This window comes from Apium graveolens, chromosome 8 (assembly GCF_009905375.1).
Source record: "Apium graveolens cultivar Ventura chromosome 8, ASM990537v1, whole genome shotgun sequence".
Lineage (NCBI taxonomy): Eukaryota > Viridiplantae > Streptophyta > Magnoliopsida > Apiales > Apiaceae > Apium > Apium graveolens.
In genome coordinates, this window is record NC_133654.1 from 265,127,292 (window position 1) to 265,232,026 (window position 104,735).

Here is a 104,735-nt window from a genome sequence, read left to right on the forward strand (position 1 = left end):
TTGTTCCAGATTTCATGAAATTGCAGAAACTCGTCGAAAATTGCATCTAGTTGAATTGAGTTGCAGAAAATCGTTTTTTTTAAACATTAAAAATAGTTTTTTCCAAATAAAAAGATATTTTCACAATATTTTTAAAAAAGTAACAGAATTTTTTACAAAAGATTTTTGTAAAATAGTTTGCGTTAGTGATGGGAGTCCCGTGCTGTTGTTTGGTTTGTTCAACATAGGTCCGGTGAGTTAGGTTTTTCTAACTACCAGCTGAATTTCGGGTTAAGCCAGAATCGAATTTATAAAACGAGAGATGGAGATATATTGTCGGGGTTTTTCGAGTACTCTCTTAAATTTTGATGATGAGAAATTATAAAGATACTAGCTTTTTTAAATTTTTTTACGATTTACTCTTTTTTGATTTTTTTTTGTAAAAATACGGAATCAACCAAAATCAAAGAGACGTGCAACTAGTTGAATCGAATTTTTTTGGTCGCATTTGAGGTTGTACCAACTTGTCGAAAATTGCATCTAGTTGAATCGAGTGACAGAAAACCGTTTTCTACAAAAAAATAGTATATTTGCAAATAAAAAGGTATTTTTACAAATTTTTAAAATGACGGTATTTTTTGCAAAAATATTTTTGGCCTTGGGTATTGTTTAAAAAAGCTCAATTTTGATTTGGTTACATCTATATAATATAAATAAATACGAATTTATTGGAAGTTAAAATTTAATAAGTTGAAAATGAAACTTTTTTTATGTATTTAGATTTTAAGAGTTGGGGGATATTTTATATATGAAAAGACTTTTGAAGATTATTTAGTTAAAAGTTAGATTGCCATTTTTTTTAATAATTTTTAAATAACAGGGATTTGTCTCAGTCTACTCTCAGGCTCTCTCACGTAGGAGTAAAGTGAAACTCAGTAATTTTAAACAACCTCATCCTTCATAGTTAAAGAAGGCTCCACAATTATGATATATTGAGTAGTCATTTTAAGCCGGTGGGAGCTATGTATAGTTGTGTTATTGACTAATCATATGGAGCTTGTGGATTTATATTAAGAAACAAGTATGGTTCTGGTAAACTTGTCTCAGTCCAGTTCTCAGCTCATCAGCTCATCTTATGTGTTGATGCAGTAGCTGCGCAAGGAGCAGGAGTAGTTTCGTTGACGAAGAGATGTAAAACGTCAGCCGAGTGGCTTCAGTTCCGACGAGGAGTGGAAGTGGGAGAACCGAATGATAGTAAACATAAGCTGTTAGGAGTTGTCCCACATTGTTTGCGAGAAGAGCAGATTGCTAGAATATAAGCAGCTTGACAACTTTATTAGTATAAGGTCTTTTTGGATGTGCCCAAAAATGGCTTTCTAAGATACTATTACATAGTTAACACTAAATAGCAGTACTATCTTACAAATTTAATAAGATATACTGATATAGAGTACTTGTAGAACCAAGTTGCTTACCAGATGAGCCAGCAAGGTAGATTGTGTCCTCGAATTTCTGGTATTTCTTCTAGCAGTCAAGAAATGTAGCAAAACATGGAGAAAACTCTGCTCGAGTATTATCTGGGCCTATTGAGCTCGGGACTAAACATTTCTCGGATATTATATGTAAGCAACAATTTTGCTTTAGGTACAAGAGAAGATTGATGATCATAATGCTTACTAAGAAAGTACTCTTCATGTGATACAGAGACTTCATACAAGCATGCACCAATATGCAAGGTCATGCAGCACAATTCAAAAAAAAACTAAAACTTGTTATAGAACAGTAACGAGATATTGATTAACTTGTTCATAGAATAACCAATACACAGTTTATGTTTTTCTCATACAGTCACAAAAGAAAAAATAATAATAATAAATCAGCAGTTGATCAGAATCATAAGCCTTTGCCATTTGATTCTGCTACTGAAGATTCAGACCAAACATAAAAGCTACTTACTCGGAGGAAGCAAAGCTGGATGTCAGCTTTGTTTCGACAGGGACTTGCAAAGATTAAATAGCACCATCGTCCTACTATACACAAGCTCTTCTAATGGTGAAAGTGTTAAAATTTACATGCTTCCACTGCAGTTACCGCATTCAGAGTTAGTGATTACACAACCATTGTAGTTTAACTCCATACTAGTCAGTAACTACCTCCAAGAACTCTTCTGAGATCAGATTTCTGATCGGATGAAAGCCTTGATGGAAATTTAATATCAAATTTAATCCTCAAGTTTCCTCGTTTCCCAGGTTCTTTCGAAATAGGCATTCCTTCATTCGGAATCACCTCCTCATGGCCCGGTTTCACGATATCCTTTATTGGAATCCTGAGATCCCTTCCATCCAAAGTTGCCAATTTGATAGTCTTCCCGGTTAATGCATCAAGCAAAGAGATTTTCTTATGAATAACCAAGTCATTCCCGTCTCTCTTAAAAACAGCATGAGGCTTTTCGTCTACGATGAAAATAAGGTCTCCTGGAGTAACACCAGGTGCCTGATTCCCTTTCTCAGGAAATGTGATTCTTGTGCCTTTCTTCCAACCTGGTTTAATATGTATTGCCAAAATCTCCTCAACAGTAGTAAGCTTACTACAAAAGTAAACCCAATTGAAGTTAAGTATCAATAGTAATTTGTATTATACACTTGTTTTAATCAACAATGCAATAGATACTATATATAGTTTTAATTTGTCCTAATTCAGAATTCCAACTAAAGATATTCCAGAACATAATCAATTAAATATGATAGTTATAATCTATCAACTTGTGAGTTATTTTAAGATATTAAACTGGATAGATATATTTTTCCCCAGATGAATGATACCAAATTTAGACAATTAAATCCAAAACTAGGATAAAATTTCACAATTTGTTTTTGACTCGGACTAAAGAAATCTTAATCATTCATTTTTTTTAACAAATATACTAATCAAAGCCAAACCCAATTTAAGCATACAACTCAAAATAAAACATAATCTACCCAAATCCAAAACAAAACACAAGCAAATCCCCAACAAACACACTCTTTAAATAAATAAACTAAACATAAAAAATCCGAAGCAGTAATAACTCACAATCCGATCAAAACCAATTCTCTAATACACAATAACTAGCATCTGCACAACGTAATCACAATTCACATAAATTATCCGATTAAAGACCACATTAAACCGTAAACAATCCAAATAACCTACTCTCATAATTCTCTTACTGTTTTGATCAATTTTACTATCAAAACCAATATTCTAACCACACAATCACTACCACATACATAACACAATCATAATTCACATAAATTAACCAATCAAAAACCACAAGTAAAACCGTAAACCATCCAAATAACCTATCCTCATAATTCAAACAATGCATAAAAATCCGAACCAATCACAATCCAATTTCCAACCAAAACTAACTTCCTAACCATACAATCATAACACAAACATAATTCACTTAAATTAACCAATCAAAAACCACAAGTAAAACCGTAACCCATCCAAATAACCTATCCTCATAATTCAAACAAACAATGCATAAAAATACCGGAACCAATCACTATCCAATTTCCAATCAAAACTAACTTTCAAACTACACAATCATGCCAATCGAAAACTAACAATCCAACAATAACCAAAACCGCAATTACCTATTCTCATCAAGTACACTTCTCGAAATCTTCATCTTCCGCTTCGACCCCGTAAACAGCTCCTCCAACCCACACACCAACTTATTCTCCACCACACTAGCCTTCCTCCTCTCCGATCCACCAAACAGCTCCTCAAAAATCTCCGCAGCGTCGCGTCTCTTCACTTCTTTCTCCTTCGGCTCCTCCGACCTCACCTCGCCGTACAGATCATAGATCTGCCGCTTCGATGGATCGCTCAAAACATCATAAGCTTCGGAGATCTGCTTGAACTTTGACTCAGCTTCGAGCTTGTTTGAAGTGTTCTTGTCTGGATGCCATTTCATTGCTCGCTTCTTGTAGGCCTTCTTTAGGTCTTCTTCTGTTGCTGTTTTGTCGACTTTGAGGATTGTGTAGTAATCTAAGGCCATGTTGTTGGTGTTCTTCAGCTGCGTAATCTGTTTGTGTGTGTGGTGTGTGTGTGTTTTTGTGTGGTGTGTGTATGCGTGTTGATGTGTTTAGTTGAGTTGGGTTGTGAAAGTGGAGTTATTGTGTTTGGAAAGTGTTTTTAAGGAAATTTACCTTATGTTGTTTTAGACGTTAAATTTCTTAATTTGGTTTTCAAAATAGTTATAAAGTACTTTTCTCCTCCCATTAAATTCTGTAGGCTACGGTAGATTTGCACGTATTTTAAAACTATCGTTTCCTAAATAATTTTGAATATTTTTTTTAAAATAAAAATATAATATCTAAATTTTTATAAAAATATATTTTATATTAGTCTTAAAATACGTGTTAAACATGAGTAAAAGTTACGTAAAAAATTTAGTGGGACGGGGGAAGTATCAAATTATCAGAATTGGGGGTTAAACTGTTTACTCACTCCTTGCTGATATGGTGGTTGAATAGCATTCTGATTATTTCCCCAGCTGAAATTTGGATGATTTCTGTTATTAGGATGATAGGTCGCTGGCACAGGCTGCTGTTGTCGCTGATAATTATTCACATACTGAACAGATTCATTGACAAGAGAACACTGATCCGTAGCATGAGAACCTGCACAAAGCTCACAAACCATAGCTATTTGATTAACTCCATACGTAGCCAAAGAATCAACCTTCATTGATAGCGCTTGGAGCTGGGCTGCAATAGCGGTGGCTGCATCAACTTCCAGAATACCTGCTACCTTGTCTGATGTCATCCTCTGAGTTGGGTTTTGATGCTGTAACGACCCGCACATCCGGACCATTAATTCTAAACCAAAACTAAAAGCAAATACAATTTACTAATCCAAAATTCAATTACAAAGGAGACTATTACAAAAGCGCAGCTAACGGAAGCGTTCCAAAAGTCAATCTACTCCAAAACTAATGTCCTCGAACACCAATGCTATCCAAGTCGAAATCTTAGACGAAACCTGAAATTGTAAGAATGAGCTATACAGCCCAGCAAGAGACCAATCGATCCAACTAGTAGGCCAAGTAACACACACACATATAACAAAATACGATAATCTATACGATACGATATACGAAACAAACACTTTCCATACACTTTCTTATTCTTATTCTTATTCGATACACACAATACACATGGCACATAGACAACAATAATTCCAAAATCAATAACTCATGCCAAGACCACTACAACCCGGTGATAACGGTCCTAAATTTTCTGAAAACTGTCACTACAATCCGGTGACTGCGGTCCTAAGTTCTTATTCGATATTTTCACAAACCATGGCACAAATCAAAGATCTCAAATTATCGTCTAGACATCACATATATACATCGATACATATTCTATATCACATAATAATATCAAATATATGATCACTTAGCCCAAGTTTTGATAATCAAATATAAACGCACAACACACAATTTTAAAAACACTAGCAAGATCGATCGAAAACTTACCTCAAAAAATGACCAGATCTAAAATTACTCGATTTTGACCCTCTAAACGATGTTATCTTGAAAAACACGAAACACGAAAGTTGTAGAGAACGAAAAGACCTCTCCGAAAAGTCCAGAATCACTGAATTCCGACTTACAATGAATTTTCTACGAATTTTACAAAACAGCTGATTGTTACTGAGAAGAGCCCTACGAATTTTTATATAAAAAACGAGGAAGACGAATATGGTGTATTTATAACGATACCAAACCCTATATCTTTATCTACAAGTTATCCATAATAGAATTGGATCCAAATTTTAGGCCCTTTAGTCTAATTCAATTTTAAATCCTAGTCCTTATCTAATTTTAATCTTTTTTATTCTATTATTCTTTTATTAATCGAATTCTAAAAAATTACGGGATATTACATACTACCCTCCTTAAAAAGAATTTGGTCCCCAAATTCACAACAATCCTAAAGTTCGAGACACATCTACCCCCTGATCTACCAAAGGTCAAACTATGGTCCACAAGATCGAATCCTAGGGAATGTACTAGTCCCATACCTAATACACTCCGAAAGACAGCCTGCTCTGATACCAACTGTAACGACCCGCACATCCGGACCATTAATTCTAACCAAAACTAAAAGCAAATACAATTTACTAATCCAAAATTCAATTACAAAGGAGACTATTACAAAAGCGCAGCTAACGGAAGCGTTCCAAAAGTCAATCTACTCCAAAACTAATGTCCTCGAACACCAATGCTATCCAAGTCGAAATCTTAGACGAAACCTGAAATTATAAGAATGAGCTATACAGCCCAGCAAGAGACCAATCGATCCAACTAGTAGGCCAAGTAACACACACACATATAACAAAATACGATAATCTATACGATACGATATACGAAACAAACACTTTCCATACACTTTCTTATTCTTATTCTTATTCGATACACACAATACACATGGCACATAGACAACAATAATTCCAAAATCAATAACTCATGCCAAGACCACTACAACCCGGTGATAACGGTCCTAAATTTTCTGAAAACTGTCACTACAATCCGGTGACTGCGGTCCTAAGTTCTTATTCGATATTTTCACAAACCATGGCACAAATCAAAGATCTCAAATTATCGTCTAGACATCACATATATACATCGATACATATTCTATATCACATAATAATATCAAATATATGATCACTTAGCCCAAGTTTTGATAATCAAATATAAACGCACAACACACAATTTTAAAAACACTAGCAAGATCGATCGAAAACTTACCTCAAAAAATGACCAGATCTAAAATTACTCGATTTTGACCCTCTAAACGATGTTATCTTGAAAAACACGAAACACGAAAGTTGTAGAGAACGAAAAGACCTCTCCGAAAAGTCCAGAATCACTGAATTCCGACTTACGATGAATTTTCTACGAATTTTACAAAACAGCTGATTGTTACTGAGAAGAGCCCTACGAATTTTTATATAAAAAACGAGGAAGACGAATATGGTGTATTTATAACGATACCAAACCCTATATCTTTATCTACAAGTTATCCATAATAGAATTGGATCCAAATTTTAGGCCCTTTAGTCTAATTCAATTTTAAATCCTAGTCCTTATCTAATTTTAATCTTTTTTATTCTATTATTCTTTTATTAATCGAATTCTAAAAAATTACGGGATATTACATACTACCCTCCTTAAAAAGAATTTGGTCCCCAAATTCACAACAATCCTAAAGTTCGAGACACATCTACCCCCTGATCTACCAAAGGTCAAACTATGGTCCACAAGATCGAATCCTAGGGAATGTACTAGTCCCATACCTAATACACTCCGAAAGACAGCCTGCTCTGATACCAACTGTAACGACCCGCACATCCGGACCATTAATTCTAAACCAAAACTAAAAGCAAATACAATTTACTAATCCAAAATTCAATTACAAAGGAGACTATTACAAAAGCGCAGCTAACGGAAGCGTTCCAAAAGTCAATCTACTCCAAAACTAATGTCCTCGAACACCAATGCTATCCAAGTCGAAATCTTAGACGAAACCTGAAATTGTAAGAATGAGCTATACAGCCCAGCAAGAGACCAATCGATCCAACTAGTAGGCCAAGTAACACACACACATATAACAAAATACGATAATCTATACGATACGATATACGAAACAAACACTTTCCATACACTTTCTTATTCTTATTCTTATTCGATACACACAATACACATGGCACATAGACAACAATAATTCCAAAATCAATAACTCATGCCAAGACCACTACAACCCGGTGATAACGGTCCTAAATTTTCTGAAAACGGTCACTACAATCCGGTGACTGCGGTCCTAAGTTCTTATTCGATATTTTCACAAACCATGGCACAAATCAAAGATCTCAAATTATCGTCTAGACATCACATATATACATCGATACATATTCTATATCACATAATAATATCAAATATATGATCACTTAGCCCAAGTTTTGATAATCAAATATAAACGCACAACACACAATTTTAAAAACACTAGCAAGATCGATCGAAAACTTACCTCAAAAAATGACCAGATCTAAAATTACTCGATTTTGACCCTCTAAACGATGTTATCTTGAAAAACACGAAACACGAAAGTTGTAGAGAACGAAAAGACCTCTCCGAAAAGTCCAGAATCACTGAATTCCGACTTACGATGAATTTTCTACGAATTTTACAAAACAGCTGATTGTTACTGAGAAGAGCCCTACGAATTTTTATATAAAAAACGAGGAAGACGAATATGGTGTATTTATAACGATACCAAACCCTATATCTTTATCTACAAGTTATCCATAATAGAATTGGATCCAAATTTTAGGCCCTTTAGTCTAATTCAATTTTAAATCCTAGTCCTTATCTAATTTTAATCTTTTTTATTCTATTATTCTTTTATTAATCGAATTCTAAAAAATTACGGGATATTACAGATGCTCATTTGCAGCCATCGTCTCAATAAGATTGTACGCCTCAGTATAGCTTTTAGCCCATAAGGCGCCTCCAGCTGCTGCATCGAGCATGGGCCGAGATTGAGCCCCCAAACCATTATAAAAACCAGTGATTACCATCCAATCCGGCATTCCATGATGTGGACATTTTCTCAACATTTCCTTGTAGCGTTCCCAAGCCTCGCACATAGATTCTGTAGGTTGCTGCGCAAACTGAGTAAGAGCACACCTCATAGCAGCAGTCTTTGCCATTGGATAAAACTTCACTAGAAACTTTTGCGCAAGATCTTGCCACGTAGTGATTGACCCAGCTGGTTCAGAATATAACCAGTCTTTAGCCTTATCCCTCAGTGAGAATGGGAAAAGCCTCAACTTGATAGCCTCATCAGTCATGCCATTATACTTAAAAGTGCTGCAGATCTCGACAAAATTCCTTATGTGCATGTTGGGGTCTTCAGTTGCCGCTCCTCCAAAAGAAACAGAATTCTGCATCATCTGAATAGTGCCCGGCTTGATTTCAAAGGTGTTAGCTTGAATAGCCGGATGAAGGATGCTTGACTGAATGTCATCAATTTTAGGCCGAGAAAAATCCATAAGAGCTGGATCAGCTTGAACAATATGATCTCCCTTGTTTACTAGTTCTTTCTGCTCAGTTCCTGAATCCGAATCCTCAAAATCTAACTTCTCCGGTGTATCAAGAACTTCGTCTTTCTCCTCAGCTGTATCTAAGGTCCTCTTCCGAGCACGAGAACGAGTTTGCATAAACGTTTGCTAAGTACCTGAAACACAACCGAAAAGAGTAATTAACTACTACGTCCTAATCACTGAGTCCTAATGACCAATGATGGTAAGTACATAAACTAAACAAATACGCCGAGTCCCCGGCAGCGGCGCCAAAAACTTGTTAGGGCGAAATCACGCACTAATATTCACGCAAGTATACGCATTCGCAAGTAATATAGACTACTTTCTAGTTCGTTCCCTCAGAGACTCAGACTAATTTATTGTCTAATTTAACTCACTCACCAATGTATGATTACTTCTCAATGTTAAGATAATATCACTTAAAATTGTTGATTAAATATTAACTATAATTAACTACTTAATTAACCACTTAACTAACACTTCAATTTATCAATAATAAAACACTCATGAGATCACAACTTCATTATTACTTCCTTCTATAGCCATTGTTATTACCTTTAGCATGTGACAGTGATGATATTAACCGAATAACACAAAACTGATAAAAGCCAACTTTCATTGTACTAATACCATTCTACCAAACATCCACAATTAAGATAGAAATTGAATAGTCATCAATTATGTTGAGTTCCTATATGTCTACAGAAATTGACAACACAACGATTTAAGCACAAGTTATTCCTTTTGATTACATAGGGCAAGTAAAACTGTTAGAGTTACCCACTAATCATGCACAACGTACATGAACCTATGCTAGCATGGCAAGTTCTAAATCTCAAGATCCATCGTCGCTTCACAAGAGATTAACACCCTATCTTATATGTTCGCGACGCACATAAGACGAATACGCACAACCAATACTAGATATCATGCAATCATCACACACTAAAGTATTAAACAATTAACTAAAGAATTCCATAATAAATCCGTTGCAACCCCATGATCACGATTAGCCCATAATAGAACTTATCGCCATCATGGGTTCATATGAAATCATGATAAATGAACACAAGAAAATAATAACTAATCTAATTATATTAAAACAGAGTACGTCACAAGAGTAAATAAGTCAAAGCAAGAAAACTAGCATCCAACGTTACAACGAAACAAGAATCACAAGAATATATGCTTCCTCTTCGTTGCTGTGTGCTAATCGGTCTTCTTCCTTATCTCCTTCGCTTCTTGCAAAACACAATCTAAAACATAATCCCCTCTTAATAATCTGTGAAAAACGTCTCAAATCTACTTATATAATAGTCTCATAAAACTCAGATTACATAGAAGTTGGAAGCCAAACAGAAGTAGAAGTCTAAAACAATATATTATTTTCCCCGACCCTGCGCGGCCGCTCAGCATTTCTGCGCGGGCGCGCAAGGCTGCTGCGCGGGCGCGCAAGGCTGCTGCGCGGCCGCTCAGCATTGCTGCGCGGGCGCGCAGGACCCTAATGGAAAATTTCCAGGTTTGCTCCGCTACTTCGCCGTAATCTGCCCGTTCTTTTCCTCTCGCAATGGCGAACACATGCCAAGGCTTATTCTTGATGATTCCTCCTCCGAAATGCAACTAATACCCTGAAATGCATAAACACTAGAAAAACGCATCAAATACACAAAATACTTGATTTCAAGACACCAATTTAAGCCATTTTAAGACGTTCTAAGTGGTATAAAATGCCACTTATCAACTCTTCAACCTTTGGGTTTCTCCACAATACTCTTACTAACTTTACCACTTTATTTCTTAATACTTTCTCTCCTTCTTCTAGAATCTCTATCGGACTCTCCACATATGACAAATCTGCTTGAAGTTCTATTGGCTCGTACTCAATTACATGCCTGGAGTCGGGATTATACTTCTTAAGCATCGATACGTGAAAAACATTGTAAATGTGTTCCATGTGCGGGGGGTAACGCCAACTCATAAACTACTTTACGAACACGCTTTAGAATCTCAAAAGGTCCGACATATCTAGGGCTCAGTTTTTCTTTCCTCCCAAATTTTGTCAATCCCTTCTACGGCAATACTTTCAGCAATACTAGATTTCCTTCTTCAAATTCCTTATCTTTCCTTGATTGGTCTGCATACTTCCTCTGACGGTCTTGTGCTGCTATTAATCTCTTCTGGATTACTTCAACAACTTCCTTCGTCTGTTACACCAATTCAGGCCCAAGTATCTTGCGTTCTCCTACTTCATCCCAATATACTGGAGATCGACATTTGCGTCCATAAAGAGCTTATATGGTGGCATCCCAATACTGGCATGATAACTGTTGTTGTAAGCAAATTCTACCAAGGGTAAATGCTCATCCCAACTTCCTTTGAAATCAATAGCACAAACGTGTAACATGTCTTCAATTGTCTGGATTGTTTGTTCACTTTGGTCATCCGTCTGTGGATGGTAGGCCGTACTCATATTCAGTCTCGTTCCCAAACATTCTTGAAAACTCTTCCAAAATCTCGAATTAAATCTCGGATCTCGATCGGATACAATAGACACAGGAACTCCATGACGAACTACGATCTCTTTCAGGTACATATGGACCAACTTGTCTAGTGAAAAACTTTTATTTATAGGCAGAAAATGAGCTGACTTGGTAAGTCTGTCCACTATAACCCAAATGGCATCGTGATTAGCTTTTGTCCTTGGTAATCCGACTATGAAATCCATAGCAATGTGCTCCCACTTCCATTCTAGAATCTCTAATGGCTGAAATAATCCACTTGGTCTCTGGTGCTCTGCCTTAACTCTCTGACATGTATAACATCTGCTAACCCATTCTGCAATCTCCCTCTTCATATCTGGCCACCAATAATTTTCCTTTAAATCTCTGTACATCTTTGTACTCCCTGGATGGATTGAATACCTTGAATTATGAGCTTCCTGTAAAATTTCATTCTTCAATTCCGTTACTGGTGGAATCCAAATTCTACAAGAAAACCTAAGAATACCTTGATCGTCCTTTTGTGTGCACAACTCTTCACCTACCAAACGATTAATGTCGTAATCCATTATCTCCTCTTGACACTTCCTTATCTTTTCTAACAACTCTGGCTGGAAAGTCATACTATACATTTTTGCTTCATCAGGCTTGCAAACTCTGATCTCCAATTCCAATTTCTGAAATTCCTTGAATATCTCATTGGGTACTGATAACACATTCAACTTTTCTTTTCGACTTAATGTGTCCGCCACAACATTTGCTTTGCCGGGATGGTAGTTAATCGTGCAATCGTAATCCTTAATCAACTCTAACCATCTTCTTTGTCTCATATTAAGCTTTTTTTTGTGTGAATATGTACTTCAAACTTTTGTGATCTGTATAAATCTCACATTTTTCTCCATAAAATAATGTCTCCAAATCTTCAAAGCGAATAATATGGCTGCTAGCTCCAAATCATGAGTATGATACTTTTGTTCATGTAGTTTTAGTTGCCTTGACGCATATGCAATAACCTTATCGTGCTGCATCAGAACACATCCTAGTCCTTTATGAGAAGCATCGCTATAGATTACAAAATTCCCTTAGTCATCTGGAAGTGACAAAACAGGTGCTGTAATTGATCTTTGCTTCAATTCCTGAAAGCTTTCTTCACATTTGTCGTTCCATATAAACTTTTCATGCTTCCATGTAAGCTTTGTCAATGGTGTTGTAATCCTTGAGAAATTTTGAACAAATCACCGATAATATCCCGCTAATGCCAAGAAACTTCTTACTTCTGTTGGTGTTTTCGGCCTTTCCCAATTCGTAATAGCTTCAATTTTTGCTGGTTCCACTTTGATCCCTTAATTACTGACTATGTGTTCTTAGAACTGAACTTCCTGTAGCCAAAACTCACACTTCGAGAATTTAGCATATAACTTTTTCTTCCTCAAAATCTCCAAAGCTGTCCTCAAATGTTCTGCATGATCCTCTTCAGTCTTTGAATAAATCAAAATATCATCTATAAAAACAATAACAAACTTGTCCAAGTATTTCTTGAAAATTATGTTCATCAGGTCCATAAATGTTGTCGGGCATTGGTTAATCCAAAAGACATCACTAAAAATTCATAATGTCCGTACCTTGTTCTGAAAGCTGTCTTTGGTATATCCTCTGGCTTAATCTTTAGTTGGTGATATCCCGATCTCAAATCAATCTTGGAGAAGTACTTGGCTCCTTTCAACTGGTCAAACAAATCATCAATTTGAGGTAACAGATACTTGTTCTTGATTGTAAGCTTGTTGAGCTCTCGATAGTCGATGCACAGTCTCATGCTCCCATCCTTCTTCTTGACAAATAAAACCGGTGCACCCCACGGAGATACACTAGGTCTGATTACTCCTTTCTCTAACAACTCTTGCAATTGCTTTGCTAATTCTTTCATTTTGACGGGCGCCATTCTGTACGGGGCCTTGGATACTGGTTCCGTTCCAGGTGCTAAGTCGATTGCAAACTCAATTTCTCTGTCTGGAGGAAGTCCTGGTAACTCATTGGAAAACACGTCTGGAAATTCATTGACTACCGGAATATCTTCAAGTTTTGCTGGCTCCTGACTTCTATTAATTACATATGCAATAAAATGCTCGCATCCTTGTCGTAGCAACATTTTAGCTTGGATCATCGTTAAGAACTTCTTTGCTTGCTTCTGGCCCTTAAACGTTACTATCCTTTCGCCTGGTGTCTTTACAATTACCTTCTTATTACGACAGTCTATCTGGGCATCGTGCTTAGAAACCACAGCCAGAGCCACCCATGTTTGCACCCCCAGAGCAGCCTGTCTTATTTTCCGCACCATTGGCTATTTATGCACCTGTACCTGGGATATACCAGTTCCCTCAGCAGGAGTTCATGGATGAGGTAGTTGTTGACCAGCCATTACCTACTAGAGGTTCTCAAACTGATCTTCGTGAGCCTCATATGGTGTCTTACCAGCAGTTCCAGAGTGAGAGGGAGGGAGGTTGAGATGGCAGGACCAGTGTCGAGAGATACCTGGGTTGTTCGAGACCAGAGAGGATGGACCAGTCAGAGCACTTTAGCCAGATTATATACCGAGGGATAGAATTTGTCAGATACTTAGGGCAGGATCTCAGGAGATGGTTGATTTGAGACAACAGGATGTGCGCACCGATGCCGTGTATCGCAGGGCTATGAGACTGACCGAGGCCGTACTAGAGGCGCTACAGCAGGAGTTAGGCCGTGTGCCGCTCGGATTTTGATTTCAGCTGACAGTATGATGTTTTACCAATTAATGAGATTAATCCTTGATGTATATTATAAATTTTACAAATAAAAATATATTGCTTGTCATATGAGAATGTAAATATTTTGAGATATTTTATTCTTTTTTTTAAAATAAATATTTAGGGGTGGATTAAAGCCCGTTGACAATTATTTGAGAATATTTTTGAATTTTCTGAATTTTTTTGAAATAGTATATTTAAGAGTCGGAAGATGAAAATTAAAGTTAGTTAACGGGAACAAGAATTGAGTACTTTCTTTAAAATTTATTTTTGTTATTGAAATATCATCTTATGATATGTTATCAATTTTATTTAATAGTTTAAATTCAAAGTACTACAAATAAATTTAACTAAATTTGTATATTGTATCAAAATATCGAGTATCAAATATCTTTAAGAAAATAAAAGAATATTTTATATATTTACAATGATAATTGTTTCAGTTATACAATCACGTATTAGTAATAATAAAGACAAGAATAGTATTAGATATCGAAATTAGTTATCAAACTTTTTCTAAAATAACCTGATATGACATTTGACATTTTTAATTCATCACCACGTATTTAACTATAAAAAAATATTATCATTTATATATGTTAAAAGGTTTTGGATATCGATTTCAGATATATGACGTTTTTTCTAACGATAATATATTTCATTCCAAGAAAATAATCTTAAAATTATGTAATAATAACGATTTGAGTTTGCGACTTTAAGAATTTGAGTCACGTACTTAACATGCAGCTGTAGCCTGCTAAACAGACGAATTGTTAAAGTCTCAACTAATTAGAAGTACCATTATGCATAATCATAGTTAATGATTAAAAATGTAAGTACTTATATTATACTCCCTCCGTCCCATTTTGTTCTTCCTCTTTTGACTTTCGGTACTGTTCACGGTAAGCGATTGACTACTAATTTACGTCTAATTTATAATATCAAATATAGTCATGAGTGATATCGTTGGATTCGTATTTATCAAAGTGAAATTTTTATATTTAATACTAATACGAATTTAAAAATATTAACAATTAAAAGTGTGTATTGGCAAACGTAGCCGTTTCTGATTGGATCTGCCTCCTGTTGTATTTTGACAGCTACGTGAGCTTGTCCTGTAGCTCAGACAAACTTGTGCGGTTCAAAACGTCTCTTCACTTCTTTCTCCTTCGGCTCCTCCGACCTCACCTCGCCGTACAGATCATAGATCTGCCGCTTCGATGGATCGCTCAAAACATCATAAGCTTCGGAGATCTGCTTGAACTTTGACTCAGCTTCGAGCTTGTTTGAAGTGTTCTTGTCTGGATGCCATTTCATTGCTCGCTTCTTGTAGGCCTTCTTTAGGTCTTCTTCTGTTGCTGTTTTGTCGACTTTGAGGATTGTGTAGTAATCTAAGGCCATGTTGTTGGTGTTCTTCAGCTGCGTAATCTGTTTGTGTGTGTGGTGTGTGTGTGTTTTTGTGTGGTGTGTGTATGCGTGTTGATGTGTTTAGTTGAGTTGGGTTGTGAAAGTGGAGTTATTGTGTTTGGAAAGTGTTTTTAAGGAAATTTACCTTATGTTGTTTTAGACGTTAAATTTCTTAATTTGGTTTTCAAAATAGTTATAAAGTACTTTTCTCCTCCCATTAAATTCTGTAGGCTACGGTAGATTTGCACGTATTTTAAAACTATCGTTTCCTAAATAATTTTGAATATTTTTTTTAAAATAAAAATATAATATCTAAATTTTTATAAAAATATATTTTATATTAGTCTTAAAATACGTGTTAAACATGAGTAAAAGTTACGTAAAAAATTTAGTGGGACGGGGGAAGTATCAAATTATCAGAATTGGGGGTTAAACTGTTTACTCACTCCTTGCTGATATGGTGGTTGAATAGCATTCTGATTATTTCCCCAGCTGAAATTTGGATGATTTCTGTTATTAGGATGATAGGTCGCTGGCACAGGCTGCTGTTGTCGCTGATAATTATTCACATACTGAACAGATTCATTGACAAGAGAACACTGATCCGTAGCATGAGAACCTGCACAAAGCTCACAAACCATAGCTATTTGATTAACTCCATACGTAGCCAAAGAATCAACCTTCATTGATAGCGCTTGGAGCTGGGCTGCAATAGCGGTGGCTGCATCAACTTCCAGAATACCTGCTACCTTGTCTGATGTCATCCTCTGAGTTGGGTTTTGATGCTGTAACGACCCGCACATCCGGACCATTAATTCTAAACCAAAACTAAAAGCAAATACAATTTACTAATCCAAAATTCAATTACAAAGGAGACTATTACAAAAGCGCAGCTAACGGAAGCGTTCCAAAAGTCAATCTACTCCAAAACTAATGTCCTCGAACACCAATGCTATCCAAGTCGAAATCTTAGACGAAACCTGAAATTGTAAGAATGAGCTATACAGCCCAGCAAGAGACCAATCGATCCAACTAGTAGGCCAAGTAACACACACACATATAACAAAATACGATAATCTATACGATACGATATACGAAACAAACACTTTCCATACACTTTCTTATTCTTATTCTTATTCGATACACACAATACACATGGCACATAGACAACAATAATTCCAAAATCAATAACTCATGCCAAGACCACTACAACCCGGTGATAACGGTCCTAAATTTTCTGAAAACTGTCACTACAATCCGGTGACTGCGGTCCTAAGTTCTTATTCGATATTTTCACAAACCATGGCACAAATCAAAGATCTCAAATTATCGTCTAGACATCACATATATACATCGATACATATTCTATATCACATAATAATATCAAATATATGATCACTTAGCCCAAGTTTTGATAATCAAATATAAACGCACAACACACAATTTTAAAAACACTAGCAAGATCGATCGAAAACTTACCTCAAAAAATGACCAGATCTAAAATTACTCGATTTTGACCCTCTAAACGATGTTATCTTGAAAAACACGAAACACGAAAGTTGTAGAGAACGAAAAGACCTCTCCGAAAAGTCCAGAATCACTGAATTCCGACTTACAATGAATTTTCTACGAATTTTACAAAACAGCTGATTGTTACTGAGAAGAGCCCTACGAATTTTTATATAAAAAACGAGGAAGACGAATATGGTGTATTTATAACGATACCAAACCCTATATCTTTATCTACAAGTTATCCATAATAGAATTGGATCCAAATTTTAGGCCCTTTAGTCTAATTCAATTTTAAATCCTAGTCCTTATCTAATTTTAATCTTTTTTATTCTATTATTCTTTTATTAATCGAATTCTAAAAAATTACGGGATATTACATACTACCCTCCTTAAAAAGAATTTGGTCCCCAAATTCACAACAATCCTAAAGTTCGAGACACATCTACCCCCTGATCTACCAAAGGTCAAACTATGGTCCACAAGATCGAATCCTAGGGAATGTACTAGTCCCATACCTAATACACTCCGAAAGACAGCCTGCTCTGATACCAACTGTAACGACCCGCACATCCGGACCATTAATTCTAACCAAAACTAAAAGCAAATACAATTTACTAATCCAAAATTCAATTACAAAGGAGACTATTACAAAAGCGCAGCTAACGGAAGCGTTCCAAAAGTCAATCTACTCCAAAACTAATGTCCTCGAACACCAATGCTATCCAAGTCGAAATCTTAGACGAAACCTGAAATTATAAGAATGAGCTATACAGCCCAGCAAGAGACCAATCGATCCAACTAGTAGGCCAAGTAACACACACACATATAACAAAATACGATAATCTATACGATACGATATACGAAACAAACACTTTTCATACACTTTCTTATTCTTATTCTTATTCGATACACACAATACACATGGCACATAGACAACAATAATTCCAAAATCAATAACTCATGCCAAGACCACTACAACCCGGTGATAACGGTCCTAAATTTTCTGAAAACTGTCACTACAATCCGGTGACTGCGGTCCTAAGTTCTTATTCGATATTTTCACAAACCATGGCACAAATCAAAGATCTCAAATTATCGTCTAGACATCACATATATACATCGATACATATTCTATATCACATAATAATATCAAATATATGATCACTTAGCCCAAGTTTTGATAATCAAATATAAACGCACAACACACAATTTTAAAAACACTAGCAAGATCGATCGAAAACTTACCTCAAAAAATGACCAGATCTAAAATTACTCGATTTTGACCCTCTAAACGATGTTATCTTGAAAAACACGAAACACGAAAGTTGTAGAGAACGAAAAGACCTCTCCGAAAAGTCCAGAATCACTGAATTCCGACTTACGATGAATTTTCTACGAATTTTACAAAACAGCTGATTGTTACTGAGAAGAGCCCTACGAATTTTTATATAAAAAACGAGGAAGACGAATATGGTGTATTTATAACGATACCAAACCCTATATCTTTATCTACAAGTTATCCATAATAGAATTGGATCCAAATTTTAGGCCCTTTAGTCTAATTCAATTTTAAATCCTAGTCCTTATCTAATTTTAATCTTTTTTATTCTATTATTCTTTTATTAATCGAATTCTAAAAAATTACGGGATATTACATACTACCCTCCTTAAAAAGAATTTGGTCCCCAAATTCACAACAATCCTAAAGTTCGAGACACATCTACCCCCTGATCTACCAAAGGTCAAACTATGGTCCACAAGATCGAATCCTAGGGAATGTACTAGTCCCATACCTAATACACTCCGAAAGACAGCCTGCTCTGATACCAACTGTAACGACCCGCACATCCGGACCATTAATTCTAAACCAAAAACTAAAAGCAAATACAATTTACTAATCCAAAATTCAATTACAAAGGAGACTATTACAAAAGCGCAGCTAACGGAAGCGTTCCAAAAGTCAATCTACTCCAAAACTAATGTCCTCGAACACCAATGCTATCCAAGTCGAAATCTTAGACGAAACCTGAAATTGTAAGAATGAGCTATACAGCCCAGCAAGAGACCAATCGATCCAACTAGTAGGCCAAGTAACACACACACATATAACAAAATACGATAATCTATACGATACGATATACGAAACAAACACTTTCCATACACTTTCTTATTCTTATTCTTATTCGATACACACAATACACATGGCACATAGACAACAATAATTCCAAAATCAATAACTCATGCCAAGACCACTACAACCCGGTGATAACGGTCCTAAATTTTCTGAAAACTGTCACTACAATCCGGTGACTGCGGTCCTAAGTTCTTATTCGATATTTTCACAAACCATGGCACAAATCAAAGATCTCAAATTATCGTCTAGACATCACATATATACATCGATACATATTCTATATCACATAATAATATCAAATATATGATCACTTAGCCCAAGTTTTGATAATCAAATATAAACGCACAACACACAATTTTAAAAACACTAGCAAGATCGATCGAAAACTTACCTCAAAAAATGACCAGATCTAAAATTACTCGATTTTGACCCTCTAAACGATGTTATCTTGAAAAACACGAAACACGAAAGTTGTAGAGAACGAAAAGACCTCTCCGAAAAGTCCAGAATCACTGAATTCCGACTTACGATGAATTTTCTACGAATTTTACAAAACAGCTGATTGTTACTGAGAAGAGCCCTACGAATTTTTATATAAAAAACGAGGAAGACGAATATGGTGTATTTATAACGATACCAAACCCTATATCTTTATCTACAAGTTATCCATAATAGAATTGGATCCAAATTTTAGGCCCTTTAGTCTAATTCAATTTTAAATCCTAGTCCTTATCTAATTTTAATCTTTTTTATTCTATTATTCTTTTATTAATCGAATTCTAAAAAATTACGGGATATTACAGATGCTCATTTGCAGCCATCGTCTCAATAAGATTGTACGCCTCAGTATAGCTTTTAGCCCATAAGGCGCCTCCAGCTGCTGCATCGAGCATGGGCCGAGATTGAGCCCCCAAACCATTATAAAAACCAGTGATTACCATCCAATCCGGCATTCCATGATGTGGACATTTTCTCAACATTTCCTTGTAGCGTTCCCAAGCCTCGCACATAGATTCTGTAGGTTGCTGCGCAAACTGAGTAAGAGCACACCTCATAGCAGCAGTCTTTGCCATTGGATAAAACTTCACTAGAAACTTTTGCGCAAGATCTTGCCACGTAGTGATTGACCCAGCTGGTTCAGAATATAACCAGTCTTTAGCCTTATCCCTCAGTGAGAATGGGAAAAGCCTCAACTTGATAGCCTCATCAGTCATGCCATTATACTTAAAAGTGCTGCAGATCTCGACAAAATTCCTTATGTGCATGTTGGGGTCTTCAGTTGCCGCTCCTCCAAAAGAAACAGAATTCTGCATCATCTGAATAGTGCCCGGCTTGATTTCAAAGGTGTTAGCTTGAATAGCCGGATGAAGGATGCTTGACTGAATGTCATCAATTTTAGGCCGAGAAAAATCCATAAGAGCTGGATCAGCTTGAACAATATGATCTCCCTTGTTTACTAGTTCTTTCTGCTCAGTTCCTGAATCCGAATCCTCAAAATCTAACTTCTCCGGTGTATCAAGAACTTCGTCTTTCTCCTCAGCTGTATCTAAGGTCCTCTTCCGAGCACGAGAACGAGTTTGCATAAACGTTTGCTAAGTACCTGAAACACAACCGAAAAGAGTAATTAACTACTACGTCCTAATCACTGAGTCCTAATGACCAATGATGGTAAGTACATAAACTAAACAAATACGCCGAGTCCCCGGCAGCGGCGCCAAAAACTTGTTAGGGCGAAATCACGCACTAATATTCACGCAAGTATACGCATTCGCAAGTAATATAGACTACTTTCTAGTTCGTTCCCTCAGAGACTCAGACTAATTTATTGTCTAATTTAACTCACTCACCAATGTATGATTACTTCTCAATGTTAAGATAATATCACTTAAAATTGTTGATTAAATATTAACTATAATTAACTACTTAATTAACCACTTAACTAACACTTCAATTTATCAATAATAAAACACTCATGAGATCACAACTTCATTATTACTTCCTTCTATAGCCATTGTTATTACCTTTAGCATGTGACAGTGATGATATTAACCGAATAACACAAAACTGATAAAAGCCAACTTTCATTGTACTAATACCATTCTACCAAACATCCACAATTAAGATAGAAATTGAATAGTCATCAATTATGTTGAGTTCCTATATGTCTACAGAAATTGACAACACAACGATTTAAGCACAAGTTATTCCTTTTGATTACATAGGGCAAGTAAAACTGTTAGAGTTACCCACTAATCATGCACAACGTACATGAACCTATGCTAGCATGGCAAGTTCTAAATCTCAAGATCCATCGTCGCTTCACAAGAGATTAACACCCTATCTTATATGTTCGCGACGCACATAAGACGAATACGCACAACCAATACTAGATATCATGCAATCATCACACACTAAAGTATTAAACAATTAACTAAAGAATTCCATAATAAATCCGTTGCAACCCCATGATCACGATTAGCCCATAATAGAACTTATCGCCATCATGGGTTCATATGAAATCATGATAAATGAACACAAGAAAATAATAACTAATCTAATTATATTAAAACAGAGTACGTCACAAGAGTAAATAAGTCAAAGCAAGAAAACTAGCATCCAACGTTACAACGAAACAAGAATCACAAGAATATATGCTTCCTCTTCGTTGCTGTGTGCTAATCGGTCTTCTTCCTTATCTCCTTCGCTTCTTGCAAAACACAATCTAAAACATAATCCCCTCTTAATAATCTGTGAAAAACGTCTCAAATCTACTTATATAATAGTCTCATAAAACTCAGATTACATAGAAGTTGGAAGCCAAACAGAAGTAGAAGTCTAAAACAATATATTATTTTCCCCGACCCTGCGCGGCCGCTCAGCATTTCTGCGCGGGCGCGCAAGGCTGCTGCGCGGGCGCGCAAGGCTGCTGCGCGGCCGCTCAGCATTGCTGCGCGGGCGCGCAGGACCCTAATGGAAAATTTCCAGGTTTGCTCCGCTACTTCGCCGTAATCTGCCCGTTCTTTTCCTCTCGCAATGGCGAACACATGCCAAGGCTTATTCTTGATGATTCCTCCTCCGAAATGCAACTAATACCCTGAAATGCATAAACACTAGAAAAACGCATCAAATACACAAAATACTTGATTTCAAGACACCAATTTAAGCCATTTTAAGACGTTCTAAGTGGTATAAAATGCCACTTATCAACTCTTCAACCTTTGGGTTTCTCCACAATACTCTTACTAACTTTACCACTTTATTTCTTAATACTTTCTCTCCTTCTTCTAGAATCTCTATCGGACTCTCCACATATGACAAATCTGCTTGAAGTTCTATTGGCTCGTACTCAATTACATGCCTGGAGTCGGGATTATACTTCTTAAGCATCGATACGTGAAAAACATTGTAAATGTGTTCCATGTGCGGGGGGTAACGCCAACTCATAAACTACTTTACGAACACGCTTTAGAATCTCAAAAGGTCCGACATATCTAGGGCTCAGTTTTTCTTTCCTCCCAAATTTTGTCAATCCCTTCTACGGCAATACTTTCAGCAATACTAGATTTCCTTCTTCAAATTCCTTATCTTTCCTTGATTGGTCTGCATACTTCCTCTGACGGTCTTGTGCTGCTATTAATCTCTTCTGGATTACTTCAACAACTTCCTTCGTCTGTTACACCAATTCAGGCCCAAGTATCTTGCGTTCTCCTACTTCATCCCAATATACTGGAGATCGGCATTTGCGTCCATAAAGAGCTTATATGGTGGCATCCCAATACTGGCATGATAACTGTTGTTGTAAGCAAATTCTACCAAGGGTAAATGCTCATCCCAACTTCCTTTGAAATCAATAGCACAAACGTGTAACATGTCTTCAATTGTCTGGATTGTTTGTTCACTTTGGTCATCCGTCTGTGGATGGTAGGCCGTACTCATATTCAGTCTCGTTCCCAAACATTCTTGAAAACTCTTCCAAAATCTCGAATTAAATCTCGGATCTCGATCGGATACAATAGACACAGGAACTCCATGACGAACTACGATCTCTTTCAGGTACATATGGACCAACTTGTCTAGTGAAAAACTTTTATTTATAGGCAGAAAATGAGCTGACTTGGTAAGTCTGTCCACTATAACCCAAATGGCATCGTGATTAGCTTTTGTCCTTGGTAATCCGACTATGAAATCCATAGCAATGTGCTCCCACTTCCATTCTAGAATCTCTAATGGCTGAAATAATCCACTTGGTCTCTGGTGCTCTGCCTTAACTCTCTGACATGTATAACATCTGCTAACCCATTCTGCAATCTCCCTCTTCATATCTGGCCACCAATAATTTTCCTTTAAATCTCTGTACATCTTTGTACTCCCTGGATGGATTGAATACCTTGAATTATGAGCTTCCTGTAAAATTTCATTCTTCAATTCCGTTACTGGTGGAATCCAAATTCTACAAGAAAACCTAAGAATACCTTGATCGTCCTTTTGTGTGCACAACTCTTCACCTACCAAACGATTAATGTCGTAATCCATTATCTCCTCTTGACACTTCCTTATCTTTTCTAACAACTCTGGCTGGAAAGTCATACTATACATTTTTGCTTCATCAGGCTTGCAAACTCTGATCTCCAATTCCAATTTCTGAAATTCCTTGAATATCTCATTGGGTACTGATAACACATTCAACTTTTCTTTTCGACTTAATGTGTCCGCCACAACATTTGCTTTGCCGGGATGGTAGTTAATCGTGCAATCGTAATCCTTAATCAACTCTAACCATCTTCTTTGTCTCATATTAAGCTTTTTTTTGTGTGAATATGTACTTCAAACTTTTGTGATCTGTATAAATCTCACATTTTTCTCCATAAAATAATGTCTCCAAATCTTCAAAGCGAATAATATGGCTGCTAGCTCCAAATCATGAGTATGATACTTTTGTTCATGTAGTTTTAGTTGCCTTGACGCATATGCAATAACCTTATCGTGCTGCATCAGAACACATCCTAGTCCTTTATGAGAAGCATCGCTATAGATTACAAAATTCCCTTAGTCATCTGGAAGTGACAAAACAGGTGCTGTAATTGATCTTTGCTTCAATTCCTGAAAGCTTTCTTCACATTTGTCGTTCCATATAAACTTTTCATGCTTCCATGTAAGCTTTGTCAATGGTGTTGTAATCCTTGAGAAATTTTGAACAAATCACCGATAATATCCCGCTAATGCCAAGAAACTTCTTACTTCTGTTGGTGTTTTCGGCCTTTCCCAATTCGTAATAGCTTCAATTTTTGCTGGTTCCACTTTGATCCCTTAATTACTGACTATGTGTTCTTAGAACTGAACTTCCTGTAGCCAAAACTCACACTTCGAGAATTTAGCATATAACTTTTTCTTCCTCAAAATCTCCAAAGCTGTCCTCAAATGTTCTGCATGATCCTCTTCAGTCTTTGAATAAATCAAAATATCATCTATAAAAACAATAACAAACTTGTCCAAGTATTTCTTAAAAATTATGTTCATCAGGTCCATAAATGTTGTCGGGCATTGGTTAATCCAAAAGACATCACTAAAAATTCATAATGTCCGTACCTTGTTCTGAAAGCTGTCTTTGGTATATCCTCTGGCTTAATCTTTAGTTGGTGATATCCCGATCTCAAATCAATCTTGGAGAAGTACTTGGCTCCTTTCAACTGGTCAAACAAATCATCAATTTGAGGTAACAGATACTTGTTCTTGATTGTAAGCTTGTTGAGCTCTCGATAGTCGATGCACAGTCTCATGCTCCCATCCTTCTTCTTGACAAATAAAACCGGTGCACCCCACGGAGATACACTAGGTCTGATTACTCCTTTCTCTAACAACTCTTGCAATTGCTTTGCTAATTCTTTCATTTTGACGGGCGCCATTCTGTACGGGGCCTTGGATACTGGTTCCGTTCCAGGTGCTAAGTCGATTGCAAACTCAATTTCTCTGTCTGGAGGAAGTCCTGGTAACTCATTGGAAAACACGTCTGGAAATTCATTGACTACCGGAATATCTTCAAGTTTTGCTGGCTCCTGACTTCTATTAATTACATATGCAATAAAATGCTCGCATCCTTGTCGTAGCAACATTTTAGCTTGGATCATCGTTAAGAACTTCTTTGCTTGCTTCTGGCCCTTAAACGTTACTATCCTTTCGCCTGGTGTCTTTACAATTACCTTCTTATTACGACAGTCTATCTGGGCATCGTGCTTAGAAACCACAGCCAGAGCCACCCATGTTTGCACCCCCAGAGCAGCCTGTCTTATTTTCCGCACCATTGGCTATTTATGCACCTGTACCTGGGATATACCAGTTCCCTCAGCAGGAGTTCATGGATGAGGTAGTTGTTGACCAGCCATTACCTACTAGAGGTTCTCAAACTGATCTTCGTGAGCCTCATATGGTGTCTTACCAGCAGTTCCAGAGTGAGAGGGAGGGAGGTTGAGATGGCAGGACCAGTGTCGAGAGATACCTGGGTTGTTCGAGACCAGAGAGGATGGACCAGTCAGAGCACTTTAGCCAGATTATATACCGAGGGATAGAATTTGTCAGATACTTAGGGCAGGATCTCAGGAGATGGTTGATTTGAGACAACAGGATGTGCGCACCGATGCCGTGTATCGCAGGGCTATGAGACTGACCGAGGCCGTACTAGAGGCGCTACAGCAGGAGTTAGGCCGTGTGCCGCTCGGATTTTGATTTCAGCTGACAGTATGATGTTTTACCAATTAATGAGATTAATCCTTGATGTATATTATAAATTTTACAAATAAAAATATATTGCTTGTCATATGAGAATGTAAATATTTTGAGATATTTTATTCTTTTTTTTAAAATAAATATTTAGGGGTGGATTAAAGCCCGTTGACAATTATTTGAGAATATTTTTGAATTTTCTGAATTTTTTTGAAATAGTATATTTAAGAGTCGGAAGATGAAAATTAAAGTTAGTTAACGGGAACAAGAATTGAGTACTTTCTTTAAAATTTATTTTTGTTATTGAAATATCATCTTATGATATGTTATCAATTTTATTTAATAGTTTAAATTCAAAGTACTACAAATAAATTTAACTAAATTTGTATATTGTATCAAAATATCGAGTATCAAATATCTTTAAGAAAATAAAAGAATATTTTATATATTTACAATGATAATTGTTTCAGTTATACAATCACGTATTAGTAATAATAAAGACAAGAATAGTATTAGATATCGAAATTAGTTATCAAACTTTTTCTAAAATAACCTGATATGACATTTGACATTTTTAATTCATCACCACGTATTTAACTATAAAAAAATATTATCATTTATATATGTTAAAAGGTTTTGGATATCGATTTCAGATATATGACGTTTTTTCTAACGATAATATATTTCATTCCAAGAAAATAATCTTAAAATTATGTAATAATAACGATTTGAGTTTGCGACTTTAAGAATTTGAGTCACGTACTTAACATGCAGCTGTAGCCTGCTAAACAGACGAATTGTTAAAGTCTCAACTAATTAGAAGTACCATTATGCATAATCATAGTTAATGATTAAAAATGTAAGTACTTATATTATACTCCCTCCGTCCCATTTTGTTCTTCCTCTTTTGACTTTCGGTACTGTTCACGGTAAGCGATTGACTACTAATTTACGTCTAATTTATAATATCAAATATAGTCATGAGTGATATCGTTGGATTCGTATTTATCAAAGTGAAATTTTTATATTTAATACTAATACGAATTTAAAGATATTAACAATTAAAAGTGTGTATTGGCAAACGTAGCCGTTTCTGATTGGATCTGCCTCCTGTTGTATTTTGACAGCTACGTGAGCTTGTCCTGTAGCTCAGACAAACTTGTGCGGTTCAAAACGTGCTCATGTGTTATCACCATCACAGTTTCGCTTTTTATTTTCTCTCTTTTTTTAAAAAAAAAAATAGCTTTTTTGTTTTTTATTGATCAAATTATTTGTTTTAGAAACCGCGTCTGGTTCTGTTATGGGCCTGAGACCTGGATTTTACCTTATGGGCTTGGTCCAATAGGTGTACAATGTGAGGCCCATTTGTCTTTAAAATGTAGAATAAAGAAACTTGATGTTATTTCCTCACTAGCTAGGGGCACAATGCTGCTGCTTTTCAAAAGTCGTCGATAAATCGCTAAAAAATCGGTTAAAAATATTTGTTCGATTTAATCGATTCCTGAAAAATCGCTGATAAAAAAATTTGGTTTTTTAAAAATTGTCCGATAAATCACAAATCGGTACATCAACCGAATAATTTCGATTTCCGAAATCTGTAACCCTGCTGCTAATGAATAATCTAGTATAATTTTGTAAAGAATCTCCGGGACTAGCGATAATTGAACTCAGAATCTGGAATGATAAGAGATAACAGATAAGTCGATACCTATCTCATGGTGCACATAATATTAAATTTTTGCTTAGTAGAGCATTAGCCGAAAATAAGAGATTGAAAAATGGTTGAGCTAAATTACAGGAGAAGAGCAAGTTTCTATTGATGTGCTATCCTGCAAGTTAAACAGAGTTGAAAAAGCATAGAGTATGTGGCCTTGTAATGCTCAGCAGAGTACTTAGAATTCCTGCTGAATATAAGAAATTACAACACAAATGAAAATTACTTATTGCCATGATTTCAGGTACTATATGATCAACTGAACATGTTAAAATGGAGTGGTATAAATAGAGTTTGCAGATAAATTTGGAGCCTTTGAAAACTTCTGAGACACACTAATCATAGATGGCCGGAAGTTGGGATTTGAGCTTAGACATGCCAATGCTCGTCTCAGAACAAGAATAATGTCAAGTTCTTGTTGTCTTGTTGGACGCGGGAGACGTGTGTCTAGTACATCACTCAGCATTCGACTTTGAGTGGATTGAGGTGTTGTGAATGACGAGATGAGGTCTCCTGGATGGCTTCCCATCATGATTTCTAGTGCTACCACTCCGAAACTATACACATCACATTTTTCAGTCACCACCATCGTGTATGCAAGTTCTGGAGAGTTCAGAATTAAACAAACATGTTAAAAGATTATCCTACATAATATATACCAGTGACAAAAAAAATGCTAAAAGTAAAAACTTGTGACATGTTGGAAAGAGAGATAACCTGGAGCAATGTAACCATAAGTTCCTGCAACCATAGTTTGATTGGATGAATCCGGGTCAAGCAACCTTGAGGCACCAAAATCAGCAACAAATCCCTCCAATTTGGAGTTCAAAAGTATGTTGTTACTTGATATGTCTCGATGAACTATAGGAGGAGTGCAATCATTGTGCATGTAAGATATAGCATGTGCTATTCCTTTCACAATGTTCACCCTCTTAGTCCAATCTAATTCCATGGCATGGGCATCATCTCTCAGAGCACAAAATAAACTTCCCTTCTCCATATACTCGTAAACTAGAAACATGCAACGATTGTGCAAGCAAAAACCATAGAGTTTCACAATATTCTTGTGCCTTATACTCGACAAAATGTGCACTTCATTTTTAAAGCTTCTATCAAAAGCTGGTTCCTCAGCTTCCAGGCGATGAAGTTTTTTGAGTGCCACAGTTTTACCGCTCGGTAGTGTGGCTTCATATACACTGCCATAGCCACCAGTTCCAATGCAACACCTGATATCAAAATCATTTGTTGCTCTTATAATGTCCTCATATGCAATGTTTCCATCAAAGTTCCATACGGAACACATATCACCATTCCTCTCATTAAGCTTGTTTTGATTTTCTGCGCGTGTAAGCCGATAAAAGAATAAGAAGGCTAGAATCAAAACTGGAATGCCAATTGTAATAGGAAGAACAATTGATAATATGAGAAAGACTTTATTGTCGAGCCCAAATGGAGCATTGGTCGATCGGGTTGTGTCAGAAAGATTGCAGAAGTAACTGAAATCGAAGAACCCTAAATTTGACAAACAGACCGTGTCTAAATAAGAACAGTTTCCAAATTCTTCTGGTAAGTTTTTACTGAATAAATTATGGGAGAGGTCTAGTAAAAGAAACGGTCGACTGCTGCAGTTCTTCAAAATTGGTATAGAGCCAGTGAGATGATTGAAGCTTAGGTTGAGGTAGTTTAGTCCAGTCAAGGAACCCAAAGCTAACGGGACTGCTCCTGTCAGGTGGTTTTCCGCAAGGTCTAGAGTGTTTAAATCACGCAGGTTCCCTAGTTCCAGTGGAATGAATCCACTCAGCAAATTGCGGGAGAGTTTAAGATAGTACATACTGCTGGAATTCTTAAAAACCGGTATGGACCCAGTGAGACGATTATCAGCGACATCAAGTAATTGAAGAAGAGTGAGGTTAGCCAGCTGAGAAGCTAAAGAGCCCTTTAACTGATTGGAACTTATGTCCAGGTAGTTGAGTGTAGTTAAGGAACCCAAAGCTAACGGGACTGCCCCTGTCAGGTAGTTTTCCGCGAGGTCTAAACTGCCCAAATTACCAAGGTTCCCTAGTTCCCGTGGAATGAACCCATTTAGATAATTATTCCCAAGGACTAAATCAGATAACCTGCTTAAATTTCCTAATTCTGAAGGAATGATCCCACTGAGACTATTGTAAGATAATTCAAGCCTCTCTAGTTGAGTGAGGTTTCCCAGGAAAGAAGGTAACTTACCTGTAAGATCGTTGTTGCGGAGGGAGAGATATTTGAGTTCCGAAAGCTCACCAATCTGGTAAGGAATGGTTCCATTAAGCTGACAGTATGAAAGAATAAGATTTTGCAGGTATGTGAAAGAAGATAAGTTGAGTTTCCCAAGCTCATCTCCTATATTATATCGTTCAAGTCGTATAGAAACTACTCTAGCCGCCTTACTGCAGCTGATGCCTGGCCATTTACAGTGTTGCTGCTTTGAAGTGGTATACAAAGTAATTTGGTTCCCCCACCATCCCGTCCTGACAAGAGCTTCTCTTTCTGCATCGCTTGCTTTAGACGATGATGAATTGTGAGGGTATTCAGCTACAACCAAAGATACAATTGCAAGTTGGAGAATGTAAATAATGCAGGATGATGAAGCCATGTTTTGCTAGTCAATCACTTCTTCTACACCAAACAGAGTGTTTTCTTAGTCAATAATCCAAAAGTCTTGTGAAGCTATGTTTGCTTATACTACACATTGGTGAATTACAAGGTAACAACCAATAGTCGTGTGAGTGAATATTGTTTATATGAGTACGACTTCTTCTTCTTTTTCTTCTTTAATGATCCTCTTGTATGTCTTGACTTTCTCAGCACCATAATTAAAGAACAGCGTATAACAGTCTTCCCCATTTGTTTATCTAAGAGAAGCTAGCTAGAGGTTTCAAAACCATAATTAAGCAATAATTAACTAGCAACTAACTAGAATACAATCGAAATAATTGGCCTCATGGCCTGATTATGCTCAATATAGTTAATAGATCACAGTGCAGAATATACAAAACAATACTGCTGTCAATGTATCAGCTTGCGTCAAACTAGACCTAATACTCTGTATATCCAGTTTAGGCAATAGTAACCGTTGATTTAACCTCCTGTGCAGAAAGGTCTGTGTACTTCTGTACAAGGTTTTTAAGCAACTGCTCCAGAGACTCCTTCAGATTAGTAGAAAGTGTATCACGAAAGATTTCAACATTATCAAACTTTTATGGTAGAGATTCACACCAGTGGACTGCCTGCAGAGATTATCCAAGATTTCTTTCCATTGCTGAACAAAATTATTCCTCTTCATCAGCGATTGTTCAAGCATCTCATTTTTTTCAGCCAGCGCATAAAACTTACTTTGTAAATTTTAGTCGATTCGATTCGTGTTCTTGATTTGAATGCGGCAACTCTTCTTTTGGTGATAGTTTCGTTCCCGTTCAAACTCGCTGAAGGTGCTCGTTATCCGTAACGCCGCCGCTACCTCGTTTTATCCTGGGAGGCTATCGACTCACACATACGGTGAGGGCGAAATAGCTTTAAGGAGACAGTTTCAACTGGACTCGAGGATCTCTCTTCTGGTTATATCCTTTCTTTCTCTGTTTGATTTCGTTTACTCACGCACACACTCGTTTGATTCATATGTATTAATCACAGATTGTTTTCACAATCTTAAAGTTATTTCGCCTCTCACCGTATGTGTGAGTCGATAGCCTCCCAGGATAAAACGAGGTAGCGGCGGCGTTACGGATAACGAGCACCTTCAGCGAGTTTGAACGGGAACGAAACTAACAGAGAGAGAGGTAGAGTTTTTGTGTTTAGAGGCGAATATCTTTTTGGTATGTCTAACCCTAAGGTAGAGTTTTTGTGTTTAGAGGTTTTTGGTGTGTCTAACCCTAACGCCTTAGAGGTGTTAATATAGGTGTAGATAGACTTGTGCGCTACTCTTTTCCATAATTAAATATTATTAATTATGGAATCGATGTAATACTTGCAAGCTACTCTATTCCATAAATAATCTGAAACAGAATGATTAAATATATCAAGACATACACCATATCAATTAATCTGAAACAGAATGAAATTAATTTATGTCATAATATTTGAGCCAAATTCTAATGGAAAATAATAATTTCCATTATTAAGAGAATATCATCATATCTCATGTCAGAATGCTAAAAAATATGAATATGGGACTTATACCCATATTTTCCAACATATTATGGTGTATCTTTTAGCCCTCAAGGTTAAGAAATGTACCTTTTAATTCATAATGGTAAAACTCGGAGGAGGGTAAAATGTGTTTTATTGCCCTCCGATTTATACCGGTAACACTAAAAAGGTTAAAGGGTACACAATTTTATACATTGAGGTCAAAAAGTACGAATTCAAACATTTGAAACTGATTTACTTTAAGGGTCAAAAGGTCATTAGATCTCCGGAGAGTCATAGGAGGTTTTTGATGATGGGAAGTCCAGGGCCTTCTTATTACAATTGAAGAAGTTCTGGAGTTGCTAATCCTTATAATGGAGGCTGTTAAGTTATTACTAGGTGTGCTAGAGATTCTATTGGATCTTGATGAGCTGAAGGGATGTGATGGTGTAATTGATGGTAAAGTTTTCTCCTTTTTGCAATTTAATTTATGTTGTAATATATCATGTATCGTAGTAATGTCTAATGTGAATTGGGCTTATGTTGAGATCTGCAAGTCCAAACGAATAGTGCTTTTTAATAGTGAATGAAAGCCTTTATTTGAGTTGAAAACCCAATACTTTGTAACTGAATGGAAAAACGTAGAGTATGTGGTCTTCTAACGCTCACCAGAGTTCTTAGATTTGCTGCAGAATATACGAAATTACGACACAAACAGAAGTTGGAAACAAATCACATTACTTGTTGCCAGGATTTCAATTACTACATAATCAACTGAACCTGTTAAAGTGGAGTTGTATAAATAGAGTTTGCAGATAGATTTGGAGCTTGTGAAAACTTCTGAGACACACTAATCATAGATGGCCGGAAGTTGGGATTTGAGCTTAGACATGCCAATGCTTGTCTCAGAACAAGAATAATGTCAAGTTCTTGCTGTCTTGTTGGACGCGGGAGACGTGTGTCCAGTACATCACTCAGCATTCGATTTTGAGTGGATTGAGGTGTTGTGAATGATGACAGGAGGTCTCCTGGATGGCTTCCCATCATGATTTCTAGTGCTATCACTCCGAAACTATACACATCACATTTTTCAGTCACCGCCATCGTGTATGCAAGTTCTGGAGAGTCCAAAATTAGAACACATTAAAAGATTTCCCTACATAATATATACCGTTGACAAAAAAGTATTAAAAGTAAAATCTTGTAACACGTTGCCAAGAGAAGATAACCTGGAGCAATGTAACCACAAGTTCCCGCAACCATTGTTTGATTGGATGAATCCGGGTCCAGCAACCTTGAGGCACCAAAATCAGCAACAAATCCCTCCAGTTTGGAGTTTAATAGTATGTTGTTACTTGATATGTCTCGATGAATGATAGGCGGGCTGCAGTCATAGTGCATGTACGATAAAGCATGTGCAACACCTTTCACAATGTTCACCCTCTTACTCCAATCCAGTTCCACTGCGTGATTGTCATCTCTCAGCGCACAGAATAAACTCCCCTTCTCCATATACTCATAAATAAGAAACATGCATCGGTTGTGCAAGCAGAAACCGTAGAGCTTGACGATATTCTTGTGTCTTAGATTTGACAAGACGTGGACCTCATTCCTAAAGCTTCTGTCAAAATTTGGATCCTCGGCTTCCAAGCGGTGAAGTTTCTTAAGTGCAACAGTGTTTCCTTTTGGCAACCTAGCTTCGTATACACTACCATAGCCGCCAGTTCCTATGCAGAAACTGTTGTCAAAATTATTTGTTGCTTTTATAATGTCCTCATATGCAAGGTTTCCATCAAAGTTCAGTACTGAAAAAATATCACCAGTCTGCACAATCATCGTGTCATGTTTTACTCTAGGTTTCTTCCGAAAAAAGAACACAGAGGCTAGTATCAATATGAAAAGGCCGATGGTAATAGGAAGAGCTATGCAAAGGACAAGGGAGACCGACATTCTTCGGTGCGAGTTCACTTCACCACCATTTAAACTATTATCACATGACTGGTGCTCATATGGATGGATGGTGGGTGGGAGTCTGCCAGAAAGATGGTTGTTGGACAGGTTCAACTGAAAGAGATATTCCAAACAACGAAAATTATTTGGTATGCTTCCGGTCAAATTGTTATTATCCAAACTCAATGTGTTCAAAGAATGGCAATTTCCAAGTTCTTTTGGAATGTCTCCGCTAAGTAAATTTCTTGAGAGGCTCAGGTCTTGTAGACTGTCGCACTTAAAAACAGGTATGGAGCCGGTGAGAGAATTATAAGACACATCAAGTGCTTTGAGATGAGTGAGATTAGCATCCTTGAAATCTAAAGAGCCACTAAATTGATTAGAAAGAAGGAACATATATTGGAGTTTGGTCAAGGAGCCTAAAGCTGATGGGATTGTCCCAGTGAGTCTGTTATCCTGAAGGTATAAACCTTCCAAATTACTCAGGTTTCCAAGTTCATTAGGAATGGAACCATTGAGATAATTGTGAGAAAGATATAAAAAAGCCAAATTAGTCAGGTTTCCTAGTTCTGAGGGAATGAACCCGGTGATCAGCTCATTATAAGATACATCAAGAAACTGTAGATAAGTGAGATTACCCAGGGAAGATGGTAACTTACCAGTAAAATAGTTTCCTCTAAGTGAGAGATATTTGAGCTTTGAAAGCATTCCAATTTGGTAAGGTATGCTTCCATTAAGCTCACAGTCGGAAAGATCAAGTGTTTGGAGGTCTGGGAAGGATGAGAAGTTGAGTTTTCCAAGCTCACCCCCTATCTCATAATGTGTCAAATAATAATTTCCCACACCATCATGTACTGTGAAATAATTGATATGTATAGAAACGACTCTACCTTCCTCACAGCGAATGCCATACCAACTGCAGTGCTGCTGGTTTGAATCAAACGGAATATGATTCCCCCACCATCCCGTACTGACAAGAGCTTCTTTTTCGCTGTTATAAAATGATCTCGATGAATTCGTTGTGTTGTCAGCCAGAGCTAAGCAAACAAATAGGAGTAAGAGTGTGTAAATAATGCAGGAGAGTGAAGCCATGCTTTGTTACACAGACCACTTCTTCAACACTTATATTGTGTAGTATTAATATTTTCTTTATACTACACTTTGTTAAACCACAGTGTATCAACCACTAATTCTGAATAGTCTATTGTTTATGTCAGTCAATTATGATAAAGTCTGGGAATGAGTCTTCCACTGCATAAAGCAATATTAATTATAAATGTTTCATATTCAGATTTGTCATTCTTCTCCTAACTTTTCAGCAGGCCTTTAAAAAATTATAAAAGTTTCTCCATAAAAATTATACTAATTTAGAAGGTTGTTTCCGAGAATCTACCCAGGGTCCCTGAGCAAGAAATTCTAATTCAATAATTTCAGGCTCTTGGATTTTAGCAGCTTTTCATTTTAATATAAAGTGAAAATTTGTGAAATTTTTAAGAAACATAATGAAATGTGGAAACACTTAAAATTCCACTATAAGCTATTGAGGTTGGAGTGTTGTTGAAAATACGAAGAAGATGTATAAGAAGCTTAATGGAATGTTTCCACGTCGAAGGAATGTGCGTGATATTGAGTTAGAAGTGTTAAGAAGACAAGTAGAGCAACTGCAGGAGCAACTTGCCCAAAGAGAAGGAAGAAGGCATAACATGCAACCATAACTCTGAAAATGGCTCATCAACACCTAGACGGCGTCATAGGGAATTCAACAATTTTCAAGGTGCTTACAATGTTAAAATCACAATTTCAGATTTTGAAGAAAGTAACCATCCAGATGAATTTATTGATTGGCTTAATACAGTGGAAAGAGTTTTTTATTACAATGATGTGCATGATCGACAAAATTCATAAGTCATGGGTTTAAGATTTGAATCCTTCACCTGGTACACTCTACCATACAGCTTCAGTCCATTCAACAGCTTTTGGAATCTATTGAATGTGTCATTTAAAGATTCATTTTCTTCAAAATGAAAATACTCATACTGTTGAATGAGAAGCTGCATTTTGTTCTCTCTTACTTGTTCTGTACCTTCACACAGTAGCTAAACTGTGTCCCAAACCTCTTTGGCAGTTGTACAATTTATCACATTATCAAACATATCCTTGTCTAGACCATTAAACAAAATGTTCATAGCCTTCTTATCCTTGTGGACTTCTTCTGTGTCTTCCATTGTCCATTCTGCTCTAGGTTTTGGAATGGATTGGCCAACAGCAACTGTGGCTGTAGCAACTGTGGCTACTTTGTGGGGAATGTGAGGACCATTCTCAATGCAGTTTACATAACCTTCATCTTGGGAGAGAAGATGAAGGTGCATTTTCACCTTCCAGTGGTGATAACTGTCTTTGTCAAGAACTGGGATCTTTACTCCAATATCCTTCTTACTCATCTTTGTTAGTTTCCAAGATCTTTAAACTCTTTGTGTGTCAAGAGCTTGCTCTGATACCAATTGTTATTCCTAGTAGACTAACAATGAGATTTACAGAAGGGGGGTTGAATGTAAATCTCAAAACTTTTTCAAGTTTTGAGCAGTTTCAAAGACTATGTGTTTAGATAATCAAGTGTGTGTGAATTGCTTTAAGCTAATGCAAACAGATATATATTCAAACACAAATGTAAAGAACACAACAGACTTAAAAACTTTTCTGGTGGATTTGTTGTTCCACCAGAGATGGTATTTCAGAAAATCTGTGATTCAAGAAATTGATCACAACTGCGTCCTAGTACAAACTAGATAATTTTCTCTCAAGATTTTTCTAAACAGCTCTGGAAAATTCTTATCTAATTACTAGCTGCAACTTGGTTTATATACTACCAAGCTTTTACAAGTGTAGACAAAGATAAAAGTACAATAAAAAATAAGTTCTCCACTTATTTCTACTCCATTTCTATCCAGTACATTATTGGAATATCTGTTGAATATTGCCCTTCTGTACCAGAGTAGAACGGCTGCTTTTTCTGATGTTCCTGAAATAGGCTACCGCATTCCAGTTGTCTCTGTCAACCCATGTTCCTCTGTCTGCTTTGTCAACTGTTACTATCAACTGCTATTTAACAGAACATCCGTTGAAGCCTTCATCCGTTGATGACTTTATCCGTTGATGTACTAACAGTTGAAGCTCTATCCGTTGATGCACTCATCCGTTGAAGGATGTTATCCGTTGAAGCTTTAGAGACATCCGTTGAAGTTTTGTTTCTTATCCGTTGAAGGTCTTTAAGTTATCAGTTGATACCACTTCATTTATACAAAATTACAAGGCATGAAATATTTACAATTGTCCTTCCTATTTGCATATCCTCTAGTAGTCAACATGACTTATAATTTCCCACAACTTCTAAGAATTATATCTCAAATACAGAGACTGAAATGTGCTACGAAACTAGACTTATTTCTAAGTAAAGCTACATCATCAACGGATAGCCAAAGTGGTCTTATCCGTTGAGGCTACAAACACTAGACTTCTACTTAAGTGTTTTGTTAAACATATCATCAAACTAATGCACATATATTCCTAACACAAATTTTCTTAAACTTTCTATTGCAGTGCTTTCACCGATTCGAATGTAATCATCTAATGAATCTGCAGGTACTCCATACGCAATCATTCTCAATGCAGCAGTTATTTTCTGGAGTGACGATAGTCCTGGAACTCCAGCTGCATTACACTTTTGAACAAAGGATTGTGTGACTCTACTGCTGCTTGTATTCGGATGAATAATGATCATCTCATACGAAATCTTCTTCGAAAAATGTAATCCGGATATGTAGGATCATCACTAAAGTAGTCACAGTATATGAGTTGATGACCTACTGTCCTGTTACGATTGATGACACGATGATTGAAAACAGACCCGCCATGGCGTACAATGTTATTATTTCTCGTCCGATTAAGTTGTGCCCATGTAGCTGCAAGAATGTCGATTTCTTCATCTTCCTCTTCTTCTTCTTGAATTAAATATTCAACTATTTCTTGAGGATCCATTAGAATCAATGAGAGATAGAGAGATATTTTCAGGATAATTCAGTGTTATTTAGAAGAGAAAAGGTTTGAAAATAGAGCTGTTATAAAATTGCAGGTTCAAATATGAATTGTAGGTGACCGTTGTTAGAAATAGAATAAAGAAAGAGAAACAAGAAAATTCTGAGGAGGTTGTTGGAGAAAGCCCAAATAAATTGACTTAGGAGCCCATTTAATATTAGTTAAACTGAGGAGCCTGTTTAGCAACACTTGGAGTTGCTCTAATAGTGTGTAGATAATAATGCAGGAGGACCAGATGCACTATCATCCGAGCATATTACTAGTTATATACATTAACATCAAAATTTAAAAAATAAGATTTAAAATAAATTAAAATGAGTATGAAATTAAGAATTTGAATAAGTACAGTATTTTTAAATGAAGCATGCACCTTTTTTGCACGGTTTTTACATACCTTTTGCACAATTCTTGCTCATGCTTTGCACAAATTTTATGCATACCTTCAAATTATTCCACAAATTCTCTTACATGATTTTATATTATGTGTAACAATATATGCTAGTTCGTGAGAATGGTTATTATAAATTAGTAAGACATAATACAATTTATTCGATTTCGTCCGAATACAAGCTTCAAGGGTATATATAAAAGTGTCGTATATACTTTTAATTTTCGGTATACGTGAACACACACTTTCCCTAACCTGAAAAGTCAATATAATGATCAAATTTAGAATGCATAATTTTAGTACAAATATTCATCACAAAAAATCACGCTTCCAGTTTTTTTTCTTTACTTTGGAAGTAAAGGTTCATCACAAATGATGCGTGAACTAGATGATCTTCAGTAAGATAACACATACCTCCATTCTGAATGATATTGCAATTAACAAATTGGCATGCATAATTTATATTATTTTATAGCATGTCCGGGGTGTTCCTGGTTTGAATACTTAATCAATTTATATTATTTGTGTTCTCTTACTTAAAACATGTACTAGTTTAGTAATTTTCTTTTATTACGGTGAAATTAAATTTATATTTTAAGATAAATCGTGCATAAGGAACAAAGGAAATTAAAATATGCAAATTAATAGGAAATTAAAATATAATTTTTGACATGAATTTAAAAATATTACCTGGTTAGTGAGCAGAGGAGCCTGTCTAATAGTGCATTTGGTCCTCCTTCCAATAAGCCAGCCACCTAAAATTTAATACAGGAGATTGTCAATAGAAAAACTTGTAAACAACCAATACAGGAGATTGTCAAAGGATTAGGTAGACCGGCTTTAATCGTTGGGAGGTCAAATCATCGCATGTGTCGTGGACATATAGATTGGTGGTGGGTGGGAGTTTGCCAGAAAGATGGTTGTTGGACAGGTTCAACTGAGTTAGATATTCCAAACAACGAAAATTATTAGGTATGCTTCCGGTCAAATAACATGTTCAATCTCAATTTTCTTATTAAATAACAATTCCCGAGTTCATTTAAAATGTTTCCACTTAGCAAATTGTTTGAGAGGCTCAGGTATTGTAGACTGCTGCACTTAGAAGCAGGTACGGAGCAAGTGAGAGAATTACGAGACACATCAAGTGTTACTAGAGGAGTGAGATTAGCATCATGTAAATCAAAAGAGCCACTTAATTGATTAGCACTAAGGGACATATTTTTGAGTTTGGTCAAGGAGCCTAAAGCTGAAGGTATAAATCTTCCAAATTACTCAGGTTTCCTAATTCGCTGGGAATGGAATCACTGGAAATTGAATTGTTATTACAAAGCAAAAATAAAAAGTGTTCATAGAAAAAAGAGTTTTTCATTTTATACGGAAATAAGAAACTGATAGAATGAAGAAGATTATAATCTAAGAAGATGAAGATGACGATTCATTACTAAAAGGATGAATTGTTTGTTACATTTCTTAGAGAGTTAAAAATGAAATGATGATGTTACATTCTCTAAATATACAGATATGTGACACCCTACATCAGCTGTCACTAACTAACTTTTCTTCTATGTGGGATGTTTAGCTGATGTTATATGCTGATCTTGCTGACTCAGCTGAATAGTCTCACCATCCCCCTTCAAGCAAGGCAGTGAGAAAAGATTAAACACTCCGAGCTTGGACAATAAAGCACGCATAGGATAGGCAGGAATGGCTCTAGTTAACAAATCCGCATGTTGTTCTTTAGAGGCAAGATAAGCAGTGGTTACAAGACCCTTCTGAAGTTTTTCACGCACCAAATGACAATAATTTCAATATATTTGGTGCGTTCGTGAAAAACAGGGTTGGCTGTAATATACATGGCAGAACGGTTATCACAAAATAATGTCACAAGAGCTAAGGTGGAGACCCCCAGTTCAGTAAAGAGATTAAGCAACCAAGTGATTTCGCAGCAAATATCAGCAATAGCACGGTACTCAGCTTCAACTGAGGAACGGGAGACGGTGCTTTGCTTCTTAGATTTTCAGGAGAGCAACGAGCTACCCAAGGTGACACAGTAACCAGTTAATATTTGACAAGAAAGGGGATAACAACCCCAATCTGCATCAGCTTAAGCCACAAGTTGAAGAGAACTGGTGGCAGAAAGAAGAATACCTTGACCCAGAGTATGTTTAAGGTATCGAACAACCTTAAATGCAGCATCCAAATGACAATGACGAGGAGAAGACAAAAACTGAGAAAGTACATGAACTGCATACGAGAGATCAAGCCTAGTGATTGTTAAGTAAATCAGACGACCCACAAGAGGACGGTATGGAGCAGGATTGATCAAAAATGGAGAAGTAATATTACTCAACAAAGTATGATTTTGATCAATAGGGACAGTTGCAATCTTGGCATGTTCAAACTCAACATCTTTAATACTAATATCCAGTGTATATTTGTGTTGATTGAGATATATACCTTTATTTGAACGAGCGGCTTCAATATCCAAGAAATACTTGATAGGACCAAGGTCCTTGATTTTAAAATGACCAGCAAGATGAGACTTAATACTAGAGATAACATTCTGATCATTACCCACCACCAGGATATCATCAACATAAACGAGAATAGCCAAAAAACTGGTAGAAATATCCAAGACAAAGAGACTGTGATCAGAACTTGCCTGCTTAAAACCATACGCAAGAAGAACAACTTTGAATTTAATAAACCATTTTCTGGGTGATTGTTTGAGTCCGTATAAGGACTTAACTAACTTGCAGACAAGAGGGATAGAGGAGGAATAGGTAGCAAATTCAGTAGGTAAGCTAAACCCCTGAGGTAAGGACATGTACACCTCTTCCTCTAACTCACCATATAAAAAAGCATTGGTCACATCAAGTTGTGTCACTGACCAGTTGTTAACAACTGCTAGAGACAACATGACACGTAGACATTTTTGCCACGGGTGCAAACGTCTCAAAATAATCAAGGCCCTCTTTTTGAGTAAAACCCCGAGCCACCAAACGTGCCTTATAACGCTCAACTGTACCATCTTGATTAAATTTTTCCTTGTACAACCATTTACAGCTAACAACACGTTTACCAGAAGGGAGTGGCATAACTCGCCAAGTTTGATTGGCTTCTAATGCATCCAACTCAATGGCCATAGCCTCACACCAAACAGAGTGTTGACATGCAATCTTATACGAAGTGGGTTCAGGAACATGTGTGATATTAGTTATAAATGACTTATATGAGGAATTAAAAACAGATGAAGGAAGTAAGGTAGTCAAAGTATTGACAGAAGTATGTAATGTGAAAGGGAGACCCACAAAGTCTTTAAATTTTGTGGGTACAATTTTAGCACGAGTACTGTGTCTAGGAATAGGTTGACAAACTGCATCAGATGTAGAAATAGGAGAAGGAGATGACCGGCTAATAGAAGAGAGAGTAGATGAAGGTCTGATGGGTGAATTATCAGTAGAAATTATGTCAGACAGAGTAGGTGAGGAAGATGAATCAAGCAAGGTTTCACAAAATGGATCATCAACAAAAGTAGTAGAATGATTAAACAAGTGAATTGGGACTGGAGTGCTAACCATAGACTGAAAAGGGAAAATACTTTCACAAAAAATGAACATCACGGGTAGTGAAGACTCGTTTTGTTTCAAGATCCATAACCTTATAAGCCTTCTGAGCAAAAGGGTAGCCTAGAAATAGGCATTTGGACGCCCTAGTAGAAAATTTATCTTTATGAGGGCTGATGTTTGTAGCATAACATAAAGATCCAAATATTCGTAAATGCTCATATGAAGGAGGTTTAGAAAATAAGGCTTGATAAGGAGAAATACCATTTAAAGTAGCTAAAGGAGTTCGATTGAGTAAGTAAGTTGCAGTGAGAATGCAATCACCCCAAAAAGTGACAGGGAGTGATGCTTGAATTTGTAAAGCATGAGCAGTATTAACGAGGGTTTTGTGTTTATGCTCCACAATACCATTTTGTTGTGGAGTATATGTGCACAACTTTTTTGATGAATGATACCATGAGCAGACAAATACTGTTGAAACTCATTACTTAGAAATTCAGACCCATTATCTGTGCGAAGTGTTTGAACAGAGCAATGAAATTGTTTCAACACATAGGCAAAAAAATGCATAACCAACTAAGAAACTTGGCTCTTGTCAGAAAATAAGAAAACCCAAGTTGCCCTTGACATATCCTCAGCTATAGTAAGAAAATAAGTACAATTTCCATGTGTTTTATGACGATAGGGCCCCCAAACGTCAGCATGAACAAGCTGAAATAGAATAGTGCTAATAGAAGTACTAATATGAAATTATAAATGAGATTGCTTAGAAAGGTGACAAGTATCACAAGTTTGAAATTGAACAAAATTATGATACATATGGCTAGGTAGATACTTCATGGAAGAACTAGGATGATGACCTAATCGATTATGCCACAAATTGGCATTTACAACAGCACTTACTGAGTTACAAGTTTGTTTATGAAGATTATAAGAAAAAAGGCTGTTGCTCAGTTGTAATAACTGGATGATGAAGAAGATATAGGCCGTTTTGAAGTTCACCAATCTCTGTGGTCCCCTTCAAGATATGGTCCTGAAGATAAGAAGCATTTTTAGTAAAAAATGCAGTGCAATCTGAAGTAATAGTGAGTTTGGGAATTGACAGGAGGTTATTACTGAAACTTGGAACATACAAGACATCTGTGAGGACTATATTTGAGTGCATATGAACAGTGCCAATATGTGTAACAGTGGTGGTGTGACCATTTGGTAAATGTAAGATGGAGTTAATAGTATGCACATTAGTGAGCAAATGCATATGTGGGGTTTATATGATCAGTTGCCCCGGAGTCTAGTATCCACATATCAGAACTCAGATATTACTACTATTGGCATGACAGACAAAATGAAGCACATTACCAACCGTGCGAGTGGTATGAGATGTTGAAGGAACCCATTGAAAATTTGTGCTAGCATTGTTGGAGGAGACAGTTGAGGCCATTTCCTTAATTTCAGTTTGAATCATTGTCATGAGCTGTTGACATTGAACTGTAGTAAAGCTTCCTGCAGGCTCAGTATTAGAGATGCTGCCAGAATTTTCTGCAGTAACATTATACACATGAAAGGTCTTAGAGTGAATCTTTGGCTTTGGCTTGGGTTTGCAATGTAGCCCAAGGAGGATATCCATGGACACAGAAACATTTCACTTTTGTGTGCCCAGTCAAATGACACACTTCACAGAGATGACAGAGGTGTCAACACCAGACTTTCTAGAATTGTTGTTCTGTTTCTCAAACTTATTCTGAAATTGAGAATTAGTAGATGATCGATGAGTATCACTATATTTCACAGACAAAACCACACTTTCAGATGTATGAGAATTAGAGCCACTTTCTATCTGATTCTCCTCCTGCATTAGCAAATTGTATGTTGTACTCAGACTGGGAATGGGGGTCATCATTAGCAAGTGTCCTCTAATTGCAGTATATTGTTCTCCCAATCACATAAGAAACTGTTACAATTTTAAACTCTTAATATAATTCTCCAATTTATCATTATTAGCACAAGTACATTTGCCACAGTCACACCTAGGTATAGCAGCAAGGGCATCCAATTCATCATTTAGACTTCTCAACTTTGTGAAGTAAGGGCTCTGTTAAGGTAAGCGTAATCAAGATCATACCTAGATGATCAAGATAATACGGATGATTTGCATCAATGATTGTACTTGTAGTGTTACCGGTAGTTACAGTCAAGTATGATGATGAAGTAGCCATTGCAATTAACAGAATTGACTCGTAATTGATATCTGAATTAACACTGATGAGTGATGATAACCATTAATTCTCAATTAATGATGATAACAATTGATGAATACCAACAACAACAATGAAGATTGATCAACGATCAAAAGAAAAACGAAGATGAATACTCGTAATTATATGATTAGCAGCGGAGTATCAATAATATTAACAGAGATCTATGCTCTGATACCATGACAAAATGAAGAAGATTAAAATCTAAGAAGATGAAGATGACGATTCATTACTAAAAAAGATGAATTGTTTGTTACATTGCTTAGAGAGTTGAAAATGAAATGATGATGCTACATTGTCTAAATATACAGATATGTGACACCCTACACCAACTATCACTAACTAACTTTTCTTCTAGAACATCTATGTGGCATGTTCAGCTGATGTCACATGCTGATCTTGCTGACTCAGCTGAATAGTCTCATCAGAGACGCGTAAAGTAAAGTGTTCTTCATTCTTCCCTTAATAAAGAAAAAGCAGTTGTTTGAATCTCTCAGTCCTATATCTTCATTATTGTAGGGTAATTATTGTGAGAAAGATAAAATATTAAAAAGTAACAGCACAATGAAGAAAAATAAAAATTATAGAAGAAACCATAGACCAACTTCACTTGACCATTTTCCACATTCGGGTAGGACTCAAAGAGAAGAAGCTGTTTCTTGGAAACTTAGCAGAAATAGCACTGCGACATGCTGGTAGGGCTCAAAGTGCGAACGCAAAACTTTGTAAATTTGGACATGTAACATTTGTGTTTGTCGCTCATTCATCTCAATCTTGTGAAACTTTAGCAAAAACAATTCGGAAGAACAGTTGAAAAGGATGATTCATTGATCATGTCGCATAAATTAGGAGGTTCAATCTCCAGCATACTTCTTCCAGACTTGTTCTTCACTATCATCCACAAGTCTTGTAGCTGAATAATTAAAATGACTTTGATGTTGTTATCCCCATACTGCATATTAAAGAAATATCAGAGTGCAAGTCGGTCTTTCCAACTTTAATGCAATGCAATTTTTGACATTCATACTAACATTGCTATCCTACTATTCCTGTCTAGTTGGTCTTCATAATACGAGGACATCAAAGATTGTTCTTTAATCTAAAATTGAGTAGTCATTTGAGATTGATCAAGGTGATTCTCCGAGAAAAGTTACCTGAATACCTCTAAAGTGTAGGATAAATAATATTGATGAAATTTATAGAATAACTATGGACATTTGATTTCATTGTAAAATGTAACCAAAATGAATTTGTCGATTTCTCTGTAGTATGAAGATTAATATTTTTGACAGTTCACTAAACAGTGTGATTATTCCCTGAGTAAATTACACGGGTGTGGCTGTGATTTACACGTATTTTCAAAAAAATGGCCGGATTTTCAAATTCACGGAAAGGTGGTTGAATTTTCTTTGCGCCTTTCAAATACGTGTCTGCCGTCAAGTGTAGCCTAACGGTTCTAACGGAGCAAAGGGCATTTTCGGATTTTTATATTTATAATAATTATAATCTTTATACATTTAATTATCATCATCTTCTCCCCTTTTTTCCTCTCTGGTTTCTGCCATATCCTCTCTTCATATTTCATCTTTTAATTATCATCAACGTCATCTTCTTTAATTATAGATTTCATCTTTTAATTATCATCAACGTCATCTTCTTTAATTATACTCACCAACGCCATCAACGCCATCGTCATCAACGCCGCTGGTAGCTTCACCCTCCTTCCTGCCACGAATACATACAAGAAACGCACACACCAACTCAACACAATCCTTCCTACCTCTTAATCTCTCTTCCGATCAACCCACACAAAATACACACAGACAACATATGCATTAATACCATCAATATCTCTCTTTCTCAATCTCTAATCATTAAAACCATCAAACCCAACAAAAACCCAGCTTATTTCTCCCCAATTTACAAGTAACATAAACCCCCTTCTCTCTCACTCTCCCTTTCTTCATCTCCAATAAATAACTACCACTTGCCACCACCGTCGTTGCCACCGCGGCCGGTGGTGGCCTCTACTGTGTAACCGGAAACCTATTTTTGTAATAATTTCAGTTAAAGTAAAGATAGAATGAATAACTGAGAAATAACATAATAAAAAACACAATTGAAATGGGATTGATAAACCCTAAGGGTACTGTGAATACAGAAGAGTAAAACGACAAAACAGAGAAAGTAACATTTCTTCCAAGCTGCCCTCTCACTCCCTAGACTTCTCCTTTTATCATTCTTGCTTGGACACGTGTCTGCCTCCCACTGGTTGACTCAATAAACCGTTAGACACAGGATCCAATGATGATACTAACTTACTAACTACGACATCGTTTTAAAATACTAATAAGAACAGATTAAACGACATCGTTTCTTCTATATAATTATTTTACTAAGGCTGGTTACAAATACCCTCCTCTTCAAAAATCCTTGTCCTCAAGGATTGAACTCTGGATATTGTTCCTGTATAGCTGTAGCGTCTTCCCAACTTGCATCTTCAGGAATAGTGTTAGACCACTGAATCAGCCATTGAGGAACAACAGTGTTTTTCTTCTTAATAATCCGGCTTTGCAGCACCTTCACTGGGTAGACGAGAAACTGACCTTCACTGCCCAACCTTGGTAATGCAGTTGACACTGAATATTTAGATCCCACCTTTTTCTTGAGCAAACTGATGTGAAAAACCGGGTGTATCTTGCTCCCAGCTGGAAGATCTAGTTTGTAGGCCACATTGCCAACTCTCTCCAACACTTGATATGGCCCAAAGTACTTGTGAGACAACTTCAAATATTTTCTCACTGCTACAGACAATTGTCGATATGGTTGCAGTTTTAAGAATACCCAATCTCCTATTGCCAAGGTGGACTCTCTTCGTTTAGTATCAGCATATTGTTTGTACTTGTTTTGAGCCAATTGTATGGATTCTTTCAATAGATGGTTCATGGCCTCCCTTTGCACTTGAAACTCCTCCACTGAGCCCACTGAAGACCTGCTAGCTGTATTTAAGCACATATGTCTTGGTTTTACTCCATAAAGAGCTTCAAAAGGTGTCATTTTGATTGCGCTATTGTAGGTGCTGTTGTACCACCATTCAGCCAAGGGCAACCAATTGGCCCATTTGTGAGGTCTCTGACTTGCCATAGATCTCAGAAAGTGTTCCACACATCTGTTTAACCTCTCTGTTTGACCATCACTTTGGGGATGGTATGAAGTACTCATATTGAGTTTAGTACCCACAGATTTAAAAAGTTCCTTCCAGAATTGGCTTGTGAATAGCTTGTCCCTGTCAGACACTATAGAGCAAGGCATGCCGTGTAGTCTATACACATTATCTAAGAACATCTGAGCCACTACAGTTGCAGTGAACGGGTGTGATAGAGCTATGAAATGACCAACCTTAGTAAGCCTATCGACCACGACCATAATGCAATTCTTTGTTCCAGATTGAGGAAGTCCTTCTATGAAGTCCATTGAGATATCTTTCCATATCTGGTCAGGAATAGGAAGGGGTTGTAGTAATCCAGCAGGGTATTGGTTCCCAGTCTTGACCCTCTGACATAGATCACAAGCTTGTACATACTGCACCACCTCTTTTTTCATTGCCGGCCAGTAGAAAAACTGACTGATCTTTTTTAGAGTGGCCTCCTGGCCTGAGTGACCCCCAGTAGGACTATCATGTAATTCTGTAATGATTTGTTATTTGGTGTCTCCAGTATTACCTACATAAATTCTGTCTCCCACCTTGATAAGTCCTTTGCAGTACTGGAATTGAGCATAAGCAGGTTTGTTAGCAACCACTCCCTCCATTACGGTTCTGGCTTCAACATCTTTCTCATAGCTCTGTAGAAGATCATTCAACCAGTTGGGTTGTAGTGTAGTGATTGTTGTGAGTTTTCCTTCACTTGCTTCATCCGGAAGCCTAGATAGCGCATCTGCTACTTTATTATCAGCACCCTTTTTGTAAGAAATCTCGTAGTCGAGTCCCATGAGTTTAGCTAGCCACTTTTGTTGAAGCAGGGTGGAGAGTCTTTGTTCCAATATGTATTTCAAGCTCTGATGGTCAGTCTTGATTATGAAATGATGTCCTTGGAGATAGGTGTACCATTTCTGAGTGGCAAGGACTATGGCCAGTAATTCCTTTTCGTAGGTTGATAATCCTTGATGTTTGTTTGCCAGACCTTTACTAAGAAATGCCAGTGGCCTTCCTTTTTACATTAATACCGCACCAATTCCTGTCCCACTGGCATCTGTCTCAATGGTGAAAGGAAGTGTGTAATCTGGTAAAGCTAACACAGGGGCTGATACCATGCTATTCTTGAGAGTTTGAAATGCTACAGTAGCTTCATTTGTCCAATTAAAGCTACCTTTCTTGAGTAGGTTTGTCAATGGTCTACTCATCTCTCCATAACCCTTTATGAACCTTCTGTAGTAGCCTGTTAGGCCCAGAAATCCTCTCAATTGTTTCAATGATTTAGGAATGGGCCAATTGACCATAACATCGACCTTACTAGGGTAAGTAGAGACTCCCTCCTTGGAAATGATATGCCCCAAGTACTCTAACTTTTGTTGGCCAAACAAACATTTGCTCTTCTTTGCGAATAATTTATGTTATAGCAGTAAATCCAAGACTGTTTGCAGATGCATCAAATGATCTTGCAAGGTGGCACTGTATACCAAAATGTCATCAAAAAACACCAAGACACTCTTCCTTAATTGTTGTTGAAAAACTGAATTCATGAGAGATTGGAAACTGGCTGGGGCGTTAGTGAGCCCAAAAGGCATCACTTTGAACTCGTATAGGCCCTGATGAGTCCTAAATGCTATCTTATAGATGTCCTGTGGAGCCACTCTAATCTGGTGGTATCCAGATCTCAGATCAAGTTTGGTAAACCAACATGCTCCTTGCAACTCATCTAATAGTTTATCAATGATGGGAATAGGATATCTATTCTTGACTGTAGCTTCATTCAATCTCCTGTAATCTATGCACATCCTCCATGTGCCATTTTTTTTCTTAACGAGGATCACTGGTGAGGCAAAAGGGCTGCTACTTTCCTGAATTACTCCACTGTTAAGCATTTCCTTAACTTGTCTCTCTATTTCAGCTTTCTGGATATAAGGTACTCTATAGCACCTTTGGTTAATTGGTTGGGTGCCTTCCAACAATGGTATCTGGTGGTCTTGTTGTCTGACAGGCGGTAGCCCCTCTGGTTCAGCAAACACAGCATTATAAGAATTAAGTAATTCTTGTATCTGGTGTGGTACCTGACAGCTTGAAGGCTGGTCTGAAATCTGAGGTTCAGCAGTCAGCATACATATATAGCCCTGTGTAGCCCCCTTGGAGTTTTTCAACAGCTTACTCAATTGTTTGCCAGATATAGTGTGTAAGGAGCCAGTGGTTGTGTCACCTTGGAGAGTAATTGGTACTCCTTCCTTTACCAATGTGATTCTAAGTTCTGCATAATCCAAGGTAATAGGGTTAAATTGCTTTAACCAGTCGACTCCCAATATGAGATCAGACCCACCAAGGGGAAATAACCTCAAGTCATTTGAGAACTTATGTCCCTGAATAGTAAATTCGAGTTTCTTACAAATAGAGTCGACTATTATTCTTGATCCATCTGCCACTGATACAATGAGTGGTAGTACCACTTCTGCAATGAGGCCTAGCTGCTTCACCAGACCAGAATCAATAAAAGAATGAGTTGACCCACTGTCAATAAGTATACTAATTCTCTTACCTTTCAGCACCCCTTGTAGCCTAATGGTACCAATTGACCTATTGCCTGAGAGAGCATTAACAGAAATTTCTCCTGGTGATTCCTCCTGTGCTAATAACTGCTCCATTTCTCCCACTACTTCCTCAACCTCTGAGCAGTCGATTTCCTCAGATTCTTCTCCAAACATAGAGTAGAGTTTGGCCTTACAATTTTGCCCAGGGTGATAGGGGTCATCACAATGAAAGCATTGACCCTTCTCTCTCCTTTCTAAGATTTCCTTGCTGGTTAAGGTGGATCTAGATTTTGTGATTCCTTTGGCCACTGGTTTGACAAATGCTGATGAATAGCCAGAAGGTAGTGTACGGGTTTCATGTTTGGCTTGGATAGCAGTACTAGAATTAGTGGCATTAGTTTTGAAGGTTAGTTGTGGTCTAGAGGTTTTGGACTCCTCTTGTTTAGCCAGAAAAACAGCATCCACCAGTGAGTGAGGCCTGAACATTCGCACAGACGCTTTAATGTGGTCCTTGAGACCACTTAAGAAACTTGAGACAAAGTATTCCTCTGTAAACCCCCGATTCTTGTGTAATACCATTGCTCGAAGTTCTTCAAAACGATCTTCGTAATCGGCAACAGTAGAAGTTTGTTTAAGCTTATTGAACAATTCTTGGACGTCCATTCCATCCGGGTTTTCAAACCGAGCAATTACATCAGCTATAAACAGCTTCCAATTTACCACTCCTTTACTAGCTTGATAGTACCTGAACCATATACTGGCTTTACCTTCAAAGTGAAGTCCGGCTAATTTCATTTTTCGTATATCATCCACCGGAATAAACTCGAAATATTGTTCAGATCGAATGACCCAACCCTTAGGATCACTCCCATCAAATTTTGGAAACTCGATTTTGGGGTTAATGTGAAAATTAGAAAACCCATTGTGACCATGAGGGCTTGGTGGTGTGTATCCGGTGAAGGGTGGTGGTATATGAGTTTGATTAGTGTAATTATTGAATGGAGGTGGAATAACGATTTGGTGGGGAGTGGGTGTAATGAGTGGGTTTGTAACAGTCGAGTAGACAGTGCTATTGGTCGGTAAGGGAGTAGTGTATCCCATAGAGGAACTAGTGAATAGACCTTGAGTGGGTGGTGGGTAAAGTGGTGGAGGAAGGTGGACATGGTGGGTATTACTGTGTGCAACAGGAATAGTAGTCGGAATCAAAGGAGTAGCCGTATTAGGTATGAATATAGAATGAGTAGGAGTGAAGGACGATTGTACCTCTGGAAGTAAGGTAGAACCTCTAGTTGATGCTTCACCAGTGTTGCTTCCCCCATAGTTTGTAATTCTGGTCCCCTTTCTTTATGTTGGCTCTGCATACCCATCAAGAGGTGTTTAATCTCCTGGAAGCTGGTATCAAGCTTATCCATCCGTACCCCCACAACATCTAACCTTTTGTCCATTTTCAACCCCATATCAGTGAACTGTTGAGTAACCTCCGCTCTCGTTTTAGTGAGACCGTCATGTAACTCTGTGAGTTTACCTTCATGGGTGCTTAACCGTGTGTCCAGATCTCGAATACGAGTGCCCTCCGCCATGTTTATTGCCAAGGAAAGATTGGCTCTGATACCACTTGTAACCGGAAACCTATTTTTGTAATAATTTCAGTTAAAGTAAAGATAGAATGAATAACTGAGAAATAACAGAATGAAAAACACAATTGAAATGGGATTGATAAACCCTAAGGGTACTGTGAATACAGAAGAGTAAAACGACAAAATAGAGAAAGTAACACTTCTTCCAAGCTGCCCTCTCACTCCCTAGACTTCTCCTTTTATCATTCTTGCTTGGACACGTGTCTGCCTCCCACTGGTTGACTCAATAAACCGTTAGACACAGGATCCAATGATGATACTAACTTACTAACTACGAAATCGTTTTAAAATACTAATAAGAACAGATTAAACGACATCGTTTCTTCTATTTAATTATTTTACTAAGGCTGGTTACATACTGAGACCCCCAAATTCTTCGGTCAACATAAATATCACAAACTCCTCAAATTTCGGATAAAATATATTGTATGTATAGTTTATATGTATTGCTACTGTTGTTAATTAGAGTTTAGTTACGTATACACTAGTATGTTTGAATTTATGATAATTGAAGATTGAGATTATGAACGGGGCAGGGGTTGGGGATTAGGGGAGGGGGTGGGGGTTGGGGTTGAGGATGAGATGATTGTATTGTATTTTTTTTCTTACTCACAAAACTATTTTTACCTTTATACCCTTTCAATTTACGTTTTCTAATTGAGTTAACGGTGTAAACATAACGGTCACGATGGGAGACACGTTTTTGAAAGGCGGAAAGTAAATCTAGCCACCATTTTGTGAATTTGGAAATTCGGCTAATTTTTCGCAAATACGTGTATACCATAGCCACACCCCTGGAATTTACTCTTATTCCCTTGATACAAATTCCAAGTTTACCTGAAATATCAATGCAAAGCGGTGGCAGGGATCAAAATTACCAGGAAATGGTTTGAGAACTTGTGAATGAAGCGATGTGTCCCATGTGATTTCTCAGTTTCAGTCATAGTATGCACAAGATAACAATAAAACCAAATAATTAGCCAAATGCCTAAAGGACCTCAGCAAAATCAGGAAAATCGGAAACTGAGAACAAAAAGGTTTCTCAATAGGATTACAAAAACTTACAGACTAAAAACCAGCAGAATGATTTTCTGAAATATTATTCTTACAAGCACTAGACAATTCTGAATACACAATATAAAGACACCGGTGAGTATTTAAACAAGAATCACGTCAGTTGTCGACTTGCCTTTGGTTACTCCTGAAAATCGACAAAGTTTTCAACAGAAGTGGTATAGATAGAATTTGTGGTCAACAGCTTCTGAGTTTGTGAAAATTCCCGTGACAAAGTAATCATAGATGGCCGGAATTTGGGATTGGAACACAGACATGCGAATACATGTTTCAAAACAAGTAGTATGTCATGTTCTTGCTGCCTTGTGGGAAGGGGGAGGCGTGTGTCCAATAGCTCATTCAGCATCATTTTACTCTCAGTGCATCTGGGAGATTGGAATGAGGAGAGGAAGTCCCCGGGATGGCTTCCCATAATAATTTCTAGGGCCACCACTCCGAAGCTATACACATCACATTTTTCAGTTGCAACCATCGTATATGCAAGCTCTGTACATTAAGAAAATTAAAGCATATTTTAAGGAATCCCCATGCATACCTTATGGTGACAACAAAAAAGAGTTACTTACATGTATAAATTAAAATTGAGGCATGTTAAGAAGTGATAACCTGGAGCAATATAACCGTAAGTGCCTGCAACCATAGTTTGATTGGATGAGTCAGGGTCTAGAAACCTTGATGCGCCAAAGTCAGCGACAAATGCCTCCATTTTAGAGTTCAAAAGTATGTTATTACTTGATATGTCGCGATGAACTATAGGTGGATTGCAGTCATTGTGCATGTAAGATAGAGCATGTGCTATACCTTTCACAATTTCCACCCTCTTACTCCAATCTAATTCCATGGCATGAGCATCATCTCTCAGAGCACAAAATAAACTTCCATTCTCCATATACTCGTAAACTAGAAACATGCATCGATTTTGCAAGCAGAAACCATAGAGCTTCACGATGTTCTTGTGTCTTATATTTGACAAGACCTGCACCTCATTCCTGAAGCTTCTGTCAAAACCTGGGTCCTCGGCTTCCAGTCGATGAAGTTTCTTCAGAGCGACAGTTTTTTTGTTTGACAACCTGGCTTCATATACGCTACCATACCCTCCAGTTCCTATGCAGTATCTAATGTCAAAATTATTTGTTGCTCTTATAATGTCCTCATATGCAAGGTTTCCATCAAAGTTCCAGACAGAAAAAATATCTCCATCTTGTGCAAGCATTTTCTTCTGATTTTCTCTAGTTTTTAGGCGACAAATGAACACAGAGGCTAGTATCATTAAGAAAAGACCAATGGTAATAATAGGAGCAGCTATGGAGAGGACAAGGGACACCGAATGTTTCTGGTGGGAGGTCACATTAGCACCATTTAAACTATTATCACATGTGTGGTGCTCATATGGATGGTGGGTGGGTGGGAGTGTGTCAGAAAGGTGGTTGTCGAAGAGGTCCAAGCGAGTTAAATGTACCAAACAACGCAAGTTATTAGGTATGCTTCCGGTCAAATTGTTACTATGCAAACTCAATGAGTACAAAGAATAGCAATTTCCAAGTTCTTTTGGAATGTCTCCGCTTAGTAAATTGCCTGAGAGGCTCAGGTATTGTAGACCTGTACACTTAAAAACAGGTATGGAGCCGGTGAGAAAATTATAAGACAGGTCAAGTTGTATGAGATTAGTGAGATTAGCATCCTTGAAATCTAAAGTGCCATTAAATTGATTAGCACGAAGGTCCATATATTTGAGTTGGGTCAAGGAGCCTAAAGCTGATGGGATTGTCCCTGTGAGTCTGTTTTCCTGAAGGTATAAATCTTCCAAATTACTCAGATTTCCTAGTTCCAAGGGGATGGAACCCTTGAGATAATTATCTCCAAGATATAAATGAACCAAATTAGTCAGCTTTCCTAGTTCATTGGGAATGAACCCACTGAGGCGATTATAAGATACATCAAGTACCTGTAATTGAGGGAGGTTACCGAGGAAAGAAGGTAACTTACCAGTGAGATAGTTTCCTCTGAGTGAGAGATACGTGAGTTTTGAAAGCATTCCAATCTGGTAAGGTATGCTTCCATTAAGCTTACAGTAGTAAAGATCAAGTTTTTGGAGGTATGGGAAGGAAGAGAAGTTGAGTTTTCCAAGCTCATCTCCTATTAGGTAGTTTCCTAGTTTTATAGAAACGACTCGACCTTCCTCACAGCAAATGCCATACCAGTTGCAGTGCTTTGAGGCGAAGAAAATGATGATGATGCTGATGAGTTAGTTGTGTTTTCAGCCACAGCTGAGCATACAAATAGGAGTATGAGCGTGTAAATAATGCACGAGAATGAAGCCATGTTAGAGGAACTCTAGGAAAGTGAGATTACACAGGTTAGAGGTAGCTGAACACTGAGATTTAACAGATTAAATTTGTAAGGTAAACATTATTATATATGTTAGTCAATAATGATAAAGTATGAGAATGAGTCTTCCACTGCATAAAGCAATATTTTGTAGAATGAATGTAATAGTTAATAGAAATGATGGAAGACCATAGACCAATCCAATTTTCCTGTTTCCGCAGCCTGGTATTGAATAATGCAATTTTCACAGTGTGGTAGGACAAGGTGATTATCGGAAACTTACCTAAAATAGCACTGCAACATGGTAGGGCTCAGAAGCACATATTGATTACACAGTAATAAGACAAAATGAAGTAAAACAAAACGAAGTAAGACAACGTTCATTAAATCTATTACAGTGCTGTTTCATTGCTCTGTTCCAGTGAAAGTCAATGTCTTCACTTTAATACCGGAAATGGCAATGTTTCTTTTGTCCTCAAAACCCTGTCAATGGGCTCCCACATCTCTGTTGCATACATTTGGCGCATATGACTGTAATGTCACTGTCGACTGATATTTGAATCCTTTATCCGTTGAGTACAGGATTATCCGTCGACAGCTTTTTGATTATCCGTTGACAGCTACGTTGGACATCCGTTGATAGCTACGTTGGACATCCGTTGATAGTTCTTCAGTCATCCGTCGAAACTCTGTTAATCATCCGTTGATAGCTTATTTGGCACTAGACTTCATTTAACTTATGCAGAATTACAAGACATCAATTATGTACAATTAATCAACCTATTCTGCATATCTAGTTAAAGTCAACATGACTTGTAAGCTACTATAGAATCTAAATAGAGTTGTATGCAGAAATGTGCTACAAGACTTATTATTACATAAGCTACTCACTCGATGGATAATTAGAAACATTATCCGTCGGGACTATATGAAGTTATCCGTCGGGACTAGTTTCCATATCCGTCGAGTGCTACATTATTTACTAAACAAAATTAATTAAGGTGTTTTGTTGAACAAATCATCAAGTCCACAACATATCCACAACATCATTTATTCTTTCTTCTTCAATCATGATTTATTGACTTATGAATCCTTCCAATTGTTTCGTCGCACTGTTGTTCTTTAAAAAAGTTTTACAATCAGAATCAAATACACACATTCTCTTCTTGTGTAAGGTCTATTCTTTGAAGGTTTTAAAAGTGAAATAATTCCGTATAGTAAATGGAATTACAAATTGCAAGTCGCAAGGGAAACAACTCTGGAGCGAAAAGTACTACATGAAAGAGATACTGCTACTACTACTACATATTCAACAGCCAGAATAAAAAACCAAGCATGATGCCTTCTATACATTGCATCACTTAACATACTCATCTACAGAGAAATGAAAGAACTTCTAATTTTCTCATTTAAAACTCATAACATACTCACCTACTCATTTAAAGCATGATGAAGAATGTGCCCAGTCCCAGATGCCCGCCTCAATGTAAGTTGTTACTGCATTCCAGTTTAAGAGAACTCTTTTGCAACTGATACAAGATAAACAAGAAAACTGTAAGCCATCATACTGCTTTATTATCATACATGCTCAAGTTCAAATTCTCATGTTTGCTACATCAAGAAATATCATGTTTGAACAGACTACGGAACATTGTAATCCATAAATACTTGAACAACTATCCTGCACAAACCAAAATGTGCAATTATACTAATTAACTAGTTCTGTGTAACTCATTTTCCCACTATTCGTGTCTTTTGGCATTTTTTTGCAGCTCCTCGTTCTTTTTCTTGTTTTTATCTTTGCAAATCTTCAGTAAAACATAGCTTTAAAAACTTACGGAACATCCCATAGTCTTCTCCTTAGTTTAAGGTCTTCTTGGAAATAACGTAGAATGCTATGAGTAGAGGGATAATAAGGTCTGTTAAAAACTTAATATCCCCGAATCCTACTTCCAACTTAATTCGTTTCACTCACAATTCATAACATTGAACCAAATACAACCCAATATAATAAACTGGTACAATCTCCAGATATCTCTGTCTGTCTGTTATGACCATACAAGACCACAAGTCTTGAAATCTTTGAGTTTCCAGGTTCATTTTCCACAGTGTTCAGCTGAAATAGCACTGCAACATGGTGTAGGTATCAACCACCCTGCATATCAAAGAAATATATCAGAGTGCTACGGAATCGAGCCCGTTGCTGGAGAAGAAAATCAAGTAGGTCTTCTCAACTTTAAATTCTCATGTTAGCTATTAAGGTACGGATAAACCAAATTAGTCAGGTCCCTAGTATACACAAGAAACTACAAGAAATCTCATTTTTACCAACAAAAATTGCCGACGAAAATCTATCCGTTAGCAATTACCAACGGATTGTCGACCAATTGCAAACTTTTAAAAAGTCGATATAATATCAACGGTTTCGCAACGGATTACTAATGAAAAGTTGCCAACGAAATTTTCCGTTGGCTAGACCAAAAGTTATAACAGAATTACTAATGAACGGACAACAGATATCTAACTACAGAATACTAATAGAATAACATTAATTTACTAACAGATTACTAACGCAATACTAACGACATTGTCCGATGTCATTTCCACTTGTCCAGCTTGTATTCGATTAGTATTCGGTTAGTAATTATAGATCGGTTACTAACCATATATATGTCACACCCTACTATAGCGCAACTATAAAATCAATTACAGTGCACACTCTTGTTCATTTTCTTTACTCTCACATCTTCTCTCCCACCCCAACACTATGCAGCCGATTCAATTTTTGTATTCTCAAGTAGGGGCTTGAATTCTAGCGCCGAATCGATTAAGTTCCTAGCTATTTATCTGCAGTTTCATCTTCCTCATTTTTTGTCCCCCTCTTTATCACACTTGCAACACAAATCAAGAATTAAAGAAGTTGTTCTCACCATTTGGTTCAGTTACAGAAGGTAATCATCTATGATTATAAATATATTGATTGTAACTGTAATTTTGGGTTTTATATATGACTAGTAACTAATAATTCTTGCAGCTAGACTTACACCGGATGAAAGAACACAAATGCCAATTGGGTTTGGTTTTGTGACATTCGAAACAAAGATTGAAGCTCAGAGTGCATTGAGTACACCTGTTAGTACACCTGTTATCAGGCACTAGCATCAAATGGTTGAATCAACTTTGTATATAATATGAGCATTTTTTTGAGGAAGTCCTAAATTTTGGAAGATTGTATATATTAAGAGTGTTGTATGTACTATTTTTTTTGGTGTTACAATTAATGTTTGTAAAATTATATTTGATTGATTGTAAAATATCTTAACTTTTCTGAATCTTTCATTTTACCTTATTATGAGTTGTATTTATAAATGGAGTTGAACATTTCGCTGTGAATATCATATTAGAAATTGTGATTTTTAGCAAAGTCTCCCAATTGATTAACAAAAGATTTTCCGGCGAAGAACTCTGAATAAAATTGGGATGGTAAAAGGGTGTGTCTATTCAGTTGTCAAAATTCCGATATTTTGTTACCAAATTTAACAACAAATTTTCTGTTAGCAGCTTGTTATTAGAATTATCAACCAAATATTCTATTGGTAGAGTGGTGTTTTTTGATTATTTTGTAAGTGTTATTAGTTTGTTACTATTTTGTTGCTAACTTAGTTACGGACACCTAAATCAGTTAGGAAGGTGCTTCCCAACGACGTTTGCTCTAACGGTACAGTTTAGTGGGCAATCTGTTAGTAAATGTTTTTACCAACAGATTTTGTTAACTTACCAACAGAATATGTCGTTGATAATAATGAAATATCTTGTAGTGAGAATAACGCTCTGTACGTGTTGACGGAGGGAAGAAAATACGATAGGTCTTTATGATTTCTCAGTTCTCCTCTTAAGTTCGTAGTCTCACCATTACCTGTTTCCGTCATGGTGTAAACAAATTTGCTCTTTCATGTTCTCGAGTTTTTACAGATCAGAAAAAACGTAATAAATTTGGACGTGTAACATTTGAGCTGCTCATTCAGTCATCTCGAGTTTACACTTAAATCCAGGACTTGTTCTTCACTATGGCTGACTTGGTAGTCGTCATGGTTGAATGACAACTAATCATACTTGTGTACTTGCATCCCATAACAGAAACTATTGTTTTACTAAGTAGGCACAAAAATATGAGACTACTTTTGGCCTTCTTATGCTCAACATAGTTCTTAAATTTCTGCAAATTTAACGATATTAAAGTTACCTGCAAACTCTATTTAGAGTTACCTACAAAAAATTAGGAATACCCATGTTGAAACATGCACATTTATATATTTATTTTTTTGTGAATCGCCTATTGAATATGCGTATTCTATTTAAAAACAAAAATAAATACGCATGTTCATATTTTTTGGTAAGTTTTATTAAGTTCTAGAAGTTTGAATATACATTTCTTAAATGCCTATTTTGTCGCCTATTTTGTGGGTATTTTGGAAGGTTCTGAAGGTTAAAATCCAAAACCGGATTTTTTTCTTTTTTCTATCATAGGTAATCTCAGCCGCCACCTTTTGGTGCGTACTAAATAAACCTTACGGGCTCACGCAATACCAAAATTGGATTTTTGAGCATTTTTTTCTAAAATAAACAGCCCCTAAAATCTTCATCATTTTCTCCTTTAGAAAAGAAAAGACCGACCCTTCATGAAATGACTTTTAAGTTTCCGTTGGTATTCTAAAGATATTTTAATAATTTTTAAAAAATTGTTGATAAAGTATTTTATTTTTTAAATTGTACTTGATTGATTTGATTTTTAAAACTCAAGTTACGCTATAAATTACTTTTGAACGATGTATTTTATTAAAAAATAGGATAATATATTAAATATTCTTTAAAAAATAAAAACAATTAAGTTTTCCTTCCGATAAACTCTGATTTAACATATCGGTGGCTACCTCAATCGATTATTTCTCGTTTTTGAAACTACAACCATGCCTTCGTCCATAAAATTTCTTTTCATAGTGTCATTAAGAAAATATTAATTAAATTCAACTTATACAGATTAACCTAATTAATAGAATACAATATTCTCTCCATTTCGGTTTGTAGTTATTTTTTGCTAAATATTTCGGTTTATAATTTTTATACACTCGTTCACAATATATAATAAAAAGATTATAATTTTATTACTAAATTAAATAATAAATAACCGAAGAACTTAATTAATTTAATAAAAAATATATGATGTTGACTTGGTCAACCAGGGATAATGCATAGCAAATCAATAACCAGTGATATATTTGTAGTCTTATATGTAGAAGGGTAGAATGAACATGAAAATGATAGTTGACTAAAGAATTAGAGTGTAGAATGGTGTAAAAAAAATAGTTTTAAATAATTTTGTTACAATGAAAATATTAAATTGTTAACTTGGTTGACTTAAAAGATTGAACTAAGATTTTAAAATAATTCTGCAAATATGCCCCAATAATTCAAATTTGTAGAGCTAACATATAATATACATCAAGGTAGATAATATTCATATTAATGTAGATAACTAAATAGTTTCAATTAAATTTGCTATAATAAAACTGGGAACAGTCTTCAGTTCTATTATAATAGTTCTTCTCCTGACATTCATACTACTAGCATTGCTGTTTAGTTTACCTCTGCACAATTCGAGACCATAAGAGAGAACAAGGTGTACTTAAAAATGTATGTACTTTGATCATACAATTGTCTGACAACCATTATGTTAATCATAAAATCTGCTGCTCTAATTAAAGACGCGGTTTTTTCTCTAATCTGCAATTTCTGATATCAAAAAAGACTTGCAGATGATAGGAAGCTAAAAATGAGTGAGCTTTGTTAGAATTAATATTAATATAAATATTATTTCTATAGTTTGCTTTAAAAGAAAAATCTAGAAAAATCTTCAAGACTTTTCAGTTTGTGACTTTTCACTTTGGAGCCTTTTTACCTCCTTGTATTAATGGTGTCTTTTGGCCATTTTTGGAGTTACAAGTTTGAGCTCTTATAAAAGGAGGTCTCCCCCTCATGTTTGCACACACAAAAACAATTTTCCTCTCATATAGATATAAGTATATTTTTGGGCAATGATCAAGAGTGTTTTCAATCTATTTCTTTGTACTACACCAAAGAAATAGAAGTCGTGTAACCTTGGAGGTTGATTGCCAAGAGGCCGTGTGTACGTAGCGGGGCAAATTCAACTTTAGGGCAGTGTTAATTCACGCCACGACTCCTTCATTCTCTCAAGTTCTTTTCGGTTTGCTCTCTTCTTTTCCTACATTCTAAAGTTGAAATTTGTGTTAGCATATATCTTATCTGCCACCATGAATTCCAATACTTTTATTCCTGATATGTCTAAATTAGACCCTTTTGATGGGAAAAATTATAAAATGTGGTCCGATAAGATGGAGTTTTTCTTCAGTCAAATTGGAGTAGATTATTGTCTCACTAAAGACTCAGCCCCTGAAAATTCTGGAAAAGATTTCGAGAAGGATAATAAGACTTGTCGTGGAATGTTATTGCATTATATGACATCTGCTTTATATTTAATCTATAGCAAGTCCTTAAAGGCCAAAGAAATTTGGGATGCTTTAAAAACCAAGTATGGTTCTGATGATTATGGGACTAAGAAATATGCATGTAGTCGTTGGCTAAATTTTCGTATGTCTGATGATAAGCCTGTTCTTCAACAAGTTCATGAGTATGAATATTTATGTGCTGATATTATTGCTGAAGGAATGAAAATTTGTGAAATGTTTCAAGCTAATTGTCTTCTTGAAAAATTACCACCATCTTGGCAAACATATGTTCATTCTATGAAGCACAAACAGAAGGACTTCACTCTGCAAGAGTTAGTGTCTCACATCAAGATTGAGGAACAAAATCGAATTCAAACAAATGAAACAACACTTGGTCATTCTTCATTTACTGCTAATCTTGTTGAGTCAAAAGATGCAGGTCATACGAAAGGACCAAAAGGTAAAGGTCCAAATCAGTTCCATGGCACTAAAATGAAAAATAAGAACTTCAAAGGGAGAAGGCAGTTTAAAGGAAATTGCTTCACTTGTGGAAAATTCGGGCATGCCGCAAAGGAGTGTAGGCAAGGAAAGGGACCTGGTTCAAAAACAAAGGAAGACAAATCTCAGACTCAGGCCAATCTCACTGAAGAAATCATAGCTGCTGTTGTATCTGAAGTAAATTTGGTGAGCAATATTTCTGAATGGGTGGTGGATACCGGTGCAACTCGTCATATTTGTTCAAATAAGGATATGTTCCAGGACTATGATAAAGCATCTGATGGAGAATGTGTCTTCATGGGTAACTCAAGCACTGTGAGTATACTTGGAAAGGGAAAGGTTTCTCTTAAACTTACTTCTGGAAAAACTATTGCTTTGCATAATGTTTTGCATGTCCCTGATATTCGTAGAAACCTGATTTCTGGAGCCTTATTGAACAAAGCTGGTATTAAATTAACCTTTGAATCTGATAAACTTGTTCTTACTAAAAATGGTGATTTTGTGGGCAAAGGCTTTTGTAATGGTGGGCTGTTTGTACTTGATATTTTGACTGATAATAAAATTGCTACTGCTTCTGCTTATATTGCTGAATCTGTTACCTTATGGCATGCTAGACTGGGTCACGTAAATGTTGCTTCTGTGAAAAGGCTTAAACAACTTAGGCTAATCCCTGAATTCAGCAATACATCTTTTGATAAATGTGAAGTATGTGTTGAAGCAAAGCACCCTAAAAAGGCCTTTAATAAAATCGGAAACCGGTCTTCGACATTGCTTGAATTAATTCACAGTGATTTAGGTGACTTTAAGAACACTATGAGTAGAGGAGGTAAACGTTATTATATTACTTTTGTGGATGACTTTTCACGATTCACCAAGCTCTACTTGTTGAGTTCGAAAGATGAGGCCGAAGAAAAAATTCTTATTTATAAGGCTGAAGTTGAGAAACAATTGAATAAAAATATTAAAAGGTTAAGAACAGATAGGGGTGGTGAATATGATGGAGCAACTCTAAAGAAATTCTGTGAACTTAATGGAATTATTCACGAGGTTACAGCACCATATACGCCTGAACAAAATGGGGTAGCTGAACGAAAAAATAGAACTCTTAAAGATATGATGAATGCTATGCTTATCAGTTCAGGAATGCCTTCTAATATGTGGGGTGAAGCTATTTTATATGCTTGCTATGTGCTTAATCGTGTGCCGCATAAAAAATCTGATAAAACTCCTTATGAATTATGGAAGGGTTTCGCGCCCAACTTGAGTTACCTTAAAGTGTGGGGGTGTTTGGGAAAAATTGGGCTCCCAGAATTTCAAAGAAGTAAAATTGGTCCCAAGACTGTTGATGGTATTTTTGTTGGTTTTAATGGTGGTGCATATAGACTTATTCTTAAAGATGCATATGGTTTTGGTCCATTTAAAGAGTCAAGAGACGTTGAATTTTTTGAGCATATTTTTCCTATGAAAGCTAATGTGCAATCATGTTTAGCATCTGGATCTTCTTCATCAGTGTCACATCATAATATTACATCTACCGATGCAAATCATGAGCCTAGAAGGAGTAAAAGAGCTAGAGTCGAGACTAGCTTTGGACATGATTTTCTAACTACTTTTTTGACTGAAAAAGAGTTTGTAGGTGAGCAGGAGATAAATGTTTTCATTCTTGAAGAAGACCCTAAAACCTATGAGGAGGCTATGAGATCAATTGATTCTAATTTTTGGCGAGAGGCTATTAATAGTGAAATTGAGTCCATTATGAATAATAATACTTGGGTTTTATGTGATCTTCCTCGAGGTTGTAAAGCACTGGGAAGCAGGTGGATTTTTAAAAAGAAATATAAATCTGATGGATCAATTGAAAAATACAAAGCCAGGTTAGTGGTTGGTGGACATCGACAAAAGAAAGGTGTTGATTTCTTTGATACTTACTCTCCCGTAGCAAATATTTCCACCATTAGAGCCTTAATAGCTCTTGCATCTATTCATAATCTCATTGTGCATCAAATGGACGTGAAGACTGCCTTTTTAAATGGAGATTTAAATGAGGAGATATACATGAAGCAACCAGAAGGATGTGTTGTCCCGGGATATGAAGACAAAGTATGTCGGCTTATAAGATCATTGTATGGCCTCAGACAAGCTCCGAAAGACTGGTATGAAAAATTTCATCAAACTATCATCTCTGATGGCTTCCAAGTAAATGATTCTGATGCATGTGTTTATTCTAAATTTGATCAATTTGGTTGTGTGATCATATGTCTATATGTTGATGATATGTTAATTTTTGGTACCAATATTGATGTGGTAAATACTAGCAAGGCCTTCCTAAGTTCCTGTTTTGATATGAAGGATTTAGGAGAGGCAGATGTGATTCTTGGCATAAAAATTACTAGGAATTCATATGGGTTATCGTTAAACCAGTCTCATTATGTTGAGAAAATTTTAAAGAAATTTAATCAATTTGATTGTACCCCTGTGAAGACACCATATGATCCTAGTATTCATTTGAAAAAGAATAAAGGTCATAGTGTTTCCCAAGAAGAGTATGCCAAGATAATTGGAAGTGTAATGTTTTTGATGAATCATACCAGGCCTGATATAGCATATGCTGTTAGTAGACTGAGTAGATACACTCACAATCCTAATCGTGATCATTGGGGTGCTTTGATTAGATTGTTGAAGTATTTAAAGGGTACTATAAATTGGGGTTTGCATTATCAAAGAAGTCCTCATGTTTTGGAAGGATATTGTGATGCAAATTGGGTGTCGGATAATGATGAGATTCAATCTACTAGTGGTTATGTATTCACTCTTGCTGGAGCTGCTATATCTTGGAAATCTTCAAAACAAACTTGTCATGCTAAATCCACACAAGAATCTGAGTTTATTGCGTTGGAGTTGGCTGGTCAAGAAGCTGAATGGCTAAGATGTTTACTTGCTGATATTCCTTTGTGGGGGAAGCCAGCTCCATCAGTTTCAATGCATTGTGACTCACAAGCTGCAATGGGACTAGCGAATAATCAACTCTACAATGGGAAGAAAAGACATATTCGCTTGAGGCATGCTATAATTCGAAGTCTGATCAGAAATAATGTGATATCACTCGAGTATGTAAAATCAGAGAGGAATATTGCAGATCCTCTCACCAAAGGCCTTTGTAGAAAATTAGTGTTGGAGTCAGCACAAGGAATGGGTTTAAAGCCTATTGTGGAGTGAATTGTGATGGACACCCATCTTAAACTTGTTTAAGTTCAATGGGTCAAACGAAATCATAAAAGAACTCATGTTTATATACTACTACCATTCCTATTAATAAAGTGATGTAGTATTTTTATTATTGTCACATGTGTTAGGATGAGCTAATGCTCTTAATAAGTTCATAGTCTCGTAAGAGGTGGTTTGCGACAATACAAACTTGATGAACTTACCTCTGTGAATGTGGGGCTATTGCCCAACCCCTTATGAGAGTCCTTTGGCGAAGGACTTCTAGAGCGTTCACGAAAATCCAGGTACAATGTGGGGGCACTTATATAAAAATATAATTTGCGAAATCACTTCTTGATTTGAGAAAGGTTAAAGTGCGCAAATATGTTTTCACTAACTTCCGTGAGAGGTTCAAGGATTTTTCTACCTCACATGGTATTGAGGCATGTTTGTATGCACCGGTATCAATTCAAGTCCACAAGACATTGGTGCTTAAGAAACCGACTATCCATTGCCCATTAAATTACTTAAATTATTTTTCTTTTGCAGCATGTGGGGGAATGTTAGAATTAATATTAATATAAATATTATTTCTATAGTTTGCTTTAAAAGAAAAATCTAGAAAAATCTTCAAGACTTTTCAGTTTGTGACTTTTCACTTTGGAGCCTTTTTACCTCCTTGTATTAATGGTGTCTTTTGGCCATTCTTGGAGTTACAAGTTTGAGCTCTTATAAAAGGAGGTCTCCCCCTCATGTTTGCACACACAAAAACAATTTTCCTCTCATATAGATATAAGTATATTTTTGGGCAATGATCAAGAGTGTTTTCAATCTATCTCTTTGTACTACACCAAAGAAATAGAAGTCGTGTAACCTTGGAGGTTGATTGCCAAGAGGCCGTGTGTACGTAGCGGGGCAAATTCAACTTTAGGGCAGTGTTAATTCACGCCACGACTCCTTCATTCTCTCAAGTTCTTTTCGGTTTGCTCTCTTCTTTTCCTACAAGCTTCTCTTTCGCTGTTATACACTGATAACTTGTTGTGTTTACAGCCACAGCTAAGCATACAAATTGGAGTAAGAGTGCAAAAATAATGCAGGAGATTAATGAAGCCATGTTTTGATCCTTAATTATAATTATGATAAATTACTAGTACTGGTTTTCATGATGTGTTTTATAATGAAATATACAATTCGAAAATACCTCGTAGACATAAATCAGATTTTAATAATGGAATTTAGAACGCTGAATATAATTTTACACAATAGTAACTTCTTTGACTTGAATAGGCTTGTAACTTTTTATTGGGCTAGCGTGAAAGATGGTGTAACGATGATTTGACATAAGGGTTCGTTTTCATTTACAACATGGCCCAATTAGTTACGACAATACAAGACCACAAGTCTTGAAGTCTTTGAGTTTCCAGGTTCATTTTCCACGGTGGTCAGCTGAAATAGCACTGCAACATGGTGTAGGGCTCAAAGTGCGTATATAAAACGATAGAATAATGAAGATCCAAGAAATTACTGGGAATGGTTTGAATTTTTTGAATAATACGATAGATATCAACCACATGTCTTGCAGGTGAATAATAATATGACAACGATGTTGTTCTCCTCACCCTGCATATCAAAGAAATATCAGAGTGCAAGTAGGTCTTCTCAACTTTAAATTCTCATGTTAGCTATTAAGGTACAGATTAACCAAATTAGTCAGGTCCCTAGTATACACAACAATAACGCTCTGTGTTGGCGGAGGGAAGAAAATACGATAGGTCATTACGATTTCTCAGTTCCCCTCTTAAGTTCGTAGTCTCACCATTACCTGTTTCCGTCATGGTGTAAACAAATTTGCTGTTTCATGTTCTCGAGTTTTTATAAAGAAGAAAAAACTTAGTAAATTTGGACATATAACATTTGAGCTGCTCATTCAGTCATCTCGAGTTTACACTTATATCCAGGACTTGTTCTTCACTATGGCTGACTTGGTAGTCTTCGGTTCTACTGTTATGAAGCCATGTTTCATTTTTCTTATGCTACACTATGGTAAATCACAGCATATCAACCACTATAATCAAGCTTGTTGTTATAATGTGTCCCATGGGATTTCTCAGTTTTACAGTCATAGTATGCAAAAGATAACATATAAAACAAAGGACCTGAGAAACTGAGGAATTTCGGAAAATGAGAATTAGAGGTTTCTTATGTTTTTAGCAATAACAATTAGGATTACAGAATGCTTCTACAAAGAACTTATACAAAATAAAAGTTTATGAAACATAAACATAATACACCAAGAATACACCAAACAGAAGTTATTGATCACACTTTTATTTAGTCTCCCAAACACGAGACGATTCTGATATGTATAAGCGGAATACAGAATGTAGAGACACTGGTGACCATCTAAACAAGAATCTCGTCAGTTGTCGACTTACTTTTAGTTACTCCTGGAAATCGACAAAGTTGTTCAACGGAAGTGGTATAGATAGAATTGATTGTCAACAACTTCCAAGTCTGTGAAAACTCCTGAGACAAAGCAATCATAGATGGTCGGGATTTGGGATTGGAGCACAGACATGCGAATGCTTGCTTCAAAACAAGAAGTATGTCCTGTTCTTGCTGTCTCGTGGGACGAGGGAGGCGTGTGTCCAACAGCTCATTCAACATCAGTTTACTCTCGTTGCATCTGGGAAGTGGGAATGACGACAGGAAGTCCCCTGGATGGCTTCCCATGATAATTTCTAGAGCCACCACTCCGAAGCTATACACATCACATTTTTCTGTTACAACCATCGTATATGCAAGCTCTGTACATAGAAAATTGAGGAAAATCTTAGGATTTTTTTTTGGCATAATATATTGCGACATAAAAAGAGCAAGGGGGTATAAATTAAAATTGAGACATGGTAAGGAGTCATAACCTGGAGCAATGTAACCACAAGTTCCAGCAACCATAGTTTGATTGGATGTATCCGGGTCAAGCAACCTTGAGGCACCAAAATCTGCAACAAATCCCTCCAGTTTGGAGTTTAATAGTATGTTGTTACTTGATATGTCTCGATGAACGATAGGCGGGCTGCAGTCATAGTGCATGTACGATAAAGCATGTGCTACATCTTTCACAATATTCACCCTCTTACTCCAATCCAGTTGCACAGCGTGATTGTCATCTCTCAAGGCACAGAATAAACTCCCCTTCTCCATATACTCATAAATAAGAAACATGCATCGGTTGTGCAAGCAGAAACCATAGAGCTTCACGATATTCTTGTGTCTTAGATTTGACAAGACATGCACCTCGTTCCTAAAGCTTCTGTCAAAATTTGGGTCCTCGGCTTCCAAGCGGTGAAGTTTTTTAAGTGCAACAGTGTTTCCTTTTGGCAACCTAGCTTCGTATACACTACCATAGCCGCCAGTTCCTATGCAGCATCTGATGTCAAAATTGTTTGTTGCTTTTATGATGTCCTCATATGCAAGGTTTCCATCAAAGTTCAGTACTGAAAAAATATCACCAGTCTGCACAATCATCCTGTCATGTTTTACTCTAGGTTTCTTCCGAAAAAAGAACACAGAGGCTATTATCAATATGAAAAGTCCGATGGTAATAGGAAGAGATATGCAAAGGACAAGGGAGACCGACATTCTTCGGTGGGAGGTCACTTCACCACCATATAAACTATTATCACATGACTGCTGCTCATATGTATAGGAGCGCGGGAGTTCGTCAGAAAGAAGAAGGTTTCCGTAGAGTTTCAACACTGTTAAATTTTTCAAACAACGAAAATACCTCGTAGAGTTTCAACACTGTTAAGGTTTCCGTAGGTTTCCGTAGAGTTTATAATTATGATAAATTACTAGTACTGGTTTTCATGATGTGTTTTATAATGAAATATACAATTCGAAAATACCTCGTAGACATAAATCAGATTTTAACAATGGAATTTAGAACGCTGAATATAATTTTACACAATAGTAACTTCTTTGACTTGAATAGGCTTGTAACTTTTTATTGGGCTAGCGTGAAAGATGGTGTAACGATGATTTGACATAAGGGTTCGTTTTCATTTACAACATGGCCCAATTAGTTACGACAATACAAGACCACAAGTCTTGAAGTCTTTGAGTTTCCAGGTTCATTTTCCACGGTGGTCAGCTGAAATAGCACTGCAACATGGTGTAGGGCTCAAAGTGCGTATATAAAACGATAGAATAATGAAGATCCAAGAAATTACTGGGAATGGTTTGAATTTTTTGAATAATACGATAGATATCAACCGCATGTCTTGCAGGTGAATAATAATATGACAACGATGTTGTTCTCCTCACCCTGCATATCAAAGAAATATCAGAGTCCAAGTAGGTCTTCTCAGCTTTAAATTCTCATGTTAGCTATTAAGGTACAGATTAACCAAATTAGTCAGGTCCCTAGTATACACAACAATAACGCTCTGTGTTGGCGGAGGGAAGAAAATACGATAGGTCATTACGATTTCTCAGTTCCCCTCTTAAGTTCGTAGTCTCACCATTACCTGTTTCCGTCATGGTGTAAACAAATTTGCTCTTTACAACCAAATGATTAGCTAAATGGGACCTCAGAAAATCAGAAATTTCACAGAGGTTCAGCAATAACAAATAGGATTATAGAATGCTTCTGCAAAGAACTTATACTGACTAAAAAGCCACAATAATGGCTTTATAACAGAAGTGTCTAATGAAACATAATTTCTTCCAACAAGGTGACACCAAGGATACACCAACAAGAAGTTATTTATATGCGGAATGCACAACGTAAGGAAACTGGTTAACATTTAAACAAGAATCGTGTCAGTTGTCGACTTGCTATTAGAAACTGCTCGAAATTTGCAAAGTTGTTCAACAGAAGTGGCGTAGATAGAATTTGTAGTCAACAGCTTCTGAGTTTGCGAAAATTCCCGAGACAAAGTAATCATAGATGGCCGGAATTTGGGATTGGAACACAGACATGCGAATACATGTTTCAAAACAAGTAGTATGTCATGTTCTTGCTGTCTTGTGGGAAGGGGGAGGCGTGTGTCCAATAGCTCATTCAGCATCATTTTACTCTCAGTGCATCTGGGAGATGGGAATGACGAGAGGAAGTCCCCTGGATGGCTTCCCATAAGAATTTCTAGGGCCACCACTCCGAAGCTATACACATCACATTTTTCAGTTGCAACCATTGTATACGCAAGCTCTGTACATTAAGAAAATTAAAGCGTATTTTAAGGAATCTCCATGCATACCTTATGGTGACAACAAAAAAGAGTTACTTCCATGTATAAATTAAAATTGAGGCATGTTAAGAAGTGATAACCTGGAGCAATATAACCGTAAGTGCCTGCAACCATAGTTTGATTGGATGAGTCAGGGTCTAGAAACCTTGATGCGCCAAAGTCAGCGACAAATGCCTCCATTTTAGAGTTCAAAAGTATGTTATTACTTGATATGTCGCGATGAACTATAGGTGGATTGCAGTCATTGTGCATGTAAGATAGAGCATGTGCTATACCTTTCACAATTTCCACCCTCTTAGTCCAATCTAATTCCATGGCATGAGCATCATCTCTCAGAGCACAAAATAAACTTCCATTCTCCATATACTCGTAAACTAGAAACATGCATCGATTTTGCAAGCAGAAACCATAGAGCTTCACGATGTTCTTGTGCCTTATATTTGACAAGACCTGCACCTCATTCCTGAAGCTTCTGTCAAAACCTGGGTCCTCGGCTTCCAGTCGATGAAGTTTCTTCAGTGCGACAGTTTTTTTGTTTGACAACCTAGCTTCATATACGCTACCATACCCTCCAGTTCCTATGCAGTATCTAATGTCAAAATTATTTGTTGCTTTTATAATGTCCTCATATGCAAGGTTTCCATCAAAGTTCCAGACAGAAAAAATTTCACCATCTTGTGCAAGCATTTTCTTCTGATTTTCTCTAGTTTTTTGGCGACAAATGAAAACAGAGGCTAGTATCATTAAGAAAAGGCCAATGGTAATAATAGGAGCAGCTATGGAGAGGACAAGGGACACCGAATGTTTCTGGTGGGAGGTCACATTAGCACCATTTAAACTATTATCACATGTGTGGTGCTCATATGGATGGTGGGTGGGTGGGAGTGTGTCAGAAAGGTGGTTGTCGAAGAGGTCCAAGCGAGTTAAATGTACCAAACAACGCAAGTTATTAGGTATGCTTCCGGTCAAATTGTTACTATGCAAACTCAATGAGTACAAAGAATAGCAATTTCCAAGTTCTTTTGGAATGTCTCCACTTAGTAAATTGCCTGAGAGGCTCAGGTATTGTAGACCTGTGCACTTAAAAACAGGTATGGAGCCGGTGAGAAAATTATAAGACATGTCAAGTTGTATGAGATTATTGAGATTAGCATCTTTCAAATCTAAAGTGCCATTAAATTGATTAGCACGAAGGTCCATATATTTGAGTTGGGTCAAGGAGCCTAAAGCTGATGGGATTGTCCCTGTGAGTCTGTTTTCCTGAAGGTATAAATCTTCCAAATTACTCAGATTTCCTAGTTCCAAGGGAATGGAACCATTGAGATTATTATCTCCAAGATATAAATGAGCCAAATTAGTCAGCTTTCCTAGTTCATTGGGAATGAACCCACTGAGGCGATTATAAGATACATCAAGTACCTGTAACTGAGAGAGGTTACCGAGGAAAGAAGGTAACTTACCAGTGAGATAGTTTCCTCTGAGTGAGAGATACGTGAGTTTTGAAAGCATTCCAATCTGGTAAGGTATGCTTCCATTAAGCTTACAGTAGTAAAGATCAAGTTTTTGGAGGTATGGGAAGGAAGAGAAGTTGAGTTTTCGAAGCTCATCTCCTATTAGGTAGTTTCCTAGTTTTATAGAAACGACTCGACCTTCCTCACAGCTAATGCCATACCAGTTGCAGTGCTTTGAAGTGTTATCTAAAGGAATTTGATTCCTCCACCATCCCGTACTGAGAAGAGCTTCTCTTTCGCTTTGAGGCGAAGAAAATGATGATGATGCTGATGAGTTAGTTGTGTTTTCAGCCACAGCTGAGCATACAAATAGGAGGATGAGCGTGTAAATGCACGAGAATGAAGCCATGTTAGAGGAACTCTAGGAAAGTGAGATTACACAGGTTAGAGGTAGCTGAACACTGAGATTTAACAGATTAAATTTGTAAGGTAAACGTTATTACTCCCTTTTCTTTCTCTTTTTCACTACTTTATACATATTTCTTAGCCTCCGTGCCCAAACCAAACGTAAAGAATTGGCCGGGACGGAGGGAGTATATGTTAGTCAATAATGATAAAGCATGAGAATGAGTCTTCCACTGCATAAAGCAATATTTTGTAGAATGAATGTAATAGTTAATAGAAATGATGGAAGACCATAGACCAATCCAATTTTCCTGTTTCCGCAGCCTGGTATTGAATAATGCAATTTTCACAGTGTGGTAGGACAAGGTGATTATCGGAAACTTACCTGAAATAGCACTGCAACATGGTAGGGCTCAGAAGCACATAAGCAGTTGAGTTTTCCAATTCTCCCAATCATGGACATGATATTTCTGACAACTACAGATTTCCTTTTCATAGCAAAGCCTCGAAAGGAACTTCTTTCTTTGAACTTGGATGAATATGAGTCATAATGTAGGAGAGATGATGGAGTGGTTAAAGATGTACCATTGAAACTGCTATCCTATTTAAGCTTTGTCTATCGGAAGTTCAAATCCCTCTCTTTCTGTCTAATTCAGTGATCTTACTAACCAAAAGAGTCTAAATAGCACAAGATAAAGTACATCTCATTCTTCCTAGACATACCTGGGTAAGTCTACTGGATCTTGATTGCAAAACACGACATAATACATAATGTCAATGTATAGCTTGCTTATACCAAGTCCAGGAACCAGTTACTCTAAAATCTCAAGGTATTAGAGAATGGCCCTTTCCAGGATCTTATATTCTAACAGTTCGAATGTACACAATTGTATTCCAATCCAAAACGACAAGATTAAGACATAAAAGAATGAATCAGATATCATATTTCAAAAAGAAGTTGACACAAAAAACAAATTGCAAGTCGCAAGGGCAACAACTCTAGAGCAATACTACTACTACATATTCAACAACCAGAATAAAAAAACCAAGCATGATGCCTTCTATACATTGCATCACTTAACATATTCATCTACAGAGAAATGAAAGAACTTCTAATTTTCTCATTTAAAACTCATAACATACTCAGCTAATCACATAATGAAGAATGTGCCCAGTCCCAGATGCCCGCCTCAATGTAAGCTGTTACTGCATTCCAGTTTAAGAGAACTCTTTTGCAACTGATACAAGATAAACAAGAAAACTGTAAGCCAAGTTCAAATTCTCATGTTTGCTACATCAAGAAATATCATGTTTGAACAGACTACGGAATATTGTAGTCCATAAATACATGAACAACTATCCTGCACAAACCAAAATGTGCAATTATGCTAATTAGCTAGTTCTGTGTAACTCATTTTCCCACTATTCGTGTCTTTTGGCATTTTTCTGCAGCTCCTCATTCTTCTTCTTCTTTTTATCTATGCAAATCTTCAGTAAAACATAGTTTTAAGAACTTACAGAACATCCCAAAGTACTTCTCCTAAGTTTAAGGTCTTCTAGGAAATAACGTAAAATGCTATGAGTAGAGGGATAAATAAGGTCTGTTAACAACTTAAAATCCCCGAATCCTACTTCCAACTTCATTCTGCCCTGACCATACTTTCAAAATCCTAGGTAGGTTTAATTTGTTTCACTCTCAGTTCATAACATTGAACAAAATCCAACCCAATATAATAAACTGGTACAATCTCCAGATATCTCTTTCTGATAATTATTATCCTTGTATACAGAGACGAATCTAGGAATATCTTATACTAAAAAGATTTTAAAGAAGTAGCAGGTGGATTGAACCCAAACCAAGCTAATCACGAGTGAAACAGATGAACTAAACCTCCGGCCCCTTATACAAATACTATCTGTATTTTTTCAAGTACCGCCTTAGATATACTAGTATCACTATTGTTCAAGAATCAGCGGGGTAAACCAGCTACCATCACGGTAACAGTACAACTATCACTGCTTGTATGCCACTACAATACCCTCGATGACTTTGACATGTAAATTTACCAAAGGATTGCAATTTCAGTTTGCAACAATGTAATGAATTAACTAGCATATAGAATACTCTATGCTTTCAGATGCAACTTATGGAGCTAGAAACTGCTTCTACTAATGTAGTGGAATAACCAAAATCATTCAATGTTGACAAGGGACCTTCAACAGATAAACGTAAATTATTCAAAAACCATAGTGTCTAGAGCCTAAAACCTCATTTTTTTTATCAGCAAATAGCGATGTTGCTCAGATTAGAAAATTTCATACAAACTTAAACTGTGTATGTTAGAATTTAGATTGCGAAAAGAAAAGGAACCAAAGCTTTACCTTTTGAAGAAGCTGGAAGCACAACAACATTCATCGTCACATTATTGGGAGGCAGCTGTAATCTAAGCGGATACAGCTTCCCATTCAACGGACTCCTGGAGCACACAATCGCATCATTCAATCCGGTCACTTCCTCCAAGCTCCTAGTCAATTCCTCAACACTATTCCCTTTGAACAAAATCGAAAACCCCTCTAATTCCTCATCAATTTCCCCAAATTCATTCGCGACATTGTAATATATAGTCCTCCCATCCTCCCTCTTCACCAATTCCACATCCGAATCAATCGACTACAATAATCAAAATTAGCAAAAAAACTAAATTAAATTCATTAAATCACATTCTTGATCTGAAATTCACTAGACTACAATGCCAGATATCATTACAATCGCGGTCTAATAGAATTTAAATTATAATATTCACTAGGCTACAATACTAGAGGTCATTAAATCGCGATTAACAAATTTAATTACAAAATTATTGGTACCTCTTGTCTGGAAAAGGCCTCTCTATCAACTGAATGTGAGCTGGAATCAGCAGAAGCAAACGAATCATCACAATAAACCAGCTTCTCAGGAGCAGGATTCACAGTAGGTGATCTGACAACAATCTCAACAACATCAACATGCCAATAAATCCAATCCTGAGTAGCAGTCCTATGCGGAACATCATGCGTGACAGAGTTTCTCCAGGGTGGCAGACCTCCATTAGCACGTAGAAACTGCCCGTACCGAGTCCTCAACTTCACCTGATTAGTTCCATCTCTAACAGGCTCCCACTCAACAGAACTATCTAAACGTCGAGGCAGAGTCTGCAGCACTTTTCGCCCTGTCATGCCTAGCAAAAAAGGCTGATTCGAGGCTGTTAAATATTTGTTGTAACAACTTTTCAGCCTGATAAAAGAATTTGCATGATCGGGAACAAATTCAACAGTCCATTTCGCAGCCTTAGATGATCCATTACGGTCCTGGCTTACGGATTCTTCGTCGTCGTCAGCTGTTAAATACTTTTCGTGGTGGCTACGCAGCCTGACAGCTTGTGCATTCTGGAAAATGTCCATTGCTGAGTAGCTGGTGCTGGTGGTATTCTCAAGAGGTGGTAGTGAAAGTGAGGCCTGGAAAAAAAATAATAAATAATGAGTGAAAAATATTAATTGGAAGGATATTAAATTTAATGTAACTGTTGGTGATGTTTTAAATTAGTAACAGATTGTTTGGTTGATAGAGAGGTGAAGAGGTAATGGTGTTTGGTAGATGTTACTATAAAACCAGGCTGGCTGGCTTTATATGAATAAGTAGCTTTGTATGTATTTGAATGTGACAAAAAGTCACTAAATTGGAAAAAGTTGTTTAAAGAATTAAAATATTAAAAATATGAATTTATGATATTTTGTATCAGAAAAGAATCTAAAATGGAATATGCAATAAATAAAATAAAGATAATGTCATTAAAGATAAAGATGTGACTACACTACAGTTAAATCTCGATAAAATAATAATCGATAAAGTAATAATCTCGGTAAAATAATATTTTTCCCCGGTACCAACATAATGGACATAGTGTTTATTATTTTTGATAAAATAATAAACTCGCTAAAATAATATTTTTTTTCTTGGTCCCGACCCGATTATTTTAAAGAGATTTAACTGTACTTGTGATCCTGCTTATAAATTTCGAAAATCAGAACTAATTAATCAAGTTATCAATTAGTAATCCATTCATGATCGAGATTTACTTGATTGATTGGATTGACAAATCTGAACGAAAACTGAATATAGTCTAATATTTTAAATATATTTATTATTTTTATAATAAAGTATATTATTTAAAAAAATCTTAACAATTAATCAAATTTTTATAAATTGAATTAGTCAAATATTATTATGAAACTTATCAACAATTTCCAAAGTGCATTATTTTTAAAAACTAATTATTAGAAAATGAAATAAAATTGAAACACTCGAAATTCCGTAATTCGAAAACAGAGATGAAAATAAAATTCGAACTCTCGAGTTTCCGTAACTTCGAAAACAGAGGTGGCGGTGACATACTCCCTCCGTACCTAAAAACGTTTTCTATTTGTGTTGGACACGTTTGTCAATGCACACTTTTGATTGTTAATATTTTTAATTTCGTATTAGTATTAAATATAAAAAGTTCACTGTATTAAAATATTCATGAATACGAATCCAATAAGATCAATCATGACTGTATTTCATCTTATAAGTTAGACGTAAATTAGTAGTCAAACGTTTATTATAAATAGTATAAAAAATCAAAATAAAAAACGTAATAGGCAGAGAGGGAGTACGTAGCCAAAGAGAGGCGGCTTGGTAATTTGATGTGTATACGCGTTAACTGAACATAGATGTTGAAATCAGGTATAGCCCACGTGAAGGTGCTGTTTATACATTGTACTCGGAACAGAACATGCAGGATGTCCGTGAATTAATTGTGAATCACACAATAATGCACAAACATTTTTCTTAATTTTGTGAATATTTTTATTATTTTAAATGTGATAGTGGCAGGATATACTTGAATATATGTGTAAGTTGTAACTTTCTTCTTACCTAATCATATGTATTTTTTAGTTACAAAGTTGGCCCCCCATTATCTAGAAAGGTTCATATCTATTCATCATTTCATGACGAAGTTCATCACTATGGCATAGACTAAATCAAAATAAAAATATTTTAATATTTTATTTTTTTAGTTAAAATATGGGTTACTTTTTCTTACCTAACATATCACTTTCTTAAGTGAAACATAATTTTTACTATATAATGAACACTAGAATTTGTAAAACAGCTTTTAGTGCGATTTCAACAATTTTTTACAAGAAAATTTACGGAAAGTAAAAATATTGTCAAAATAAAAACGGTAAAAACAGGAAGTAAAAATGTTATAATTATAATATAATTATAATAACTTTATATTTAATTTAAAAATAACATATAATTATACGTAAAATAAGAATTTAAGGGTGAAACTAAATACGGTAAAACTAAATATCACTAAAAGGGGTTGGGGCCACACAAAAATGTGGTAAAATCAATAAAAGGGCTCCGAATAAAACGAAAATACAGTGAAATCAGATACGATATTTAGTATTTAAGGACAATGACATGAAATACAATGAAATTGAACGAACAATATATATATTTACGAAAGGAAAATATTTGGTGTATAAACTGTGTACAAAATGTACTAAATGATATGTAATGAATTGTAATATATTTTACTTGGAAAAAACTCCTGTATTCATCGTCAACATCAACAAGGTCAATTAAAATATCTCACGTTAATTACCATGTCATTGTGTCTAAATTTGTTATACACAATTTTGTACACCTGAGCTAATATTTACGAAACCTTCTGAAATCTTACTAGCAAACAACAATGCAGACAAAAATGTTAAACACATACCTTCTTGGAGTAAAAATCAGGAGAACTACTCGCAGAAAAGATCGAAACAGGCGATCCACCATCTTCCAGGCTCGAAAAATCCCCTGAACTCAACTTACTAAAACTCTCCCCTGCAATCTCAACTTCCTCAACGCTCCACAATATCCAGTTCTTCGTCGACCCTCCAGCAAACGGACTGTCATGCGTGACGCCGTTTCTCCAGGGCGGCGTACCGCCATTTCCCCGTAGATACCCTCCTCCGAATCCCTTCAACTTGACATGAAATCCGTCACGTTCGGGTTCCCAGTCTACTGAAAAATCGACATTGCTTTCGGGGTGTTTTTGTACAACTTTGTTTCCTGTCATCCCGAAAAGAAATGCAGAGTTCGATGCTGATAAGTACTTTCCGTAACAACTTTTGAGGCGAATGAGGTCACCGGCCTCATTCGCGGGGTACACTAGCCATGTTGCCTTGGGTGAGAATCCGTTGCGACTTTGTCGCACGGATTCTTGATCGTCGCAGGCGACTAGGTATTTGTTTAGGTGGCTTTTGAGTCGAATGGCTTTTTTGTTAAAGAACTCCATGAGTATAGCTGTGATTATGGAGAAATGTCTAAGAAGATAAAACAAGATTATATGATGTCGATGAGTAGAATTAGTCTCTTATAGATTACGAAACTTGTGTATTATAAAATGAGCAAGTCGTAGGAAAGAAGTAAGTTATATTGTCTGTTATAGTATCCAATCTAGTCACACGTATAGACAACTTTGCGGAGAACTTCTATTTATGAAATCGGTTCGAACTCGACTCCAACTCGTTAAACTCGACTCGGTTCTGTTCATTTACGGTTCTAATGCCGCATTTTGTTTTAATTTTTTTTATCGTAGAGAACCCGCAGCCGCTATCTTTCCGGATACGTACCGGGTAAATCTCACGGGCTCAAGTAATAGTCTGCAAATTGTTTTAACTTTTGTATGCATATATTCAGGAAAGTTTTGTTAAAGAGTATAAAATCAAGTTCGGGTCTTCCTTTATAACCTAAAGATTTTAGTGCGACTGGTTAGTTAATACGGTTACTTTAACCGATCGGTTGTAGATTGGTTTGACATGTATTATGGTATCTTAGTGAGCAAGGCCTGCAACAAGTTGGAAAGTTTGAAACGTTGGAAAAGCGTGTGGATAGAGAAGATTAAGATTTTGATTTTGATTAAATTAGTTGACAAAATGAAAGTTCCGGGATTGCAATGTTTTAACATTCAAAACCAACGTGCAAATAGTAGTAGTTTTTTTGGTTATTTTTGTTGTCACATTAGGCTGCTGTCAATAGTATATTTTTAGTAGACATTGACATTGGTAACAATTGACTTAGTTTGAAGGCTTGGTCCTGGCTTGCATCTTCTTAAGAAGGTCTGCAGTTTTGACCTGCCTTGCATCTTCTGGAGAAGATCTACAAATATCTCATTTCATCCGATGCGACGAGTCCTGAAGTTTGCTTCCTCTGCGACGAGTCCTGAAGTTTGCTTCCTCTAACAACTTCAGGGCACGCGTTTTCTCTGCAATCTTCATTTACCCTGAAACGTGTTTATGCAGCAGTGCAGCCACCCTACCTTTCTAATTCAGGAGTATGGGTGAGTGTTTTTGCACTTCAGGCCACGTACTTCTCCATAGCCTTTATAAGTTTCAGGCAAAATTATTGCATTGGCTTGCTAGTTAAAGTTGTGCTTTAGTACTCCACAATGGTGTGAGTTAAATTCCTCCCTACCAGAATCTCACTATGCATTCCCAGCATGAGGCCACATGTATAGTGGTAAATTTTTGTGCAAGAGAGATTCAAACATGTATTATACTATTGGAAAAACGGCAATAGACATCGGTTCTGGGCTGATGTAAAAAATTTTAAAAACCGATGTCTAGGTGGGTGTAGAGAAAAGTCCCTGTTTTTTACATCGGTTCCAGACTAATGTGAAAGACTGCATAACACATCGTTTCTAACTAAATAACCGATTTATTACGCATACTAAGAAATCAGTTAGTAATCGATGTGTTAAACACATACTCAGACATCGGTTGGTAACCGATGTAAAAAATAAGAAACGATGTCAATTGACATATGCAACAACGCTTCTGTAGATGGAAACGATGTATTAAACGTACTAAGACATCAGCGAGTAACTGATGTCTGTGATTACATAATTATTGAAGTACAATGCAGGTGCTCAAACCAGCAAAATACAGAGATTTTTCTTGTTCTTACTTAAAAAGCAAATGCAGGGCACTCAAGGCAGGTCCTCGGAAGAGGTAAGAAAAGCCTCCACTCTAAATTGCGATTTCAAGAAACTCATTTTCTTTCTATTGAGGTGGTAAATAGGGCCAAGACCTGTCTGGAAAAGCTCTGGCCCTGGCTTGAATCCTCTCGAGGACTTCCACAAACCTTCCGATCTCTGGAAGGACATTCTTGACAGCTTCATGCGACTGGAACCTGGCTGCCCATCCAACAAGCTTCGGAGTTCTTGCTTCGTCTACTAAATCAAGGCCACTGATTTTCTCTGTAGCCTTTATGAGTTCCAAGCAGCTTCCCAGAGCAATGTCAATGTATCCAATATCATCCCCTCCAAAGTAAGCCTTCCCTTCACTACATTTCTTAAAAGCCTCCTCCAGAACCACCAATCCTTCCCCTATTCGCCCTTTAACCGCCGCCTTCTCCTCCTCTTCTGAGGACACTATCAGCTCCTTCAACATTGGAACCATCTGCAAAGAAGTCACAGATAAAGTTCCAAAACAGTCTAAACACATAGACTTCATCTGATGAACAAGTCCAACTTCACTCGACAGCTCATTTTTTGGTTCAAATAATCGAATACTTTTTATAAATCGTAAAAATAATCACACAACTCATTGAATATTGAGAAATTCGTAATCATACTACAAATTATACCCTATTTTGTTTATTACGCTAATCAATTGCTACAAATTTTTGCTTACTTGGATAAAAAAATTGAATACTTCTTATAATTCGCAAAAATAATCACACAACTCACTAATATTGAGAAATTCGTAATCAAACTACAAATTATACCCTATTTTGCTTATTACGCTAACCATGCTACAAATTTTGATAGCCAACAATTTTTTTTCTAACAATCACAATTACTTGAAAGTCAAGAAATGTACCTTATCATCGACAAAAGCTGCCCAGAACCGAGCAACAGCGCGATCATAAGGATCAGAAGGGAGAATGCAGTAACTATTGTCCGTCCAGACTTCATCGATGTACTGAACAATAACAAGAGACTCGCAAATGTTCTTATCATCGTGAACTAGAACAGGCACTGTCTTGTGAACAGGATTGGATTTTAGCAGAACATCACTCTTGGAACTCAATGTCTCTTCAATGTAATCATACTCAACTGATTTCAGATTAAACGCGATTTGAACACGGTTCACAAATGGGCTAAAGAATGCACCAACAAGTGTTGCACCGCTTTTGGAAACCATGATTAGGTGAGTATTTGTGTTTATGAATATATGTTCTAGTAAGAAATGTTGGAGAAGATCGATTGGATCGATGGTGTAAGCAGCAGAAGATAACTAACTATTTATACACCAGTAGTAGTAGTTCTTGGAATTATCCACAGGGAACTTTGACTTGGAGATTTTGGTTTCTACTCTCTTTTACTTCTAAGACTCTCTTATACTTCTAAATTCGTTAGGAAAATATACTTCTCTGTACGGTTTGTGTTGTAAGTTGTTGGGTAGGAAATCGAATTTGAATAAGCAAAAATCAGGTTAAGAATCGATTTTTACGAAAATCGGATTAATCGATCAAAAATTGGGTTGGTATATCAAAAATCGGCCTGATTGATTAGCGAGTTTATTACTTTAGTTATTGGAATTATCCGCACGGAACTTTGACTTCGAGATTTTGGTTTCGACTCTCCTTTACTTCTAAATACGTTAGGAAAATATACTTCTTTGTACAGTTTGTGTTCTAAACTGTTCCGTAGAAAATCGAACTGAATAAGCGAAAATCGGATCAAGAATTCATTTTTGCGAAAATCGGATCAAGATTCGATTTTTGTGAAAATCGGTCAAGAATCGAATTAATCGGTCAAAAATCGGTTAGTAGGACAAAAATCGTCCTGATTGGTAAAATTTTGAAAAAATATTTATAAATATTAAAATATATATATATATATTTAAAAAATTAAGAAAAATAATCTTATTTACATATTTACTATTTTAAATAAATAATAAACCTTCTTAATTTTTCAATCTCAAATTGACCTCAATACATAAATTACGTCTAAGAATTATATTTATTTTAATAATATTCCATATTTTAAATTTATTTGTATAAATATTAATAAAAATATATATGTATAATCAAAAATAGTAAAATAATTACATGTATTATTATTTATAAATAAAAATAATATTAAATTAATTCTGATTAACGACCCGATTAATTATTCCCGTTAATCTCTAGAAGGTGCATCTATCAACTAAGTTCGATTCCCGTTTTTTATAACACTGCTTTTTATTCAAAATTCGTAAAGGGAATATATCTATTTGTACCATTTATAAATCTAATTATTTATTAGTTTAAACAATTTTAATATGAAAAAATTTCTTTATTAATTTTTACGAGATCAGACGAGACTGTTTATGTCGCTCATAAATCGTTATCACGGTACAATAAATTCAAAATTTAGGATTTCAGATCGGATATCAGTCAGATTATATTATCCTCGTTATCGGGGTGCGAAATAGCGTTGACTGAGGAAATGAAATGATTAATGTCATGACGGAGGCAATGAGGCAAAAACGTATGGGACAGGACAACATGGGCCCCAGAAACCTGTCAGCCATTGGATCTTGTTCATCTTATTGCTGTAAATTTTTTATATCTAGAAGTTAAAATGCGTATAGGACATCCTACACTAGAAGTGCAGGCAAAAGATACGTTTTACACACACAAGACACAATTGCACAAATTCCAAAATTAACCTATATTATGTATGTGGACAAGCCGAGCCGAGTCGAACGCCGCTCTAGTTTGGAATTTATTACAAAGCTCGAGCTTAAATTTAATTGATTTTATATTTTTTACTTGAATTTCGATTTGTAAAAAAATGAAATATTTGAATTCGGTTAAAAATCTTGAATAAATTATCAAATAAATGAAATATGATCAGTTCACTCGAAGTCGACTATATATATATATTGAATATTTATATAGAAATACATGTATAATATATAAATGTAATAAATAATAAAGGCTCGATTAGAATGACGAATTTTACGAGCATGATAATTTGATACTCGAGTTCGGGTCGATAATTATCGCCTGAAATCAAATATCACAAAAACAGAGCTCGGTATCTCACCAATATTTTAATTCGAATATTTGAGTGGTGAAACAGGCGTGCCTCAACACGGGTATTTGCGAAAAACGATTTTTTTAATGTGTGCCTAAGAGCATATGCACCCATGAATGACTTTGATTCATCAATTTATTGATAAAATTGATGGAGTCAATTCATGTTCATAATAAATCAACTTTTTTACTCAACTTTTATGCAACCATATAGCTCAATCAATTCATGAATTAATATTTGCTGGACTTAAGAAAGAATTTTCAGGAGAAAGAATGGAAGGAAGAGATGGACAAAATCTTAAAATACTATTAAAAATAGGTTAGTTTTGGTGTAAACAGTAATTGAAGTCCTTTGATGACTACATCAGAAATCAACGGAGAGCTTGAGTAATTGATGGGTCATCACAAATTGATGGAGTTAATTTACTCCCGGTGCATAAGAATTATGGTAAACTCCATTGATTCATTTCATGAATCAAAGTTTTAATCTTCCCGGTGCATATGCTCTAAAATCACACAAGAAGCACCAATTCACGTGAGTTTGATGCATTTTAATTAGGTCTCTAATCATAAATATAAAGTTGGCGACTCGTACAAAATACGGGGTCGACAATAAAAATAATATCAAATTATTATTTACATAAATTTAAATATCAAAATAATCAGCATGAAATACATATTAAAATAAATAAAGTGTGTAAGCACTAAACATTTAGTTAAATATGTTATACAGTTATCCTCGTGATAACCGGAAACAATTTTTAAAAATATATTTGGAACATTGGTTTTTTATTACTATTCTGGTACTTAGTTTATTTTCCGCTGAAACTGATTATGATTTTGAGCACAGAAGCCCTTAGTTTGAAGAAGCTCTTGCCCTTGCTTGAATCTTCATCACCACTTTCAAAAACCTTACAGTCTCTGGAAATACATTTGCAACAGCACCATGCAACATGAACCTCTCAGCCCATCCGAAAAGCTTCGGAGCTTTTGCTTCGTCTATCAAACTCATGTTACTTGCTCCACAGTTTTAATCCACTGCAGGCAGCTTCCTAGAGCAATATCGATGAATCCGATATCATCCCCTCCAAAGTAGGCCTTCCCTTTACTACATTTCAAGAAGACCACCTCTAAAGCGGATATAGCTTCCTCTAATCGCTCTTTCACTGCAATCGTGTCCTCACCTTGGGATGATAAGAGATCCTTCAATGTAAGAACCAGCTGCATACAAGAAACAATTTCAAAAAATAGTCTTGGAACCAGAATCTTAATGTATATTGCATGCAGATAATCTTGTTAAGTAACCCATCACTCTAAAGCCTTAAGGTAGTAAATAGAGCAAGGTCCGAACAGGATCCTAGACTCTTTAACAAATCGTATTAGTTTTGATCTATTACATAAAGGCTAAAGATATTTGTACTAGTATAGAATCATGAAATCAAAAGAATCTCTACAATGAGCAATTCCTACCAAATTTAATTGGCCATGATACACATTTCCTCTTACTATCATGGAACATTAATCGAGAAAAGTACCTTGTCATCAACATATGCTGCCCAGAATCGAGCAACAGAACGATCATAAGGATCAGATGGGAGAATTGAGTAACCATTGTCCATCCAGACTTGATCAATGTACTCTACAATTACAAGAGACTCGCAGATGATCTTATCGTCGTGGATTAGAACAGGGACTTTCTGATAAACCGGGTTAGAAATTAGGAGAAGATTACTTTTGGAGCACATTTTCTCTTCCAGGTAATCGAATGCAACTGATTTCAAATTAAGGGCAATTTTAACTCGGTTAGCATACGGGCAAAAAAATGAGCCCAGAAGTTTAACACTTCTTGTTGACATCTTTAGACTGTATAACAAGAAATGTTGGATGCAATTGAGTTGAATATGAAAACTGTACATCATATACGCAGAAGTTCCCGACAGAACAAGCAATGCAGACTGCAGAGAACCCCTCATGTAAGTTAGGAGTGCCTAATTAACAAGCATACTAGGTGAAAATGAACTTCATTCAGTTATGGAGTCTGCAGCAACCAAACAGGAAACAAATGCCACAAATTTTGGTCTATGCACGCATTAAGGCACGACAGTTCAGGGAATTGTTTCGTTTGGTTTCAATGATTTTGAAATAGAACTAGTTAGTTAAGAAAGAACTAACTTATTTCTAACATGTTGAATAGCATAAGATCATGTTAGGACCTTCGTCTGATACCTTAAGATTTTAGGCGGACTAGTTACTTAACATTGTATCAGAGCTCGGTTTACTGAGGGTTTCAGGTTGAAGTCCTCCCACCCCCCTCAATTTATTTAATTTAAATTAATATTTGTTGGTTTAGTATTGGTAATCGGTATATGTTTGGTTATGTACGTTGTTTGGTTAATCGAAACGAAACATATCATACGATCGAGGGAGAGTGTTGAATAGCATAAGAACTGAATCTTACATTTCAACAATAAGACCCGTAACTTATGGTACGTTGATGATACTTGCGATTGAGGGAGAGTGTTGAATAATGAATAGCATAAGAACTGAATCTTATATTTAAACAACGATACCGGTAACTTCTGGTACTTTGACGGTAATTTATAGTTCTGCAATCGATTCGTGTTCTGGTCTCATGGTAGACAAGTGCCGCATGTGCAGAATCATGCAACAGCAACATTTGTTATGTTAATTTGTTATGGAATACTATAATATGTTTACACAGCAACATTTTAAATTTTAAAGGGAAACTATTGCTTAAGAGATGCAATAAAGATACTCCCAGAATAGAGCACGGTGGGATAACTCAAGTAGTTAAGAGTTTATCCTCTATCGTCCCAGGATTATGTTGTCGTGTGGTCTACTGTCCTTGCAAAATGTTGACAACTTATCAGGAAAGCTAGCTCTTTCCGACATTATTCATGTTCGTCGATTTCTAAAATCTACGTTTTTAATTGTTCAAAGGATAATGCATCCGGATCACAAAAACACAACTTCTTACAGCCTGCTACTTAGTCTGAAGTTTGGAACCCTGTTGAAAAATTCTATTTATTTTCCATTTTCTGGAAATACATTCTTAACAGCATCATTCGACATGAACCTGAGTGCCCACTGAGCAAGCTTAGGTGTTTTTGCTTCCTCTATCAGCTCCAGGCCACTCAGTTTCTCCATTGCCTTAATCCACCCCAAGCAGCCTCCTACAGCAATATCGATGTACCCGATAGTATCCCCTCCAAAGTAGGCCTTCTCTTTGCTACATTTTGCAAAAGCCTCCTCCAAAACCTTCATTCCTTTGTCTATTCTTTGTTTCACTGCAATCTTATCCTCCCCTTGGACTATATATAGCTTCTTCAATATAGGAACCAACTGCAAAGAATCAAATGACAAAATCAACAATTTTGCAGCAGTTTATAGTAACAAATATAACAATTTGTTAGAATAATATAAGATCCTGGAAATGACCATTCTCTAACACCTTGAGGTTTTAGAGTTATTGGTTCCTTCTTCGACCCATAATGGGCTCTCGAGTGAGGGGGAGAGTTAAAATAATATAAGATCATGGAAAGGGCCATTCTCTAAGACCTTGAGATTTTAGAGTAACTGATTCCTTGACACAATTCAATCAACTTAAATATAACTAAGATTGCCTTTGTTATTTTAAACTGATCAAGGTGTACCTTAACATCAAAATATGCTACCCAAAAATCAGTAACAGCGCGATCATGAGGATCAGAAGGTAGAATGGAGTAACCATTGTCCTTCCAGACATGATCGATATATTGAACAATAATAAGAGACTCGCAAATGATCTTATTGTCATGGATTAGAACAGGCACTTTCTTGTGAACAGGGTTGCATCTCATAAGGTGGTCACTTTTGGAACTCAGATTCTCCTCGAGGAATTCAAAGTCAATAGCTTTGAGTTTGAGGGCGATGAGGACTCGGTTCACATACGGGCTACAAGTGTTACCTAGAAGCTTAACACCACCTGACACCATGATTGATGGATTGAGTTACAAGAGCTGATCATGTAATCTAAAAACTCAAGCTGCTAAATGTGAAACAGCTGCTGAATAAGTGTGACTTGACAAGAACTTAATTCTTCTTTGGTGTATGCCTGACAGTCCAAATGCCGCCAAATTTAAGTCATACAACAGGGAACAGATAACAAATGCTGCATATAATGCTCATATCCCAGCAGCTTCACTTCAGGAGGGGGATCATGTTTGGTGGTAACATGTTGTGTGGTAACAAAATTCGTTTTGTTTTGTCGTTTGCAGCCGCATCAAACAGGCCGGACAATACAGAAAGGTACCAAATTTGTTACAAATGAACTGATTTGTTTTCTGTGAAATGATCATGTGTCAAGAACAATCCTAGATGTGTGATTTTTCTTTTTTGTGTGTTCTGTTAACGACATTGTAGCCGAATGCAACTATACCTGAAAATTTAACGATTAGAATCAACCAAATGCAACCACAACTATCCTTTTTTGACAAACTTCAAGAAAAATCAAATTGCAGGAGCATATTGCAACAAGCTACAAAGGCTTGGCTAAGCTTATTTTTGTTATTATGATCTATATTTTAAACAGACACTGGAGTGAAAAAGGTCTTTGATTGAATCCGCTTAAGAACATCTACAACCATTTCGGTCTCTGGAAGAAAATCCTTAACAGCATCATTCAGCCTCAACCTTTCAGCCCAACGTACGAGCTCTGGTGTTCTGGCTTCGTCTACCAACTTCATTGCACTGATCTCCTCCATAGCCCTTATGAACTCCAAGCAGCTTCCTAATGCAATATCGATAAATCCAACATCATCCCCTCCAAAGTAGGCCTTTCCTGCGCTACATTTTACAAAAGCCTTCTCCAAAACCGTCATTACTTCCTCTACTCGCTCTTTTAATGTGATGTATTCCTCTTCTTTGGCCCATAGTAGCTCCTTCAATAGGGGAATCAACTGCAAAGAAGTCACAAAAAGTAAGAGGTTCAAATTAGGTAAAGACAATGATAAGTAATCTTACTAGCTTAACAAATTTTAGTAGACTAGATTATTTTCTACGAACATTGTTACTTAGGCGCATGGGTACAGATTTCAGAACTTGGAACTAATCAACTGAGGTAGCAATCTACTGTGATTTATCGGCGATTTCTGAAAAATCAGCTGATTATCGGTGTTTTATTGGCTATTTATCGAACCGGTCAAATATTTTTGAAAAATTTACGGGCAATTTTTATTTTTTTCTTGAAAAATCGGCCTATTTCTATAACCATATTTCAAAGTAAAAACTGTACCTTATCATCGACATATGCAAAAATAGGCCTATTTCTATAACCATACTTCAACGTAAAAACTGTACCTTATCATCAACATACGCAGCCCAAAATCGCGCAACAGCAAGATCAAAAGGATCAGACGGGAACCATTCTCCGTCCAGACCTGATCAATGTACTGAACAATAACAAGAGACTCGCAAATGATCTTATCATCATGGATCATAACAGGCACTTTCCCGTAAACCGGGTTGGAATCAAGCAGAAGCTTGCTTTTCGAACTCAACGACTCTTCGACATACTCGAACTCAACTGACTTGAGATTGAAAGCCATTTGAACTCGGTTCACAAACGGACTGAAGAATGCACCTAGAAGTTTCACATTAGTTGTTGAAACCATGACTACTTGAGTACTTGTTGTGTACTAATAAGACTTGAGATTGAGTTGATGAAAATAGCACGAGTATCAACATATTTATACGATATGAAGAAAAGTTTGGAGTTTGGGATTGTCAGTTGTCACTGTTGAAAGTGGCGGCTTTATTTTACCAGCCATCAGCCCATCACGGATGCTCACTTTTCTTTGCAAATTGTGAGTTGTTTTTCAGAAAAACTAACCTGGAGCCGTCATTCTAAAAAACATGCAAAAAAAAATTAAAAAATTTGTTATAAAATGACGTACTTGGTATTGGCAAGCGGCAGCTATTAGGGACAGTATAGAATAATTTTATTGATATTGTTATGTTAATATCATTTACATTCAACCATTAACTCCATAGTATTTAAAACTCCCTCTTCCTCCTTGAATAGTATAAATGTCCAAAATATACTACTTTTCAGTTTTAACTGTCCAAAATAAATAATGATTGATGCTACGTTCCGTCCAAAATACCCACGAAATATACATTTACAAGATGCGTATTTAGCTTTTAAAATTCTGTGAAGAACATATACGTGTTTCTTTTTTGAATTTTAAAGAATATGCATCATAAAGATGCGTATTCAACTGAAACAAAAAAGGAACACGCTTCACAATTTTTTTTTAAAAACGTACACGCATTTTGAGCATTTCCTCTCAAATTATGGGTATTTTGGTTTTTCATGGGCCTCGACATTTTAATTCTCAATAAATAGGTTTCAATTTTTTTTTCTTTTGAATAAGAAATTGATGTTTAAATTTTAATACAAAAAAAGAAAATTTTGAAAATAAATTATGAAAGTTTACTTTATAATTACCTTAAAGTACGTGTCGAGTCGAAAAAATAAACAATATACAGTTGAATGAGACGGAAGGAAGGAGTAACTATATTGGAAACTAATTTTGTATCATAATATTTTTCTTTTAAAAATTAAGACAATATTTAAACACATCTCTCGTAAATTTAAAAGTTTGTAGTGATAATAATAATCAGTGCATCGTGATTAAATTAATAATATTAAAACAAATAATATAATATAATTCATTAAATAATTAGTTGAAAAAAATTGAGTTTGAAATCGAGATGAAATTATAAAAAAAAAGTTATTTGATTATGCGGGGAATCGAACCCGGAATGAGTTCAAAGAACAAAAATAAAAAAGACAAATATTTTGTATAATTATGTAGTTAAAGAAACTTGAATTCATAAATCATTAGTGATAACTAAATTTGTTATATTCATACTACAATATTCAATATTAAAGTTGTTAATTATGTAGTTGCAGAATAAGGTCGGTAAAATCAACCAATTTAAATTATTTTGTAAAACTATGTACTATTTCCGCCCCTCATTTCTTGCATTTCTTTTTTACTGTTAGACACGTATTTTAAAATATATAATAACTTATTTTTAAAAATTTTCTATTTTCAATAATAATTTAAAAATTAAATTTTTATTCATAATAATTTTTTAAAAGAAATAATTTATAAATTATAACTATGTAGTCTTAAAATGTCTGCGAATCATCCCTCCCAAACGTAAAGAATTGAAAAAAACGAATAATTCTTCCCATATTATCATACTATTTTAATGGAAAAGATGATTCTTTACTAAAAAACTGCACAACCAGTAGAATAACCTTGAATAGCATTCAAATTCAATTTGAATTCGATACAAATCGAGCACAAGAATTTTGACTGAAACGGCAGCAATATGCGCTGCAGTTCTTAAAATATTAAAACTTTATTATTAAATATATAAAAGTAATATCTATATTTTCTCTTCAGATCAAATTAGTTTCTAACATTTGACTGAACTAAAACTATTAGCAGACTCAGTCAGTTACACAAGACATGTGCCCAATTATTACAATACAGGCACCAGAAGCATGCAGACAAACGATCTTGGTCCCCGACAATCGTGTGTCAGGAACGTTTAAATAACATAATTTAGAAATATCTACATTTATATTTTATATTTAGACAAATGGTCTTGGTTATTATTAACGTTTTATGACGATCTAATTTGTTGATTACATGTTAAATTTATTGTTAATATTTTTTTGAAACTATTGCATTTTTTTTCAAAAAGCCGGCTTCTCGCGTTAGGAAGTCTTTGCGCTTCAGTGCGCATCTCGCGTTTAATAACACTGTGCAAGACGGAGGCAGAACAATTATCTACAGTAGTAAGTCCAACACAACAGGGATCAGAGATGATGCACTGCATATAATGCTCTAATTGCATGCTATCGCGAAAATGATACAGATTACAGCCAGCATTTCACTTCAGATGGAAATGAACTTCATTCTGTTTTGGTGTTTGAAATAGAACTAGTTAGTTATAATTGAACTAATTTGTTTATTTTTTTTCTTTTGAGATGATTCTGTGTCAAGAATAGTCCCAGAAATATGTTTTACAACACTGCAATCCAATATCACTAGACGATAAAAATTTACAACTAGAATCCATCAAATGCTAATGCAACTATTCTTGTTTTTACAAACTTTACTTCACTTGCAATCAGTTGCTAACCGTATTTTTACAAATATTTTCTGGAAACCGATTCTAGCTAGTCAACTTCTTTGTTTTTCCCAAGTGAACAAACTCCGCCTTTGGCAAGATCTGAACTCTCGGCCTCCCTGAATAGGGCAAGGGCAATCCAGCTGCTCACTCATTTGCTCTTAGAGCAGAATCAAATTTCAGCAGCATACTGCACAGCCAACAAGCAGCAAGGAACTTAGGCTTGGCCAAATTTTCTTCTCTTATCGCGATTTGTAAGTCAAGCAGGCCCTGGTTTGAAAAAGGAATTTGATTGAATCTTCTTGAGAACTTCCACAAACCTTTCGGTCTCTGGAAGAACATTCTTAACAGATTCACTCGATGCAAACCTATCAGCCCAACGTACGAGCTCTGGTGTTCTGGCTTCGTCTACCAGCTTCAGGCCACTTATTTTCTCCATAGCCTTTATGAACTCCAGGCAACTTCCTAGAGCAATATCAATGTATCCAATATTATCCCCTCCATAATAGGCCTTCCCTTTGCTGCATTTTACAAAAGCCTCCTCCAGAGCCGCCATTATTTCCTCTATTCGCTCTTTTACTGCAATTTTTTCCTGTCCATGGGCTGCTAGTAGCTCCTTCAACTTAGGAACCAACTGCAAAGTCGAAGCCATGATAAGTAACAGGTTCCAAATACTTAAAAACTAACAAATTTTAATAGGCTATGATATTTTGCATGAACGTAAAAAGTTTACCTTATCATCAACATATGCAGCCCAAAATCGAGCAACAGCACGATCAGAAGGATCAGACGGGAGAATGGCGTAACCATTATCCCTCCAGACCTGATCAATGTACTGAACAATAATAAGAGACTCGCATATAATCTTACCATCATGGATCACAACAGGCACCTTCCTGTTAACCGGGTTGGAATCAAGTAAAAGCTTACTCTTCGAGCTCAATGTCTCTTCAACATAATCAAACTTAACTGATTTTAAATTAAACGCGATTTGAACTCGGTTAACAAACGGGCTAAAGAATGCACCTAAGAGTTTAACACTACTTTTCGAAACCATGACTACTTAAGTTGATGAAAACAGCAGAAGAGACTCAACATAATATACACAGTCACACTATGAAAATTACTTGCAGAAATTTTCACTGTGCAAGTAGAATCACATTGACATAGTCTATGAAAATGAAATTTACCACATGTGTGACGAGAGGGATGAGGTAAGATCCATTAATAGGCATGGGGACAGCGCCAGCAGGTTGGTCTCAAATCAATAAAGAATACTTGAAATTAAGATCGAATTTTCTAGTACATGCCCAAGTCACACGCCAAAAATCCGTATTCGATCAGTTATCAAAATTTTATTGATAGAGAGTTTATTAATAACGATGGACTTCACGGCATACACAAAAATCTCCGCCAGTAGCCCAGCTCATCAAGTACGGGTTCTTAACGTGTGTCAAGGGGCATTAGACAAACCTAATTAAGATAAATCTGGAAATGCATGCAGCCATGTTACAAAAGTCCAAATTTAACGCAACTCAAAATATACAAATGACAACTTGGGTGGCAGAAAATGGATTTATATTGCGTTTGGAATTTTTTTTATGTTTCGGGTATTGACTTGTGAATAGAATATCTCTGCACTCCAGAGCTTTTTTTAGTGGATAATAAGGGATAAGTGATTAATATAGTCAAATTTGATAGCATCTTCCACCAATCGGTGGCTACAACTAGAGTTGACTTGTACTCATTCCCGGTCCCAATAAATTCGTAACATTTGAAATTGAGTGTTTGATACGTATTTTAAGGTTTTTATATCTGCTATTGTTAAATAAGTTATTTTAAAACCTTTTTTCGTTGGAATAAAAATAAAATGTTCAAATTTTTATTTTAAAAAGAAAACTCTTAAAATACTTTCAAACTCTCCATTTCAAATGTTAATAACTTACCGGGACGGGGAGAATACGCACAAATATGAAAAAACAATTACGAGAAAACCCAACAAAACTATCAAGCGAGCAATGCTATCGAATTGGGATGCCATAAAATTGGAAAAGAATATGGGCACAAAATTTTGATTCTTATGACTTAAGAGACTTGAAAATTTTCACGATCCGGTTTTAAATATCCTGATAAATTTTTAATCACTTGAATTATCCAACGTTACTCTTGATTGAGATGTATTTAAGTGAATAGAAGCCTTGACATGTAATTATCTAAGAGCAAGTATAACATTGTTCTATTAGATTCCTTATAAATATTATAAAATATTAACGTTTAGTGATTTAAGACATGATTTTGAATTTCAAGTCCAATAATGATCCTTATCTTTCTTCCTTATTATTATTATATTAATAAATTTGAAAATATATGGACAAAAAGTGGAACAAAGAGAAAGAAATGTAAAAAGAAGAGGGAGAAATGAATTTTTTATTACTAAAAATCCTTAAAGATAAAGAATGAAGCTCATGTATTAGTGATTAGAGGAAGTCCAACGGTCTCTTAACAAGTTCCTTATAAATATTATAAAATATTAACTCTTAGTGATTTAAGAAATGATTTTGAATTTGAACTCCAATAATGATCTTTATCTTCATTCCTTATAATTAAAATAATAATAAATATGAATGAGGTATGAAAAAAAAAGAGAGAAAATAACTAAAAAGAAGAGAGAGAAATCAATTTTTTATTGATAAAAATGAAATAAGGGATCACTTGTGGTACCTTAAAGATAAGGCATGGGGGAGTTATCTTAGTGATATAAGGAACCACTAAGACACTGTTGGAGTGTAATTTTTTATCATATTTCTTATATTTGGAGTTAAGAGCATGTTTAAGAGAGCTGTTGAACTTGCTCTAAGGAAGTATTAAGACATTATTGGAGTGTCATTTTTAATTAAAATCCTTATAATTGAACTTAAGAGTTCATATAAGGGAGTTGTTGGACTTGCGCTAAACTTCATTTTTTTCCGGTTAGAGTTATTTCATTGTGTTTTATCAGGACTTTTTCTGAAAAAACTGCAGAACTCCAGTAGAATGCTCTCGGAGTAGAATGCTCTCGGGGAATCGGCTTTAAAATCTGAAATGAATTTTGTATATATCAAGCTCTGATTTGAATTCAATATATTTTGAGCACAATAATTTTGAGGCAAATCACAATGATGTCTACTATTGATTTTAATAATCTTAAAAGTGTATTATACAAACCTAATAATATAATGTTTATATTCATATTCAAATCAAGTTGATTTAAAAATGAGCCTGAAGTAATATATAATCGTTTCAGGTTAGTATACCATTTGCATAATACTTGTAAAGATACAGGATAAAGAAGACAAACTTTAAATGCACCTAATTAGGTGTTTATTTGGCTTATCTTCCTCTTCGTAAGTAAATCAATAGCAAAAAACCGACAGATAATCCAAATTTCACTAAATTTTTTTATTCAAAACAAAACAAACCAGAAAAAGCAATAAGATAGTAATTAAAAAAGATACACAAGTTATCACTATATAGGATTTTCATCAAAATCTGCGGTTACTCTCAAAAACGTCCAAATTTGTCCAAATTATCGGTGAGCTGCAGCTGCTTTCAGAAAACGTCTTCATGCTCACCACTGGATGTATAATTGACCACCAAATTTGTTAAGATATTCGCTGTTTCTTTAATCCTATCACCAATAGCAATGCCAAAATAACAAATATCATCCCCGCCAAAACTAGCATCCCCTTGCTAGTTTTTCACAATTGCTTCGTCCCATGGGATACTGCATAGGGCGTTTATATCAGTATACTATATTATCCTAAATAAGATGCAATCCTAGAAAAGCAAATATTACAGTAATGCTTAGCATTACATAAATATAATGTCCATGCCACAAAATTTATGTCCCGTCATGACACTGCACAGGTCTTTCAAGTTAGAGTAGCAAACAAAGGATTTTAAGTTGCATCTCTATTAAGGTAACATATAGAGACTGCTAAAAATCGATCAGATTAACCTAAGACCTAGGTGCCGTAAGTTCATACTGATAAATTAAAATTAAGAATAATGCACCTGGACGAATTTAACCCTGACTGAGTTTGGCACGTCGCTTTTTCCCGCTAAGTTGCAACCGGTTTCTGTTTCTGCTCAAGATGTGTTCATCATAGCATTTCCCTGATAGTTTTCTGCATGTGATAAAACTATAAGTATCCATGAACAGACAGTGGCATTATATAAGGCAATGAATTTTTTATTTTTTATTTTGAAAAAATAACGCAATGAATTTTATTTAAGTATTACTAAATTTTGATGTGGATATGAAACCAACTTCAACCAACTTCTGCCATGGGAACATTTCCCATGGCTGTTTTTCTTCGCAGAGGTATACAGGGTATATGTATTATAAAAAAATTACAACAGTTTTTTGACTAAAGGCCAGATGCTAATACATAAAAAAAAGAAGTGAAATGCCACCGAATACAAAGAAGGGAAAAATGAACTTACCCTTGTATTAGCTAGGGGCTAGGGGGAATACCTTACCCTATGAACTCCTGATAAATAGTGCTGCTTACATCCAACCTCATCAGCAAGCTTTCTGTGCCTGAGCTAGGAGATACGATATGGAAAGTAAAAGATAGTTTAAAACGCTTCCCATCACATTATAATTGTACACGTCTCTCCAAACTTCTGGGTGTGCGAGTACTAATCCTAAGGCCATTGAAACAGGACAATGACCATGGTCAAGCTAAATGTTTCGGCCATCGGCTTTATCCACAAGACAATTCTCTAATGTCTCGTCACAAAGCTCAAGTGTCACTGCAACATTGCCTTCATGAAAGTTTAATTCCAAAAAAATATTATAAAGTTCTCTATCTGCAACTAAATCATTTCTTCTCATCTCTCTGAACAGCTCTGCTGCCTCCATATATTTCTTTCTTTTAATATAACCCTTAATGATCGCATTGTATGAATCAACTGTGAGTTTATATCCCTTTTCAATCATTTCTTTATGCAAAAACCCTGCCTCCTTCATATTCCTAGCTTTGGAATGCCCTCGTATTAATATGTTATAAGTGTTTTCATTTGGCATCACTCCCTGGTTACTCATCCCCCTGTACATTTCAGTTGCAGAACGCATATTATTACCAATGCAATACTGCTTCAAGAGAGAATTGTAGGTGGTAGTGTTTGCAAGTATATTCTTCTCCAACATCCAGTTTAGTAATCTCTCCCCGTCTTTTAGCATTCCTGACATACAAAATCCATTCATCAACACATTGAATGTAACTAGGGATGGTTGTACCCCTCTATCCAACATTTCACCGAGAAGCTCATGCGCCTTGAACATTTCACCTGATTTACAGTAAGCATCCATCACAGTAGTGTATGTAAAAACATCAGGATGAATCCCTGCCACCTCCATATCTTGCACAAGCTTTATAGCCTCTACTATATTACCCATTTTACATAGTCCGTTAACGAGTGCGTTGTAAGTGATAATATTCAATTCAAGACCCTTTCCACACATTTCATGAAGAAGCTCATTAGCTGTATGCACCTCCCCACTTTTACAGAGCCCGTCACAAATTGCAGTATAAGTAACAACATTTGGCTTCAGCCCCAGATGTACCATCTTGTTGTGAAGAGAAAAGGCCTCTTTTATTTCTCCTGCCTTGCAATAAGCATCAATAAGCGCAGTGAATATAACTTCATCAGGGGCTAAACCTTTCCTGGGCATTTCATGAAAAAGATTTGCTGCCTCAACAATTTTTCCAGCTTGACAGAGACCGCAAATTAGGGCAGTATATGCTATCAAATCAACATAAATGTTTAAACTGCACATCTCGTCGTACAGCCGGTATGCAGATGTAATACTCCCAGCTTTACAAAAGCCATCGATGAGAGTTGTGTAGATAACCGTGTCTGGATGTATACCCTGGCACGTCATTTTCCTAAGAACCCTCTCAGCATCCAACAGTTTACCAGTCTTACAAAGAAGAAGGATTAAACTATTCAAAGTAAAAGAGTTCGGATTTAATCCCTTCGATTGCATTTCTTCCAGTATTTTCAACACAATTTGAAGGTCTCCACAATGACAATAACCATCGATTACAGAACTATAACTAACAACATCAGGAATACAGCCCCAATATTCCATTAGCAGGAGTAAGTTATGAGCTTCTTTAACTTTCCCAATTCTACAGAAAAAATTGATCATTATATTATGTGATGTAGTGTTCCACAAAATGCCCAAGTCACGAAATTCAGTGAAGACCTTCACTGTTTTCCCAAGTGTATCAACATTTTTAGACAAACAAGAAAGAAAAACGTTACAAGAATCAACCGATAGAACTACCCCATAACTCAACATTCTACCAAAAAAGAAGTGGGCTTCTTCAATATTCCCGATTTCAACAAGAACTTGGAAAACAATATCAAAGACAAGAGGATTAGAACCCCAATTCTTGTAAGTGTATACTATCTTATCAAAAAATTTAGGAAATGTAAGACTAACATCTAGATTAGGTTTTGTCCAAAAATCACGAATAAGCTCGTGAGCCATCCTTCGGTCATTTACTGCAACAGCTATATGAATTATAATGCAGCGGGCCTCTAATGACGGCTCTCTCCGCATGCGCCACCAGTCAAAAAAATCCAAAACTATTTTGTAATTATCTTTAATGTTCATCAGAACCCAAATCAGGTGGTCAGGTCTAAATCTTGGTTCAAAAGGCTTTAGGACGCGGGAGAGGGACTCAGACTGACGTTGCTTGAGTGCAGTCGATATACGATAGATGAGTTCAGAATCTCTTACCGTAGGTTTTTTAGGTGAATAATCAGGAAACGGTCTGCTACTATCTAAATTAAAGGAAGAAAAATTCCTCACAGCAGACAACTTTCTGCACCGGACCGGGAGACTATTAGTCCCAGTACTTCCCTGGTAGTTATACGAGGCTCGATAATAATGACCAGAAAAGAACACTAGAAGCCTCTTCATTTTTGTACAACAGTCCCATTATTCCAAATTTTGGGCTTTCATTTTCCGCAACATAGTAACTTCTCTCCATTTATTTCAGCATCACCTGCATTGCAACTCTATCAACTAAATTCAATCATACTCACATCACATTACTTAAACAATGCAAAACAATTATCAACTCTTTCGAACAACGCTTAATCAAATTCTAACTACACATATTTACCGACTCTCGGAATAATCAAGTCACTAACAATTATTAATTCTTACATAAATATACACCAATGTGAAGCTTATAAAACAAAAAATTAAAAATTTATCTATTTATTCAGCTAGGCATTTTATCAAACACATGGTAGGCAGTTAAACAGAAATGCTTAATCACTTATTACAGCAACTATTTTTGATCAAAGACAAAAACATATGTACATGTGTTTGTGTGTGTATGTAATAACATAAGTAAAATATTAATTAAAAAAATACCTTCAGAGCCATGAATGTAAAGAAATGTAAAGACTGCTGTTTCTTAACTGGTTTAAACTATGAAGTGTTTTTTTAGGGAGAAAATGGGCCGGGTTAAAGGTAATATGGTAAGAGAAAATGGGCCCATTTTAATTTATGATCCAGGTGAAAGCCCACAGATATGAAGTAGTATTACTTCAAAAAAGAGTTAAACTTTGTGATTTTGCTAAGGCTGCTTTTTCTTTTGTTTAAGGTTACTTTGCTAAAATTAATAAAGTTAAACTTCGTAATTTTTAATTTTATTTTGATGAATGAGTTATTCATTGATAGAGAAATATATCGAAATATTATCCCCAAAAGAAGCTTCTTTCTATCGAAATAGTTTTTTGTCCCGTACATTTAGATAATAAAATTAATATCGAAATGAAAACACTCTGTAAGATATCGAATTACAAGAAATCTATACTATCGATAGTTTTATACTATAATAATCGGAATGAGGTATAATTTGATATGTATTTTTTTGGTTGATTTGGTTATCCACATGACCGTCAGATCTTTTTAATCAAGCGATCAGGATCGTACTCAAACTCTCAAGTTTAAAACCGTCAACAACAAATATTTATACTATTATTTATACACCACTAAAACTCTCAGGTTCGAACCCCAATAACAGCAACTATTTATATTATTATTTATACAATATCCAAGATTCAGGTTAAACAACAAATATTTATATTATTGTTTATAAATATACTAATAAGGTAATGATCTAAAAAGAAATTTATTATAATTTTAAATAATATAAAAATATTAATAAAGACTTGTGCATCGCACGAGTTGTAAAACTAGTGAATTATTAACCGTTAGAATATTAATCTAAAAAACTAAAAATAGTAACCGTTAGAATATTAATCTAAAAAACTAAAAATAGCATTAATAAGATTTTAGAATGACCGATTCACTAACATTGTATCAGAGTCCAGACTGGCGGGAGGACTCAGTTTCGACTTCCTACTACCCCAACATTATCATAATTTATTATGAACATGAAATGCAAAATTATGTCCCAGAGATGGGCTTCCACTATTCGACCTAGAATTATGGGCTTTTGTTATTCGACCCACAAATGATGGGTTTTCGTATGAGGGGGAGTGTTAGAATACTAATATAGGATCTTGGCAGTGACCGGTTCGTTTGTTAAATAGTGTAAGATCTTGTTTGGGTCTTCCTCTGGCACCTTAAGATTTTAGAGTGATTGGTTACTTAACATGGTATCAGAGCTCCGTTTAGCGAGTGACTCGGATTCGAGTCCTCCCCCCATTATTTATTTAATATTTGTTGTTGGTATTAATACCGGTGTTGGTTATATTTGTTGTTGTCAGTCGTAACAAAACGTATCGTACGATTGAGGGAGAATGTTAAAGAGTATAAGATCATGTTCGGATCATCCTCTAATACCTCAAGTCTTTAGAGTGACCGGTTACTTAACACCTTAACATTAACAATTGTAAAATTTTAGTTTATCATTGCCTTAAGTTCACATTTAAAAGATCGAGATGCGCGTAAATTCTATTTCAACTTATATTTGATAAAGTATCTAAATTATGTTCTTGTTCAACTCGTTTATTAATCGAACCAACCTCAAATTAAATTTTTTAAAATTGGACGCGAACATGTCGAATCATTTACAACCCTAGATAGGTGATGTAATTCTTACCGATTCAGGTCCCTCTATTGTTTCGAGTGATCAGTCTGAAATAGTTGTAAAAAACACTTGGTTGCAGTCCTTATTACTTATAATCACTTTATATTATTATAAAATTATCATTTAAAAGTTGCTATTAATTCCTTAAATATCTCATTTAGCAACTTTAGTTATACATTATATATTGATGGTGAATTCGTGTCAAGTAAGGTCTAAGTACAGTTTATATGTATGTTGGAAACAATGAAATGTATGCTTTACTAGACCGCCTTAAAAGCGTTTATCTAAATGATGGATTTGATATAGAGTTGAAAGTAGTTCATAGTGGTTCATGAGTTAGAGTTAGAGGCAAATGTTGATGATAATGAAGTGATAAGGTTGTGTTGGCGGGTGAGGAATCATGGGTTAGAACTTGCTTTAACTAGTTTGCATGAGAGATAGGAAGATAAACTGTCCATTTATTTTCTCTTCTATTAATTTATGTTATTTTCTGTTTTTTAATTATTGTAGTCAACTATCAAGTTGAGCTAATTAGTGGGTTGAGTTGCTAGTTGAATGGCTGGTTTGTTTTTTATTTGGATAAACTAATGCTGCTCGGATTAGAAGGCTGGTTTTGTTTTTACAGTAGCAGTTCAAATGATCGGTTGATGTAAGTGGGTTAATTCATTCTCGGAAACTAGCTTTATAGCAGCCATTTTATAAACTCACATGTTAGTTAATTATGTTAATATGTTCTATTGTGATATGCATTTTTTCGAATTTTATATCGAAAAACTGATAGATGATATTCATGAATAATGTACTTATTTTAAATTTTGATTCTATTACTGAATTGTCGTTATTGGGTATTTAAAAAGATCAAGTTGATTGATTCAGAAGAAATTGAGTTTATATGTATTCGTTCCTTTCATTTCTTCTATTGGATTTGTAATATTCATGGTCACGATTGAATTTACTTTCTCTCTTTCTTTAATTATGCACTTTCTCTAATTAGGAAAATTAGCTAACTAGAATGTTCATGGCGTAGTTTTGACGTTAAGTTTTTTAATGTTTTATCATATATATTTGAAAACTTCAAACATATATTAGTTTATGTTGACTTCGGTCGCACGATGACAAACTAAACTTTTTCTAAAATGTAAACAACAACTCATTGGTAGCACACAAACGAAAGTTCTCTTACATTTTTCGGGCTCGGTAATAAACTAAACTAGTAGTCTTTTCGGAATTGGTTAACATATTGAATTATCGGTTCAAAATTAAATTTATAATATATAAATTCATATCAAAATTAGAATCTTAGTCCATATTAATAAATATAACTAAAAATTATTTTATAGTTATAAGTTGTTAATATATAATAATGAAATTTTAATAGTGATTGAGTTAGATGTAATTAATATAAACTCTTAATTTGACATTTATGAACATCTATTTATGAGGGGTAATTCAGTATTTTCAAATAAATTAATTATCTCAAACAACCCTTAATTGCTCTTTTATATATAATTTATACTATACTATAATAACTGGAATGAACTATAATTTATAGTTTGGTTAACCCTCATTTTGGTTATCCATTTTCATCACGACCGTCGGATCTTATTCATCAAATAATCAGAGCCGTTAGATCCAAATACTAAAAAATACACTCCACAAGTTCTCAGGTTCGAATCCCGTCAACAACAAACATTATATTATTATTATAAAGATACATATAAGTTCTCAGGTTTAAATCCCCTTAACAACAAACATCATTTATATTATTATTTATAAAGATGCATATAAGTTTTCAGGTTCAAATCTCACCAACAAAAAATATTTACATTATTATTTATTAATATGATTTCATCAATGATATACTATTTATAATATTTGAACTTAACTTGATATTATACATAATAAAAGTATAATTATATAATCATTATTTAGTTTTTAATTATTTATATAAAATTTAAATAAAATTATATAAAATATAAATAAAAATATATAAATATTAACCAAGACCCATGCATTGCACGAGCCGTAAGCTAGTAATAATAATAATAGATAGATAGATGGCTACTGTGTAATCCTTTTTTCAGATAATTTATAATCCTTATGTTTATATTAAAATCTATTTGCATTTCAAAAAAATTAAAACACTTTCACTCTTTTTATATTTACCTTTTTTTAGTTTTCATGACTTTTTTGAAAAAATACCCAAACTTAAAAAGATTTTTTCAAAAATACTATCATTTAAAAAAAATGCAAAATATATTTTATTGATTTTTATTTGCAAAAACACGGTTTTTGCAACTCTGTGCAAATTTGACGAGTTTCTACAACTGCACGCAACAAGTATCAGCCTAGAATGCAACCAAAAACAACCTCGAATGCAAACAAAAAACTCGATACAACTAGTTGCATATGTGATTACTTTTGGTTGCACCATATTTTTACAAATATTTTTAGAAGATAGTAAAATCGCAAAATAAGTAGTATTTTTTGGTATTTTTCTAGCTTTTAATATTAATAAAATATTTCTCTTTCGACAAGTCCTCCACGTAGGGTATGTTAGAATATAATAAAAATTTAAGAAAATTACGTATAACCCGTGCACAAATTTTTAATTAGATATATGTATTGTTGTTAGTCCCTTAACAATATAGCAAGAATTACAGAAGGGGGGTTGAATGGAATTCTTGAACCTTTTTCTTGAAATAAAAATGTTCAACTCGATTATGGATATATTTGTTTTGATTAGCACAATGCGGAATGTAAACTTAAATGAATCAAAACATAAGTAATTGAAAACAAGAGTCTTTAAAAACTTTCTGGTGGATTTAAACAATTCCACCAGAGATATATTTAATATATCGAGAGGACTCTGTGTGCAGAAATGCTCACAGCTGCTTACACAAAATAGAACTGCTAAGAACACAGGAAATGCTAAAGATAGTGCTTACAAAGATTTCTATGTGTTTGTTTCTTAGCTATCTCAGTTATTTTCTATTTGCTACTCTCTTGGTTTATATATATTACCAAGATTACAAAGTCAAAAGAACTGAACAAATATAAAATCTAACAGTCTTGATCTTTGCTGCTTTTCGTCCTCTATTACCCAGTTAATGGGCTTCCACAGTGTATTTGTATCCAACTCAACGGCTGTGTGTCAGCTTTCACTATTCAACTGATGTTTGAATTCTTGATATGATCATCCGTCGACTTTCAGATCATCCGTCGATGACATGATTGATCATCCGTCGACTGCTATGTTAAACATCCGTTGATAGTCATTTGATCATTCGTCGAAGCTTTGTTATTCATCCGTTGGTAGCTATTTTGGCACTTGACTTCATTTCACTTATACAGAATTACAAGACATTGCTTATGTACAGTTAATCAACCTATTCTGCATATCTAGTTAAAGTCAACATGACTTATATGCTACTTCAGATTCTATATAAAGGTGCATACAACACTGTGCTACAAACTTATTATTACATAAGCTACTCACTCGATGGATAATAAGTTAATCATCCGTCGGGACTATAATGAGTTATCCGTCGGGACTATAATTCTTATCCGTCGAGTGCTACATTATTTCACTAAGTAAAATCTACTTAGATGTTTTGTTTAGGTAATCATCAAGTACACAACATATTCACAACAATCTCCCCCAATTTATGTCTACTGGAATTGTAGTCATAAATTAAGAGATACTTGATGATAACAAAACATCCTAAACATATACCTTTAAAGATAAGTAGATAAAACTGAAAGTGCTTCAATTTAAATAAAAATGTACAAGGTTTGGCTCACG

At 35.8% G+C, this 104,735-nt stretch overlaps 13 protein-coding genes and 2 non-coding genes across 20 annotated transcripts; 2 read left to right on the top strand and 13 right to left on the bottom strand.

Annotated features, from left to right (window-relative positions):
• Nucleotides 1-1,871: 1,871 nt before the first annotated feature.
• Nucleotides 1,872-4,157, bottom strand: LOC141677473 (uncharacterized). The gene is made up of 2 exons (XM_074483420.1): nt 3,621-4,157; nt 1,872-2,566 (listed from the first exon to the last, which is right to left on the bottom strand). The coding sequence occupies exons 1-2, from the start codon at nt 4,025-4,027 to the stop codon at nt 2,122-2,124; spliced, it is 852 nt and encodes a 283-aa protein (XP_074339521.1). The 5' UTR covers nt 4,028-4,157; the 3' UTR covers nt 1,872-2,121.
• A 4,472-nt stretch (nt 4,158-8,629) lies between these two features.
• LOC141681708 (small nucleolar RNA R71) lies at nt 8,630-8,736 on the top strand. Its single transcript, XR_012559134.1, has one exon. It is a non-coding gene; the product is annotated as a small nucleolar RNA R71 (small nucleolar RNA).
• An 11,690-nt stretch (nt 8,737-20,426) lies between these two features.
• Nucleotides 20,427-20,533, top strand: LOC141681709 (small nucleolar RNA R71). The gene has a single exon (XR_012559135.1). It is a non-coding gene; the product is annotated as a small nucleolar RNA R71 (small nucleolar RNA).
• Nucleotides 20,534-27,898: 7,365 nt separating this feature from the next.
• LOC141678564 (uncharacterized) lies at nt 27,899-30,553 on the bottom strand. The gene is made up of 2 exons (XM_074484909.1): nt 28,624-30,553; nt 27,899-28,509 (listed from the first exon to the last, which is right to left on the bottom strand). The coding sequence occupies exons 1-2, from the start codon at nt 30,530-30,532 to the stop codon at nt 28,175-28,177; spliced, it is 2,244 nt and encodes a 747-aa protein (XP_074341010.1). The 5' UTR covers nt 30,533-30,553; the 3' UTR covers nt 27,899-28,174.
• Nucleotides 30,554-32,830: 2,277 nt separating this feature from the next.
• Nucleotides 32,831-35,113, bottom strand: LOC141677043 (uncharacterized). Its single transcript, XM_074482776.1, has 2 exons — nt 33,294-35,113; nt 32,831-33,182 (listed from the first exon to the last, which is right to left on the bottom strand). The coding sequence occupies exons 1-2, from the start codon at nt 35,104-35,106 to the stop codon at nt 32,848-32,850; spliced, it is 2,148 nt and encodes a 715-aa protein (XP_074338877.1). The 5' UTR covers nt 35,107-35,113; the 3' UTR covers nt 32,831-32,847.
• A 12,901-nt stretch (nt 35,114-48,014) lies between these two features.
• On the bottom strand, nt 48,015-51,631 carry LOC141680927 (uncharacterized). The gene is made up of 4 exons (XM_074487011.1): nt 51,315-51,631; nt 48,993-51,225; nt 48,540-48,908; nt 48,015-48,425 (listed from the first exon to the last, which is right to left on the bottom strand). Exons 1-4 carry the CDS (start codon nt 51,629-51,631, stop codon nt 48,015-48,017), a joined length of 3,330 nt encoding a protein of 1,109 aa, XP_074343112.1.
• A 1,252-nt stretch (nt 51,632-52,883) lies between these two features.
• On the bottom strand, nt 52,884-55,608 carry LOC141680928 (MDIS1-interacting receptor like kinase 2-like). The gene is made up of 4 exons (XM_074487012.1): nt 55,540-55,608; nt 55,374-55,384; nt 53,369-54,999; nt 52,884-53,248 (listed from the first exon to the last, which is right to left on the bottom strand). The coding sequence occupies exons 1-4, from the start codon at nt 55,606-55,608 to the stop codon at nt 52,884-52,886; spliced, it is 2,076 nt and encodes a 691-aa protein (XP_074343113.1).
• Nucleotides 55,609-56,462: 854 nt separating this feature from the next.
• LOC141676681 (uncharacterized) lies at nt 56,463-78,877 on the bottom strand. Of its 2 annotated transcripts, none has more exons than XM_074482382.1 (4): nt 78,235-78,877; nt 75,293-75,919; nt 74,807-75,095; nt 56,463-56,619 (listed from the first exon to the last, which is right to left on the bottom strand). In XM_074482382.1, exons 1-4 carry the CDS (start codon nt 78,796-78,798, stop codon nt 56,600-56,602), a joined length of 1,500 nt encoding a protein of 499 aa, XP_074338483.1. In that variant the 5' UTR covers nt 78,799-78,877; the 3' UTR covers nt 56,463-56,599. The 2 variants fall into 2 exon arrangements, with proteins under 2 accessions (XP_074338483.1, XP_074338482.1); XM_074482381.1 differs by lacking the exon at nt 56,463-56,619 and adding an exon at nt 73,338-73,662 and having other exon boundaries at nt 78,235-78,874.
• On the bottom strand, nt 67,521-72,558 carry LOC141677614 (receptor like protein kinase S.2-like). Its single transcript, XM_074483617.1, has 5 exons — nt 70,649-72,558; nt 70,131-70,528; nt 69,414-69,469; nt 68,238-69,103; nt 67,521-68,123 (listed from the first exon to the last, which is right to left on the bottom strand). The coding sequence occupies exons 1-5, from the start codon at nt 72,426-72,428 to the stop codon at nt 67,720-67,722; spliced, it is 3,504 nt and encodes a 1,167-aa protein (XP_074339718.1). The 5' UTR covers nt 72,429-72,558; the 3' UTR covers nt 67,521-67,719.
• A 1,436-nt stretch (nt 78,878-80,313) lies between the features above and the next one.
• LOC141676682 (glutathione S-transferase U16-like) lies at nt 80,314-81,871 on the bottom strand. Its single transcript, XM_074482383.1, has 2 exons — nt 81,386-81,871; nt 80,314-80,962 (listed from the first exon to the last, which is right to left on the bottom strand). Exons 1-2 carry the CDS (start codon nt 81,707-81,709, stop codon nt 80,564-80,566), a joined length of 723 nt encoding a protein of 240 aa, XP_074338484.1. The 5' UTR covers nt 81,710-81,871; the 3' UTR covers nt 80,314-80,563.
• A 2,333-nt stretch (nt 81,872-84,204) lies between these two features.
• LOC141680929 (glutathione S-transferase U17-like) lies at nt 84,205-85,564 on the bottom strand. Its single transcript, XM_074487013.1, has 2 exons — nt 85,127-85,564; nt 84,205-84,812 (listed from the first exon to the last, which is right to left on the bottom strand). The coding sequence occupies exons 1-2, from the start codon at nt 85,562-85,564 to the stop codon at nt 84,600-84,602; spliced, it is 651 nt and encodes a 216-aa protein (XP_074343114.1). The 3' UTR covers nt 84,205-84,599.
• An 879-nt stretch (nt 85,565-86,443) lies between these two features.
• Nucleotides 86,444-89,425, bottom strand: LOC141676684 (glutathione S-transferase U17-like). 2 transcript variants are annotated; one of them, XM_074482385.1, is made up of 3 exons: nt 88,950-89,425; nt 87,266-88,549; nt 86,444-86,954 (listed from the first exon to the last, which is right to left on the bottom strand). In XM_074482385.1, exons 2-3 carry the CDS (start codon nt 87,584-87,586, stop codon nt 86,637-86,639), a joined length of 639 nt encoding a protein of 212 aa, XP_074338486.1. In that variant the 5' UTR covers nt 87,587-88,549; nt 88,950-89,425; the 3' UTR covers nt 86,444-86,636. The 2 variants fall into 2 exon arrangements, with proteins under 2 accessions (XP_074338486.1, XP_074338487.1); XM_074482386.1 differs by lacking the exon at nt 88,950-89,425 and adding an exon at nt 88,885-88,944.
• Nucleotides 88,175-89,263, bottom strand: LOC141680930 (glutathione S-transferase U17-like). Its single transcript, XM_074487014.1, has 3 exons — nt 89,030-89,263; nt 88,885-88,929; nt 88,175-88,549 (listed from the first exon to the last, which is right to left on the bottom strand). The coding sequence occupies exons 1-3, from the start codon at nt 89,261-89,263 to the stop codon at nt 88,175-88,177; spliced, it is 654 nt and encodes a 217-aa protein (XP_074343115.1).
• Nucleotides 89,426-91,677: 2,252 nt separating the features above from the next.
• On the bottom strand, nt 91,678-92,886 carry LOC141676683 (glutathione S-transferase U17-like). Its single transcript, XM_074482384.1, has 2 exons — nt 92,536-92,886; nt 91,678-92,436 (listed from the first exon to the last, which is right to left on the bottom strand). The coding sequence occupies exons 1-2, from the start codon at nt 92,857-92,859 to the stop codon at nt 92,062-92,064; spliced, it is 699 nt and encodes a 232-aa protein (XP_074338485.1). The 5' UTR covers nt 92,860-92,886; the 3' UTR covers nt 91,678-92,061.
• A 2,330-nt stretch (nt 92,887-95,216) lies between these two features.
• LOC141676680 (uncharacterized) lies at nt 95,217-99,336 on the bottom strand. Of its 4 annotated transcripts, none has more exons than XM_074482380.1 (4): nt 99,244-99,336; nt 96,319-98,866; nt 95,856-95,968; nt 95,217-95,565 (listed from the first exon to the last, which is right to left on the bottom strand). In XM_074482380.1, the coding sequence occupies exon 2, from the start codon at nt 98,779-98,781 to the stop codon at nt 96,529-96,531; it is 2,253 nt and encodes a 750-aa protein (XP_074338481.1). In that variant the 5' UTR covers nt 98,782-98,866; nt 99,244-99,336; the 3' UTR covers nt 95,217-95,565; nt 95,856-95,968; nt 96,319-96,528. The 4 variants fall into 4 exon arrangements, with proteins under 4 accessions (XP_074338481.1, XP_074338478.1, XP_074338479.1 ...); XM_074482377.1 differs by having other exon boundaries at nt 96,288-98,866; XM_074482378.1 differs by having other exon boundaries at nt 96,288-98,879; nt 99,244-99,304.
• Between the last annotated feature and the right edge of the window lie 5,399 nt (nt 99,337-104,735).

Excerpts from the sequence above, each read along its gene's own strand:
- LOC141680929 (XM_074487013.1), bottom strand. The coding sequence starts at position 85,564 with ATGAGGGGTTCTCTGCAGTCTGCATTGCTTGTTCTGTCGGGAACTTCT. Across the intron at positions 84,813-85,126 it reads CAGCATATGTTGATGACAAG|CTGGTTCTTACATTGAAGGA; the intron begins GTACTTTTCTCG and ends TCTTGTATGCAG.
- LOC141680927 (XM_074487011.1), bottom strand. The coding sequence starts at position 51,631 with ATGGCGGAGGGCACTCGTATTCGAGATCTGGACACACGGTTAAGCACC. Across the intron at positions 51,226-51,314 it reads GTTCTACCTTACTTCCAGAG|TAATACCCACCATGTCCACC; the intron begins GTACAATCGTCC and ends TGTTGCACACAG. Across the intron at positions 48,909-48,992 it reads TGTTTTTTGATGACATTTTG|AAGAGCAAATGTTTGTTTGG; the intron begins GTATACAGTGCC and ends TTATTCGCAAAG.
- LOC141676681 (XM_074482382.1), bottom strand. The coding sequence starts at position 78,798 with ATGGAGTTCTTTAACAAAAAAGCCATTCGACTCAAAAGCCACCTAAAC. Across the intron at positions 75,920-78,234 it reads CTGATTTTTACTCCAAGAAG|GCCTCACTTTCACTACCACC; the intron begins GTATGTGTTTAA and ends TTTTTTTTCCAG. Across the intron at positions 56,620-74,806 it reads GCTTCCAGCTTCTTCAAAAG|TTGCAAAAGAGTTCTCTTAA; the intron begins GTAAAGCTTTGG and ends ATCTTGTATCAG.
- LOC141678564 (XM_074484909.1), bottom strand. The coding sequence starts at position 30,532 with ATGGCTTCATCATCCTGCATTATTTACATTCTCCAACTTGCAATTGTA. Across the intron at positions 28,510-28,623 it reads TTATGGTTACATTGCTCCAG|AACTTGCATACACGATGGTG; the intron begins GTTATCTCTCTT and ends TGAACTCTCCAG.
- LOC141676680 (XM_074482380.1), bottom strand. The coding sequence starts at position 98,781 with ATGAAGAGGCTTCTAGTGTTCTTTTCTGGTCATTATTATCGAGCCTCG.
- LOC141680930 (XM_074487014.1), bottom strand. The coding sequence starts at position 89,263 with ATGGTTTCAACAACTAATGTGAAACTTCTAGGTGCATTCTTCAGTCCG. Across the intron at positions 88,930-89,029 it reads TTGTTCAGTACATTGATCAG|TATGGTTATAGAAATAGGCC; the intron begins GTCTGGACGGAG and ends TTTACGTTGAAG. Across the intron at positions 88,550-88,884 it reads TTGCATATGTCGATGATAAG|TTGATTCCCCTATTGAAGGA; the intron begins GTACAGTTTTTA and ends ACTTCTTTGCAG.
- LOC141676684 (XM_074482385.1), bottom strand. The coding sequence starts at position 87,586 with ATGGTGTCAGGTGGTGTTAAGCTTCTAGGTAACACTTGTAGCCCGTAT. Across the intron at positions 86,955-87,265 it reads TAGCATATTTTGATGTTAAG|TTGGTTCCTATATTGAAGAA; the intron begins GTACACCTTGAT and ends GATTCTTTGCAG.
- LOC141680928 (XM_074487012.1), bottom strand. The coding sequence starts at position 55,608 with ATGTATGCAACAGAGATGTGGGAGCCCATTGACAGGGTTTTGAGGACA. Across the intron at positions 53,249-53,368 it reads TTACGGTTATATTGCTCCAG|AGCTTGCATATACGATGGTT; the intron begins GTTATCACTTCT and ends CTTAATGTACAG.
- LOC141677043 (XM_074482776.1), bottom strand. The coding sequence starts at position 35,106 with ATGGCTTCACTCTCCTGCATTATTTACACACTCTTACTCCTATTTGTT. Across the intron at positions 33,183-33,293 it reads TTGTGGTTACATTGCTCCAG|AACTTGCATACACGATGGCG; the intron begins GTTATCTTCTCT and ends TGGACTCTCCAG.
- LOC141677614 (XM_074483617.1), bottom strand. The coding sequence starts at position 72,428 with ATGGCTTCATTCTCGTGCATTTACACGCTCATCCTCCTATTTGTATGC. Across the intron at positions 70,529-70,648 it reads TTACGGTTATATTGCTCCAG|AGCTTGCGTATACAATGGTT; the intron begins GTTATCACTTCT and ends CTTAATGTACAG. Across the intron at positions 68,124-68,237 it reads TTGTGGTTACATTGCTCCAG|AGCTTGCATATACGATGGTT; the intron begins GTTATGACTCCT and ends TTCTATGTACAG.
- LOC141677473 (XM_074483420.1), bottom strand. The coding sequence starts at position 4,027 with ATGGCCTTAGATTACTACACAATCCTCAAAGTCGACAAAACAGCAACA. Across the intron at positions 2,567-3,620 it reads AGTGTACTTGATGAGAATAG|TAAGCTTACTACTGTTGAGG; the intron begins GTAATTGCGGTT and ends TTACTTTTGTAG.
- LOC141676683 (XM_074482384.1), bottom strand. The coding sequence starts at position 92,859 with ATGGTTTCGAAAAGTAGTGTTAAACTCTTAGGTGCATTCTTTAGCCCG. Across the intron at positions 92,437-92,535 it reads CTGCATATGTTGATGATAAG|TTGGTTCCTAAGTTGAAGGA; the intron begins GTAAACTTTTTA and ends TCGACTTTGCAG.
- LOC141676682 (XM_074482383.1), bottom strand. The coding sequence starts at position 81,709 with ATGGTTTCCAAAAGCGGTGCAACACTTGTTGGTGCATTCTTTAGCCCA. Across the intron at positions 80,963-81,385 it reads CAGCTTTTGTCGATGATAAG|ATGGTTCCAATGTTGAAGGA; the intron begins GTACATTTCTTG and ends ACTTCTTTGCAG.